Source organism: Aythya marila (assembly GCF_965140915.1).
Source record: "Aythya marila genome assembly, chromosome: 2".
Taxonomy (NCBI): Eukaryota; Metazoa; Chordata; class Aves; order Anseriformes; family Anatidae; genus Aythya; species Aythya marila.
The window spans coordinates 66,457,893-66,602,071 of NC_139043.1; the positions used below are offsets into that span (position 1 = coordinate 66,457,893).

Consider the following 144,179-nt stretch of genomic DNA (forward strand, 5'->3'; position numbering starts at 1 on the left):
CCTGACATGTGGTCTAATTTGCTGGTCCAGAGGAGGATAAAACACATTCAAAACAGGAACAATATCAATTTACCAGCTGAGGTTGTACCAGTGGCAGGTGCATGGTACCACTACAGCGAACACAGTGCTTGCTGCTGGGAGTTCAATCCAGGTGCAGATCTTTGGTAAAATGTAATAACATCTACCCCAGGCGTGGCACAGTGTTTTCAGGAGCCAGGAGATGCCCTCAGGAAAGCAAGTGCTGGGGGTTATCAGCACAAGCCCCAAGTGCTGTGGGTGTCAGCACAACCTCCTTCAAGCTCAGGCTCAGAGGGCTTGTGCTGAGGGCTGTTGCGAAGCACGGACGAAAGCACGACAGACACCAGCAGAGTCAGATCATGCTTCACCATTTTATTGCCCAAATCGCCCAACTTTTATAGTGAATTTTACAGGGGTGGACAGTGTTTCACACAAGATTATTGGTCAAAAGCACTCAGACAAACCGTTAAGAAAATAACAACACCTGCAAGAAAAGAGCCCCCCTTTTGATTAGAAGTTAGGAAAACAACCCCCTTTGTGCTTAACGGCCACGTAGACCTAGTCCTTGAGGCCAGCTGCTGATAACAATATTATCTGAGTTCCTTAATTGGGTGATGTGGGAGTCATTGCAGTGGGAGCTTCTCACAGTTACTCTGGCAGCTTGGTTTGCTCAGCTACAGCAGGCCCTGAGATTTCTAAGGCCTACCCCTGGTTGCTTAAAGCAAGCTTAGATCGAACAATTATGCCAATTCCCAACAGAGGGCCATCCTTTCCATGCATTGCATGCATCTCTGTCGTGAGATCTGCCGTGTCAAGAGTGATTTGTGGAGTGATCCGTTACTCACTGTCCCAAAAGAAATGACAAAAGAAATGTTTTCCCTTGGAAATGTCCAAACACTGATGCTTTTCTACAACTGCAATAGAAGGGGTGTAGAAGCTGGGTAGAAAAAGCTTTACACATCATTACACACTGCCTTGCAGTACTTCACGAGCACCTCCACCCAGACCACCCTGTTCTGTGCTGAAGCACCTGTATCATGCTATATGCCTAATAGCATCCATGCCCAAGTGCCTGCACACTCAGATATACAAAATTGCCTCCCAAAATAGGACCACACTCTCTAGTTTCTATTCCTTCCATGCTTATGCAGAATCAGGAAATGCCATGATTTTCTGACTCAGATGCTTGTTGGCAATGTGTGTACATGGCAGGGATGCAGCTTTGGGAAGTTACTTTGCTCTTCACAGAAGGAAAACACCCCAGTGAACACGGGAGAAAGCTTACAAGCTGCCAAGTTTCGTTTCTACAGCTGAGTTTAAAAACCCAAGTTTCGATTTCTGTCTTGTGACGATGTTGACAAAACACGCCCATGGCGGGCAAATAGACGTCACCACGGCTGTTTGTTGTGAGAGTGTTTCAACCAGAGACCCTCCTGAGCTGAAAAGCAGGGTTTCTGTCTTTTTGCAGCAGAACTAGGGGGAGGGGGGGCTAGCCCTCTATGCTTTCTGAAGCAAAATGTCCCCATGATAACAACCAGAGGGAGGTTGGGGGTTAAGGGAAATGCTGGCTGCTTTGGTGACCATCAATCAGTTGTCTCTCCCAACATTTGTATTCCTCTGACTCGTGCAAACGCCATTGCCTGGGCAAAAGCTGCAAAACCCTACCAGTGGGCTTGGTGTTAGGTCGGTCAATAAGCAATGCTGGGGAACATGCAGTTTTCCCACCCCATACCCATGCAGCTCTAAAACAGCAACTGTGGCTGTAGTGTTATTTAAGGAGTTGTGACACTTGGTTACACAGGAAAGTGAATTATTGACTGATCTCTGGTGAGGCTGCACCTTGAGTACTGTGCTCAGTGTGGCCGTTGCCGGCCACCCCCCACAGGTGAGAAATACAAGAGGTGAGAATACAAGAGGTGAGAATACAAGAGGTGTGAGGAGCGGCTGGGGGACCTGGGGCTGTTCGGTCTGGAGGGGAGACAGGCTGAGGGCAGAGCTCCCTGCTCTCCACAGCTGCCTGACAGGAAGCTGCAGCCAGGAGCAGCGTGTCGCTCTCCGTGCTCAGATGACAAGCGACTGGACACAAGGTGACAGCCCCGGGCTGCACCAGGGGGGCTGGGCTGGGTGTCAGGAAGGATTTCCTCACAGAGAGAGCGGCCACCCTTGGAAGCGGCAGCACGAGGGGGAGGCCTGGACTCCGCTCGGCCTGCGCTGGGTGACGCTACAGGGCGGGGTCGCGGGCGGAGCCATTGCGTTTAGAAGCAGGCGGTGGAGCGCTGTTACGCCGCGGGGGTATTGCGGGCACGGTGCCGTACGGCGGTGCCCGAGCAGTGGAAGGGAGCTGGGATGAGCTGCTCCCCTCGCCCTGCAAAGCAGGGTTGCCGCCAGGTTTCTGTGTTGGAAAAGGGGGCTGGGCGTGCTGCCGAAGGAAGAAGAGCTTTCTCAGCTGCTGCGTTTATCGCCTGATTCGCGGGAGATGAGCTTCAGGTTGGTAGAATGGGTTTAGCTCGCCTGGGAAGGGGCTTTGCGTTTTCAGGGAAAACGTGCAAAAAGCAGTGTTTCTTACCGCTCTTCATACCTGCACGCAACAAAACTTGGCAAGCGGTGGCTGCAGTCTGTGCATGAGCTTGGAAACATTGGTGTTAGGAGATTTTTTTTTTTAATTCTCTATTCCAGATGTCACGTCATCCTGAGCTAATCTATACAAAGCAAATACTGAGACTGCTTGTTCCCTTTGCTTTCTTATAAGGTCACTGCTGTTTGATGACAGGAGCCTTGCCAGGATGAGTAAACAGTTGCAGCAGTGTAAATATGTATCCTGGGGTGCATCAAGCACGGCATCGCTAGTAGGTCAAGGGAGGTGATTGTCCCGCTCTACTCTGCGCTGGTGCGGCCTCACCTCGAGTACTGTGTGCAGTTCTGGGCACCACAGTATAAAAAGGACATGAAACTGTTGGAAAGTGTCCAGAGGAGGGCTACGAAGATGGTGAAAGGCCTTGAGGGGAAGACGTACGAGGAACGGCTGAGGTCACTGGGCCTGTTCAGCCTGGAAAAGAGGAGGCTGAGGGGGGACCTCATCACAGTCTACAACTTCCTCGTAAGGGGGTGTCGAGAGGCAGGAGACCTTTTCTCCATTAACACTAGTGACAGGACCCGCAGGAACGGGGTTAAGCTGAGGCAGGGGAAATTTAGGCTGGACGTCAGGAGGGGGTTCTTCACAGAGAGGGTGGTTGCACACTGGAACAGGCTCCCCAGGGAAGTGGTCACTGCACCGAGCCTGTCTGAATTTAAGAAGAGATTGGACTGTGCACTTAGGCACATGGTCTGAACTTTTGGGTAGACCTGTGCGGTGTCAAGAGTTGGACTTGATGATCCTTAAGGGTCCCTTCCAACTCAGGATATTCTATGATTCTATGAAATACATCTTGCTGGGATAGGGGTTAGGGTTTGGACTGCTCAACTAGATGAGGGATTTCAAGACCGTTGTTGGTTCAGGTGATAGGAAGTAGGATTAACAGTTTCTGCTGTTTTGTGAGGGGTTTGTGGTGGTGACTTTTATTTTTTATAAACTAGTAATGGCACTTTCTAGATAGAATCTTGAATGTGTTTTCTTCGCATCACTTTTTCTCCCCACAAAATGGGAGATGCCAGTCCTTCTTACGTTTAAAGAAGCGGTGCTGTTTTGTAAGTACACTTATGTTTACACAATGTTTTTCTTGAAAATATAACTCCATACTTGCTTTAACCATTGTTTCCCTGAGGTGTACCTTCTTACTGATATGTTCCAAAGAGGGGAAGGTAATTTGAAACTGAAAGAAACAGCTTGTTTATTTTCCCTTAGCAAAACAGGATATGCTGGGGAGCAAGGCCAAACCTGTTGCCAGTGCAAGAAGTGGAGCAGCCTTCAAGGAAAGCAAATCCCCATGTGCTGGGTGTGACTTCAGCCTGCAAGGGAAAGAGGAAGGATGTTAAGAGATAGTACGTTAAATCCAGGATGGTGTATCATGGCCTTTTCTCAGGACCTGTGACACTGAATGGATTAGTGATGCATTGAGGTCTTGCCTATAAACAGGGAGCTGTGATTCTCCATCTTTCGGTAGTGTTATTTTTTCTTGTAGCTTTTCCAGAGAAAACAATAAAAAAAAAAAACTGTAACAATCCAGTCTTTCAGGTTTCTATTGCACAGCTCATGGGTGTAAAGCTATGGTTTCACAGCGAGCGCTCAGGGTCTAAAGCAGGTACCATGCTGCTGTTCTGGCATGTGCGCACTGCTCTCCTTCCCTGGGATGGGATCTGGGAAGTTTGTCTTGTTCTTGTGACGTGCTTATGATTTCCATTGCCTTGCCATGTTGCTTCCTGGCCTTAGCACCTCTTCTGCAGGCAAAGTGACCACAGATCCATCCTCTGGAGGATTTATTGGTAATGTTTTAGTGGCATCCTTGTCTTGAGGTTTTTCTTGGATTGCTGCAAGCTGACAGGGCTGACCCAGCGCTACTGACTGGACTTGGGTCCCACTTCTGTTATCTTGTTACTGGTCATCCTCTGAAGAGGAACTGGGCTGCTAGGCGGGGTCAGCTACATGTGTGCTTGGTGTGTGAGGGGTTGGGGATATCAGGCAGCTGGGCGTAGTTATGAGTAATAATTGCTTTATAATAGCTTGCTTAAATAGAAACCAGTGCATGGTGGTTATCTAGAGAAGGAGGACCTGAGGAGGTCATTTAGGCCAACCCTGCCCAGAGAAGGGCCCTTGGTCACAGCAGGAGTTTCCCCGTGCTTGTATTACACTTGCTCCACTTGTTTCACCCAGACAGTACATCTCCTTATCTGCCTTGTACATACCAGGATATGATTAGCTCAGGAGCCTCAATGCTCTGTTAATATCTTGAATGGTATGTGGGGAGTGTGTGCTGAATGTCAATTAGGATGTCTTGTTTCTGACCACGCCTGTGCCCTGCAGCCAGCGCTTTACTACTGTGCTGGTTTCCAGGAGAAAGCTCAGCTTGAGCACAGTCAGATGTTTCATCTTTTCAGCTGCCTTGTGTGTTTCTAGTAAGCAAAACCACAGAGGTGAGAAGTCTTACAGCTGACTTTTCAACCACAGGTGCAGCACTTGGGTGTGGGATTTGATGTGAAATTGGGTCCCTGAGCAAGATGTGTTTTGTCCCATGGTATGCCCTGGCTTGGTGTAGGGCTCAGTACTGTGTTGTGCTCGTGGCTGCTGGAAGGATGGAAAGGTAGTAGGGTTCCTCCAGAACTGATGGTGATCAGTTCTGGAGGAACCCTACTGGGTAGGGTTTCCTTGGGTAAAGGTAATGAGTCACAAGTTTTTGTTGTTCTTTTGCAGGACAGAATGAGGAAGCGCTTTGCTTTCTTATTGATAGGCTTTTGGTTTGTGGATGACCAGCTTCTCCAAGGTGAGCTGATGTATGCTGCAAGAGTTTAAAACAGTCTTTGTGAGACATATTAACGTATTTGGATATTCACAAACATCAGTATGACTTCTCCAGACCAAACAGATACTTGAGGATGGCAATGCTAAAAATCTCAACTTCTTTCCCTCCCTCTGCATGAGGTCTCTTAACATGTCAAGTTATGGCTGGTCAGCACTAACCCATTCATACTGATTGCAGAAATTGTATTTCTTTTATCTGCCATTCTTTCAAGGCCTCTTCTCAAAGCACAGGCAGTTTCAAGATGGTTTTTTGTGCATTACTTCTGCATCTGATGAAAAATGGAAGATCCTGTAAGAAGTATATTCTTTTTTTCTGCTTTTCACTGTTGGATTTATGCCTGTATATGTTCACGGGAGACTTCTGTAAATATGGATTTGGTAGCTGCTGTTGTCAGAAAGGTTAATAAAACTGGCAAGCAGGCAGAGCATAGACTTCTCAAGGTACGGCCTTCTCACCCTTTGTTTTTCTTCTTTTTTGGGGGGGGCCTGCCGTGACATTTGCATGCATCTATACCAGGACATAGTGTATGTGTCATCCTTTATCTGGGTAATGGACACTTGGACATAGAGTGTCAGTAGTGGGCATGTGGCAGTAAAGCGTGACATGGCGATGCCTTCATGGTGGCACTGTGCTCTCACAGCCAGCCTGCTCTTGTCAGGTAATAGCTAATGTGAGCCCCAAGGCCTGTTGAGAAAACATGAATAAACTGAATGCTTATCACATATATCTAGCTTGTTTGCTTTACTGCTGGGCTTTTTTCCCCTCTGTTTTCCTCCCTGCCTGTTGGTAGTGTCTGCCTGTTAGGTTAGGGTGGAAAGAGTAAGAATCATTTATTCCTCTGCATTACTAAAAGAGGAATGCACAGTCTTTAGAAGTTGGGTTTCCTAGAAAAGGAAGGATGCTCTTTTTAACCACTACTTTAATTCAGATGCAGAACTCCCCAGATAGTATTATTTCACTTTTTGCTTCCATTAAGGAAAGCTACTGTTCCTCAAGAATAAAACTGTTATTCTACCATTGGGTAATGCCACAGGATTGAAGCCAGACTTTTGTTGTTGATACTGAAAGCTAAGCTGTAAGGCTATGTAACAACCCTAGCTCTTTCTCTGGGAACAAGCAGTTGTCCTGGGTCTAGTTGGGATTTGTAGCAACTGCATGGTGCTGTTTTAGATTTGTGACCAAAACAATTCTGATAATAAACTGTTGTTTTAGCTTTTGCTGAGCGGTGTTTGCAGAGCCTCAAGGCCGTCTCTGTTTCTCGCTCTGCCCCTTCCCAGCCAATAGACCGGAGGTGTGCAAGAATTCGGGAGGGGACACAAGCAGGCAGGTGATCTGAAAAAGATACCATGCCATACCACATCAGGCTCAGCAGTAAAAAGGGAGAGGAGGGGGCTTACAGAGGCTTTATGTAGTTTCTCTATTAAAGTACATTAACTGGACACAGATGAAACAAACAGTCTGCACAGGTTTGCTCTCAGTTTTATGAAGTTTTCAGTATTGTCAACTTCAGATGTTCAGAAAGCACGAGCTTGCCTCTTGGGATCGATGATTGGTGTACAGAGCAGTGTTTTTCAAAAATGACGTGTTAGAGGACGCACGGCCGAAAGCATGACAGACACCAGCAGAGTCAGATCATGCTCCATTTTATTGCCCGAATAGCCTAACTTTTATAGTGAACTTAACAGGGGCGGACAGTGTTTCACACAAGATTATTGGTCAAAAGCACTCAGACAAACAACTACAAGAAAACAACCCCACGTGCAAGAAAACAACCCCCTTGTGATTAGCAGTCACATAGACCTTGTCCTTGAAGCCAGCTGCTGGTAATATTTTTCTGAAACAATATTTTTCTGAATTCCTCAATTGGGCGATGTGGGAATCATTGTTGTGGGAACTTCTCATAGTTACTCTGGTAGCTTGGTTTGCTCAGCTACAGCAGGCCATGAGATTTTCTAAGGCCTACTCCTGGTTGCTTAAGGCAAGCTCAGATCAAACAATTGTTCCACAGACTCATGTCCATGCCCAGTATGCCAATTCCCAACAGACATGGGATTGTGGGCAGTCTCTATTTGGGTTTTCAAGCTTATCAGCTGAATTTTGCCCACTGGCAACATTTTGTGGTTTAACCCAGCAGGCAGCAAAACATGACAGGCATTTACTATCCCCTCCCCCCCCCAACACACACACTCCAGGAATGAGGGGAAGGAAAAAAAAAATAAACAAAGCAAATGATGCTCAGTCAGCAGGTAGTAAAAAAACTACACTGATGCCCAGTCATTCCCTGAGCAGTGGCAGCCACCCCCTAGTTTTACTGCTGAGCACAGCAATGTAGTATGGTGTGGGACATACCTGTGGGCAGTGTGTGCCAGCTGTCCTGGTTGCATCCCTGCCTGGTGTACCCCTAGCCTCCTCACTGGCAGGACAACACCAGAAACTGAAACTCCTTGCTCTGTGCACTGTTCTGCAGCAACTGCGAGACTGTTGTGTTATCAGTGTTCTCATCCTAAATCCAGAAAACATCACCAGACCAGTTACTGGGAAGACAATTAATTTTATCCCAGCCAAAACCAGGACATAGCAATATGAACTAGAATAGAGTGTTTCTGACTTAACTGCATAATCTTGTGTTGTAATTCTTCAGGTATAAATGGATGTGCTTCATTTTGCTGCCAGAGTTGTGCTGGTGGCTTCAGAAGCTGTAAAAATAAGTCAACAAAGTAGATAATCTTGTCTGATTTTTTTCAAAATATGTTATTCATGTGTGTTCACATACACACACAAAATATATGTATCTGTTATATTCAGATGGACTTGTGGTCTGGGCAGTTGACCTTGTACCAACTGAAGGCAGAGTAATAGGTCGTGTTTTTTAATGCTGGCCACATTCAACAGATTTTAATGTAATAGGTCTTACTTAGTATACTGGTTTGGGATTAAAAATGTTTATGCTGCAGGAAGATGTTAGGCAACAGAAAGTCATGCTGTGCTAATCAGTACAGTGATTCTTTTGGATAATTAATTTAGATGTCAGACTTGCACACCTGTATATCTCTTGGGTCTGCAAAATTAGATGTAGTTGCTAAAGCCTACAGCAGATATCCTGGTTATTTAAATGACCTTTGGCTTCAGGTTTTTGCTGGCAAACTAATGTTGGAAAAGCACAGGAATTTGTGATCTGCTGGAAATCCTGCTGCTCTACATGGGAGGGGCTGGGGGGAATTTGACCTCCTGAATCAAAACATGGAGCTCAGACCCAAAATATCTCATCGCATGAAGCCTTTAAAAGGCCTTTTAAAATGTGTGTTTGCAACTGGGGGTCTTTTTGCTGTATTGTGGGGGAAAGAATCCTTTAAACTTCCTTTGGATACCTTTTTATTTTTAATTGTTCTTTAAGTGGACGATAAAGAAAAGCAAGATAAATATAATTCTAGGTTTAAAAAAAAAAAACAAACAACAAACCTTACCCTAAGGAGGAGCATAACTTTTCTTGAAAGAACAGGGTTGAAATTCAACTATCATTTAAAAAAAAAAAAAAAAAAGGGGGGGGGGGCGAGGTCCCAGATGACTGGAGACTTGCTAATGTGATGCCCATCTATAAGAAGGGTTGTAAAGAGTACCCAGGGAACTACAGACCTGTCAGCCTAACCTTGGTTTCAGGAAAGGTGGTGGAGCAGGTTGCCTTTAATACAATCATGCAGTGTGTATGGGACAACTGGGGGATCAGGCTCAGTCAGCATGGGTTCATGGAAGGCAAGTCCTGACTGACCAACCTCATCTCCTATGACTGGGTGACCTGCCTGGTAGATGAGGGAAAGCCTGTTGACATAGTCTACCTAGACTTCAGCAAGGCCTTTGGCACAGTCTCCCACAGTATTCTCCTGGAGAAACTGGCAGCCGATGGGTTGGACAGGTACATGCTTTGCTGGATCGACGGGCCAAGAAAGTGGTGGTAAACAGTGACATCCAGCTGATGACCAGTCACCAGTGGTGTTCCCCAGGCCTTGGTGTTGGGGCCCATTCTCTTTAATGTATTAATTGATGACTAGGATGAGGGAATTGAGTGCACCCTCAGTAAGTTTGCAGATGACACCAAATTGGGGGGAAATGTTGATATACAGGAGGGTAGGAAGGCCCTGCAGACGGACCTGGACAGGATGGGTTGATGAGCAGAGGCCAATGGGATGAGGTTCAACATGGTTAAGTGCCAGGTCCTGCACTTTGGCCGCAACAATCCCATGCAGTGCTACAGGCTTGAGGCAGAGTGGTTCAAAAGCTGTGTAGAGGAAAAGGATCTGGGAGTGTTGGTTGATGCTCACCTGAATGTGAACTGGCAGTGTGCCCAGGTGGCCAAGAAGGCCAACAGCATCCTGGCTTGTATCAGGAATAGTGTAGCCAGCTGGAGCAGGGAGGTGATCGTCCCCCTGTACTGTGGTGAGGCAACACTTCAGGTACTGTATTCAGTTTGGGCCCCTCAGTACAACAAGTACATCGAGGCTCTGGAGTATGTCCAGAGAGGGGCTATGAAGTTGGTGAAGGGCCTGGAACACAAGTCCTGTGAGGAGCGGCTGAAGTAACTTGGGTTGTTTCATCTGGAGAAAAGGAGGCCCAAAGGGGACCTTATTACTCCCTACAGCTACCTGAAAGGAAGGTGTGGGGAGCTGGGGGTTGGCCTCTTCTTGCAGGTAACTAGTGATAGGACTAGAGGGAGTGGCCTCAAGGTGTGCTAGGGGAGGTTTAGGTTAGAAATTGGGAGACGTTTCTTCTCCAAAAGAACTAGTCAAGCATTGGAATGGGTTGTCCGGGGGAGTGGGGGCATACCTGCGGGCATTCAAGGAAAGGTTGGACCTGGTGCTTAGGGACATGGTTTAGAGGGTGATAGTGGTAGTATGGTGATGGTTGGACCAGATGATTTTCAAACCTCTTCTGACCGTTATGCTGCTATGCCTACATGATGAGACCCTTGGGTAATTTAATTTTTTTGGTACTATTCTTGGTGAAAATCATTTATTTAGCCTTCTGATCATAAAAAGTTGAAAGCTGAAAAAAATTAGCAGAATAGAAGATAGAACCATCTTTTAGCATTTGCTTTTTATTCTTTGCACTGTTACTCTTTATTTTCCTGTTCTCCTCAATGACGTTCATACCATGCAATGTAAAAAAGACACTTATGCTATGAGTACACTCAACTTGCTGTCTCAATAAGTAGTATTTTTAAACTAGGTATTGCATGTGCATTGCTCAATGAGGTGATTATTTGATTTGTGTATTTAATTTTCCTCAGTTCTTCCTGCTTCCTTGGAAATTTAGTAAGGTGATGTTTGCATTGCGGACATCATCACAGAGTATTTATTTCTTTAAATAGCAAGATCTAACTTCTGACCTTTTTCCTGAAGCAATCTTGATTTGAGCTTTGGCACAGCACCTGGTTCTTCTGCTGTTGCCTCTTCAGAGGTGTGTGCTGCTTTTCCCCTATGTGTAGTGCATTTCATCCAGCTGAGCAGATGTGCAGATGAGGCAGTGTCATCCACAGAATGCCTCTTAATACCTCTGTTAACAATACAGTAGTGATTTGCAATGCTTCAGGTTCTTCTTGAGGTATGGGTGACCCATTCGGTGATAAAAACTGAAGCTGATTGATACAGCGGTGTACTAAGGGTTAAGAAGGTTACTCAAGGGCATAGAGTGGTAACCAGCAGAATTAGAGGGAGTGGGAACCAATAAGAAGTTGCTGGGCTCGGACAGTCCCTGCAACTGTGGCAGGGAAAGGGGAGGTGGAGTGTGGGGCAGGGCCATGCGATGACACAAGTGCCCTGGTCCTCAGCTGTGGGTGGGCTGCCTTCATGGGACCCGCCTCAAGTAATGATGACACCTGGACCACAACAACAGCAGAGCACCACTCCAGTGGCCTCGCCGAATATATCACAGTGGACTACCTCACCGCCAAAACCCAAGGAAGCGCTAGTTTGGATGTCTCCACAGTAGAGGACTGCATCCTTTGGGACACTCAGGTGTGCAAAGTAATGCTGAATATTACGGGACCAATAGGTAAAGGATATAGCATGCTCCTGTGGGGACTGTCAAGTACCACCTTAATAGGACTTTTTGTACTGCCTGGAGTTATTGATGTTGATTATGAAGGGGTCATACAAGCCATGGCATGGACTCCCTTGCCACCGGTGCTTGTGCCAAAGGGTACCAAAATCGACCAGTTAATATTTAAAGCAACTGTTCCCTAAGCAGAACAGTGCAAGCAATGTGATGGGGGCTTTGGGTCAACAGGGGTCTCAACCATTGCCACTAAAAGACCTATATTGACAGTAATGCTACATTACCTGACTGCCAACCCCCCCCCCAAATGCCCCAGTCATGGTGTTAATGGATACAGGGGCAGATGTAACAGTAATAGCCCTAAAGGACTGGCCCACTGGATGGTCATTGGATTCAACCCCAAAAGGCCTTAATGGGGGTGGGTGGTGTTTCCAAAACTTACCAGAGTAAATATATGCTTACCATTAAGGCTCACCAAGGCTTGGCATACCATGTTCAGCCATATGCTGTCCCAATACCTGTCAGCCTCCTGGGAAGAGATGTGATGGGGCAGGGCAATTTTACCCTGAGCTTTCCAGAAAATTTTCAGTAGCAGCCGTTGACGAGTGACCACTCATGAAACTCACCTGGAAAACTGAGAAGCCAGTGTGGGTGGATCAATGGCCGCTTTCAGCAGAAGAGGTCACTGCACTCCAAGAACTTATTAGAGAGCAATTGGAATTCGGACATATCACCCACACAACTAGTCCTTGGAACTCACCACTATTTGTGATCAAAGAGAGAAGTGGGAAATGGAGACTGCTCTGTGACCTGTGCCAGATAAACAACGTCATGGAAGACGTTGGAGCTCTCCAGCCCGGATTGCCTTCAACTACTATGCTCCCTCGAAATTGGAATATACTAATTATTGACTTGAAGGATTGTTTTTTTACTATACCAATTCACTCTGAAGATGCTGCCTGATTTGCCTTTTCAGTCCTGAAAATGAACATGAGTGAACCCATGGACAGATATCATTGGACTGTACTACCCCAAGGGATGAAAAATTCCCCAACTATATGCCAGACATACATTGCAGAAGCTTTGAGCCCTGTGCGAAGGCAATTCCCTCACGTGTACATTTATCACTGTATGGATGATACATTGCTCTCTGGCCCATCCGAGAGCTTAGTGTGAGAAGTGCTGCCTGTTCTACAGCAGAAGTTGCAACAAAGAAGTTTACAAATCGTGCCAGAAAAAATCCAGATGGAGGTGCCTTGGAAATATTTAGGCTGGAAGATATTACAACAGAGTATTAAACCCCAAAATGTAGCCATCACAGTGAAAATCCACATGCTGAATGATGTCCAGAAGCTTATAGGAAATACAGATCCATTATATAATCAAACCTTAGCACCATTGTTTGAACTTTTGAAGGGGGACATGGACACTAATGTGCCCTGAAAGATGACTAATGCGGCCAGAGTAGCTTTAAGCAACGTTGAGGAAAATTTTCAGCCCAACAATGCCAACCACGTGCGGAAAATTTACCCATTCAGTTCTACATATACAACCAGAATCCACAACCTTTAGCTATCATTGTGCAATGGGATCCTGCTGCAGTGAATCCACTATTGTTACTAGAATGGGTGTTCTTACCTCATCAACCTACTAAGACATTCACAACTTATATTGAAATGTTTGCAGCCTTAATTAAGAAGGGCAGAGAATGTACTGTAGAGATAGCTGGAGAGGAACCAAAAAGCATTGTTATTCTGATAGTTAAGGACTACCTCAACTGCTGCCTCCAGAATAGCATTGAGCTGCAAGCAGCCCTTTCGGGTTTTGATGGTCAATTAGATATGCACCTCCCATCTCATAAAATGTTCACCTTTTATAACAATGTACAACTCGAGGTTAAACCCCTATATAGATGGCACCCTGTCCAAGGACAAACTGTATTCACTGATGGGTTGGGGCGAATGGAAAAGCTGTAGGTACATGGGAACAAGGGAACCAGTGGAATCACATAATAGAAAACATTCAAGGCTCCCCACAAATAGTAGAATTACATGCACTAATATTGGCATTTAAAAAATGGCATCGGCTCCCAGTGAATATTGTGTCAGATTCACAACATGTGGTGGGAGTGTTAAAATGAATTAATCTCAAATTAGGAACATTCAGAATGAAGTATTATTTGCAGCATTCAAGGAAATGCTATTCCTTGTTGAGCAATGTACCCATCCATACTGCATAATTCATATTAGGAATCACACCATTTTACCGGGCGTAAGGGGAATGCCTGAGCCGACCAGCTAGCTAATGTAGCATTGCAAGTCCTAGTACCAAATACACTATCTCAGGCTTATTTGTCACATCAATTCTTTCACCAGACAGCGAAAGTATTGTGCAGACAATTTGCCATCCCTATAGGAAAGGCAAAACTCATAGTCCAAACCTGCCCAGATTGTCAACAGCAGACAGGCCCACTGACTACCGTGAATCCTAGGGGCCTCTCTTCCCTATAGATTTGGCAAACTGACATTAATCACATTCCTGAATTCAGAAGGTTAAAATATGTTCACGTATCCATAGACACCTCTTCACATACAATCTGGCAACGGCAGGCGAGACTGGCTGTCATGTCCAGGCACATTTTTGTGCAGCCTTTGCTGCCCTTGGCATCCCAAAAGAAATAAAAACAGATAATGGACCTGCATATGTCAGCTACTCTACAACGGTGTTTTTCCACACTTGGGGTATCATGCACAAGACAGGCATCCCATACTCACCCACAGGACAAGCCATAGTAGAACGAGTCCACAGCACAATAAAGGACCTGCTAGCAAAACAAAAATGGGGAGACTCAAGAGACACCACAGAATAAGTTAGCTAAAGTAATCTATGTTTCAACATGAAGATGTACCACCCCTTATCAAGCATTTTAAAACAATGGAATCAGAACTAACATCAGTTAAAACATGAAAGGTGATGGTTATGATGCGAAACTTGGATAGCGGGGGGGGGAAGAACCATACCACCTAATAACTTGGGGTTAAGGGTATGCTTGCATCTCTACAGGACAGGGATCGTGATGGGTGCCGGCCCGTGGCGTGTGGCCTTGGTTGAGATCACTGCCCTCCTTCACCTCTGCAGTTTTGGTGCCGCTTGGGTCTCAATCCAGCTCAGATGAAACATTTGGGTCACCCTTGCCAACATGATGGGACAGGACCACACATGTCTCTCGATGGCCAGCGCAGACAATCTGTTCATGACCTGCTTGGTTGGGATTCTGTTGAGGGATTTTTGAAACAGCAAAAATCTCATGGCCTGCTGTAGCTGAGCAAACCAAGCTACCAGGGCAACTATGAGAAGTTCCCATGACAGTGTTCCCACATCGCCCAATTGAGGAATTCAGAAAAATATTGTTACCAGTAGCTGGCTTCAAGGACAAGGTCTATGTGACTGCTAATCACAAGGGGGTTGTTTTCTTGCAGGTGGGTTTGTTTTCTTCTAGTTGTTTGTCTGAGTGCTTTTGACCAATAATCTTGTGTGAAACACTGTCCGCCCCTGTTAAGTTCACTATAAAAGTTAGGCTATTCGGGCAATAAAATGGAGCATGATCTGACTCTGCTGGTGTCTGTCGTGCTTTCGGCCATGCTTCCTGCAACATATGGTGCCCGAACAGGCTGAGGTCGGGACATCGGAGCGGCGCCGGGAGACCTGAGGAATGCGGCAAGCCTACCACCGCCTGGAGAGAGCACTGACTGACGCTGCAGGGCTACGGCCAACTACGAGAGACAAGGACAGACCTGACGGATGCCGGAACACCTGAGAGACGTTGAAACACTCTATGCACCGACCTGAACAAAGGAATCGCGGAGGGACGCGGAAAAAGGACTTGCAGAGAGACGCGGGAAAAGGAATCGCGGAGAGACGCGGGAAATGGAGCCGCGGAAAACGTGGGAAATTGAAGTAATCGTGTGAAATTGAAGTAATCGCGGTGTGATGCGGGACATCCGAGATCGAGTTGCTACGGGAGACCAGAGGCATCAGTGGACAACGGCAGCCGACCCTCGCTATGTGGCGAGTTGGCACAGAGCAGAGGGACGGACATCAGGACCCTGCAGCCTGTCTGACGTAACCATGGAAGCAGCGGCGGCTGTGCTGCTTCTCTCTGGCATTCTTTTTATAAGAGGTTTATCTTGCAATGCAAAAAAGACTATTCGTCCCCAGATCGGTGTTATAACTATGTTTCTGAATAACATTCCGTGGGGTTGCCACATTCTACGGATTACTAATGACGATTTAGCTCTATTGCGGGGCAGGAGTGCAGAGACGCAGATTACACTGCCAAATGACCACTGGCAGGCTCTTTCACAAACCGCTTCTAAGGTTGCAGCCGGCACTGCCTGCAGCCGTATAGCAGATGTTACACTCTCTTTCCTAACTAGTAATCATGTGTCTCATCCATTTGTGGTGAATGGTCAGTGGCAAAAAGAAAAGGGGGAGAGTAAGGGGCAACAAAGACAGAAACGGTACCAGGAGGATGCCACTGACACTAACAGTACGGGTAATAGGAGTAGTATAAGTGACACAGGTGCGGGGCAGCAGCGGGCGCTGCCGCGCTGCGGGGCACTCTGCCTGCTGCTTGCCCTCACCTGCCTGTGCACTGCTGCCGACGGTGCTAGAGCAAAATGTGAAGACTGCTCAGATGGCAGTGATGAGAGTGCTTGTGTGAAGAAGACGTGTGCTGAATCTGACTTTGTGTGCAACAGTGGTCAGTGTGTGCCAAACAGATGGCAGTGTGATGGGGATCCGGACTGTGAAGGTGGGTCTGACGAAAGTGCTGAGCTGTGTCATATGAGACCATGCTGGGTAAATGAAATCAGGTGTGGTCCTCAGTCAACCCAGTGTATCCCAGTGTCCTGGAAATGTGATGGTGAAAAAGACTGTGACAGAGATCCTGACTGCAAGGATGGAAGTGATGAAATTAACTGCCCTTCTCAGACCTGCAGGCCAGACCAGTTCAGATGTGAAGATGGGAACTGTGTCCATGGGAGTAGGCAGCGCAGTGGTATGAGAGACTGTCTGGATGGCACTGATGAAGCAAACTGTAACAGTGTTATTCAGTGCTCTGGACCTGGCAAATTCAAGTGCAAAAGTGGAGAATGCATAGGTATCAATAAAGTGTGTAACCAGCAGAGAGACTGCAAGGACTGGGGTGATGAGCCCCTGAAGGAATGCATCATAAATGAATGTGACTGTCCAGCTGGGTTTGAGTTTGTAGACAAGAGAAACTGTGGAGATATTAATGAATGTCAAAACCCTGGTATCTGTAGTCAAATCTGTATCAACCTGAAAGGTGGCTACAAATGTGAATGTAGCAGTGGCTATCAGATGAATCCTGCTACAGGAACCTGGAAAGGGCCATATGGGTATAGAAATACAAATAACACCTGTGATTACAATGACGCTGCTAAGCATGGTTTAGGGGTTTATGGCACGGCTTTTGGCTGTGCTTCCTGCAACAGGATTCTGTTACCAGATAAATTACAAACAAACAAAGCTTGTAGCTTTGGTCAACAGTAAAAAAATGAATGAGTTGTCTCATAAGCTAACAACAAGCTCACTGGGACTAGAGTTCTGGATAAAGGGATTAGGAATAACCGGGTGGCTAGCGGAGTTTGTAAAAGGTGTGATTATTTTGCTTATCATGTTTGTTGCAGTTATACTAGTTATACCATGCCTGTTGCACTGTTTGAAAAAAAATGATTAATCACTCGTTGTGCACAATTTGGCTTGTAGAAACAAAAAAAGGGGAAATTATGGGTGACCTGTTCGGTGATAAACTGGAGCTGATTGATATGGCGGTGCACTAAGGGTTAAGAAGAAGGTTACTCAAGGGCATAGAGTGGTAACCAGGCAGAATGAGAGGGAGTGGGAACCAATAAGAAGAAGTTGCTAGGCTCGGATGGGTGTATAGAGGGCTACACGTGATCAAAAGGAATGCACCAATCAGAAGTCTGTAACGATGCGTGCTAGACACATGCAGCACGTGTAGCTGGGTCGGAAGCTATATAATATCTGGATTGGAACAATAAAAGGTCTCCAGGTCTCGACTATCCTGGATTCTGTGTCCTCATTCGCTTCATTGAGAAGTGCTGTAGAGAAAATGTCAGTATTATTTTTTGGTTTGTCTACAGGCTCGTATATTAAGACACGTGTAGTTTGGTGTACATGAAGAGATTTTACAGGTTCTGTTAGTGGGTTACAGATTGATACTGGTTTTGTTCTGCACCTGTTAGTACTTGGATAATAAATAAACCTGTGCATTCCTTCTTGGGGATTTAATCTTACTTGCTAATACTGAGATTTGTGAGATTAATAGAGCCATTCAAAGGTAATGGAAGTGGCGTTTAAACATAAAATCCAGTTGTGACGAATGATTCTATTCAAGGCCTTAGCATTCTATTTTATCACCTGTTTTCTTGACGTTTTCTCCACATACATGTAGCTACTTTTCCATTTGTATTTGTTTACCCAGCTACTGGAAAATGTGATTACTTTTATGAGGAACCTGGCATTACAATTTTAATTATGAAATGTTTTTCTCAGTCAGTTGCAGTTGATGCCTGTTCTGACCTTTAATTTCTCCAGGTTCTATTAATAACTTTTTAAAATTCGATTGAAGGTCTTCATGCACTATTAATACACTTACATTGTAGTAATCAAGTTTCAAAGCAGTCTTGTATGGACTGGATTATTAAATGTCTAGGCAGAGAGGCCAGACAAAGGAAAACTCATAAAGATAAATAAAAAGTAAATAACTTATATAGCTTCATATGTTTCTGAAATATATTAACTCTATCTCAGATTCTTCCTCCAGCATTTAATGTATATTTACACACGTAAATAATTTTGAATCTTAATTTTAAAAAGAGTGCAAGACTTAAACAAAAAAAAAAAAGTAAAATGTGTTCCAGTGATATATTTGGTTGCCCGACGTTGATTAAAAAATAGCTGGGAAGTTGGTATCAACAGCAAAGATGAGGTTAGCACATGAGTTGCATTTTATTATTCCAACTGCAACAAAAAGTTGTTTTTTTGTCCTCCTTTTCAAATATGCAATTCCTAAGGCAAGAGTTTAAATAGATTTTGGGAACAGAAGTGTCTCAAATCAATGCTGTTTGATTTTATTTTTTTTCTCTTTCACAATTAGCATGGATGCCATGCAATATGCACAGCTTATGAAAAAAGCTGGGAACGAGGATTTTAAAAATGGAAGTTACTCTTTGGCCATCAGAAAGTATGATCAAGCTCTGCGTACGCTTATTCAGATAAGGCAATGGATCCTGTAAGTACTCTTTGATTACCAGATGTGAACCATTGGGTACAGTACTACAATTAACTGAAAACCGTTTCTTTCCCTGACACTTGACGTTCTTGTATTTTTTGTCACACTCTTTGGTATTGCAGTTTTATAATTAAAGAGGAATTGTTTTTGATGTGTATGTGGGAGATAAGTTAGCAATATCTGAATGCTTTTATATAAATGTTAATTATAAATGAATATAATTAAAACTCAAATTAATTTTCCATGTCCTTGGTGGTTTGTGTTAAATTACTTCTGTTTGAAGCTGATATTGTGGATTGATGTTGCTGTGGTTCTACCAGGTACTGGTCATGTCCATGGGTCATGAATTATTTTTAAAACAATTAATGCAGGTTACTTTTTTATTTGGACTTTCTTAGTATTCTAAGATCTGTTCAAACTTTTTAGCCAAAGAGTTGTTTGGATGTTTCTTTCCAAATGGTAAGTGCTTGTTGTCATCAGTAAACATCGGTTGCTAACATTATTAGTGGTTAAATAACTGCGTATTGTTAACTATTAAATATTCATTGCTGCCATGTATTAGCACTGATGTTTATCCTATTTAACACCAGCCAGTTTGACTCTTTGCCCTTAGACTCAGGGTGGTAAAACACAGCCTAGAGCGTATGGGGGGAGTGGGACCAAGCAAGGACAGAGCTTAGGAAGCCATCTCCACTTTCCAAGAAGCAATAACTTGTCTTCTCACACGGTTTGCTTCTGGGCTTCTCTTTGCCATAGGTTGCTTTGGCTGGATTTACTCATGTGCGGGAGTGTGCTCTGAACATGTCTGGTGAAGTTGAAACAACTTTTTTGAGTGCATGTTAGTAGATAAGAATAATGTGGAGGATTCAGCACCATGCTACATACTGTTTAAGTTCAGGCAAGATAGGCTTCTCAGGCTTCCCAGTACCCTGTGGTCTGTAGTTCCGTAAGTTTTGGGCAGCTGTTTCCAGAAACTCTCTCGCATTCAAATGCATGTACTTTAGTATATTCTGTTCTCCAAAATACATTTATTTTGTTAACTGGCATAAATGTAAATAGTTCTGTTAACTTCATCAGCTTCTGATACAGTAAAATAGCTTTTGTATTTTGGTGGATCTAACTGTATTTAGCATTTGTTCTACCTTTCGTATGTCTGCTTTCTCCTATTCTTGGCCACAAACCTAACAGAGTATCTAGGTATATCTAGATGGTCTAAGCTGTCTCTAAATCCTTCTAGAAACATAGAATATACCGTGTTGGAAGGTATGCACGTGGATCATTGAGTTCAGCTCATACTGTGGTATTTCAGTGCGTTGGTCTTCTGCTTCAAAAGGGACCAGGATATCGCTTAAATATCATTTAGAATGTCACTAAGATTTTATAGCTGATGTTCAAATGATCTTTACTTGCTACAGCTGTTTTTTCTCTCCAATTTTGTTAGGTGGGTGATGGTTTTATTTCTTGTTGCTATCTGTAAAGTGTCTTGCATCCTTTTTTAATTGAATAAGCAGTTATGCTGGTAACGTATTTTCAGGTGTTCTGAGGACATAGCTGTGTTATACTGCAACAAATCAACTGCCTTGTACAATCTCGGTAAATGGAGAGAAGCAATGTTTTCAGCTTTTGAGAGCTTACGCTGGAATCCAGAGTATGTTAAGGTATTCAGATGTTTAAGCTGTCTGTTTTTGCCTGCCTTACATTTTAAAACAAGTGTCAGTATCTGCTTCTTGCTTTGTTTTTAAGATGTGCTAAGCAAATACAGCGTAAAATCATAGAATCAGTGTGTGGCTCTGCCACGTGAACATCAGAATTATTAATGTAGTAGTACTTCTAATAAAATGAAGCAGCTCTCTTTTGCTTGCTGTTTCTTTCTGGATCCCAACAAAGAAGTCCATAATTGCTAATAGTATATCTTCTCATCTTTTAGTTATTTTCTGATTTTTCTATTACTCTAGTTATCTAGGTATAGTAAATAATATTTATCTAGATATAATAGATAATATTTATCATTTTTTGTAGTATTTGCAATGACATCAATAGCAGAGTGTGAATTACAAGGGATTTGATTGCATTTTTTGGATATATTTGAGAAGCTGTGAAAATAGTAGTGCATGCCATTTTATAGCGTAATTATTGAATTATTATTCAATATTGAATAATTGAATTTAGAAGAAAATGATAATTATCATTTTCTTCCAAATGTTCTTGATCTAATGTAATCAAGATCTGAGTATTTTCCTAACAGTGGTGTGGTTTTCTTTTTCTTTCTTTTTCTTTTTTTTTTTTTTCTTTTTTTTTTCCCCTCAGGCTTATTACAGAGCTGGCCACTCATTGATCATGTTGTCAAACTCTTTTGAGGCAATTTCTATGTTTCATAAGGGTTTGATACTTCTGAATGCTTCTGTAGATCAATCTCAGGTTGCTGATTTTATAGCAGGAATATTCACAAGTGTCAACGGTAAGCTCTGGTTAAAACCTTAATTTTAGAGCCTAAAACTTTAATCTAAGAGCCTTTCAGTAGTGATGGGGACAACACAAGTCCTTTGTAGAGCATCCTTGTTGATCATTTAATTGGCCCTCAGCACCACAGGTCTGCTTGGAAATTATGAATATGTTGAGTAGCTTAATTAAAAGGATGGAATAAACTTGTTACATTTGCATACAGCAAATATCAGTGATTCCAAATCACTGTGCAGGGAAATGTGTTAACTTGCATGAAGACATCAGTTGTAGAGCAGTTAGAAAAGGTTAAAATTCAGAGCCAGGGAGCCAAAGCTGGGTATATGGAGCTCCAGATCTCTAAGGCTTTAGTGAATTTTTTGTTCATTTAGTTTTTCTGCAAACCACTCTGCTTTTCCTTTTAGCTAAGTAGATGTGAAAATAATTAGAAGATACTCAGCTTAAATTTAAGCTCATAGTGTAGTGTATTCCTGTGGGGGACTGTCCCTCAGCTAATAAAGGACACCAATGGGAAGACAGAATTTGACCTTTCTCTGCCATTATGTGCTTTTTTTCAAGTAATGTTTGCTGTATGTCTCCCTTCTCTCCTCAGTTTCTTCTTGTTTGCTTTTTTTGTTTGGTTTGCAAGCTTTGTTTGATGGGACCTGGAGGTGTGCCAAAAGGTTTTGTGTTGTGCCTGTGCTGCCCCATCTGAACTCAGCCCCATATTAAGGATGTTGATTAGCTTAGCAGCATCTACTAGTGGCAATATCACCATGAAGTTTACAATGTTGTGGAACTTAGGGGTGTTTCTTGAGGGCAGGCTTTATTTTTTTTCTGTGTTTAATGAAGACCAGCTGCTGGTAACAAGGCACCATTTCAGTTGAGTGGCCAAGGCATGTAGTGTTAAATAAGTCAGATTTGTGTTCCCTATTGACATTCTTCTGGGCATTAATCAGTACTAAAACTGCCCATGTGCAGTGAACTAATTTAGTTGTAGACAGCAACTTTAAAAGCTCTGTGTATATTAAAAACTTCCCATAAATGCTTCTTCTTGCAGATGAACGAGTCTTTCCACCAACTTTTCACCCTGCATATGATTATATTTTCAGTGCAAGGTTTAATGCACTGATTTGGCAAGCAGTGATGGAAAAGTTGGCCCAGAAAGGAAAGTGGCGGGTAAGTCTGTCCCTGTGAAAACAGGTGTTATGTATTGCTGTGTAATAGGCACTCGTTTGGTACCTGTTCAGGGTAAGGTTGTGTTACTTTTAAATTCAAAAGAAAAAAAAAGTATTTCCTCATTCAAATACTTGATTTTTAGACTTCAGAAATACTCCTAGTGCTAAATAACTCCTGAAAATAATTTCTCAAAAGGATAAATTAACCAAGGGTCCTGCTCGTCTCTTGCTGTTGTCTATGTAATTGTGCTATCTAGGGGTGTTTATTCTTGAAAGACATTAAGGGGAGAAATATGTGTTTATTAGTGGTGTCCTTTTGTTCTGTGTGGCTAGATGGATTTTTGAAGCTGTCTGTGAAAGACCTACAAATAGAGGAGCATCTCAGTGGAAGTATACGGTTGTTAAAGCCAGAGAAAATCAGAAGGATAATTTATTTTATTCCTATTATCTTGTATTGACTGTCTCAAGAGGATGTAGCCAGTCTCTTTTTAGTTGTGCCTAGTGAGGGGATGAGAGGCAAGGGGCACAAATTGAAGCACGGGAGATTCTGGCTCAATATGAGAGGGTATTTCTTCAATGTGGGGGTGACAGAGCACTGGCACAAGTTGCCCAGAGAGGTTGCGGAGTCTCCTTCTCTAGAGGTATTCAAAACCTGCCTGGATGCTATCCTGTGCAATGTGTTCTAGATGATCCTTCAGAGGTCCCTTCCAACTTTGACCATTATGTATGTCTGTATGAAAAATGGATCATCATCACAATTATGAGGTGTTGGTGAGGTGCTGTCAGGGGGCTGCTGGGCTCCTGTGATGAGACAAGGCTGGGGCAGTTCTGTGCCAGACACAGTCAGTTCTAGCCGACTCTGTCTGACTGCAGACAGGACACAGCAGGGGCCAGCAGCCACGGCTGGGCATGTTGGGGAAACTTAACTAAGAAATGGCAAAATGTTGCATGGCCATTTCTTGCTTTCTGTTCAGGAGGTTGGTATAGACGGGGAGTCTCATCCCCATGAACGTTAAAGGTCATTTGCCAAACCAAATCACAGCATAGAATTATAGAATCATAGAATATTCCAAATTGTCAGGACCCACAAGGATCATCAAGTTCAGCTCCTGACTCTTTGCACGACCACCCCAAAATCAAACCTTATATCCGAGAGCATTGTCCAAATGTTTCTCGAACTCCCAACAGGCTCAGAGCTGTGACTGCTTCCCTGGGGAGCCTGTTCCAATGCCCAACCACCTCTTGGTGCAGAACCTTTTCCTAACACCTCTCCTGTCCCAGCTCCATGCTGTCCCCTTGGGTCCTGTTGCTGTCCCCAGAGAGCAGAGCTCAGCGCTGTCCCCTCTGCTCCCATCATGAGGGAGCTGCAGGCTGCCATGAGGCCTCCCGTCAGTCTGGTCTTCTCCAAGCTGAACAATCCAATTGACTTAAGCTGCTCCTCATACATCTTGCCCTCTAGACCCTTCACTATCTTTGTAGCCCTTCTTTGGACACTCTCTATAGTTTTATGCTTTTCTTACATTGTGGTGCCCAAAACTGCACACAGTACTTGAGCTGAGGCCGCACCAGCACGGATCAGAGTGGGACAGTCACTTCCTTCAACCAGCTAGTGGTGCTGTACTTCGTGTACCCCAAGAGATTATGCACTGGCAATCAAAAGTGTCAACACTGACTCATATTCAACTTGCTGTTGACCAAAACCCTCCGATCCTTTTCCATGGGGCTGCTCTCAAGCTTCTTGTCCCCCAAATAGAAAGGGTTCCCCCATCACAGGTGCAGAGTTCAGCACTTGTTAAACTTCCAATTGTTGGTAATTGCCCAGTCCTCTAACTTGTGAAGATCTCTCTGCAAGGCCTCTCTGCCTTCAAGGAAGTCAGCAGCTCCTTTTACTTTAGTATCATCTACAAGCTTACTTAGCATGCATTTAGTACTGCATGCCGATCACTGATTAAAACATTGAAGAGAATTGGCCCTAAAATGGAGCCTTAGGGAACCCCACTAATGACTGGCTACTGACCTGATGTAACCCATTTACTATAACCCTTTGAGCCAAACCTGTCAGCCAGTTGTTCATCATATTATTTTATTATCTAGCTGTATGCTGGACGTTTTGTCCAGAGACAGTATCGAAAGCTTTGCTGAAATCCAAAAAGATTACATCAACTTCCCGTGGTCAACTAGATGGGTAAGCTTGTCATAAAAGGAAATTAATCTAGTTAAATGGAACTTTTCTGTCATGAGCCCATGTTGTCTATGACCAGTGACCTCGTTGTCCTTCAGATGTTTTCCAGTAACTCCCAGATTAATCTTTTCCTTAATTTGACCAGGCACTGAAGTGAGTCTGACATGCCTGTAATTACCAAGATCAACTTTCTCACCCTTCTTGAAAAGGGTCTTTACTGGAAGTGTACTGGAGAGACTTCTAGGATCTAACCTTTCTATGTAGTTTCTATTTCTGATTAAATTTTCATTGATCATAGCTTCCCACAGACTACTATATTGTTTTAATATGTATATTACATTAAGTAATGTGTATTACATTCATTCATTTGATAATGTATTGCTCAATGTCCCTTTCCATTTATCTTAAAAAACAAATAATCTGAAATGGTGTTAGTCCTTGTTTTGCTCTCCTATGACATCCAGTGAGGCAGTGGAAAATAGAGTTTCTAAATGTGCTTATAAGATCACATTTTTTTTCTAGTCTTTTTTATTATTGTTGTCCAAGAAGAAAGAATTACCCACCAATCTCAGAGTCAACCAGTTATCACTGAAAAATCTCTTAGAGGTAACGTATCATCCTTTTTTTCTTGTTTCTTCTTTCTTTAGAGTAAAAGATTTTCCATCTTGTGGGCAAGGCTTGTAAAACAGAAGAAAGGAAAATAAAATGGAAACTAATATATGGACTTCATTATATTAAATCATCTCTTTTGTCTGTTTTCATTTGATCATTAAAAAAAATCCTTAATTTGTATAGCTTCTCTAGGTAATTTAAAATTTCATTTAATTAATCACAAGACATCTTCCTCTCAAATACAGCAAGCTATTCATGTCAGACCTGGAACCTGACACTACATTTAAAGTAGAAAAAGTGTTTAACATCTGTTAAGTTGGTTTGTTTTCCAACCAGGATAGCTCCCAGTATTCCTGGGATAGAGTATTACCATGCTTTGCCAGCCTGCCTCTGGCCCACTTTGTGATGCTGAGTATAATTATGGGAGATTGAGCTTGGTACTGTTGGAATTTTCTCTTCTTTTGGTGCCGCAGATTTTTGGTACACTGCTTAGATGCAGGCAGCAACTGCTGAACTGTCTTGCTGAAGGCTTTGACACTTCCCAGATGATTTAGGGAACCTGGGCAAGACAGAAACAAGTCCTCATAGACCAAGTAGACTTGTAATGCATTTTGCTGAGGTGACGACATCTGCAGTGGAATTCCATCTTTCTTGCTTTTCTTTATGTTGTGATTCCTCTTGTTCTGTGATGTTTGGGAACCTCCAAAGCTTTCTGTTTTTATGGAGGGAGGAAGGGGTAGTGTTGAAAGAAAACCTTCCAGCTGTTAGAAACTGCCATGCTTATGTGTCTTTTAACTGTTGCTGCTGGCTGGCTGTGCTTGCCTTGTGTGTGTGCAGGAGCAGATGGCATCTGTAGCAGTAAAATGCACAAATGGAGAAATTGTCTGAATGCTGTTTTTTGAGCACCCCCTCGTGTCTAGATCCTTCTGGTATATTGTCTCAATTCCCCTCTGAGCTTCCTCTGCCTACCTCCAGAGCTCCTGTATCGCAGCCCCCCTTGCTTGTAGACTATGCTTCATGTTCATTAAGTCCTTGCTGAAACACTCTTTTTTTTTTTGGTTCAGCTGCCTTCATCTCAGTCTGTGCTCTTGATCTTGGTGTATAAATTCTCCTGTAAAATCTATAGTTCTATCAGATCACCTTCTAGGGATGTATTTGGCCTAAAATCTGTCTCTAAAGGCTTAACACCTTTTCTTTATGTGAGCAAACATATTATCATTGCTGTCTTAATGATCTTAATGTCTAGGTGCTTCCTGAGCTGTATGAGAGAGCAGTGCCTTGTCCCGTTTGCCATCCATGGTGCTCCTGACCTGTACATGGAGATGTTACCTGAATTCCCTATACCTCCTTCTCTCAGACAATTGCTCCCTTTTTCCAGTTTCACGTATTTCTTCAGTCTTTTCTTGCTTTAGGGTAACTGTCTTCATAAGCTGCGTCATCTGAGCTAAGAAAGTGCAATTCCTAGTTACAACAACAGGTACAGTGAGATGCAGTAATATTCAATAGCTGTATAAGGCAGAAAGTTACTCTCAACTGCACTGAAGAAATACAGAAATAGGTATTATAAAATAGACTTCAGTTTCAGTGCTTTTCAGAGCATGACGAGATTCTTTTAAAACTCATGAACATGTCATAGGAGAAACATACTTATTTTGAGCTTCTACTGGAACTGTACATATGTAATAAATGTTTGATTTTTTACAACGGATATGGTATGGTTGTTACTCTTCCGCCTATTCCTGTCTTTAAAAAAACATGGAAATATGATTTAAAAAAACACTGTCTTCTGGATATGTAAAACAATGTGTTGTTATTCTCTTAATCAGACTTTTGAGTCATATGGATGTGATGGGAAGATGCAAGACGTAGCAGAATTAGTCAAATGGCTAATTTCCATTGGAGCAAAAGTTGAAACCATTGGAGTTTATCCTCTTCATGCTGTTATCAGACTATGTATCAAAGCAAGTAAGTTGCATCCACTGTTAAAGTCAAGTGTTGTCTTCAGAGAAGTGACAGGTTTTTGTTGTTGTTGTTGTTGTTTTTTAAATAAATCTAATGAGATCAGATCATATTGGTATGACCTTGCATGTATCAATGAAACACATTCTTAAAACGTTTTAAACTCCTCTTGATCATCTGTGCTTAATAGTGATACAAATTTAATATGGATGTTCTCTTTTGTGTTTTGGATCGTAAGAGTGCTTGATATGGGTCTTCCAGAACCTAAATGTGTCAGCTTTGATGGAAATACAGTATTTCTTCTTGCCACCTCAGTGTGGAGCAACAGTTTCTCTATGTGCTAAGGTCATGAGTCTTCCTGAGTGGCACATGCTGCGAGTCAGTGAGAGTGGAGCATCATGTCTCCCGTAGTGCAGCTGGCTGTTACCATGATTTCTTTTATGTATTCTTGTCTCTTACAATGCTTGAGAAAAGGTTTCATACAGGTGCATCTTCCCACTTTACAGTGGGGGGGAGGTGTAAAAAACAAACAAAAAAATCTAATTCTATCTGTCTACTATTTATAAAAAAAAAAAAAATCTTGATTATTTTAGGAAGGAACCATATTTTTAGGTGGTTATTGACTCAGAAGCCAGACTTGAGGGATACAATAAACCAGCAAGACAGAGACGGATGCACCCTCCTGCATATTGTGGCATCTTCCAGTGAATACTCCCGGAAACACAGTAAATACGTTCTTTTTATTCCTATTAGTGATATATATTGATATATATATATATATATATATTTTTTTTTTTTTTTTTGTATTGGTGTGTTTGTTTTCATATGGAAAAGTGAAGAACAGAAGAAAACTTCAGACCGTAGTGTTTACTATTTCGTGCTAGGGAAGAAAACGAGACAGCCCTGTTGTCTAGATACAGACTTTTATAGTAGTAACCGATGATTAACCATTTCAGCAATTCCCTTCTAAAGCTGTATACCTGATTTGGTGACCACTTGCTTTGCTCCTTGATTTGACTCGTTTTGATTTTTCCCATAAGTATGCCTTAGTTTTTAGTTACCTTTTAAATCTTGATGTGCCTGTAAAATCATATGAGGCCTTTTGGAAACCTGTCCTGAGTGTTGGTTCTTGGTGTTTGTTTTTTTTTTTGTTGTTGTTGTTTGTTTTTTTTTGTTTGTTTTGTTTTGTTTTTAGCTAGGTGAAACTTTAATGTCTAATTAGCAGTGCACATTATCAGAGGTGCAAAATGAAATGCTTTTTTGTTCACATTTTCTGTGATACTACTTCTAACTTAGCCTGGCTTTTTTCCTTGTATTTCTTACTCTGTTGTCCTGGTTTCAGTTAGAGCAGAATTTTCTTCCTAGTAGCTGGTGGAATGCTGTGTTTTGGCTTGGGATGAGAAGAGTGCTGATAACACCCCGATGTTTTAATTGTTACAGAGCAGTGCTTATACCAAGCCAAGGACATCTCAGCCTTTTGCTCTGTCCTGCCAACAGGCAGGCTGGGGGTGCAGTAAGAGCTGGGAGGGGACAGACCCAGGACATCTGTACACTAGGTTGGCAAGAGGAAACAAGCATCAGAACCAAGATAACTCCATGCTTCGCAGTCACTGAATGCAATGAAATTCTGGTGGTTCTCTTTATAGCATGAATGAGGTGCACACAGCCTATATCTAATTAATTACCTTTTCTAGAAAGGAGCCACACTTCTATCACAGCAGTTCCATCTGTTGCTATAAGACTCCTGTGTTTCCAGAAGAAACCATATATATATATTTATAGATACATAAAAAACAAACAAACAACAACAATTAAAAAAACCCACTTGCATCCCTCCACTTACAAAAAATAACCCCTAAAGTAGCTTGAATGGTCTGGCTTAGACACACAAAGCACAACAGTTGTGTTAGCTTGCATTACTCTTATCCAGGTCTTGCCTTCAGCACATATAACAGACTATGTGTTGTGGTGCTGTGCCTGGGGGAAATGTAGTGGTCTAACACTTCTTTGTGCAGCATTGCTCAGCATTCTCCTGCATGACTTGGTATTTTGGTGTTCCTGTGCTCCTTCAGCTGTTCTGCTGGCATGGCTTATAGCAAATGAGCAGCTCTTTGAGATGAGTACAGGCAACTGCTTGCAGAGCTGTGAAGCGCCCCTGGTAGTGCAGTGTGACACAGTAAGAGAACATGTCATCTTCCAGAATATTAAATACTGTGTCAAGACCTTAAATCACTGTTATATGTACTGTATATATGTTTTATCTGTAATCAGTTTCAAAACAAGTATAGTAATTTCCATTGAAAACAATGGTACCTGCCTGGTCAAAGTGGAAAGCTTTGTTTCAAGGCTTTATTACCACAAAAATGTGTTTCATGCTGCATAGGAAAGAGAATCAGTACCTAGCTATATATATTCAAACATGAATATGTAAGAGACTTTGTTTTGTTAAGTTATCTTATAACCAATAGAAAATCCTCCTTATTTATTTATTTATTTATATACCAAGCAGTTTGCCTAGAGACTGGAGAACAGGACTGGGGCATAAAGGGAGGAGATGTATTCCACCTGCTGCCTCTGGCCAGTGATATGCTCTTGAGGGATCAAGTTGCTTTGTTTTTGTTCCCTTTTCCCAACTTACACTAATGAAGATAGGGTTTCGATTTTTTTTTTAACAGCTCTTTGGTTTCTTCTTGGGACAATACCTAGCAATACTTTTGGGGTTAATACCTACATAACATTCTTATGACACTGGAAAAAATAAGATAACTATTTTTTAAATAAAATTATGCTGGAACTATGTCATGGTCTTTAAAACAAACAAAGAACCCGAACAATGGGAGTTACTCTTCTAATGCTTTTCCTTTTAATATTTTAGGTCAAACAGAAGATGTGCTCATGCTCCTGAGCTTTGGGGTTGATCCTACCATTCCAGATGCACGGTCAAGATACGTCATAGATATCTTGAAAAAGAATAAAAACTTTAATGCTGTCAAAGCAGTCAGAGATCACACTGAGAAACACACTTCTTCCTCTGTGGAATTGGAAGGTACTGCATGGACTCTGTACTTTTCCTGTTTTTAAATTATGTGTTTTAGGTACAAAATTGTTTCATTTGTAATTGGTAATATCAGGTGGGTTTTATGTAACCCTCTGTATGAGTCATCACACTAAGTCAATGGTGAACACTTTGTCCTTGTCTGAAGGTGTCTGCTGTCCAGCTATGTTCTTTACTTACCATCCACTCATGTAATAAGTAACTAACTACCAGTTGTATCAAGTATCTATAAGCTGCTGGTGTTTTTTTTTCCCTTAGCACAAGGCTCCACCTCCCTCTCCCCCCATGGCTAAGTGCCAGGTCCTGCGCTTTGATCACAGCAACCTCATGCAATGCTGCAGGCTTGGGGCGGTGCAGAGGAAAAGTATCTGGGGGTGCTGAACATGAGCTGGCAGTGCCAGGAGGCCAAGAAGACCAGTTGCATCCTGGCTTGTTTCTGGAATAGTGGAGCCAGCAGGACCAGAGAGGTGATCGTCCCCCTTTCTCACTATAAGAAGAGCATCGAGGCCCCGGAATGTATCCAGAGAAGAGCTATGAAGCTAGTGAAGGGCCTGGAACACAAGTCCTGAGAGGAACCTCTGAGGGAATGGGGGTTGTTTAGTCTGGAGACGAGGAGGCTCAGGGGGGAGACCTTATTGCTCTCTACAACTACCTGAAAGGAAGATGTGGGGAGCTGGGGTTGGCTTCTTCTCGCAGGTAACTAATAATAGGACTAGAGGGAATGGCTTCAAGTTGCACCAGGGGAGGAAATTGTCCTGGTTCTGTCCCCTCCCAGCTGCTGCACCCACAGCCTGCCTGCTGGCAGGACAGTGGGAGAAGCTGAAAGTCCTTGACTTGGTGTAAGCACTGGTCTGCAACAACTAAAACATCAGTGTGGTGTCAACGTTATTCTTGTCCTAAATCCCAGACATAGCACCATACCAGCTACTAAGAGGAAAATTAACTCTATCCTAGCTGAAACCAGGACAGAAATGACGTTGGAAATTCTGAGACACATCTTCTCAGAAAGAGTAGTCATTGGAACAGGCTGCCCAGGGAGATGGTGGCATCACCATACCTGGAGGTGTTCAAGGAATGGTTGGACATGGTGCTTAGGGACATGGCTTAGTGGGTGATATTGGTGGTAGGGGAATGGGGGATGGTAAGGTGGTTGGACCTCCCAGATGATCTTGGAGGTCTTCTGCAACTTTGATGATTCTGTGATTCTGATAGAAACTTCATCTTTTTGATGCTTTTTCCGTTTTGACCTTTTGACCTTCACCTTAGTTTTTGGCAAATGAAACACTTGGTAAAAGTATTCATAATATATTTTAAAATGCTGACCAAAAAGAGAAGCCCTGAAATGATGAACATGTGTGAAAAAATGCTGACCTGTTTTGAGAACAAAATAGCGTTTTAGTGAAAGCTCGTTGTTCACAAAGTTTTAGCCCTCTTTGATCAGTGTGGGTGATACACAGCTAAAACTCCTCTATTACTTAAAAAATTTCAATCTCTTTGAATGGTAAGGGAAAAACTAAAGCTAAGAGAACCTCCAATAATAAAACAGAGGAGCTGTAATTTAGTTACACTATTGAAGTTTGGACAAACTTCAAAGTATTTTTAAAATATATTGATATTTCTAGGCAGTTTTTGAAAGACTTGTTGTCATACAGAAAGATACGAATCTTAATTTTCCCAGTGGTAACATGAAATTTCATCAGCTGGGGTACTAAACTGGTTTCTAGTCTGCTCTGTTATAAAAGCCTGTCAGTTCTGAAAAGGACTCACTTGTCTATGTAACTTTCCATTTTGGAAACTAATGTATGATTGCCTAAACTAATGAATGATTGCCAAAAATCGCAGGTATTTTCTTTTCCATGCCAATCAATTAGAATGAGAAGGCATTCAAATTGTAAGACCCCTGTGTCAAGGTATCAAGACTGACTAACCCTTATATGATTTATTCTATGCCTTAACAAATAGAGTACGTCTGACTTGCCTGAACTGCAGTATGGTCAGAGAGATTGCTAGTTGAGATGGGAGATGAGGAACTCCTTACCCAAAGGATGAAGGGTCCCTGCAGAAAGGAGGTGCTTTCTTAGCAGTATGGCAATATAGCTTGGTTGCTACTTACAACTCTAAAAGAGACTGTATTTGTGCAACAGACATTTCCAGCAGAGGTCCGGTTCTAGGAGGCTGTTTGGAGAAGCACTTGTGAGCATCCATGTGAGAACTGACTTGCCAGTTAGACAAGATGTTCCTGCAGGAGTTTCAGGTTCAGAAACAGGAGGCAGGTCCTGCAGCTGACCTTGATAAGTCCTGGTTTAGACTTCAGTTTAAAACAAGGTCTGTAAGTCCCAAGCAAGATGTTTGTTCATCTTGAAACCATTTCTTCAGTATAACCTTTCAGGGATGGCTTGGTGCCTGATCTTTTTTTCCCTGGCAGTAGCCAACCAGAGCTTTAAAGTAATATCTGTATTAGCAGGACTACTGTGTTAGCCCAAAGCGTAACCTTTTCAAACTAGAACTTCCTCCTATCGTACAGATGTCAAGTGGAGCAAAAGACTGCACAGGCAGGTCAAACTTGTATAAAAGCAAAGCTTTTAGACCATCTCTCTGGTTTCCAGTAGGCTTATGTGCAAAACACACTTGAAAGCACTGGATTTCATTGCACTTGAACCTTCAGGAGCCTGGCAAGCAGATCCCCACAGTTCTTGTTTCTTTACTGTAGACGTCTCTTGTCCTTTTCCTGGAGAAGGTCCTAGCGTAGTGGTTCTCAGGAAGTTTGTATTGCTGCTGCTGCTGTGGTGGTAACTGCTTTAGTTGGTGTTCTGGGTAGCTCTGCATGTCTTTTGTGGTCAATTTACTTTCTGCAGTGCACAACTCCCAGGAGCTTTGTAGGTCTTAAAGCAAAGCAAGAGGCTGGAGAATGAAGTGCTGCTTTACACCAGGGGTTAATCCTGGTTGCTAAAAAGATGACCAGCCCTGTTTATTTTTTTGCTCTAAGGCGTAAAGCTACTGTTTTGTTTGATCTTTGATGTACTTACATTCCTCAGAGATTTTAGGAAAGTCAAACCAAGTCTTAGTTTTCATTTAAGAGGACTATTATTATTAAGATGTGTGTTAAAATCTGCCATTGTCCATTACCTAAGTATCTCAGTATCTCTTAAACTTATAGCTGTCATTCTGCTGTGTGTTCGTGTGTTGTTGTTGTTTTGTTGTTTGTTTTTCGAGTATTAAGTGGGCAAATTATTTTTTGGCCTTTTCTTAAATGCCAGCAAGGATTCAGACAAATTCAGGACATCTGATCAAAATTGTATGCTGGAAAGCCACTGTTTTTAGTCACTTTAAAAAGTCTTGCCACTGTGAGGCAGCAATGTCTTGCCTGCATGCAGGTCAACTTAGGAACTATTGCAATTTTCAGCCTGAGGTACTAATGTAAAGAGTTTTTGAGTGTATCAAATATGCTTTGGGATATCACAGAATCACAGAATTTCTAGGTTGGAAGAGACCTCAAGGTCATCGAGTCCAACCTTCAACCTAACGCTAACAGCCCTCCACTAAACCATATCCCTAAGCTCTACATCTAAACGTCTTTTGAAGACTTCCAGGGATGGTGACTCCACCACTTCCCTGGGCAGCCTGTTCCAGTGCCTCACAACCCTTTCAGTGAAGAAGTTCTTCCTAACATCTAGCCTAAAACTCCCCTGGCTCAACTTAAGCCCATTCCCCCTCGTCCTGTCACCAGGCACGTGGGAGAACAGGCCAACCCCCACCTCGCTACAGCCTCCCTTGAGGTACCTAAAAAGAGCGATAAGGTCGCCCCTGAGCCTCCTCTTCTCCAGGCTGAACAAGCCCAGCTCCCTCAGCCGCTCCTCGTAGGACTTGTTCTCCAGGCCCCTCACCAGCTTCGTCGCCCTTCTCTGGACCCGCTCAAGCACCTCGATGTCCTTCTTGTAGCGAGGGGCCCAAAACTGAACACAGTACTCGAGGTGCGGCCTCACCAGAGCTGAGTACAGGGGGACGATCACCTCCCTAGCCCTGCTGGTCACGCTGTTCCTGATACAAGCCAGGATGCCGTTGGCCTTCTTGGCCACCTGAGCACACTGCTGGCTCATATTCAGCCGACTGTCCACCATCACTCCCAGGTCCTTCTCTGCCTGGCAGCTTTCCAACCATTCCTCTCCCAGTCTGTAGCTCTGCTTGGGGTTATTGCGCCCCAGGTGCAGGACCCGGCACTTGGCCTTGTTGAACTTCATGCAGTTGACCTCAGCCCATCGGTGCAGCCTATCCAGATCCTCCTGCAGAGCTTTCCTACCCTCAAGCAGATCGACACACGCACCTAACTTGGTGTCATCTGCAAACTTACTGAGGGTGCACTCGATGCCCTCGTCCAGATCATCGATGAAGATATTAAAGAGGACCGGCCCCAGCACCGAGCCCTGGGGGACGCCACTAGTGACTGGCCTCCAACTGGACTTGGCTCCATTCACCACGACTCTTTGGGCCCGGCTATCCAGCCAGTTTCTAACCCAACGAAGCGTGCGCCAGTCCAAGCCAAGAGCAGCCAGTTTCTTGAGGAGAATGCTGTGGGAGACGGTGTCAAAAGCCTTGCTGAAGTCAAGGTAGACCACATCCACAGCCTTTCCCTCATCCACCCAGCGCGTCACTCTGTCATAGAAGGAGATCAGGTTCGTCAGGCATGACCTGCCTTTCATAAAGCCATGCTGACTGGGCCTGATCGCCTGCTTCCCCTTCAAGTGCTGCATGATGACTCTCAGGAGGATCTGCTCCATGAGCTTCCCTGGCACTGAGGTCAAACTAACAGAGGACTGTAATACATTATTATATGAAGTATAATAATGTATTACAGTCCTCTGCTAAACACATGACATCAAGGAACCATGTTTTCAATTTCTGTAATGTTTTTCAGAAGAAGATAAAAGCAGAGCTGTAGTTGACTCCTTCCTGGATGCTCTTGAACAGTTCGTCAAGTTCTGCAGTTGTGAAAATGGGATACATAACACAAATGTATTGAAGAAAGATGAGGTTCAGGGATTTCTGAAACTGCTTTCTTCTGTGAAAGGTACAGTGAGTTCCCATTTCTCCCCTTCTTTCATTGTTGTGAAAAATGTATTTGATGCTAATGTGCAGGTTCTGTTGTTATTCTTCCTTCACTTCCCTGTTTATGCAACTGATGTTACTGGAACAATATGCATTTCCTTATTTTTACTGTTGTGTTTCACATTTAAAACCCACCAGAATATGCACAAAAAAAATGAGTATCATGAATCAAAGTGTTCAAACTTACTTGTCTGTTAGCAACAAGACAAAAGGATGCGAGTGTAGAATTTTGCTATTGTGTGCTTTGAATTTAATGAGCTCATCATCTGAAATTTGTTTACATGGATATGTATTTTGTCAGGTTTTGACCAAGTTATGTTGCCTTGACTGTCTTGCAGAAATCCCTGAAGGAGCGGTTTGCAACATCTCCCAAGCCTGTGCTAACAACTTTATAAAACAGTTGTTGAAGAAGCAAATGTGGCATGAAGTTTTGCTGTTGCTAACAGGGAAAGCCAGTGGGGAAGAGACCTTAGATGGAGGACTCTTCAAAAACTGCAGTCTTCCAGATGTTGACATTGGCAGCGTTATCCAGCAGTGTGATGGATTGGATGAGCAAATACACCTCATAAGATGCTTGATCGAAAATGGAGGTGAAAAGCTGCAATACTAATGTCTTAAAAGATATTTTGTTATGCATGTTTGAAGCAACATAGTTTCAGAACTACAAAGGCATAGTTTTGTGGCTCTGTATAATTGTTAAGCTGTTTTCCAAGTGAAATTTGGCTGCCAGAGTTGGATTTGGAAGTAAAAAGGCCAAGGATTATTGTTGGTCATTTTTCTTGTAGTTCTCTTGGGTTTTAATTTCCCTGTTTTAAGCCACAATATTATCCTGGTAGAAACTGTGAGCCACAGTCTTTGGGTTCAGTCCATTGTCATGTCACAAGTAATTGGCTACTTCAGTGATTTAGGGGACATGACCAGATAACTTTTTTTGTAGTCAGTGTGGCCATCGTTTTTCTTGTTTTGCATGAGGCTTATTTCTAGGATTACTCTGCCCTCTTTCACTTCAACTTCATGCTAGCCATAAATTGCAGGCATACATTCCTGCTTACAGCCTTGTGAGTGGCTGAAGTTGCAAAGAAGCTCTTTGTTTGACTCAGTCACTGACTTTCTTGAAAATACGTTCTGGCCTGTCTGTCTTCCTATTGCAATGGAAGGACTGGTTGCTCAGATTATTGGAAGATCAAAGGTTTGAAGACTTTCGTAGACAAAAGCTCTTTAACAGACACACATAAAAGGTTGATGTTAAAAAAAAAAAAAAAAAAAAAAAAAAAGCCTGCTCTGCAATCAGTATGTATCTTCTGATTAGCATGTTCTGTAGTTTGAAGATCTGTTGTATCAGATTTAACCCCTGATATTTTCATGTCCTTCATACCAGCTCTGCCAGATGGGATTGGAGCCAACTCTGAAATACCATTGCAAATATGCCTGGAAAAGAATTATTTTGAACTGGTGTATTTGCTGTTGATTAAGGGTGCAGATCCTAAGAACATCTCCATTGCACAAGGAGATACTCCCTTGCATGCTGCAGTTTACATTTATATTGATAAAAAAGGTAAGGCTTTTGTGTGCCTGGGTCTAGGGCACACAAATGTCTCGAGCAGATTTGCATCATTCTTTTTTTCACAGCAACTGTTGAAGACATCCTATTTCTTCCCTCTCTAGTCCACTGCCACTTTCACTGCTTTTTTTTTTTTGATGTGATAGTAGAGGCAGCAGACCAGGCTGTTTGGCCATGTCTCAGCCCTCAAACTTTGCAGACCAGAGGATATGCAGCAGTCTTTATTAATCTGATGTTCTACATTTTGTTTGCTGGGGCTGGGGCTATGAGGAAAGTTAATGGCAGCTCAGGTGACTAGTGGGATTCAGACAGCTGTAATGTCTCCATCACTTACTGTTTTTTTTTGTGACTGTATTCTTGTTTACTTGAGCTGATTTTGAAAAGACAATTCTTTGAAACCCTGTAAAATTTGTTGTAGGTGAGAATGATGTAAATATGAAGGATCTAGGATATAAAGGCAGGTTGATGGCAGCAGACCTTGAAGGAAATCTGACAGTGATATCTGAAATTCTTTCCCCTGTTTTTTCAGTTGTAATTCAAGCAAAGTTTTGTTCAGAAGAGTGAGTGGCAGAACTGTAGGGCTTACATGTAAATGTAAGAAATTCAGAGCGACTGTCAAATCAGTCAGGTTTGATTTTTCCCAAAGTCAGGTTTGATTTTTCTTTAAGTTAAGAAAAAAGGCATTTTAAAATTTAAAACACTATTTATTCACTTTTAAACACATTTCATTTAAATAGCTTCAGAGAGATTGAAAACGTAGGTACTGCCAACTATAAATTTTAAATCAGAAGAGTTAGAAGTCTAAACGTGGTATCTTTTAATTTTTTTTTACTGTGCAGAGTTGAGGTGAAATTCCTCTAGTGATTTTGAGTCACTAATTTTATTAGGAAAGAAATGTTTCACACGTATTATCAGGATGAAATAACTTATATTATCTGGATGATAATCAGAAAGCTGTAGAATTCTTTATTTTTTTTATTCAGGGAGTTATTGGACTAATTCTATCCTGTAGGAAATTGCTCTGGGACCCTCAGATATCAGGAAATAGTTGGGATTTGCCACAGGTTAGTTTAGTAACTCTAAGCTATCTGCTTCAGATTCCTTCAGGGTAGCATATTAAAGTGAACCAGATGACCCCAGAGCAGTACACAGAGCTTCCGCTTGTCTACATGACCACAGCCACCAGCTTTTGGTAACTGATGCTGGAAGATGAATGAATGTCTGCACCTGTATGTTAGAATAAGGAATTAAATTGACTGATGCTACAGGAGCAGTTGCAACACTAGAGATTTTTAGAGCTTTGCTGCCACTGTATTGTTTTTCCTGAATATTGAAAAAGCTGTTTTGAGATATTTCAACCAAGTACGTTTTACAAACATATAATGTAGAATTTGTATTTTGAAAGCAAATTGATTTTTGTTTAGTAACTGTAGTAAATAAAAAAGGTATTAAAATTTGTTGGACTACAAAGCAGCATTGTAAAGCAACTGTTTTTTTTTTGTCGTTTCCAGATGGCATTGGTTTAAACATTCTGAACTATCTGCTTGATCTCTTTGCTTCAAGACCTTCTGACTTTCCATATCTTAATCCAAACATACAAGATAAGAATGGGGATACAGTGATGCATGTTATTTTTCAGAGAGGATTTTTAAAGCAGACAAAGAAAATAATGGATTCATTGGCAAAATTTTATATTAACTTCAATATAAAAAACAAACTAGGAAGAGATGTGAGGCACAGAATTAAAAAAAATGACCCACTGCTACTTGCTTGGAAAACTGCTGTATCAGAGAAGAAGTACCGGCAGAATATAGCAGGACAGTCAGTTAAAACAGCTAAGTCTGCTCCAGTCTCTGACATATCACAGACGAAGAGCTCAGGATGTTCTTCATCTGGGTCATTATTAAAAGCACCATCTGGAAACACAACACATAACGATGTGAAAACCTCATGTTCTGTAAAGACAAAAAATGATCAGTTGGTGAAGCAGGAAATGGAAAAAATAAAGAACCCCTTAACTCTGCAGGAAAGTCTAGTGCAGGAAATCAGAGCTTTAATTCAGCAATTAAAATTAGGTGACACACTGAGAAACAATAATTCTCTGTTACAAAAGCCATTTTCAGCCCAGACTACTATGGAAGAGGGAAAAAAGGAATCATTGCAACCTTGTGGAAATGTGATTAATCCTGAAGGAAAAGGGGATGACTGGAAGGAAAAGAAGGAAACACAAGAATTTAGTATGGACCTCTCTAATGGAGAGAAGGAAGAACCAGAGGACGAGGAAGGAGATATTCTGGATATAGAGGCACATGTGCAAGAGTTTGATAACATGACCTGGGAAATAGAGTGCACTCCTGAAACGTTGAAGACGTTGAGCAGCAAAGCTATACCTCCTTATCTGAAAACTAAAACTATAATGACAATTAAGCATCTTGGCAATGGGGAATGGACTAAGGTTCTTCAGAAGCCACTGAAACATTTGAAAGCTGATATCCAGCTCTATGAAGCCAAATTGGGCAAAGGTGCAAGAATGCTATGGGAACTTGCGATTGACTTTTCTCCTCGTTGCAGTGAGAGTGCAGAAAAGATTATGGAGACAGAACAGACAAAAGGTCTTCCAGAAAAATCAGGAAGAGTTTACACAGAAATTATCAGAATTTGGGCCATTGTTCTTGACCACTGCAAGCTGAAACGTGTCTTAGATAACATATGTATATCCTACAATCGGGGTTTATCCTGCATCTTAAGGAAGAAGCTCAAGGGCATCAATAAAGTACATCAGAGCTACAACATCACAGTAAAAAAGCGTGTTCCGCGTTGTTACATTGAAGATCTGGAAGCAGAAAAATCAAAAGAACATACTTTCCCTGAGTATTTCCCTCCAGCCAGTGCTGCAGAAATGGAATACAATATAATGAAATTCCACAGCTTCAGTGCTAACATGGCACTTAACATTATAAACGATGTACATTTTGCTGTTGAATACCCATTCCGAGTGGGGGAATTGGAGCATGCAGTGATTAACCTCAATCCAAAGCCCATAGAACCAATCATTTTAATTGGGCGAAGTGGGACAGGGAAGACAACTTGCTGCTTGTATAGGCTTTGGAAGAAATTCTATTTGTACTGGGAAAGATCCACCATGGCAAATAGTCCTCTGCTGGCAAGGCAAACTTGGCGGCAGAAGCAGTGCAGTGAAGCTGAAAAAGTGAGGTTAGGGAAGGAAGAGCATGGAGAAAAACAAGACAGTGATGATTCCAGTGAGGAGCAGATGAGTGATGTGCAAGGCAGTGAGGATGAAAAGGTTCCTGTGGACACAACTGGTGGAGAAACAAATCTATGTGATGACCATGAAGACCATGTGTGTAGTGCAGAAACACTGAACAGCCTGGAGCACCTGCACCAGATCTTTGTGACAAAAAATCCTGTCTTGTGCCAGGAAGTTCAGAAGAATTTCATTGAACTTAGCAAGTCATCTAAGATAACCAGTCATTTCAGGCCTCTGGAACCAAGTGTTCATAGGCTACAAGATATTAAAGATGAAAATTTCCCACTGTTTGTCACCTCCAAGCAGTTGTTGCTGTTACTGGATGCATCCATGCCTGACCCGTTTTTTCCAAGGAATGAAGATGGAAGCCTTAAAAGAACCATTGTTGGTTGGAGTCCCCAGGAAGAGTTGGTGGTGCCAAATTGGCAAGATGAGAATGAAGAAGGTAATGCTGAAGTGGAACATGGTGATGAGGAAGGAGCTGCAGATGCACACTCTAGGGAAAGTGACCCTCGTACTTTTGTGACTTATGATGTATTTGCAAATGAAATATGGCCAAAAATGGTGAAAGGTAAAAGCTTGTACAATCCTGCACTGGTTTGGAAAGAAATAAAATCATTTCTGAAAGGTTCTTTTGAGGCGCTGAATTGCACTGGGGGTAAGCTCACTGAGGAGGGGTACAAAAAGCTAGGTCTGAAGAGATCGCCAAACTTCACAGAAGACAGGAGTGAAATCTATCACCTCTTCCATCTTTACCAGCAAATAAGGTCTCAGAGAAGCTACTTTGATGAAGAAGACTTGCTATATAATTTATCTCAAAGACTGTCAAAGCTCAGTGAGCTGCCATGGTCCATCCATGAGTTTTATGGTGATGAGATTCAGGATTTCACCCAAGCTGAGCTAGTGCTGTTAATGAAATGCATCAATGATCCTAATGCCATGTTTCTAACAGGTGACACTGCCCAGAGCATAATGAAAGGAGTTGCTTTTCGTTTTAGTGATCTGAGGTCACTGTTCCATTATGCAAGCAAGAACTCCATAGACAAGAAGCAGCGTGTTAGAAAACCAAAAAGGATATATCAGTTGTACCAGAACTACAGGTCCCATTCAGGTAGAGTAACAAATTTATTATCTCAACCTGTGCTTTTCAGATGTCACAAATTATTGAAGTTTTCTACTGGCTAATTCAAAGCATCTTTAAGCGGGCTTTTTTTTTAGATGATCAGCTTTTTGTGACATCTCAACAGGAAAACCAAAAATGAACACTTGAAAAATAGTAACTTCTCAAACACTCATGCTTACTGCATGTTTTGTCTATATTTGACTTAAATGAAAACGTAACAGAAAGTAATCATGCATGCTTTTTTGGCTCCATCCTCAAGTTGCTAGATTTTGCAGGATTGAGCTACTTCTGTTTTTCATATTAGTTTTGTTTATGACCTTCGTTTTATGAGGACACTGCTAAGTATTTGTAGCATGTTTTAGATCTTTGCAGGCCTAAGTAGAAACAAGGTGGACCTTACAGCTTCCTTTTTCTCTGACTAGTAGTTTTTGTCATATTTCTTGATTTTCAAAAATCTAACAGTCTTTTTAGTGTGTTTGCAAGTGAGTATGAGGCAGCCTGACTGAAGTTTAAAATCTATATTCTGCTTGTTGTAGGTATTCTCCGTCTAGCATCTGGAGTGGTTGATTTGCTTCAGTGCTATTTCCCAGAATCTTTTGATCGGCTTCCAAAGGACTGTGGTCTCTTTGATGGACCCAAACCTACAGTGTTGGAGTCCTGCAGTTTTAGTGACCTAGCAATTCTGCTGAGGGGCAATAAAAGGAAAACACAACCTATTGAATTTGGAGCACATCAGGTTTGGTTTTCTTAGGTATACAGCTTTTCGCAGATTCTTCTAGCTCTGTTGCTAATTAAATAATCACTTTAAAAGACATTATGGACAGTCCATATAAGCCCTTTTATATTACTGATAAATTATGCTTTTTAAACTTTGAAACCTTCATTGTGTTGGTTTCTATTTCTTTCTTTCTTAATGCATGCTCTTCCTGCTCTTAATTGCATCAGATGATTTTTTTTGGTCCAATTCTTATCTAACTCCAAATTTTCATACACCAGATCTGCATCTGTCCCATTGTACCATGCATTTGTCAGTCTTCTAGGGGCAGCTTTGTGTAGTGTGCTGAAGTGTGTGTTAAATCCTGTCTGGTTTTGAGAAACCTCTTGCTTTATCTTGACATATTTATGTTTTCTGCCTGTGGCTGTTACTTTTTTGCTTTCTAACACATCCTTTTATTAATATATTTTATGATAGGTAATATTAGTTGCAAACGAAACAGCAAAGGAGAAAATACCAAAGGAACTCAGTTTAGCACTTGCACTGACAGTTTATGAAGCCAAGGGCTTGGAATTCGATGACGTACTCCTTTACAACTTTTTCACAGACTCAGAGGTATTTAATTCTTATCCATATTCTACATTTTTTTCCTTAATGTGTTGATTTTACATGTAATCTAATTGTCTTTCCCGCTGGAAAAGGATTCAGTTTCCTCTTAAGGCAGGTGGCTTCATCACAGTAAAAAATATAGTTCATAGGTTTATGAAGTGAGAATCTGTCTTCCCTTAGTGCTACATTTTCCTTCAGATTGTCTCTTGCCAATTCAGGGAGAGCCTTGGGGTTCACAGAACAGCAGGTGTGCATGCATACTTCTGCCACATATCTAGACTATTCTGTTAGCTTGCAACATGTCCCTCCTGGTCTCTGTTCAGGTCGGAGAAATAAGTGTGACAGTCCACCATTCTTGCATACTTTTTACCTTATACTGGGGTGCTGGGTCCCGAAAAAATCAGTTTAGACCCCCCGCTTTGCATGACCACTGTGTTCACAGTGCAGTTTTTTTAGTGTGTTAACAGACTTGAAATCATTTGCCAGCCCCAGATAAGTTGAAACGTTTTTTTTTTTTTTAATTAAAAGCTTAGTAAAACAACTATGTTTAGAAGCAAGTAGTGTGTGCATGTGTGTGATGACGGAAGCATGCTCTATAGCCATACACAGCTTAATTCCAGAAAACTCACTCTGGTCTATCTCAGGAGTTGTTAGGAAACTTGGAAGAGTCTCAGAGTCTATGACAGAGACCATCTTCCCTAGTATGACCTTGAATGAAGAAGGCTTTCCTTCCTGGAGGTGTTGTCACTTTTATCTATTCCCTTTTCCCCCTTTGTAGTTCTCCAGGTAGCTCAGACCCTGCCCCTCCGGAGGTTGAGGTAGCTCTGGAACTGGTGGGGATCGTAGAATCATAGAATATCCTGAGTTGGAAGGGACCAACAAGGACTGAGTTCAACTCCTGCTTCCCCGCAGGAGCACCCAAAAATCAAAACGTATGTCTGAGAGAGCGGTCAGTCAGGGGGAATACAGTCCTCAAGGCTTCTCACAAAGAGCTGTCAGGCACAGCAGCTCCAGTGTTGCTGGATCATCACTGACCCATCCTGGCCAGGTAATAGGCAGTATCCTTACTGAGCATGCCTACAGAGACTTGTACACTCCCACAACTGCCTTGTTGGGTAACTTCACATTTAGTGTGAACATCTCTTGCAGGTGCCCTCTGCCTCTAGCCCTCAAAACAGTGTCTCAGATGTGGTTTTCAGCAACTGAAAACCACAGTTGTATAAAAGAAAACTAGAGCAAATTGCTGGTGGCTTTTCATAGAGGCTAGTAGACACAATGAGGTGAGGGGACAAGGAAGGTGCTTGCAGTAAGTGACACTGAATGTGGCTTACTGTGATTCAGGCACAGTGCAATACTGGTTGTCATGATAGATTTCTCAAAGTTGACGTGTTTTTGGTGATGCGAGCTGTGCTCAGAAAAACAATGAACTAATAGCAGAATACAGCGTTGAGTGTGCTGAGTATTTTAACTTAGCTAGGCTAATATATGCCAAGCCTGGAGAAATACTTTCATATAAATCTTCCATCCTCGTGTGAGTCATGAGTTAACGAGTTGATTTGAGGAGTCAAACAAGCAGGCAAGGAAGACGCTCACACTGAAGTTTTCTGGTTTGAGGAGGAGAATCTCTGAACTGTTGTAAAGACAGCATACGTAGCTTTTTGTAATTCACTTGATTTGGTCTTTATTGGGTTTGAAATGAGGTTTAGCATGAGTCTTGTTTTAAGAGGCAAATTTCAACGAAGAAACTAAAAAGAAAAAATGCCAAATCCTTAAAATCCAGCAAACCATTGATCAAATTGATCATTTTGTAATCCATAACAGGCTTAGGAACGTTTTGATGATTTATTGCAATCAGAACTGCAAAATATACTTTGCAAGTTTTCTGTATTTTTTCTCACAAAGAAGACTAACTTATATCGGCTTGCTTGAGTCTCTGAACTACAGGGGTAAACAAAAGCTTATTTAGCCACAATAAGAGTATTTTTCAGTTTCTGGCACAAACTTGGCACTTTGTAATCATTTTTCCATAAAATGTCTGAAAGGGAATAAAATTAGCATAACAATTTAAAATGTACTTAGAATTTTCTGTGTTGTTAGTTTTGTGGGGGGTCAGAAACCTTCAGAAAGGTGTGATTAGGAGCTGATGCTCGTTGCATGGCTTGAGAGTGTGCAACACAGATCTGCTACCACACTGAAACATTTAAGCATGTTTGTGCACATTTAGAGATATTACTCACAGATACATATGCTGGAGTCCAATTCAGTATGACCAGTCTCTTTTATCCCACACAAATATTTTTTTGGTCATTTCTGGGCCTTCTTATAAGTAGCAGTGTGTGTTGGTCAGTTATACTCTACCCCCTGGCTCAGACCAGCACTAGTGACCACTGCTGTTGCACAGTGAGCTTAATAAATTCATCGTGTAACTGATGAGCTCTCTTGCCGGTTTACAGTCGTGGTGAGAAATAGGCCTGTGTGTCATACTGATAGATCCACCTCCACAGCTTCAACCCCTTTGTTTTGTTTATGGGCTCCACCCTATCATCATTTACATGAACACTAGTGATGATTTGTTTGCCAAAGATAAAGTCCCAGATGTACCTCTTCTTAATTTGTTCTGTGTTTTCAGCCTGATGGCCACCTGGTACAGACTTGTATCTCAAAAGTTATGAAGTTAGCCTTCTTGATGGCAGTTGATGGTCTTTCTTTAGGTTCTTCCCTGAGATCATTAATTTGTCTTGCTTGTCTCCTTTAAGCCATTTTTAAGCTGGGGCTGTGTTTGTCGGTCACAACCTATGTATGACCTTGTCTTTTGCATATATGGGCAGTAGTGATTACTGTATACAAGTAACCTAATTCTTTTAACATTTTAGGCTGGCAAAGAATGGAAGATCATTTCTTCTTATGTTCCGGATTCAGAAATGCAAGTAGGAAGCAAATTGCTAATTGAAGTGCCTTTAGAGGATGCTACTGGTTTGCAAAAGAGACCTTCTCCTTTTAATGTAAAAATGTACAAGGTGAGTTTTTCATAACATGGTGAATAGGAATCTACTCCTAGAAATAGAGAAATTTCTTCAAGAAATACTTTCATCCTGTATTTACATGTTTATTGAGGTTGTTTTATCTTTTCAGCAGTTTAAAGATTTTTTTGAAAGATCTTTTTTGTGAATGTAATTTGTTAAGAAACGAAGTCAACTCATTAGACTTTTAGGTATTTTTACCATAGTTAAACACTGGCAAGCTGGTTTGCTATTTATTATTATTTTAGTCTGGTTTCAGATCACTGTCATCCCCTTAAAATTAAGGAAACTTTTTAGGATCAATTAAGTCAGATATTTTCAGAATTGTAATGTAAAAAAAAAAAAAGTGATTGCATGTGCAAGTGATTCAAAACAAGACGGACAGTCAGACCTACTGCTGCCAGGTTTGCTGTAGCAGTAGTTTGCAAATTATCTGGACAATTGCTTATGTAGTTTAAAAATCACATATTTAATATTTAGACTTGCTTAAAGATACATTTTTTGTTATTCACTGTATATATTCGCTGTTTCCTTAAAACTGCAAAGTGTGTCACTTTCTAATAATTTAACTCATCTGGTATTTATTCTACTTTATTTTGATTTTTTTGTTCTTGTTCTGCTTCAGATGCTGAATGGAGAACTGAAGCAATTGTATACTGCCATTACAAGAGCCAGGGTCAATCTTTGGATATTTGACGAAAATAGTGAAAAACGGGCTCCAGCTTTTAAGTACTTCATCAAAAGGGGACTTGTTCAGGTTGTCAAAACAGATGAAAATAAAGGTAAAGGCATCATAAAACTTCCTTAAAAGACTCTGAAACAGGACAACCTACTGAATGCTGTCTTGATTTCAGGCTGTGTAATAAAGAATGTTAAGCTCTTTGGTCCTTCTAACAGTATGCATTGATAACACGCTTACAAATTTCCACTTGTTTCAGTGGGTTTTATTTGTTTGGGCTCTGAAGATTAATTGTATATATTAATAAATAAATTCATTGCTAATTCATTGATTTTTTTTTCTGCACAGTAATAAAGATGGTTCTTGGCATACCATGCCAGCTGAAGGGGGTTTAATCAAATAAGAGGACTTGGTTTCTAGAAAGACAGTGGATTTACTCAAAAGTTTTGTCCAAAAAATAAACACTGTTTTTAGAGGCCTTTCAAAACTAGACCTAACTTGCTTATTTCCAGTGCTGGTTGGGAGGTATAAGATGTACTCACAGTTACCATTACTGGTGTGAGCACAAACCATACAGAATTTGGAATATTAGGAGATATCAATGCTTAACTTCTGTCCATAGCAGGTGGTTACTGTTTTCTATCTATTCTAACATAAAATGATTTCCTCCACTGTCCTAGACTTCGATGACAGCATGTTTGCTAAAACTTCATCCCCAGAAGAATGGATTGCACAGGGAGACTACTATGCTAAACATCAGTTCTGGGAGGTAGGAGCATGTGATAGCATATGCTGAAATAAGGATTCTTGCCTATTTTGAAACCTTCTTATTTTCTTTACTTCTATAACATTGTCTGTAAATCTTTACTGGCTCTGTAGCAAGCTTTTCTATTATTTTTGTATTTTGTGGCTTATAGTTCTGTAGGTGTCTACAGACAACCTGGAAACAACTTGGAAAAAGTGGGGAGAGCAAGGCTATTGTCTGTAATCCTAAATTCACAACCCAGAAATTTGCAGTCCTGTGAGGGAGAAAAAGTTTTAATATGTACAGATCAAAGATGACTGGGAAAAACAGTTATTAGCAACAATATGAATTGACTGGAACTTGTGAATTTAAACCACATTCTTGACAGTACCATTACACATTACCATAGGCATTTATTTGAAATATATTGACTTGGGTGACGATCTCAGAGCCTTCTGTGGTTTTTTGGTCGGTAATTAGGGATGGATACAAAACACTTACTAAGGAACAGCATGTAAGACCAAGGGAGTTTGCTACATTAAGAATTATGGACAATGTGTAGCAAAATTATGTTTAATTCCCTTATTACTTAAAGAACATTGATATTTTACACACTTTTATTTGCTGACTTCGTAGCTTATGCAGTCCAAATTTGGCATGATAGCTAATGGAGTGGAAGCAAATAAAATTTTTGGATACTATTTTTGATAGCAAAAGGAAAGATTCCTTTTTTGATGTAAGCAGCACATTTTTTTTCTATGGAAAATATTTATAAGAAGGCAAAGATTAATGAGTTGCCACTATACAGACAGTCTTTTTCTCTCCTTGGGGGGGATGGGAGGGAAAGCAGTTTTCTATGTGGACAGAAAGTGGTTTAGATAATAAGCACACAATTGAAAAAAAAACCCTGAAATGTAGTAGCTATATTATCTGCTGTTCTGTTTTCTTCATAATCTGATCTTTGCGTATCATTGCTATATAAAAAGAAATAATCTGGGGAATTTTGCTGCTGTAAGAGTGGCTTGCAATATGGGTTTTCCAAACAGAAGTATGAAATTAATTGATACAATAAAGAAATACAGTGTGGCAAAATGAGGAAGATGATAATTAAGCAGTGGTTGCTTGAAACCTGGCTAACTTTCAGTGATTCTCTTTAATGTATTACAGAAGGGGCATGGTAAGCTAAAAACATGAATAAATTTTCCACGTTCTCTGATTTAACCTTGCATGCATTGGTTTTCCTAGCTTTTATTAATACTGTTACATGGCAGGTGTGCCTAGTGACTTACCAGTTAGCACACATGCAACGTGCATTTTGGATAATGGTCCAAACCACTATTTGTGCCATCAGCCTACCAGGTATTTTGTTTTTATCACTTCATAAAACATTTTAATTAAAACTCTAATTATGATATAGCCACATGTGGACTGACTTCATAGCTTTTCCTTTTGTCCTAAAAACATTCCGCAACCTTTTTCCTTTTCCTTCTTCTAGGCACTCTGCCAGTCTTTGTTTTCTGTTACAGTGACTGTAAAATTAAGTGTTGCGTATATGTGATAAGCCATGAGTTGGATGCACGTGTGTGAATGCTGTGTATGATCTCACCCAGGTGGCAGCCAAATGTTACCAAAAGGGAGGAGCATTGGAGAAGTCAAAGCTGGCCCTGGCACATGATGCTGTTCTCAAAGTGCACTTGAAGAAAAGCAGCCCCAGGTAAGTATAAATGCATGTGAGTGGGTGTCATTCTAAGTTGCCACCTCATGGGTGCGTGGGGGGAAGATACCCAGGGAAAAGATGTCCTGTGGTTATGTCAGCTCTCTGGTTATGTCAGAGAGATGCAACATGATTTGCTTTAACTCAGGAGGCTTTTTTTCTTGGATATAGATAGGATAGCATATGCCATCAGTAGTGCTCAACTCCCGTTAATCCCACTGCTTATTTGCTTTACCTCCTCAGTTTAAGTGTGAAGAACATATGATGTTAGATTGGTTATATGGTTAGATTCAGTGACAGGTCCTGTAATTTTTAAATATCATTTAAAATGACTGTAACTAACTTATTTTTTTACTTTCTACAGGGAAAAGCAGATGGAATATATGACATTGGCAAAAACTTATTTGGAGTGTGGAGAACCAAAGCTATCACTAAAATGCCTGCTTCAGTCGAAGGAGTTCCGACTTTGTGCAGAACTGTGTAAAAAGTTAGGAAAGGTATTAAATCCTTACCCTATCCTCTCCTTATCCCTTTTCATTTTGCTACAGATCTTTTCCCTCCGATTTGGCGCTTGTACATGTTTATAGAATTTGTAAAGGTGATCTCTTTCAGAACTCATAAGATAATAGCATCTTTCTGTGGCATGGTAGTAGAACTAAAACAGCTCTTTAAGCTGGGCCATTCAAGAGAAACATGTTCAAGACGGAAGCATTTCATAGAACAGCTGTAATAGCAATGAATCGGAGGATGATGCAATTATATAGTCTAAGTTTATTTCTTTGGCTTTCCTCAAATGTCACCAGTCATTTCTGCTTTGCAGTTGAAAGCCGATTATGGATTGATTCACGAAACTTTACCTGCTACTTCATTCATATAATACTCTGATATTGTAGCTACACTGATTACAGCCACCTAAATGAAACCCTGAAACTTGCAAGGGTTAAGCAATGTACTCACAAAAATTTTCTAAGCTTGTGAGGGTATTTAAATCTTTCTGTCTGTAGTGCATTTCCACCAAAAGACGAGGTGTAATATAAAGTAATTTTTCCAAAATATTTGAGATGCAAGATGAAGGTTCCCTTTCTGCAGATAGAACTGTTTTAATTTAATACTGTTTAATTTTGAGCAATTTGCAAGTCAACAGAAGCATGTGTGGTGTTTTTTTTAATAGCAGGCAGAGGATAGCAAGTACTTTGGAAATCCTGTAATACATTTAATTTTATGTTCTAGTTTTTCCAACACAATTATTTTGAAGGCTTTTTTTCAAATCTGTTCAGTTTTAATAATGGTTACTTTAAGTATTTGATTACGTTAAAAACTTAGAGTACATTTTATTAGAGTGTGCTTTTGTATAAAACACCTACATGATGGAATTACTAAATTTATTCTATTTGTGTAGTTTTGGATGTTTCGAGTACTTCAGTTTCCTTATTGACTTCTGCATTGCAGATGAAAGAAGCTGCAGTATACTATCAGAAAATCCAGTGCTACAAAGAAGCATCTGAATGTTATGAACAAATTGAGGAGTTTGGTCTGGCAATTAAGATGTATTGTCAGGAGGAGCTCTATGAAGAAGCAGCAAAGGCAGTTGAAAGGTACCTTTCAAGACTGCATTGAAAATAATTCTCTATCTTCTGTCTTCAACTTCGGCATAATGCAGCTGGCTTTCCTTAAAATTTTAATAAGAGTTTTGGCTGGTGATTTGGTTTCATATGAAGTTAAATTAACTTTGTCTGAATTCTCACTGGGGTCCTGATAACATGGGCAAAGCATTCCACTATAGTCACTGCTTGAGCAGTGACTAGCTTCATTTTCCTAGCCTAGTAGGAAAACTACACTATTTTTCCAATTCTGTATTACTAGTCATGCACATTTTTTTGGCCAGTCCTTTTTTTAAGTATATCAAAATGTTTAACAGAAATTAAATACTACTTTTCTAATACTTCAGGGACTTAGTCACTTTGTCGCTGACTTCTGCAGGTGTATAACCATTAGATATGTGGTATGTAATACAGTAGTCATTGTGGCAATTGAACTATTTGCTTCTCAAAATCTTTTAACTTAGAGCAAAGAATAGTAAATGACCAACTCATACTGCCTCTCTAAGATGAATCTCGGTTGCAGTCTCTGGGATGAGCTTTACCGTACCAACTCTGCCATGGTCACTCAGGACAATTAAGAACCATTTCACACTGTTCGTGATAAACTGATTTTATTAGTATCTTTTTGACAGAACTTTGCATCTGGCAGCATCCTTGTGACCTCATTGGAACACTCTTATGCAAACAGTTCATTAATTGGCCACACCTTTCATTACAAATAATTTGATGACATTTTACTAATATATACACTAGTTAGACTTTCAGCAAGGCCTACAATAAGTACACACATTCACTGAGATCCTTTGTGATGTATATTTAATAATTCCTATGCTATGGCAACTTTTTTTAGAGGACTAAAGCTAGTTTAATATGTAGAGATAGTTTGGTCCAAAACTTCAAGCATTAAACTCACCTTACCAACTAATGATTTTTTAAAATCATCCTCCCCAAATCATTTATGCAAATTTATCAGTAAAGGTACTAAAATCTGCACTCCCATCACTATCATCAGAAAATAGTAATGATAGGCTTATAACAATTTACTCACCCATGAGGAAAAAATTAATCATTCTCAGCAAGCAGGAGAGAACCCGTTTGAAAGACTGTCTTAGGGTGTATCTTAATAATTTGGCTTCAGACAGAAATAATTAATTGCTGAGTGCTTTAAAGTGTATGTTTTGAAAGATGCAGCTAGGTACTCTGTACAGGCACTGGGTAGGTAGCAAAGTGTATGTAGAGACATACAACAGAATTGAAACAGTTCTCTAAACTGACTGGTTTATGTAAGTTTTACAGGGTATTATCTATATTGGCCTGTGGAGAATTTATTGATATTCTGTTTTATTTAATTCTGGCTTCTATTCATACAAAGAACAACTCAACATTGAAGCTTACTTTAACAAATGGAAGATTATCACTGGCAAAATGTGGTTAAAATAATTGGAAGTAGTGTTATGACATCATGGATAAAGATTTACTAATGCTGTAAACCTTGCAATCTTGGTCATACCAGAAATTTTAATGATCTTGTTTCAGGCATCTTTATGTTGTAACTAAATTCTTTTTGTAGGTCTTTTAGGATGATGTGATTGTTTTTTGCTTGACAGGCATGGTGCTTGAAATAGTTGGCCTTTTAAAAAACAAGGGCTTCTTGGGACAGCTATTTGTTTCATGTTTGGGGGACTTAACAAAAAAAAAAAATAGTTATTTCGTGTCTAACCTAGGTTAATCATTCTAGGTTCATCATCCATGGTAGTAAATTGATGTATGTTTTATTTCAGATATGAAGAGATCTTAAATACAAGAGGACAAATGGTTTCCAAACTTCCATGTACAGCAAACCAGCTGTATTTGGAAGCAGCTGCAAAGTACCTAAGTATGAACAAAACTGAGGAAATGATGCGGGTCCTCTCAAAACTTGATATAGAGGATCAGCTTGAGTTTCTGAAATCTCGTGGATGCTTGCGCCAAACAGCAGACTTACTGAAAAGAGAAGGTCTGCAGGAAGAAGCTGCAAAGCTAATGAAACAACACGGGTTTGCTCGGGAAGCAGCCAACCTCACAACTATAAAAGAGTTCCGTGCATCTTGCTTGCTTGCTGCAGCCCGTGCTGATATGACTCACTGTTCGGAATTGGACATGGCAGACAGAGAGGGCATGCTAAGAGAAGCCCTTGAGCTTTGTGAAGAAACTAAGCAGAAGTCTGGCGTTGCTGAAGCTGTATTTTTGCAGGGAGCTCTGAAGGGAGACTTTGCAAAGCTGAGCAGCGCATACTGTCAGTTTCTATCTCTGAATCATTCTGCTGGTGCAGTTGAAGTTCTCTTTGTGTTATCTCGCTGCAATGCTCCAAGCCAGGACATCCTCTTTAAGGCAACACGTGGCTTAATAGCTCTTCTAGGTCTGGTTAAAAGTTTGAAGAAAGCAGCCACCAATGCAGAGAAAGATATGGTGAAATCATGCTTCGCCTATTTTGGGATTGTTCCAACAGGTGACAGTTGTTGCCAGGTGTCTCAAAATGAAGGCGAACCCATCCTAAAGTTTTTGTCAGACAAGTCAAGTCTAAAAGAGAGGAAGACAAAAGGTAATTTCTCAGTAAGCACAGAGGATGTAAAATCAGCTTTGAAGCAGCACTTGCTAAGCAGGTTGTGTTCTATCATCCGTGAGTTACGGAAGAAGCATTACCCTGGTATTTGTAGCAAGTTCATTGTTGGCTTGAACTGTGAAGATGAAACCTGTGAGGATTTACATAAGCCCTTGTTGCGCCATGAAGCAAGGACAGTATTTCAATGTAAAATGCATCTGGCAGCAATAAATGGACTGCTTTTGGAAGCCACACGCACTTTCCCTGAAGAGCTACTGAGTCAGTGCAAAAGCTTTGACTTTTTGACTCCTGACAAATATGCATCATGTAAAGCCCTCCTAGAAATGTTTTTTCCTAATCATTTTCATTTGAGAATACTGTCAGAGAACCCAAAGGCATGCAAAGAAATACTGGTGTTCAGTAACATTGTTTCCAAACCCTGTAGAGCAGTGTTGAATGAGTACATTACATTTAAATTTCAAAATGAAGATGCTAGGGCAAGAAGAGAGTCAAGTGACTTGTGGTTAAGTGCCATGAAGGTTTTTCTCTTATCTTCAGGATATCCTGAAGAATTTGAGAAACTTCTTTTTGAGGAAGAGGATGATTATAACAGAGAGCTAAACCTTGCTTTGTCAAAGGCAAAGGACTCCCCAAAGTGCAAACATCACAGAGGAGAGATCAAAGGAATAGATGGCAGACATGGAATGTTGCTACCTGACAAAAATACAGAAAATACAGGAACACACTTGTGTTTCATTAGACTTCTTGAAAATTCATTTGAGCAATTTTATGTTCATAAGAACCCAGAAAACTGTAAAAGACTGTTTTTCCGTTTTATGAATGTCCTGGTCAAGAAATGCACAAGATTCCTGATTCCAAGCATAGGAAATACGGTGATGATGTTGGAGTTCCAGTACATTCTCTGTTGTGCTGTCCTGATGCGTCTCAACAAGAATGTTACTCTGTGCTTTCCAAAGAGTTACATTGCTCTTATTCATTACTGGGATTTTTTGTTCAGAAGCAAGGACTATAACAAAGAATTTACAGAGACATTTTCCATTATACAAGAGTATAGACCAAAGGACATATATACAGCTGAACAGGATTTCAGATTTCATCTCTGTTATCTAGCAAAAATTTTATGTGGAGTTCATGGGAGGTTCCGTGTCATTCTGGATGCTTTTGAGGATCCTGAGTGCATAACTTCAGGGGAAGCTGAGCGAACTATAGTGCTGTGCTTAGTGATGATACTGAATGCTGACCAGGTGCAGAATTCTACGTGTAAATATCTCTTATACCAACACTTCCCTGAAATAAAGGCAATGCTGAAATCAATGAGAAAAGACTTTCCCTCTAAAGTGCCTAAAAGATTGCTAAAAGTAGTGGAACAAGTGGCTGATGCTACACATGTAAGAGAAATTGCTGTAGGCCTGCAAGAGCTTCTGACAGAGCGAGATGCAGAGTACTTAGTTGATTGCCGATGGAAGTGGGACTCTGTGTACGCTCAGGGGCATCCACCCACACGAGGTATTCTGTATGAAACTGTAAACCTTGACAGGTTTATAACCTCTTTGGATAAGACAGAATATGCTGATGAGATAGAAAAGGAACTTGAAAGCAATCAGTGCTTAGATGACCAAAAGGATCCCCTGGAAGTGATTGCACTCAGCAAGCAACAGAAGCAAGAGCAGAAAGCATCTGCTCAGCGCCAGCTGCACCGTGTTTTCCATTTTGTGTCTATGTACATGAAGTGGAAAAGGAAGGCCTGCTCCAAAGCTGAGCCTGTTGCCATGGGAAGAGAGAATTTTCTATCAGCAGTCTTCAGAAAAGCAGATATTGACCAAACCCAGTGTGACCTCTGTGGAGTCAGATTTATCCAGAGTGCTGAGAACTACTTCAGCCAAACAGAAAACATGGAAGCAGATGCTCCTGAAGGTGTGACACCAACAGACATCAGTGGGGAAGAAAAGTTGCAGGTGGAGAGAAATGCAGTTACCGTGGCCAGTGAAGCTTATATAGAGCACAGAAACACGGATGAACACAAAAATAATAACACTGCCTACAGAAACTATGCTGACTTTTTCAGAAGAGAAATAGATCCAAAAATACAAGATGGACTTGAAATAGTAGAGGCCATTACAGAAAAGGCTTGCACCCAAGAACATCTAGCATATAAAGAAGGCCCCAAATTACACCAGAGAAAAATAAAAGAGAATATTAAGATGATTTCAGATGCGGTAGAGGAAATCTATGAGAGAAAAGCCTGGGCTGAAGGTAGGATTTATCAGTTTTCTTTTAAACAATTTAATATGCCATCTGTGGCCAGCCTTCTAGACAAAGCTCCATTCAAAAATCTTCATGTGGTAGAAAGAAATAAGAAAGTGCTATGTCAGGTAGCTGAGGGGGAAAGGTACTGAGACAGTAAGAAAATATTTAAAAGGAAAAACTCGTGTTACGAAGTCCAGTAAGTTATGGTACTTAGCAAATACATATATTGTATTTATTTATCATTATTTTGATATATGATTTCTTTCTCACATGCTGAAAGCATTATTGTATGATAATTTTTTCAAGTGAAATTGAATCACTGAATGAGTAGCCTAGGAGCAGAATTGTTTAGGGTGCTTGCTGTGGGAAAGTGACATCTTAAATCAAAATATTGTTACTGGCTTTAGTTGTAGAAATCCACCAACCCTGTCAAGTTGTCACGTTGCCTGTGATGGCTGACAGTAATGAAAAACTGGAGTATTTAATATTCTTCAGCTCTGATCAGTGCAATACATTACGGTTGTAATTGACCATTAAGTTGTGGTCTTCACATTAACGTTCAAGCTTTCTCTTTGCTCCTAATGGACAGGGTTTTTTATATGAATAAAGTTTTCTTATTACTTAGTTAGGTTTCTGCTCAGTGAACCATGGCAGTTCACTGGTATAATGGATGATATAATGGATGTAGTAGATTGAATTGAGTAATAGTTGATTTCTTTATGACAATTCTTTGAATGTTGCCTTGTTTTTCCACTCAGTAGAAGTATATTTACAGAAATGATTTGCCATTGAGACTAGTTTTCCCTCATTTTATAAAGAGTGCTTTTCATGTCCTTAATGGTGCTGTTGAAAAAGGATTGCAACATCTTGGGTCCTTGTGTTTCTTTGACATGTGGAATTTCAGAAGGATAATGAAAGCCAGGAATTTTAATTCCCCAAAAAGGGACAGTATGACAGGAGAAGCTCATCTCTCCATCCTTATAGTGCTATTAATGTTGATTATTTTGGGGAGTGCCATGCATCTTTATGCATGGTAGTGAATTTTTTCTGTACATGAAATCACTGGAAACCGGGACTTCTAGCTTTGCATCAGCATCATGCATGTCTCTGTGTCACCATGTTTGGCTGTCAATCTCTCAGCTAGTGTTCCTACAGAATGCTAACTTTGCTTCATTTCAGCTGAAGAAATAATAACCAAACGTGCCAACAAATTGTTTGCTGTAATTGATGAGGCTCATAAATGGCTGAAGAAAATGGATTTGCATAGGATTAAGGAAGGTAAGTTTTCAAATTACACAGACTTCTGTGCCCCCTAGAGGTCACTGTTTGGTAATGGTCTCTTAGCATCACTTTAATCTCTGGGTCAGCGGTGTTGTGGATGTTCACTACCCTCTAGGCAACAAGAAACTTCACAGGTGAACTCTGCAAAGACACGAGTTATCTGGACTTCCCTCAGCAGCTCTTTATAAAAGAGTAGGAGACTTACATCTGGCTCCAGGGTGGCCCAAATGGAGCAAGCCCCCTCTCCTGGCACACAGTGGATCTGAGTGTGCACGAAGTATGTGCGTGTGTGTGTGCATACAGAGGTACATGTACCTATGGTTCAGGTGCAGTCTTCAGGATAGAAACTTGGCCAGGGAACAGAAGAGAAGCTATCTTCATCTTTCCTAGTAAGTTAGTGCTGTTCCCCAACTATGCTGCAAGAGCGCATTTATTGGCAGTTAACACTGTGGTCCCAAGTTCTTGAAAATCAGCTTCCTAATAAAACTAACTTGCTTTATAAGATTTATCTGGAGGAGAAATAATAATAATAATAATAAAAAAACTACATGCTGTTGGATTTCTTTTTTTTTTTTTTTTTTTTTAGTCATTTCACTTTTGGTGTAAAACAAAGCAACATACTTGGGTGGCAATCTATTACATTCTTTGAGGACAAGTTTAAAACTTCATTTTGCCCTCCAGTATATTTAAGGTTTAGCACATATTTAAGTGGTATAGAATTGCAAAAATTGCATAAAAAGTGTTAACACCTTTCTATTCCAAGAAAGATGTAGTTAAGACTGCATGGGAGTGCTCTCACAGTCTTACAAGTAACTGTATGCTCTTTCCCTCTTCTGAAGTCAATTAGCAAATGTATTGTGTGCTGAAATTGAACCTTGAGAGAGGAAGACATTCTTAAAAAAAAAAAAAAAAATCAAAAACCATGACAATAGAAACAGATGTTCAATGTAACAAGGGCAATGTAATGTAGCAAGGGGCTTAGGAGTCACTCCTTCCTAGCAGTGTTCCTAATAATGTTAATTAATGATACACATAATGTTTCTTAAACATGATTATACACATATGAAGATATTACACTGAAATATAAAATTGTAGTGATGTAGCTTGTTCTGCTGTTAAGAGAACAAGATGTCACGTTTTCCAATTTGGCATTAATTTCTTGTTTTTTTATACAGACTTTGTACATGATAGAGACTTGGAAGATGAAGTAGAAGATGAAAGAATGGCTTTTGAAGAACTTGCCTGGAAAAAAATATCAAGAAAAAAAGGAAGATATGGGAAATTGTAATTAGAAATAATATGCAGGTAGCTCTTCTATCCTCTAGCTGTCTAATTTTAGAATAAAATTCTACAATTATTAAGAAGAATAAGGGGATAGGGTCAAATAGGAAAAGGGTGAAGAAAAAGAGGAACTTACGCTATTGTTTTTCATCACTTGTATTGTGTCAGAATAATTACCAGTCTTGTGATGGTGTAATTGATAAAACCTATGACAGGACAAACTTCCTTTCAAACTACGTGGTATCTTGAAAGTAATCAAAAGCCAAAGAAACAAGCAAGTAGGAAGAGTAATTCTGTTTATGCCTTATCTCAGGGATATTTTTCTCTCCGGTCTTCATTTTCTTTTTCCCTGTTAATTTACATTGTCATTCTTCTGAGCTGGAATACTCAGAAAAATAAGAACACAGTTTCTCTGATTTTAAGAGGTTTTAATTGGTGTTTTTAAATTACCATTGTAAACCTACTCTCTCCTGAGTCAGCAACTTTTTGAGTCATCGGGGAGGTACTTGGAGTATCTCTTTATATTTCTGTAGACAAGAAAAGTCATTTCTAAACACACAAGTGTTTTTTTGACAATGTACATACTTATAATTAGATAGGTATGAAAATTATGGGCTTTCTTCTATTTGATAAAGTTTTGATATAAGCTGTTACCTGTACAGATTGAAATATAGATAATCTTTCTTTAAAGAGTATTATACATTGTGTTTTATAGATTTTAATTGATGAAAGCCTTTTTGTAATGTATAATAACACTTTATAAAATTTGTAAGATGTTTAAACTAATGTGACTTTTTGTCTTATTTTGAATGTTTTTATGAAAGCCACAGGTGACTGACTACATGAGTAGGGTTACAAGTTGGGCCAGAGTACCAGTTCATACTGGCACTATTTTACTTCTGGGACTTCAGTATCTCCAGCATACTCTAGTCTTGTTTAGCAACGTAGTTAGTGTACTATTTACTTGTTGAAATAGTTTGCCTTGAAAAGGGAACTGCTTTGTATACATAACAAACTGTTATAATAATTACCTTTTGCCAAAAGCTTAGTAACATGTTAGTATGCTCAATGGTTTGGAAGTGGGACACTTTCTATGGATAAAAATGAAATTCTGCTGCATAACACAGCAACGTGGGCAGCAGTAATGGTTATATATTGCATTGTAATTGCTGTTGTCTGCCAGAAGACTCTTTACTCAGTGCTGCTTATTAAAGAAGTCTTGTTGCTTAAGCAAGCACCTATAAAACAATTTAAAAATATACATTGATAAAATGCAGTGCTAGTCACTTGCATTGCATAAAAATCAAGGATTAGGAAAGTTAGAGCATTGATGTACCTTAACTGGTTATATTTTCTATAATGATATGTATTTTGCATTTGAAATTACTCCTGGAAACGTTTCTGAGAAATTCCTTGACTTGAGTATTTGAGTATTCCCGGAGCGGGGAATCGAGGTGGGCAGAGCTTTTTTGCAGCATCGAAGCCACTCAAAGCAGCCGCAGGAACCACCAAACCTGGCAGCCCTCTCGTGGGAGGCTGACGAGTAGGCGGAGCCAGCAGCGCCCCCTCCCAGGCTGTTCAAAAGCTGCCCCTGGGGAGCGCGGTGACCAGGATGGGCAAACAGGGCGAGGCATGGCGGTTTGTGCAGACAGGGTGCCCGTAGGCAGGGCAGAGTGTTCCGCCCTACTCACAAGAACAACCAGCCGCCTACCTATAGGTAAACCACCATGGTCATCACTAAGCAGACGGCTCTTTTTAGAAAGTCTGTGGCCACCCAGACTGAGTGCCAGCTCAAAAATGCGGCACTTCAGGTCTCTGGATGCACAGAGTGCCTGAACTTGTTGCTCCCCTCTGAGGGCAGCAGAGACACTGTGTGTGAGAGTTGTGAGCAGGTGGATGACCTGGTCAGCCTGGTGGCAGAGCTCAAGGTGGAGGTGAAGAGGTTGAGGGCTATCAGGGAGTGTGAACAAGAGATAGACCTGTGGAGCAACTCCCTGCAAGGCCTGAAGGAAAGGCACCAGGGTGAGACACCCCACACAGTGGCGGAGCCCCTGTCCCTGTCAAGCAGAGGGAAGGGACCTAGGAAATGAGGAGGAATGGAAGCAGGTCCCTACTCAACATAACAGGCAATGCCCCTTCCTACCGGTCCTGCCTCCCCAGATGCCCTTACACAACAGGTTGGAGGTCCTGGAGCTTGAGAGACCAGTAGCTGAGGAGGAGGGAGAAAGTCTACCCAGGAGGATGCCTAGGGCAAGGAAGTCGACTCCACGCCTCAGGACTGCCTCCACGAAGACAGAAGGAAGGGTGATTGTTGTAGGCAACTCCCTTCTCAGGGGAACAGAGGGCCCTATTTGTTGACCTGACCCTACCCATAGGGCAGTCTGCTGCCTCCCTTGGGCCAGGACCAGGGACATTGCCAGAAAACTTCCTAACCTGGTTCACCCCTCTGACTACTATCCTATTTTTAACAGTCCAGGCTGGCAGAGATGATAGTGAAGACAGAAGCCTGAAGACCATCAAACGGGACTTTAGGGGACTGGGATTATTAGTAGATGGAGCAGGAGTACAGGTCATGTTTTCCTCCATCCCTACAGTGGCAGGGAGGGGTGCACAGAGGATCTGGAAAGGCCACCTAATAAACAGGTGGCTCAGAGGCTGGTGCCAACACAGGAATTATTTTATTATTTTTTTTTGACCACAGGATGCTTTACTCAGTACCCAGCCTGCTAACTGCAGATGGGTCCCACCTGTCTCAAAGGGGAAAACAGACACCAGCCCAGGAGCTGGCAGGGCTCTCATTGACAGGGCTCTCATTGACAGGGCTTTAAACTAGGTAGGAAGGGGGGTGGGGAGGGAATAAGGCTTGTTAGAGGTGTGCCAGGGAGACCAATGTCAGGGCCGGGGGAGAAAGCAATTGCCCAGCTGAAGTGCATCTACACCAATGCATGCAGCATGGGCAACAAACAGGAGGAGCTGGAAGCCATTGTGCAGCAGGCTAGCTATGACCGGGTTGCCATCACTGAAATGTGATAAATGTGATGGGACTGCTCCCATGACTGGAGTGCTGCAATGGCTGGCTATAGGCTCTTCAGAAGGGACAGGCAGCACAGAAGGGGTGGTGTGTGGCTCTCTATACTACAGAGTGTTTTGATGTTGTGGAACTTGAGGCTGAGACTGGGGATGATAAGGCTGATTCCCTATGGGTTAGGATCAGCGGGAAGGCCAACAAGGCAAGCGTCCTGGTGGGGGGCTGTTACAGACTACCAAACCAGGATGAGGAATTCTACAGGCAGCCGGCAAAAGTTGCAAAATCGTCGGTTCTTGTCCGTGTGGGGGACTTCAACTTCCCGGACATATCCTGGACATGCAATACAGCTCAGAGGAAGCAGTCTAGGAGGTTTCTGGAGAGCGTGGAAGATAGTTTCCTGATGCAGCTGGTTAGTGAGCCTCCTAGGGGAGGTGCCCTGCTGGACCTTCTGTTCACAAACAGAGAAGGACTGGTGGGAGATGTGGTGGTTGGGAGCTGTCTTGGGCAGAGTGACTACAAAATGGTAGAGTTCTCTATTTTTGGCAAAGTCAGTGGGGGGATCAGTAAAACCGCTGTCTTAGACTTCCGGAGGGCAGACATTGAGCTGTTCAGGACACTGGTTGGCAGAGTCCCTTGGGAGGCACTTCTGAAGGGCAAAGGAGTCTGGGAAGGCTGGGCCCTCCTCAAGAAGGAAATGTTAATGGCTCAGGAGCGGTCTGTCCCCACGTGCCCAAAGACAAGCTGGCGTGGAAGAAGACTGGCCTGGCTGAATAGAGAGCTGTGGCTAGAGCTTAGGGAAAAAAAGAAAAAAGAGGGTTTATGATCTTTGGAAAAGAGGGTGGGCCACTCAGAAAGATTATAAGGATGTTGTAGGGACGTGTAGGGACAAAATTAGAAAGGCCAAAGCTCATCTGGAGCTCAATCTGACTACTGCTGTTAAAGACAACAGAAAATGTTTTTATAAATACATTAAGACAAAAAGGACGAGAAAGGAGAATCTCCATCCTTTACTGGATGCGGGACGGAACTTAGTGACGAGAGATGAGGTAAAGGCTGAGGTGCTTAATGCCTTCTTTGCCTCAGTCGTTAGCAGCAAGACCAGTTGTTCTCTAGATACCCAGTACCCTGAGCTGGTGGAAGGGTATGGGGAGCAGGATGTGGCCCTCCCAATCAATGAGGAAATGTTTGGTGACCTGTTGCAGTACTTGGATGTACGCAAGTCAATGGAGCCGGATCGGATCTACCCAAGGGTGCTGAGAGAACTGGCAGAAGAACTGGCCAAGCCACTTCCCATCATTTATCGACAGTCCTGGCTATCAGGGAAGGTCCCAGTCGACTGGCGACTAGCAAACGTGACACCCATCTACAAGAAGGGCCGGAGGGTAGACCCGGGAAACTATAGGCCTGTTAAGTTTGACCTCAGTGCCAGGGAAGCTCATGGAACAGATTATCTTGAGTGCTATCACGCGGCACTTGCAGAGCAACCAGGTGATCAGGCCATGTCAGCATGGGTTTATGAAAGGCAGGTCCTGCTTGACGAACCTGATCTCCTTCCATGACAAGGTGGCGTGCTTAGTGGATGAGGGAAAGGCTGTGGATGTGGTCTACCTTGACTTCAGTAAGGCTTTTGACACCATTTCCCACAGCATTCTCCTCGAGAAACTGACTGCTCGTGGGTTGGGCTGGCATCGTATGCTTCATTGGGTTAGAAACTGTCTGGGTAGCCGGGCCCAAAGAGTCGTGGTGAATAGAGTTAAATCCAGTTGGAGGCCGGTGGAGTCCCCCAGGGCTCAGTACTAGGGCCAGTTCTCTTTAATATCTTCATTGATGATCTGGATGAGGGGATCGAGTGCACCCTCAGTATGTTTGTAGATGACACCAAGTTAGGTGTGTGTCGATCTGCTTGAGGGAAGGAAGGCTCTGTAGGAGGATCTGGATAGGCTGGACCGATGGGCTGAGGCCAACTGAATGAAGTTCAACAAGGCCAAGTGCTGGGTCCTGCACCAGAGGCACAACAATCCCAAGCAGCGCTACAGGAAAGCTGTCTGGCAGAGAAGGACTTGGGAGTATTGGTTGATAGTCAGCTGAATATAAGTCAGCAGTGTGCTCAGGTGGCTATGAAGGCCAACAGCATCCTGGCTTACATAAGAAACAGTGTGGCCAGCAGGGCTAGGGAAGAGTACTTGGCTCTTGTGAGGCTGCACCCTGAGTATTGTGTTCAGTTTTGGGCCCCATGCTACAAGAAGGACATCAAGGTGCTTGAGTGAGTCCAGAGAAGGGCAATAAAGCTGGTGAGGGGTCTGGAGAACAAGCCTTATGAGGTGTGGCTGAGGGAGCTGGGATTGTTCAGCCTGGAGAGGAGGAGTCTCAGGGGTGACCTTATGGCACTCTATGGATACCTTAAAGGAGGCTGTAGCGAGGTGGGGGTTGGTCTATTCTCCACATGCAGGGTGACAGGACAAGGGGGATCGGGCTAAAGTTGCGCCAGGGGTGTTTTAGGTAGGATATTAGGAAGAACTTCTTTACTGAAAGGGTTGTTAGGCATTGGAATAGGCTGCCCAGGGAAGTGGTTGAGTCACCATCCCTGGAGGTCTTTAAAAGACGTTTAGATGTAGAGCTTAGTGATATGGTTTAGTGGAGGACTTGTTAGTGTTGTTAGGTCAGAGGTTGGACTAGGTGATCTTGGAGGTCTCTTCCAACCTGGATGGTTCTATGATTCTGCTTGCCTTCTCCATTCATAGAATATTTGATTAATTCACTTTTCCTTGGTGCACAGACCTGTGATCCTAGGCGTGGTTTGACAGAAACCACTGCTGGCCAAGGTTAATGGCAATTTAAATTTCTGGCTAACAGTTTTAGAGCTATATTAAGCACGGTTTGAGCGATGTTCAAGCAGAGATGAGAAATTCATTTACATTTCCAGTCTATTATCAGTGCTGTTAGCTGCCTCTCTGGTGATATTATGCCTAAATAAACACAGACTTTCATTTTCCATGGCAGTCTCTTCAGGTAGTAACAATCTGTGTGCTTTAATTCTTTTTGAGCATTTAATTAGCATAAAGGACATTGCCCAGATACACCATTGGTTTTTCATTTATTTAAAAATCCTTCTCACCCCTAGTAGAAACTACAGTGTTCTGGCACCAGCTAATGCCTTTGACTCAAAGGGACTTGAGAGCTATGACATGTGCCGTGGTACATGCAAGATGCATGTTGCACTGAAACCCTTGGAACTGAGTGGTGGATGCAGGCTGTCAAGGTGATCCACCCACCTCTGCCTGTCTAAACCTTTGTTGAGCTGAAAAGAACTTAGAGAAGGCTTCAGAAGCATGAAAACTGACTTAAAATCTCTCCCTGGTGATTCAAAAGTGACATCTAAACAAGAAAGAAGGAAAAACCATTTACAGTAGTGGGAAGATGGTGGCAGGGTCTAAAATATGATAATTCTCCAAATTCCAAGCTCCTCATGAAGAAATAAAATCTCTTGTTTGAACCTTATATTAATACAGCAGGATGTGTGGTAAGTGATGGCCACTTTACCCCTTCTTCCTGTATTCCTCTTAAAAGCATTGTTGTGTAATATTGCACAGTTTTATTCCAAAACACTTCCCTAATAATTAGTTGTTGTGAACTCCAACTCAGCAAGATATTTAAGCAATTGCTATGTTTTAAGTATTTGTTTTCATTCCCAAGGGGAAATCTTTTCCCTTCATGCTCTCTGAGAACATGGGAAGGAGAATATTGTCTTATCACAGCGTAAATAAAATTAAAGGTTTTCCTGCTAGCAGTCCGTGTGAAGTTATTTGCTTAAAACTGATTATGAATGCCCTCCTCCTTACAGAGAAGGGGACCACAGCCATTGCTGCTGAGCTTCTGCCTTGGTTCTTGGAGCATTCAGTTTTCATGGGAAACCTTCACACCCACACTGAATTGTATCCAGGTCTCGCTGTGTATTACATTATGGCAACTCTGTCATTCAGGCTTTCATTTAACATGTAAAGAAGAAATAATATTGGCAAAGCACAAGGCAACACCCATGCCCTTCACTTGTTTATCTTGGTGTAGCTGATGTCATCAGTCTTCCCTAACACCAATGAAGAAAAAATACAGATAGTTGGAAATTTACTAATTCAGCAGGTATCACTGAGTACTGGTGGTCTGCATGTAAAAAAGGAGGAGAAAAAAAAGTGTATCTTTTATAAAAGGGAGGTTAGCATGGAGTGGGAATTCCTCCTCGCTTGCCCAGGTAGTGGGAGAGTTTGCATGTTTCATTTTGTGGTTTTTGTAACTACATTTTTAGACTGAGATTTGCGAGCTTACGAATATTCAAACTCCACGTGAAACACTTCAAGACAGATGCTTTAAGTTAAACACCAGTCAAAGAGTTGAATTTTCAGATTAATAGGCATCACAAACAAGTACTCTGTGAAAATGAGACCATTTATTTCAGTTTCTGGCCTGCGAACTTCTGATACTGGTTTTAGCCTGTCCTCTGAGTGTGCTATGTGTATGTGCATAGGGGGTGTCCATACATGTCATCTTTGCTATATTGATCCTGTCTTGTTGCAAGAGGATCATTGGTAGTATCTTTGAAGTCTGTTAGGATTGTTCTGTGCTTCTGAATCTGTGGAAACTATCTTGGAATGAGGTTGGTAGAAGACCAAGTCTAAATGACCTATGGACCATCTTAGTATTAGTCTGCACAGAGCTTCGTGGTTTAAATAAAGGTACAATTGTTAGTGATTTAAATAACGTAAATATTTCAGACACTTCTCATTAGATCTTGTAGAAGTAAATCCTTGTAATTCCCTTTTGTGAAGGGGTGAATTCAGCTTCTCTGTGAAGCTATGTCATTCTAGTTCAGTACTGTGTTCCTCTCTGTGAATTAGTCATTGTAGAATTTGCTTGTCCTGTGCTAGAAATGCTTTATGAAATCACATGATGAAGGTTTTTGTTTGTTTGTTTGTTTTTTAAAAAAAGTTTAATAAAAATTGGCTGCTTCCCTAGAAATAGACAGGTTAGAGCATAACATTTTAAGGAGACCTGCTACTGACTTGCCTTGTCAGCTTAAATAATGCTGAGCTTTGAAATATTCCAATATTATTAGTGATGTTCCACTCAGTGAGTATCTGCATAGTTTGGAGCACTTTACATGCACTATACAGCCTTTTTCTCAGGAATTTTACATTTCCAGTAGTCTTGGGCAGGATTCCCAAAAAGAAAGGAGCCCTTGAATGTGGAGTTGCCTAAAAGAATATTGGCCAATTGCTAGTCTCACCCATTTTCTTCTAAAGTCCTGTCCCTTCCCCCAGTCAATCTGCTCCTTCACAGGATTGAGCCTGAAGTGACATTACCTTCAAGGCAAGGAGTGCTGTTTCACAGGTCATAGCCATGGTGACTCCCATTCCAGGGTTCAGTATGTATGGATATTAATATTGTGTATGCAACTCCATCAGTTTTTAGAACAGTGAGGTTTTAGGGTAACTGGTGCTATGCAATTTTTTTTTTTTTTTTTTTAAGTAATGCTGTAAGTTAGCTGTGCTGTTATGTTTATTAGAACCATGTTTATCAGGCAGGTATAAAACATTTAAGTCTTTGTTTTAATGAATCGTGGAACTGTTTTCCATGGTTTATATATAAAATCATGTTCAAGGTTCCTTAAAAATTCACTTTGAGCAGTTAACAAGTAGCTCTTGGCTGGATACCTGCATAAAGAGCAGAAGAATCAATCAAACTGAAGTGAATAAGTAATGAGAAAGAACAAACAAACAAACAGAAAAAAACGCCACCAACAAAAAACACCTGTAAGCTTCCCGCTGCTCTGCTTGTCTCTGTAAATAATATGCCTGGACAACTCTCACTGTTTCTTGACCCGTCACTGTGAATGTGTTTGTTCAATTTGATGCTGTTCAGACAAGATTAAACACCAGCTAATAGGAAGGAATTCCCCAATATGTCACAGTTTCTCACCAGTCTTTATTTTGGCTGGAGGAGTGAGTCACTCATGTTTTAAAAAAAGGAATAAACTTTTAGTACAATGAACTGTACCTGTGAGGCGGGGCATTCATAGCTCTGCAGCAGTCTCATTACAGTGGGGAAGAAAAGACATTGTTTTGTGAAGTATTTTTGTATGGGGGATTCAAACTAGCTCACTTCTTTCTTACTGTGCTGTGCATCTGAGTGAAGAGCGAGAAGCTTGCTTCTTTCCCCCCCCCTGCTCTAAGGCCATATGTCTTTGCTCTTCACCTCATCTTGCCCATCTGTATTTCCGGTTCCGAAATTATCTTTATCCATTTTTGCTAGATATCTTCTTGAAAACCCTGTGGTTTGTGAGTAATCAAGATACTGATGATGAATCTTCAGTAAGTAGTGTTTTGGGGGACATGGATTGGCCAAGCCCCTACAGCCAGGAACTATAACTCTTGAGCAGCTGTCAGGATTGACTTAAGTTTGTCCAAGGCTGGGGCCGCCAGTTGGCTGGCCACAATTCCCCAACTGGCAAGTATTTCCTTCTGGGTGAAAGGAGACTTAAATATGAACTGTAATCACCTGGTAATAGTGTCTCTGTCTTTTATTGGCATTGGTGGTACATCTGCTTTTCTGGTTGAAGCCTTTTTATAGGAATTGCTAAAGCACAATCTGAAGAAATTGTATCCTTGGGAAAGAAAGGACAGAATCTTTCCTAGGCCAAAGCTATAGGCTTCTATCTCCATATTTCTGCTAACCAAAACTGGGCCGAGATAAAAAATGCCACCTCTTGTCTGACACTTATCTTCCAGCAGTATCCATTTTATAGTCGTTCTGCTAAAATTGCTAAAGAGTAAGCAATAAGTATGGAATAAAATTTATTTAGATCAATAGACAGACCACTATACATGTATGGGAAGGATGATTCCTGTGGACAATCAAACTCAGAAAAGTCCCAAATTGTATCTGAGGTCTACTTTCTTTCAAAGAAGCAGGAAATCTCAAGCACTTCCCTCCAGGAGCCAAATATTAAAGAAAAATACCGTTTTGTCATGAGATGGAGGATTAAACCTCACTATTTGGAAGTAGTGAGGCATATGACTGAATTGGACTGTTTGTGACAGGGAAAAGAAAAAGCAAAATAGTCTTTATTGTCAGATAGGCTCTGTTCCTTTCCATTCCCGAGAGGTAAGGTGGAGATGATTGGCAGTAAATGCCATGTGGGATGTTAAAGCAGCTTTTAAGTCAGCACCTAATTGAATGTCTTTAGAAGTCTCTTCTTACACAGGGTGTTCACTAAGAAGTGATGTCATACTCCAAAACGAAGCACCTGGGCAGTGGGTGTGCGTGGAGGAGAGAGTAGGATCATGCTGCAAGAAGCACTCATATTTTTAGCCAGACAGCACTTCTGCAGCAAATAAAATCTCTCTCTCCAACAGATGGAGGAGAGGTGAGTGGGAGGGAAGTTTGGAAGTGCACTGTGTGATTTCAGTTTGCTTGCTGCTTTGGCTGCAAGGGAGGATGCAGGAAATACCGGTCAATAAAAGGATGGATTTAAAAGTGCAGCAGCATCAAGGAGGTAGATGCAACTCTCTCTAATTATGGAGCCGCTTTCACTTGGGATTGTCAAAATGTTTTGTGAACATTAGGCAGCGGAGCTTTATGATATCCCACTGGGCATGTGTTTATCATTATTATTTAGAAATGGAGAGATCCGGGAATAGTGAGTATGTGATGAGCTTTAGGTGCACAAGAATATTGATTTGTAGGGGTGGACCTCATGTCACCAGATCCTTCTGCTACCAGTACAGCTGTACTTCTGCTACCAGTACTCACTCCCTGTACGTGTTGTTCAGAGTCAGACAAGCTGCCTGGCATTAACATGGGCGATTCTATATGTGCCTGACCCAGCCTTCGCCTGGAATACGCTGTCACTCACTTTCCTTGTGAGGCTTAATTTACCTGTCACTTTCATTAGAACTGATGACTTTAAAGTGTTCTTAAAAAAATGAATTATCTTCTCTGAGAATGGCAGGGAAAGAATTGCTAAGTGAGAGCATCTGTGCCATTACCACTTGCAAAATCTTAATTTTTCACTCTTGAAATTTGGGAGTTTGGGGGGGAACATCTCAGGTAATTTGTTGCAATATAAACTAATTTAGCTTTCCAAAAGGTTGGGCACTGAGAAGGTAGTTGGTCAGTGGAACAGGCTCCCCAGGAAAGTAGTCATGCACTGAGCCTATCTGAGATCAGTAAGTGTTTGGACAATGCTTTCAGACATAGGATTTGATTTTGGGGTGGTCCTATGTAGAGCCAGGAGCTGGATTCAGTGATCCTTGTGGGTCCCTTCCAACTCAGGATGGGCTATGATTCTATTATCTCCTCTAAAAAAGGGCTGCTGTTTCAAAGATGTAAGGTCAAAATCATGGTTATATGAAGTATTTGGGTGAAATGTTTAAACATGATCTTGGAAAGTTCTGCAAGTTCTGCTGTCCATGCACTGGAAGTAACCATGTGTGTATACTTGTACCTAGGATGAACTCTTCCAGATACTTTAATCTTATTTATACTTTAATCTTATTTATACTTGTGGAAAAGTGCAATATGGCTGGCAAAATTCAGATGAATTTCACCAGTATAAATAGAAAACAAGCAAAACCAGAGTCAGATTCTCCATGTGTTAATGCAGAGCAGTCAGGCCCCAGCATACAAACTGAGGCGGGCTTTCTGAACTACTCTGATCCACTTGTTCTGTCAGAAATTAAAAAAAAAAATCTTGACATTTTGTCTGAATGTTGATAGTGTTGAACTGCTGGTGAAGACCATGGGGCAAGGTACCTTCGCTTTCTTTCTGAGCTTCTAGAAGGGTTATGTTACTGCGGCTAGGAGGGTGGGTCCCTGCACACGAGGGTTTCTTAAGCTGAGCTCCTGAAATATGAGATTTTTCTGGCTGCTTGTGAGGTAATTACTTCTGTCTCACAAGGGCTCAATGTTCTGGTTGCTTGATTAAGTATCCAAACAGGCTCCAGGGTTTGTGCTTTCTGTGTGATCTCAGGCAAATCAGTCCTGTTTGTTCCTGCCTTGCTAAACTGGGGTACCAAAATACATCCTGCAAATGTCTGGCGTTCATCATCTTACTATTTTTATAATGGCAAACTATTTGCGTCTTAAATGCTGATTCGTAAAGCAAGGTATTTAATTGAAGATGAAAGGGAAATGACCCTGCATCTTTTCCAACTTATTTGTCATTTTGTCCCTCTTTGGGGATCTCCGTCCTACTTTCTATCATGCATATTTGTCTTAGCTGACTGATATGAAGAGATAAAGAGCCTTGAGCAAAAACACTTTTATTAACAAAGATAGAAAACTTTTTTTTCCCCTCAGTTTATAAGAAAAAAAAATCTTTAGCAGAATGAAAAAACATTAACTGAATCATTTCCAGACTGACTCCAGGAATAGATTAACAAATGAACTAAAATGCAAGTTTGATGGTTTAGTTTTCTACTCCAGTGAGAGAAGGCAGACTGAAAAAATTGTGGCTTCAGAAAGACATACAACTCGCCCCCTTGCCATGAATATTTTCTACTAGAATGCATTTACAACTTATGACCTGAATATTGACATGAAAATGTATATTGCAGATTAGATTTATTTACAAAATTCTTGTAAATTACACCTAAAAAAAGGTCTGCATTTGTTGTCAGTCATAAAAGCCCAGTTGATGAAATAGGTGAAATCGCCTTTAGTAATTTTCTGCATAGAATTGGCTTCAGTAATAGATTATAATTGCACTAGAACAGGCTGCCCAGAGAAGCTGGATGCCCCGTCAAATGTTCAAGGAAGTGTTCAAGGCCAGGCTGGATAGGGCTTTGACCAACCTGGTCTGGTGGGGGGTGCCCCTTCCCATGGCAGGGGGTTGGAACTGGGTAATCTTTAAGGTCCCTTCCAACCCAAGCCATTCTATGATTCTATGATATATCAGCACTCTTACTTTTTGCTGCATCTAAACTAAACAGTACAGTGACCACTAGAACTTGACAAATCGATTGGAAGTTGAAACCTGGATGAAGAAAATTAAAAATCTAATAACAAAACCTAGAAAATGATGAGTTAACCTCTTCTGCTTCTAGATATATTGAAGAGCACATGGCCAGAAACAATTCCTTATTCAAATAGTTTTAACTTCAAAATAGAATTTGATAAATGTTTGGTATTCATAGTATTGCATGTAATTATATTTGATTAAAGCATATCAAGTTTTTGTCTTTTACATAATTGTCTTTTACATAATTGAAATCTCCATTCAAATTAGCTTAACTCAAATAATGAATAAGAAAGTATCCCCTTAGAAATTAAAAGCATTATCTGCCTTTTTCTAACAGAACAGTCTAAAAATTAAGATACCTAATTATACATTCTTCTAGTTACCAACGAAAAAGTACCAGGTTTAGTAAAAATGCCTCATTTACTTTCAAAATAGCATGTCTTGATTACTAAAAGTGAGAATCAATCTTCAGAAAAATAACTAAGTGTAACAAATATGAGATAAGAATAAAGCCACATTTTGAATCAGGATCTGTTCTTTGCTGAAAAATGTTAAAAATAGCATTTGCAATCTTACCCATATGTTACCTTTCTATCTGAGCTCCTGTATGCTTTGTGTGCATTTGATGATAACTACGTTGTTGAATTTATTTTTGTTTTCTCTCTGATATCAATTGACTAATGTAGGATTAATAGGTGACCTCAAATGTTGTGGTGACCTCAAACATGCTTCTTTCTCTCTTTTCTATTTAATGAAAGCACACTAAAGCTAATGTGTCCGGTGAATATGAAATAGTAAGTGCATGGTTCCACAGTGAAATACAAAATCCTCTGTTCAGAAGTAATGCAATTCAAATAGAGAGTAAGACACTTAAGGATGTGATCCAGTGCAGCCACTACACTGACTTATGAGACTAGCTAAAACACATACAGCTGCCTCAAGCAAGGTACATGGAAATACTGGAGAGAAGGATGAGCACCTGGCAGTGTTGCCTAGTCTACGTGGTAGATCCATCTCTCTAAAGCTTTGTCCTGAGGACAACACCAAAATGGTGGGAGCATCTGGACACAAAAGGGTGAGCAGTCAGCCTCTTCCTCACCCCAAATATTCACACATCTCCCACCTTGACACCATGACAGAAAGCTGAGCTAGAGACAAGTTTCCCTCCTGAACCTGGCTCTTCAATGCAGAGTCTTCAAGAGATTTACTGGGTGAGAAAGGGAGGGGATACAGGAAACAGGACCTTGCAGCCTAGCACTGGGGTCACTTTGTGATGAAGCCTGCACATTTCTCTTGATGATTCTGCACTTAGCAGCCATCAGAAAATAAGCAGGTGCTGAGAGCATTTAAAGGGGGCTAAGGAGAGGGGGATATGCTCAAGAACATGATTTTGGTTCAGTGAACTTAAGCCTCATTTCTCTGCCTTTCATTTCTTGCTGATACCTAGCTCTTGGTTGCTCCTCTGAGAGACTGGGAGCAAACGAACAAGCACAGCTTTTTTTCTCAGTAGATGAATACTAATTGTTTCCCTTTGGACTTATGCCTTGTTAATTAAATATATATATATATATTTGTAGTGAATAAACACAACGTTAAGTCATGTGCAATCATCCCTAGCCTACTGGAGTTTTTAACAGCACCTACTCATTGATTTTATAACAGCTTCAGCTTTTCTTTAAATTCTCATCTCAGAAAGTGGCCACAGGGAAACCTACGCTCCAACAGATTTTATTTTGAAAGATTTCTTATGGAAAACCATCAGCATTTACCCTGGTGTGATTCTAAATTGTTCTTCAGTGGAGCACTCACTGAATACTCAAAACTGCTCAGGTGGTAATGCCGTCTGCAGATATTTTCTATGCCCTTGCAATGCATGTGCATTTATTACTGCAACACTGAAATTTTATTAAAACTTTTTAAATGTCTAAAATAAATGAGTTCTCATTCCTGCCTTTAAAACACTGCTTAAAACATAAAGCAAGAATTTGTTCACATGGTGATGTTCTTTGCCTTATCAGTGTGCTGGAGAGGCAGTTTTTTGTTAGCGTCTTGATTTTCAAGTGCAATTTGCCCTCACTACGGGACTTGAAGCACTGAGTAGAGTGCAATAATGGTTGTAGCCTCCATAAATTTTCCCAGGGAAAGGGCAGAGGAAGAGCTAGCCTGAACTCTTTTTGGAACATAATGTTAAAGTCAGTTCTGTACAGACTGGATTAATTTCCTCAGCTCTGTTTCTTGGGAATTTGTCACACACTGTATGCTATTGGCATATGGCCACGGCATGTGTTCTCACATGTATGACCTATGCATTTTATACTGTCAGTATTTAAAAATATATGAAACTCCAGACAGCCTCCATCAATTACTTTAAGTGGGTAGAATTTATACAGGGAAATGTTTTCTCTTTAGAGAGCATTATCTCTAGATTTATCCCTAATATGAGCAAAGTTATCCGTAAAGGCATCTCATCTGGTTTCAAGAAACCAAGGAGTTTTTACATCTTTAATTAAGGGCTGACTCACTCCTTTGTTCCTCTTTGATGGTGAAACTCAACAAACAGACAATTATAATTACATCCTGATACAAAGATGGTGTTTTGAATCAAATCTTTAGTTTCACACAAAGGTCTAAGGTACACCATGCTTCAGTACCAGCTTCACATAAGGGAAATGCATTCTTTGATAGACTTATGGTTAGCTTTAGTGCAGGTACAGGAGGATAAAGCACCAGCTAAGAACTCTGCTCCTGTTTTCATTCTAAACTTCACTCCTTTCTGGACAAAAACCATCCAACAGATGACATATTTGTATGTTAAGTAAATTAAAAATGGATAGTTGGTGAGATGGGGGACTTTTCATTCAGATTAGTTCACAGATACCATGAATAGGGCTTTACTGGTGATGTGAATAAATTGCCTGGGTAGGAAAATGCAGTCCCCAGGCTCCCAAGCTGCAGGCAAATGCTCCACCATGAGCCCATTCCTAACAAGTGTAGAGGGATTAGAAACAAGTTGCTTACTTTGAACTGTTTGTCTTCTGCTTCCTAATGTGAGTGAGATTTGTGGATCATTTAGGCTAATTAAAAGTATCATTTATTGCAGGGGAAATTTTTGAAGTGAATTTAAATTTTGGGGAGTGGCTTAGCATGTTTTCCAGGCCACTCCCCAAAATTTAAATTCACTTCAAAAATGTAGTTCCAAGAAGTCACTTCCATAAACTCCTCCTGTCTGCGCTTGCACAGTGTCTCCTGGAGGTGGTTGCCAGGGGTCGTGGGGATGAAGGCTGATAACTCTTCTTCATCACAACTAATTGACCTCCTGTCTTAGTGCAGACTCAGCTGCTCCTTGGCTCTTGTACAAACCACAGGGTCAGTCTCAGCCGGTTCTTGAGACAGGTTCCCTGTTTTTATCAGGTACCATCCTTTATGATGGGCCCCAAGACTTCTTGTTTCAGTTAATTTGCACAGTAGTAAGCAAATTAGGCAACGTCTATTTTGAATACAATAATCTAGGTATTCATTAGTCAGCATCCTGTCCACTAAGATTCTCTTAAATCCCTTTCTCAGAATATCTTAGGCCAGATTTCAACAAGACATCTCTGAGATAGCGGCAGCTCAGGTCTGACTGAGCTGGGAAAGGGGACATGCAACTCTGCCAGTACCATTGGATGTCTAGCATACGTGGGTAGGAACAGGGAAAGGAGATTGTTTCCCTTTCCCATTCATAGAGCTTATTACTGTGTCTGAAGGACACAAAGCACAGGAAAGGCTGTACAATGTGCGGTCCTCTTGGCTGAATAGCCATTGTTTAGGAGACCCCTCAACTTTTTTTTTCTCCACTTTCTTTTACTGCACTACAAGGAGAAGGACAACAAAACAGAGAGAAAAAAAAAAAAAAAAAAGTAATGCTGCCATGTGGCTGTGTGCTAAAACACAGCCTCCATCAAAATTCTGATAAAGCACTTATCAGGCTGCTCTGGCCTTTCAGATCTTTCTCCTTCACATGGATATGGGTGACTTGGTAACTGTATAGAAGTACTTGCAGTACTTCAGCTCTGTCCTCTGGGATTGAGCAAAGTTCAGTAAAGCCAGTGGAAAACCACATACTTTCTCATGACTTTTCACCTTATCTTGTGTACATTTCTTGCAATCTTGTTTTGAAAGGCTAAGTCAGGAAAGCAATGAAATTAATGCAGAAAGAGCTCAAAAGCTTGTAAATAATGTACTACTGCATATTGGCACAGGAAGCAAAGCATTTTACTAGTTGTTCTAAAACTGGCAGAGGGTCTGTGTTGTGGGGTGGCCCCTATCTTAAAACCAGTGAAATTTAAGCAAGTTGTTCTGTGAGCAGTAAGACTAAGCAGCATAGTTTCCCTAGGAATTGTCTTTTGCCTCCAGTCTTTCGTCTCCCCACTTAAGCTTTCCTCCAATTCAACTAACACTGGGCTCCACTGTGTGCTGTTGGTGCTAGCCCTGAAAAACAGGAACAGAGGTAATGTGAAGCTACCCAAGGGTGACTACCCATGTTCAACCAGCTATTGGTTGTCAGCAGTTGCATTAAGTGAAGAGCAGCTACATCCCAGCTGTTTTTCCCTCATAAGCGAAAATAATTTGGCATGTGGTGTACTATCCAGATTTAAGTTTTCACAAAATATATATTTCAGTTATATTTTAAATATCTACTCTCTCGTCATTTTTAATAGAAATTAGCCAGTGGCTTCAAAATTATTGGATTAGGAGAGGGAAAATGCAAAATAAGATGGGTAGAGAAACTGTCCTGGTTTCAGTTAGAACAGAATGAATTTTCTTCCTAGTAGCTGGTGGAATGCTGTGTTTTGGCTTAGGATGAGAAGAGTGCTGATAACACCCCGATGTTTTAATTGTTGCAGAGCAGTGCTTATACCAAGCCAAGGACACCTCAGCCTTTTGCTCTGTCCTGCCAACAGGCAGGCTGGGGGTGCAGTAAGAGCTGGGAGGGGACAGACCCAGGACAGGTGACCCGAACTAGCCAAAGGGGTATTCCATACCATCTGACGTCATGCTAAACAATATATAGGGGTGGCTAGCCGGGGGAGGGGGGGCCAGACTGCTCGGGGTTAAGCTGGGCATCGGTCAGCGGGTGGTGAGCAATTGCATTGTGCATCACTTGTTTGTACATATTATTAGTAGTAGTACTATTATCATCATTGTATTATTATTATTATTATTATTATTATTATTATTATTATTATTATTATTATTATTATTATTATTATTATTATTATTATTATTATTTTCCTGTCTTATTAAACTGTCTGTATCTCAACTCACGGGCTTCACTTTCCATTTCTCTCCCCCGTCCCAGAGAGGGAGGGGGGAGGGTGAGCGAACGGCTGCGGTGTTTAGCTGCCAGCCGGGTTAAACCACGACAGAAACTCATATTCGCAGAAGTCTTTCCTCCTTGGGAAGTCAGGCTTGGCACAGTTAATGTTGGTAACCATGTATTTGTCTGCTCATTCTTAAATCTCTAAGGCTGGTATTTTTCAGGTACTCTTTCTCACTCAAGAAGGCTGAACATTTTCTTGATGGTAATACGAATTGTCATATAACTGTATCTGAGGCTTCAAAAAGTTATTGTTATATTGTGAGATTCATTTAAAAAAAAAAAAAAAAAAAAAAAGTGCTGCCAGAACAGGTTCTCCTATTCTGGAAAACTCTTGCTTGTTGTCTTGTCCATCAGAATCCAGTATGAACAGCAAATTCTAACCAGAGCTTCGAGAAGATATGGAGTGGTACCAGTCATCCTGTGTATGTAGAAAAGCAACAGCTGGTGACCAGTTTTAGACATCTTCCCCTAAATATTCAAGGATATTTTGTAATGTAATATTATGATTTATCCTTCAGTAATTCCAAAAGGTTCTAGCTGAAAGTGGAGCCTGAAGGTAATATTTCTAGTATCTATGTGCAGTGGCAGATAACCCTGTCCCCAGTTCCCCTTTCCCAAAAAATATCCTAATTGCTAATTAGGCAGAGTGGAAGAAGAAAGGCAGGTGCCACAAATTGGGACAGCTTGCATTTGGCTCCAGAGCAGATCAGTGTCTGAACTAAGAATAGAACTCAGTCTCCTGCCTCTCCATGATCTCTTTCCTGGACTCACCTGCTACTCTGTAAGGTCCTTGGAAAATGTTGCATTTTTAATATGGTTTTATAAAACTCAAAAGTTTAAGGAAACATTATAAATACTCAATAAACTTAGCAGACTGCATGAAACACTTGAAATACACTGTGTATTGGAGGTGGCTGAGCAGCATTCATTCACTTTTGTGCAATATTGTTAAAATTTTTGAAAAAGAATGTAACTTGATTTCAAGGGTTCAGCTCCATCACATCATTGCCAGATATGTCATGCTGTTGCGACCTCTCATGAGAATAATATTCCTGTTAAGTATATTTGTGTTTACACTACCTTTAGCATAAATGTATGAACACTGCGCATTTACCACACACAGCCTTGCCTTGTGGATACAATTATTTTCCCAACTCATTATTTTCTTAATATGCTTTCCTCTCCTCTCTTGTAGGACTTTCCTTTCTTTGTTACTGCATTATGATGATAAAGAATTGAATAATTAGGATTGCAAGGGAGTCTTTTGGGGGTTAGGGTAGTACAAGTAAAATAAAGTGACATGCTCTGAACTCTCTTTTGCTGAGTACAATACCACAGGTTGCTGCAGGAGTTTTGTAGTTCTGTATGGAGTTCTGCTCTACACATTTTCTATACATTTATAGCTCTCATGAGAAAAGAGCAGGCTGGTCCCATAAACTATCATCCCAGATGGGTTGCCCAGTCTCACGTGTCCATGAGACCATCAGCTGTGCAGACTTATCCCATGAATTCTCCTTGGCAAGCGGTGGCAAAGTGATGAATCTCTGTGTGCCTGAGCTCCCTCTGTGCTGCCTGTGCTTCTTATGGAAAGGCTGAGAAGGCTGGCAAGAACTCCCCAATGGTCAGCACTGCAAAAACATGGGTAAGTGACAAATCCTGTCCTGGGGAAGAGAGAGAAAAGGCATGTTGCAAACAAGCAGAAAGTAATGGTGATGGTGCCTTGTTTGCTGTCTGAATCTTAAGTGCAGTGACTGTATTCAAGAATGAGGAGGAAAATACAGATTGCTTATCCATCTTTCCTAAGAATCATAAGCATTATTAATTAGCCTGGATCTTTCCCAAAAGACCATTTTCAAGCGTTCTTCATGAAAGCACAGAAAATTAGATGTTACTTATGCAAAAGACCATATTTAATCCCCAATTTAATATTTTTGGGAGGTCCCATTGAAACATGGGATCAGAAATTAGAGAGTAATTGATTAAGAATGAATATGTAGGCAACACTCAATGCTTAATATGTGCTGCATTTGCGATGTGCCTGTGCTGCGCTTAAGCCTCCAGATAACAGGAGCCCGTGGGACCATGAGAACCAGATTGAACCAACCTTATGGTTTGGACTGTGATCAAGGGCTCAGAGATAAGGAGGACTGTTCACAAAAGGACAAGATAAAAAATGTCAAACATGCAAGGCCTCGAGATAACAGGAGCCCCTCAGACCCAGAGAACCGGACCAAACCAATCTTATGGCCCAGATTGTGACCAAGGCCTCAGAGAGCATGTGCAAGGAGGCAAAGTGAAAAGTTCGACCCTGATGAAGACATCTTACTTCATCCTCACGACCCTCAGCGCCCACCACCAGAAGGCACCGTGCAAGCACAGACAGGAGGATTTTATGGAAATGACTTATTTGAGCTAATTTTAATACCAACCAGGACAGGTTATGAATATGTATAGGCATACTGGGAAACCTCATGCATATGTAAATCTTTACTGCATATAACCAAAGCAAGTTGCCGTGTTAGGGGTGCACGACTTTGGTGGGACTACCCCCCATGCCTCCCAGTGCTGAATAAACATACCTGCTTTACAATCTTACTGATTGTGGAGTCAGCTTTCCATGAATCACCATCAGATCAAATTTGCAGCTTTCAAATTCTTCCTTTTCACACCAACTGTGAGCAAGGGCACTGTGATGTGACAAGTCCTTTTTTAAAAAGATAAGCTTTAATTTGAGCAAGAATTATCTTAGTGAAGACCTACAGCTATGTTACACAAGACAGTATCTTGGTGGATCTTTTCCTTTTGCATCTATGAAGATGTCAGGTGGCCACGTTTCCCAAAGATACACCAGATGCTCGCCAATCTGAGTCCAGTCCACCTAGTCCAGTAAACAGAAATACTTTTCATGTTTCAGCCTTTTCATCCAAAAAGGAAGTGAGGAGTTGAATTTCTCATCATGCCCAGCTGCTGAATGTAGGGAGAGTAACATTCTGCTATCAAGGTGCCTAAAGAGGTGCCCAGAAAATCAGTGATGCCTCTCTTGCCTTCCAAGTAGCAGCTGCTTTGCTCTGGCAGTGCTCAGAAGTTTGGCATCTTCATCAGCACTGATTTGCGTTAGATTAAATAACCTTGAGGTGAAAGACTGTGTCATGCTGGCACTGTAACTTCTAGTTTACTGATCGGTTTCCCCCATCCACCTCCTATTTTCCCGGTCCATTTTCCTATTTCCATTTCCACAGTAAGAATATAAAGATGATTACTAACTACAAACTAGATGCTTCCAAACGCTATAAATTGTGTAATTTAGAAATGTATCAGTACAGTGTCTTCTGCTATTTGCAGCTAAATCCTCTTGCCTGAGCCATTAGTGGCAATGAAAATCAATGTCTCTCATAAGCTAAGGTCCCTATTCAATTTAAATGAGGCCATGAGATAAACAGATACGTAGCAAGTAGAGGTATTCATAACGGGGAGAGTGTTCACAACTTCTGAGGAAGGAAGGGAGCATATTTTTAAAGATATGTTGTCAACAAGGGAATTTGGCTTCTTAAGAATTTGCAAGGAGATATGTGTGCACATAGGTGTCTAAGTACCTTTGAAAATCTAGGGTAATTTCAAGAAATGCACCCAGCATCAAATATCTGTAACAATAATGGTAGATATTGAGGCACAGAAAGTCAGGCAGTTTGAGTTCTGTTTCCATGTCTGCCTGTGACTTGCTAAGTGACCCTCAGGACCCTCCTGGCACACCCAGTGCTGTTTGCTTACCTCTATTCATTTAATAAATTGTAAACTTTGATTATAGTCCTATTTTGAAGACTGAGCCATGTATAACAATTGAGGGCTCATCCGGGATGTCTTTGGTTCCTGAATTCTGATTTGATCTAGGAGAGGTGCCCGACCATTTGGTGGCTCCTGTTCGAGTTGGGTCGGGACTAATGCCATCTTGAACCTGAATAAAGGTAAGCAAAGATTTTGATTTTTTTTATTAGCTCCCTTGCTGGCTGCAGCACTGTATTTTGCCCGTAATTCTGCACACGAAGATCCAAACGAAGACGACGGAGTCAAAAATATTTAAGGCGTATACCATTCGGTTGGGTGGGATTCGGTTGCCTGTATGTGTAAGAGTGTGACTGAGACAGAACTTAGTTCCGAAGCGAGTGTGGAGGTCTTCTAACCACGATTCCAATCTCCTGCGAGGGACTTGGCTGGTGAAGGACCAAAGTGATTCCTATAGGATTCGTGGGTGGGTGATAGGTCCTAAACCCCCTGCAAGACACTCTTACTAAGGTAACCAAGGGCTGTGGGAATTGCCATAGTAAAATTCATAGATGGATCAGACAGAATTGAAGACCAAGGACCAGAAGAAAGGGAGCAAATTACCAGAAAGTCCATTAGGAATAATGATTAGAAACTGGAACAATAGGGGGCCCAAAAAATGAAAGAGTAAAGTAAAAATGTCCAAATATGGATAGAATGGCCAAAAGAACCCTTAAGACCCCATGTATTTTGGCCGATATTTGGGTCCACGGAGGACTGGGTCTGTCAGGCTTTGAACATTAACGTTAACAGTAGAATACCCGTGGATCCAGAAGAGAGCAAGTATGCTGCAGCTGAAACATGGAATTAGAAATTAGAGAGCGATTGATTAAGAATGTATATGTGCTACATTTGCGATGTACTGTGCCTGTCCTGCGCTTAGACCTCCAGATAACAGGAGCCCCTCGGACCCCAAGAACCAGATCAAAATAACCTCATGGTTTGGACTTTAACCAAGGGCTCAGAGATAAGGAGGACTGTTCACAAAGGGACAGGTTATGCATATGTATAGATGTATTGGGAAACTTCATGCATATGTAAATCTTTACTGGATATAACCAAAGCAAGTTGCCACGTTAGGCGTGCACGGCTTTGGTGGGACTAACCTCGGCACCTGGCGAGCAATCTCTGAGGCCTTAAAGAGCCACGTGGGACCATAGTCAGAAACATGTGGTTTGCCAGACAGTGAGGGAGCTGCGGGCTCCTTTACTGATCCGACTGCTATGCCATCGGACCCCCTACCCCTACTGCCATCGAAGGCTTTTGCTGTTACACCCCCTGGTGACCTGAATGTGCCTTTTGACCCAGGCCCTATTGGCCTTGAAAAGGAGATGGATATGCTTTTCTTTGATCTGGGAAGAACGGGACACATAAGGCCCGAAAACTGAGTTGCTCGAGAACTTAAAGGGAGAGATATTGTTCAAAAGGAATGGAAAATGGAGACCGTTGTTTGTAATCAGGAAAATGGAGACTGTTAAGTCATGGAACTTAGAGGATTGTTTGTTACCTTTTCTGATTGTATAACTTAAAGGATTGTTTATTACCTTTCCTGATTGTACGTATGTATAGGCATACTCGGGTTTAGTATGTAAAGCAAAGTTCTATATATTTAGAATGTTTGATGTTCGTGTTTGTGTGTTGGTGGAGCGTAGACTCCCCGCACACCCAGCGCTGTTTACTTGCCTTTTATACCTTTTATAAGTATAAATATTACTAAATTCAGATTGAGTTGAGACTTCATTTATAACAGCATGCACAAACACATTGGGGTACAAAGGCGTTAAGTGATCATTTTTCTAGAACAATTTGGTTGCATTGGGTTTTTTGAAATAGCAAAGCAAATTAGACAATGTTGCTTAACTTATGAGAAGATAAATAAGAAAGTGTTTCGACAAGCAGCCATGGGAGGGAGAAAAAACAGCTTATAGGCCTTTTGAGAAAGTACAAGTTGATTTCACTGAATTGCCCATAGTAGGGAGGATAAAATATCTATTGGTAATAGTAGATCATTTAACACAATGGGTAGAAGCTTATCCTGTAGCACGAGCTACGGCACAAATGGTGGTAAAAATTCTATTAGAACAGCTGATAACCTAATATGGGATAATCCAGTACATTGATTCTGATCAGGGCACACACTTTACTTCTAAAATAATAAAATTATTATGTCAATCATTAGGTATTCAGTGGGAATACCATACTCCGTGGCACCCACAAAGCTCAGGGAAAGTAGAAAGACTGAATCAAACAATAAAACAACAATTGGCTAAATTACTGATCGAGACACAAACGTCCTGGACGAAATGCTTACTGGCACTTTTTACTTGGCACTTTTAAACATAAAAACTAAACCACACAGTGAGACTGGATTATTGCCATATGAAATGTTATATGGTATGCCTTATTCTCAAGGGATGACTCTAGGGAACAATGTAGTTGAGGATTGTAGCATCCAGGAATATATAATTACTATTGGAAGGAGATTACAAGAGCTAAGAGAAATTGGAATGATGGCTCAAACACCACCTTTAGGATTTGCTATTCAAAACATACAACCAGGAGACAAGGTCTTAATAAAAACCTGGAGGAAAGAATCATTGAACCCCCGATGGGAGGGACCGTACATTGTTTTACTTACTACTGAAACAGCTGTGAGAACAGCAGAAAGGGGTTGGACCCATGCATCCAGAATAAAAGGACCAGTAACTACCGAAACTTGGAGGGTTGAGTCCACTCCTGGGGAACTGAAACTAAAGCTAAAGAAGAACTAATATTCTGGCAACGAGGTTCTGCATGAATTAAGGATGCCAAATAAAGGGGACAAGCCTGAAGGGAGGAAAGGGAGAAGGCAAGACCGGTGCAGGACCCTCCACTGCGGTTTGTATGGTCTACCGAGGGAGGCAACCCCTATGGGTATTGACTGCCGAGTGAGAGGGCCTCGACCAGATTTCTCCCACATTAAGGTCAGGTTGTCCTGAGAAAATAACATAAGAACCTTTTTTTTTTTTTTTTTTTTTTTTTTTTTTTTTTTTTTTTTTAAACCTATATAAAATTATGATTTGTTTTCCAGGAGCTGGATCACCCTGACAGGCTGAACAGTAACACAAGCCCGAATCGACCCTGAAAGCGGGCCCAACCCCTTGATTGAAGGCGTTTGCCTATTATGATCCAGCTATGTGGGCAGAAGACAGATCCTGGGGCTATAGGACCCTGAGATATATATGCTTAATAGAATAATTAGGTTACAAGCTGTAATAGAAATAGTTGTAAATAAAACCGGAGATGCACTTGGATTAATTGCAAAGCAAAATACCAAGATGAGGACTGCTTTGTATCAAAATTGCTTAGCTTTGGATTATTTACTAGCACAAGAAGAAGTCTGTGGAAATTTTAACTTTAGTAATTGCTGTTTAGAGATTGATAATGAGGGTTTTTCTTCCTAGTAGCTGGTAGAATGCTATGTTTTGGCTTAGGATAAAAAGAGTGCTGATAACATGCTGATGTTTTAATAGTTGCAGAGCAGTGCCAACACCAAACCATGGGCATTTCAGCTTCTCACTCTGTCCTGCCAGCGGGCAGGCTGGGGGGTGCAAGAGCTGGGAGGAGGGCCGGACTGCTCAGGGTTAGGCTGGGCATTGGTCAGCGGGTGGTGAGCAATTGCATTGTGCACATTATTATTAGTAGTACTATTATCATCATTACTGTCATTATTATTATTGGTATTATTATTTTATTGTCTTTATCTCTACTCACAGGCTTCACTTTCCTGTTTCTGTCTCCCATCCCAGAGGGGGAGGGAGGGAGGGGGGCGAGCAGCTGTGTGATGTTTAGCTGCCAGCTGGGTTAAACGACAACAGAAAGAAAAGCTGTAAATGAACTTGTAAAAAGAAATGAAGAAAATTGCACATGTCCCAGTTCAAATTTGGAATGGAATCGATCTAAGAGGATTATGGGAAGGGGCTTTATGGGTGGTGATTGGTTTGCTAAAATAATGGTGGTTGTACTGGGGATATGTAAAGGATTGTTAATAATTCCATATTTAATACCTTGTATTACCAGACTAATACACTCAGTTATACAAGGAATGCAAATATCTGCGGTACCTGTTGACCCAGAACCAGGGAAAGTGAAAACCCATTCCCTGATGATAATAAAAACAAAGATCCAAAATTGGTATCAATTGGTATCAATTCGGCAAGTATTGACTTGATTAGAAAGGAAAACACGAATCAACAGCATGAAAAAGGAGATGGGTGATTGTGAAATATGTTCATGTGATTCGTGTCAGTATGGAACAATGCTAGGGCTGCATGGTATGATGAATGTGACCTTCTGTCTTACATACCCTTGTATAAGCACAAGTCTAAGAAAAACAGAGTGGTTAATGTATATAGTTCTTGTATCTTGCAAAGGAATGTTTTAGCAATTCGTGTCAATAGAGAGCTTGAAGGGAAATGTATTTGTAGATTTTTCCTTGAAGTCTCTGATATCTGGGGGGGGGGGGGGAGGGTCAGAATAACTGCTATTACGACTATTGCATGGGACACTAAGCAAGTCTCCGATATCTGGCCAGATTAAGAAGGGGAAAGCTGAGGGACAACTAAAAGACAAAGCTTGCAGGGGATGCTGCACAAGTCTCTGACATATAGCCAAGTAGGACAAAGGAGAAGGACAAGAGGGAGGAAGACTATGAGCCTTCAGCACGGGACCCCCAGAGGGACCACCGAAGACTGACAGGCATGATCCAGTAGGAGGGTTTGGATTCCGGAAACTAATTATAATAACCCTGTTTTTTTTCGAAGTAGTAATGAATATGTATTAGCCTAGGAGCATAAAAATCAGCTGCTTGATGTAACTGGTGTGTGTCTTGGTGGAGCAGAGACTCCCGGTGCACCCGGTGCTGTTTGCTTACCTCTATTCATTTAATAAATTGTAAACATTGATTGTAACCCTATTTGGGACTTAGCCATTTATTACAGGCTATAACAAAAGCACACAGAACCCAGCACCCTTACACTAACACCCGTGAAGCCAGGCAGCACACGCTGGCATCCCCAACGGTCTTATCTCCCATGGCAGGCAGGTGTTTCAAAACGGGGAAGGGAGGCCACACGAGATGACATCGTGGTACGACTGCACCGTCTGCAGCTGACAGGAGGGCAACGGGGGGACAGGCTGGAAGCTCCGGGAGGACGAGGAGAGGCGTGAGGAGGGCGGCTCCGGGGGCTGCAGGTACCTACGACGGAGGGAACAGAAACAGAGGGACAGCAGCACGTGGGCGCCGTGAGAAGATGGCGGCGGTGAGGCGCTTCCTCGGGGGGCTGCCTGTGGAGGGCGGGCCGCTGCCGGAGAGGTGTGACCGCTGGGCGTGCCCGTAACGCGGCACCACCTCCCCTCTGCCGTCATCCTGGCCCTTCCACTGATCCTGGCAGCCGGGAGAGGGACCCCGGCCCCGAGGGAGCTGAGTTCGGACCCGGCGCCATGCCAGCCGCCGCGCCGCCCCCGCTGCACCCCGCGGCGGGCTCGTGCTGCCCCTACGGCCGCTGCGCGGGTGAGTGGGCTCTCCGTCGCCCCCGGACGGTGGTGTGTTAGGACGGGAGTGTCTTGGGGGTCCTGGTGGTCGTCCGTGGCGTGCAGGTGAAGGGGGAGGCTGAAGGAAGGCTGAGGTGCTCGGGTGGGCGTTGTTACAGGCGGCAGCCAAGCCACGTCGGGGTACAACGCCGGCTGTGTCCCTGGCTACGGCACTTGGTCAAGTAGGTTTAACAGCAGAACAGGTATTTATAGGAAAAGTGCTTCGTAACTTTGTGCTCTGCAGTATTATTTCCTTCCTTCCTTCGGGGACATTCAGTAGGTGATGGCAGTAAAGCTGGGTGGACTGCTGATTGGAGCTAAAGGAACAATTTACAGGTTGCAAGACACCGAGCTGGGAAACAACCCCATAAACTAAAACTTTTGCTGCACTGTGTACTGAAAAGTTTAGTTAGAAGGAAAAAATAAGACCTCACACCAGTGTAACAAAACTCTGTCTCCTTCCTCTGAGCATTTTTACTGTAACGTTTTTGTGTGAGAGGATAATCGGAGTTTATTACCAAATCTGATAGTTCATCTTGCATGCTTTTGCTATGAGCTTTATACAGACATCAAAAATATGCACATGTCTGCATGTGAGTTTTTCTTCCCACCTCCTCCTCGACTTTTTCTTTAGCCTCCCCTTTCTTCTCTTGGCATGTTTTTTATCCAGTCTAGGTGTGGTTTTGACTTTTAAATGTTGAGAACCAGCAAAGAGTCACAAGACAGTCAGCAAACCTAACAGTGCTTATAAAACATATTACAGCTACGCTGTAGAATTTTGTTTCTACATAGAATTGTGTTATTATGACAACTCTGTCATGGTCTTCTCAAGAGGTGGCTGTGTTTTCTAGCTAAGGAAGCTGTCCTGTGGCTCTTTGGATAGAACTGATTCTGCAGAGTTTCTTTCTTGAGGTGTAACAGGTGTGAATCTCCTGAAATGGTATGACTCTATGAAAGCTTGTTGTAGGATGCTAGGACATCTCATCTGAGAGTTAGCTTCTGGTAAATCTCCATCTCCAATCTCCATTAACCTGAATTGGTTACTTGATCTTAAACTGTCAGCAAAGATAACTTAGTTTTAATTCAAGTTATTGGCAGCTGTTCAAGACTGAATTTGAGCTGTGCAGAAGTTATCTCTTCTCTGTTGTATTGTTGTTTTTTTTTCTGTAAACTCAAGTTAATTACCTTGGGCATGTTAAGCTGTGTTTTAAATGTATTTAGTAGCATCACTATATACTTTGTATATGTCTGCACTGCTGCTTTTTCTAGTAGTATTCTGCAGAGCCTCACGTTTTTGGCATCTGTGGGGCTCTCAGCTTGTGGTGTCTATGGGAAGTTGTGTGGGATTTATTTCCCATTTCTAAGATCACTTAGCTTAGTTTCTGTCTCTACAGAAACATGTATAGTTCTGTAGAAATCCGAGAGGCTGATTGTCCTTCCTTCTTTTCCAACAGTTCTAGGGCTGATTGAGTCTGTGTTTGTTGCTGATTTTGCCCTTTTGCTTTGACTTGATTCCTAAATGCTTAACAGCTTTTGAAGTCAGTGTTGTATAGATTTTCTTGTACGTGCAATTAGCGTCAGAACATTACGGTGACTCCAGCAGTCTCTCTTAGCTCTGATACCGCTCTCACTGAAGGTAATGTGAATCTTTTAATTAGCTTCAGTGTAACTTGGATTAGAGCTGAAAATGTAGTAGTTGAAAGAGGTGAATATGATGTTTCTGTTAACTTTGCTTCTTAAAGGTATACTGTTTTCCAGGTTTTTCTTGTTTTTAGGGTATGTGGTCTGTCCTTTTGGAAAGTATCCATTCAATAACTGGAAATACTGAAAAATGGACAGTAGAGCTACTGTCTTGATTGATTCTCGAGTAGATTTGAGGTTTTAGTAATGTTTGCAATTTGTTCATCTTGCATCACAGTAATTTGCATTCACTGCAAGTGAAAGTCAGACTAATTCACCAACTTTCTTCTGTTACTAGTGTAGTTTACTCAGTCTAGTTGTTGTAAGAATGCAAAACAATTGCCTATGTCATGCATTCTTAGAGGAAGCTCCTAGTCATCGTTCTGAAAACACTACCTTCTGCTCAATCAGTATTGCCAGCCTGTATGTATACTTTTTTTTTCAGTTTTCTTGTCGCCTCAAATAAGGTACTTAATAGAAATATTGGATATTGTCTGGTGGTGTGAAAATCCTCATTTTTGTGCTTGTCATCATACTTTTAAGTATAATTAACACTGGCTTAGAGTTTTGTCTGAGAAACCCATTTTCTTTTAGAAGCGTTGTGAAACAATTTGTTTTGCAGCGTCAACTTCAGTGTATGGCTCTCTTCTGAAAATGTGTTTCTGTAGTAATGGGGTAGGAATTCGACATTTATATGGGAATTAACCTCTCTTAAATGTGCTAGATTTCCAAGCAAAATTTTGTGGTAATGGTCCCTTTTGCAAACCAGATAGAGAATCAGGCTCTGGCTGGGTCTTTCCTTTAGTTATGCAATGAGATTATTGGTAATACAGAATCTGGAAGCCTAATTAAACCCTCAGTGACACCTCTGCAAGCTCTCTTATTTTCACTGGATTTGCTCAGTTGCAACTGAGTAGTCATCAAGTTGAGATTTAGGAAGCAATGGAAGTAAAATCCCACACCTAAGAAACAGATTGCTGTTCCTTTGGCTGAGACAATGCTGGCTAACAGGATTAAGAAGAAATGAAAGCTTGCTTTTGATGAAACATGAATAATTAATTTAAAATACATGGCAGTTTAGGGGGTCAAGAGCATCAACATGAAAGCAAAACTGCCTGTACTTTGAGAAACACACAGAGGGCTTTGCCAGATGGATCCTGGCAAATCTTGCAGTTGTGTAAGGTGTTTTTGTTTCTCTCTGTCAGTTCTGTCCTCCCCTGGAATATTCCTAATGGAAGGCCCTGGACTGCAGAGCTCACGTCCCTGGTTACTGGGACTTGTCAAACTTAAGAAAGCAGGCATGGCTGTTCCTAATAAAATACACAGCCTGTCGTCTTTGAAAGAAATGAGCAGTTTCATAAAGTTATTTTTTTGGTTTTGTGCAGGGTTTTAAGTTAAACTGAGCCTCAACCTCTAAATGCACTGATTTATTTCACATGTAGTGAGCTAAGTCTTTACAGATTATGCATCTGTATTCTTCTTTAAAGGGCTTTCTTTATGATCACTTCTTAATTTTCTACCCTTAAAATGTCAGAAAGAAAAAGTAATGAAAGTGGGGGTTTTGCTCTTAAAAAAAAAAAAAAAAAAAAAAAAACACACATAAAAATGACGGCACTTGTGATTCATTACCAGGCTACATGCAATCTTTACCTTCATCTGTTGCTCTGGGGGTGACTCAGCTCAGTTTAACACTAACACATGGCAATAGCCATCTGTGTTTGCTGTAAATATTTTATTTTTTTAGTTAACAAATGGCTTGATTTAGATCTTAAACTGTATGTTGGAGTTGGTGTGGGCCTGCAGGGGGAGCAGGTGAGTGTCTAGGAAGGTACTTTTTGCCCATCCACCGTGACCGATGAGGAAAGGGAATGTAAAACCATCGGAGCAAACCAGGCTGCCCTGCAGGAGTCTCGGTCTCTGGGTTGGGAGGAGCAGGATGGGAGGGGACCAGGGTAGACTGCAAAGAGGCTCAGAGCATTTAGGGAAAGAGCAGGGAAGATGAGAGAAAGAGGAAAGCAAAACTGAGTTCATCTTCTTTGAGGTGTAAGAAGGAAGGCTGGCTGTTAAATGTCATTTATCCCTCACGATTCTCAAATACAGTAAATATGGTCACATGTTCCTGCATGCTGAGCCTCCTACATGTGTTTCACTGCAGGTTGGCACCCACACTGGGCTGTTGGTGACACAGAGGCAGCATCTTTCCTCAGAGTGGAAAAATCCAGAGATCATAGTGAGGGATCCAGTGTGAGCATCCCACAGGCTTCCTCCCTTGGCTAGAGCCCAGCCAGCTGCAGGGTTTTTCATCCAGGCACTCCCTCCAGACAGACCTTCCCATCTGAGGAGCTCTCTTACTATGTCTGCCTGCTTTTTAGCTTCTCTGGTACTCTTTGCCCTCTGTGATCTACCATAAAGTCTGTGTCCCAAAACTGGCAGTGAAGTGACAATGAGAGAACTGGGCAGGGAGAAGGGACTAGAGTAAATGCGTGAAAGAATGGGAATGGGCACTTATGGGACTGAAAGGTTTGGAGGTCTCTAGATTCTGGTTTGTATGACAGAGTATTTTATTCTTAAAATCAAAAGCTTATTTTTCTTATGTGCTGTCTGTGTATATGTAGAAGATTGGCTGCATGTGAGGTGCAAATGTTTTATTGCCTGCTTGGTGCTTAGGTGTGTGTCTCAAACTTTTGTACTCCAGGATTAGTACTGGGGATGTTTTCTTTCCTCACGGCTGACACTTCAGCTGTCACTTAATGGGACCAGACATAATTTGCCCAGGAGAAGCTTTAGTTCTGTTGGTGATGTGTGGGAAAGGAGTCCAATTTGACATGCAGCTGAGTTTGCAGGGCAGACAGTTACAGGAAAAATAATACTGCATGTGAACTTAAGTAAGCTTGATGTGAAATTATGAAATACGATGAACTTGAAGTCCCATCATATTAATTTTGTAGGACCTTTTAGGGCTAAATATGTATATTTGAAACAGATATTATTGTGCTTTGTCCTTTTTGTAGAAAAGCCCAAATTAGTTTTACTTCAGTGAAATTAGAATACTGCCTGAGCTGCCAGGGACTTTAGTTTTCTGCAAATTAGGTTAGACTGGGTCAGCAATTGATCTGTTACATTAGTGCAAACTGAACGTGAATGAGTATGACTGGAGATGACCATTAGGGCAGCAGAAGTAATGTTACAGAAATTAAACTAATTCCCTTTTTTTGATTGAGACAGTATTAAAACTGTTCTTGAAAGAGTCCAGCTGATAAGTGGTGTTTGTAAGATTGAATGTATTTTTGTTTAACTTCTGTACTAATACAGACAGAAGTTCATGGAAATACCATGATTTGTTGATTTCTGATGTCATCTGATTTAAAAAAAAAACCAACAGACACGTTAGTTATCTGAATGCACTTAGATTATGCTTACTTTATTTAGTTTTGTAAACCATGTTTATGATACAGTATGATTTACAGTAATACTTCATTGCACAGCGTGTTTTACAACAGTTTTACCATCAAATATATTTTGAACATATATCATTGCCCAATGCACTTTTACCAGGCTGATACTTACAATCCAACATTATTCTGGTTACAAAGTCAATCTTTTATGACTGTTGATGAGCAGTGTTACCCACCCTCCACCCCCCGTTCCTGTGCATCATGATATAAACAATAATAAAATTATCAGATGCTCCTTTTTTCCTCCAGGGTCTCTGGCTCCATCAGTGCATGGGACGGACAAAGCTTGCCTAATGAGCATCTACATGCTGTCTATCCTGGCTGTTCTTGCCTTTCACTGTGTGCTTTTTGGACCCTGCTTGTTAGTACTTGTGAGCTCTTCTGTCATGATGATTATTGCAGTAGCAAACATGGACTAGTGTTTTTGTGAAACCTCTAAACAGAGGGCATTAACTGTGTTTTGTTCAGCTGGAGTCAAGACACAAAATACTCAATTCTTTAATGTGGGCAAGAATGCTGTTTGAGGTGTACAGGACCAAGACGTTTAGATGGCTTAGTGTTATGCATGTGTTGTGTTATGTATTGCTTTGTTTTTGAAGTACAGCTTCCAGCAAACTTTCGTGCAAGTGAGAGCACTGAGGACTTTTGCAGACTGGGTCTCAGTGTATTGTTTTGGGCACCAGAATGTAATCCTCTCTGAAAAATTCAGATTAATTTGATTGCTCTGAAACTTTTATTTTATGGAACTGCTTGAGATACAATCCAGTTCTCCAGAGCTGTATTTCTGTAGGCAAAGAAACTATTCTTCCTGTATTCTTTCACTATACTCTCTTTACAGATGTAAAGTTTCTGTAGACAACACTTTATGACCATACAGTCCTGATTCTGGTTCATCTGTAAAAGAGTAAAGCATAAAGTGACAACAGAAGGAGGTAGATATCCTTTATGAAAAATCACAGAGGAGGGATGTGAGGACAGTTCTCCTACAGCTCCCAGTCTTGTCCCTTTGCCAAAGTTCAGTATCCAACCTGACTTCCCAGCCTGCTCAGATTCTCACCCTCAGGTTTTACTGCTTCCCAATTACATTCTCCATCTGCTTCCTCTGGGTCATCAAAGTTTATAGAAATTGCAGTCAGTGGGTATGTAACTGTGGCCCTATTTGCCATGTTCCCTGCAGCCTTTCCCCATCCCTGCTTGTGACTTGGTCCTCTTTTATCTTCCCAGTCCAGATCTACACCAGGTTTCCTTTTCTAGCTTCAGACTCTGGCCCTACTACACCCAGGCTGGCTTCTGGATGGTGATACCAGAGGAGCAGTGTCCCCTCCAGTTCCCTCTCCTGTTCCCAGCTTTCTTGTTCTCTTCCTGCAAGCTTCAGCTCTTACTGCATTTTGTCTTTTGTCTGCATTTCCTCAATCAGATACCACTTTTAATCCCTTTGTCAGGGCTCCTCATCCCATGTTTTATAATTCCTAATCTCGTCTCTTTGCTGGGAGTAATTCATCTTCCACAGCACGTGGGAGGCCTGTGTGACTCCCCTTCTCCTTTAGTCCTGTGTATCTGTCTCTGTACATGTCTGTCTATAGACCTAGTCTCCTTTGGTAGCTAAATCCCTGTACTCTGTGCCTTCTTCCAGGCTCCTACATTACAAGCCATTTCCAGTCTTCTCTGCTTCCCTTACTGACTGTCTCCGTTTGAGATGTTTCAGCCACATTTACTCAGTCCCAGGCTTTTGACCAACTGTTCATCTCCCACTTTTTTCTTATTAACAAAACAGTCTCAACCTGATAGCTGGTGGGATATTTGAAAGCAGCAAGACACTGAACTTCCACTGAACTGGCTTGCAGAGTATCTGAAAACGTGGTGTTTGGAGGTATTTCTTTCCTCCTTCCTCTGCTGCTGTCCACTGTTGTTTGAGTTATAGAATCACAGAATCATCTAGGTTGGAAGAGACCTCAAGATCACCTAGTCCAACCTCTGACCTAACACTAACAAGTCCTCCACTAAACCATATCACTAAGCTCTACATCTAAACGTCTTTTAAAGACCTCCAGGGATGGTGACTCAACGACTTCCCTGGGCAGCCTATTCCAATGCCTAACAACTCTTTCAGTAAAGAAGTTCTTCCTAATATCCAACCTAAAACACCCCTGGCGCAACTTTAGCCCATTCCCCCTTGTCCTGTCACCCTGCATGTGGAGAATAGACCAACCCCCACCTCGCTACAGCCTCCTTTAAGGTACCCACAGAGTGCAATAAGGTCGCCCCTGAGACTCCTCCTCTCCAGGCTGAACAATCCCACCTCCTTCAGCCACACCTCATAAGGCTTGTTCTCCAGACCCCTCACCAGCTTTATTGCTCTTCTCTGGACTCGCTTGAGGACCTCAGTGTCCTTCTTGTAGCGAGGGGCCCAAAATTGAACACAGTACTTGAGGTGCAGCCTCACCAGAGCCGAGTACAGGGGGACAATCACTTCCCTAGCCCTGCTGGCCACGCTGTTTCTTATGCAAGCCAGGATGCTGTTGGCCTTCATAGCCACCTGAGCACACTGCAATGGCGGGCGCCCCACAAACAGGAGCACGCCTACTAGTTCCAAAACACAGTTTACATACCTTTTGATGACAGGACCCTCCCCTGTTTCTCCACTGAGTGGATAATCCAGGTTCACAATGTATCTGATGTTTCACATACATTGCCTTCAGTTGCTAGCCTGTTAAATTTCAAATTTCTTTTGACGTTTTCACTGTTTGAAGTGATAATGTTTCTTCTTATCTGACTTGACCTGACAGTATGATCTTCACCTAATTGTCCTAAGGAGTCTGTTTGTCTTCATTTTACAAGGTCGCCTGCTAAGATTTCTTACAAGCATATCTAAATACCACATTCTTTACCTTTAAACAGTGTAACTGCAAAAACAACATTTTTATTCCCACAATATTCAGCTGACTATCAACCAATATTCCCAAGTCCTTCTCTGCCAGACAGCTTTCTAACCACTCATCTCCCAGCCTGTAGTGCTACTTGGGGTTGTTGTACCCCAGGTGCAGGACCCAGCACTTGGCCTTGTTGAACTTCATTCAGTTGGCCTCAGCCCATCGGTCCAGCCTATCCAGATCCTCCTACAGAGCCTTCCTTCCCTCAAGCAGATCGACACACACCTAACTTGGTGTCATCTACAAACATACTGAGGGTGCACTCGATCCCCTCATCCAGATCATCAATGAAGATATTAAAGAGAACTGGCCCTAGTACTGAGCCCTGGGGGACTCCACCGGCCTCCAACTGGATTTAACTCTATTCACCACGACTCTTTGGGCCCGGCTACCCAGACAGTTTCTAACCCAATGAAGCATACGATGCCAGCCCAACCCACGAGCAGTCAGTTTCTCGAGGAGAATGCTGTGGGAAATGGTGTCAAAAGCCTTACTGAAGTCAAGGTAGACCACATCCACAGCCTTTCCCTCATCCACTAAGCACGCCACCTTGTCATGGAAGGAGATCAGGTTCGTCAAGCAGGACCTGCCTTTCATAAACCCATGCTGACATGGCCTGATCACCTGGTTGCTCTGCAAGTGCCGCGTGATAGCACTCAAGATAATCTGTTCCATGAGCTTCCCTGGCACTGAGGTCAAACTTAACAGGCCTATAGTTTCCCGGGTCTACCCTCCGGCCCTTCTTGTAGATGGGTGTCATGTTTGCTAGTCGCCAGTCGACTGGGACCTTCCCTGATAGCCAGGACTGTCGATAAATGATGGAAAGTGGCTTGGCCAGTTCTTCTGCCAGTTCTCTCAGCACCCTTGGGTAGATCCGATCCGGCTCCATTGACTTGCGTACATCCAAGTACTGCAACAGGTCACCAAACATTTCCTCATTGATTGGGAGGGCCACATCCTGCTCCCCATACCCTTCCACCAGCTCAGGGTACTGGGTATCTAGAGAACAACTGGTCTTGCTGCTAACGACTGAGGCAAAGAAGGCATTAAGCACCTCAGCCTTTACCTCATCTCTCGTCACTAAGTTCTGTCCCGCATCCAGTAAAGGATGGAGATTCTCCTTTCTCGTCCTTTTTGTCTTAATGTATTTATAAAAACATTTTCTAACACTTTAAAAACACTATAAAAACATTTTTTAACAGCAGTAGTCAGATTGAGCTCCAGATGAGCTTTGGCCTTTCTAATTTTGTCCCTACACGTCCCTACAACATCCTTATAATCTTTCTGAGTGGCCCACCCTCTTTTCCAAAGATCATAAACCCTCTTTTTTCTTTTTTTCCCTAAGCTCTAGCCACAGCTCTCCATTCAGCCAGGCCAGTCTTCTTCCACGCCAGCTTGTCTTTGGGCACGTGGGGACAGACCGCTCCTGAGCCATTAACATTTCCTTCTTGAGGAGGGCCCAGCCTTCCCAGACTCCTTTGCCCTTCAGAAGTGCCTCCCAAGGGACTCTGCCAACCAGTGTCCTGAACAGCTCAATGTCTGCCCTCCGGAAGTCTAAGACAGCGGTTTTACTGATCCCCCCACTGACTTTGCCAAAAATAGAGAACTCTACCATTTTGTAGTCACTCTGCCCAAGACAGCTCCCAACCACCACATCTCCCACCAGTCCTTCTCTGTTTGTGAACAGAAGGTCCAGCAGGGCACCTCCCCTAGGAGGCTCACTAACCAGCTGCATCAGGAAACTATCTTCCACGCTCTCCAGAAACCTCCTAGACTGCTTCCTCTGAGCTGTATTGCATGTCCAGGATATGTCCGGGAAGTTGAAGTCCCCCACACGGACAAGAACCGATGATTTTGCAACTTTTGCCGGCTGCCTGTAGAATTCCTCATCCTGGTTTGGTAGTCTGTAACAGCCCCCCACCAGGACGCTTGCCTTGTTGGCCTTCCCGCTGATCCTAACCCATAGGGAATCAGCCTTATCATCCCCAGTCTCAGCCTCAAGTTCCACAACATCAAAACACTCTGTAGTATAGAGAGCCACACACCACCCCTTCTGTGCTGCCTGTCCCTTCTGAAGAGCCTATAGCCAGCCATTGCAGCACTCCAGTCATGGGAGCAGTCCCATCACATTTATCACATTTCAGTGATGGCAACCCGGTCATAGCTAGCCTGCTGCACAATGGCTTCCAGCTCCTCCTGTTTGTTGCCCATGCTGCATGCATTGGTGTAGATGCACTTCAGCTGGGCAATTGCTTTCTCCCCCGGCCCTGACATTGGTCTCCCTGGCACACCTCTAACAAGCCTTATTCCCTCCCCACCCCCCTTCCTACCTAGTTTAAAGCCCTGTCAATGAGAGCCCTGTCAATGAGAGCCCTGCCAGCTCCTGGGCTGGTGTCTGTTTTCCCCTTTGAGACAGGTGGGACCCATCTGCAGTTAGCAGGCTGGGTACTGAGTAAAGCATCCTGTGGTCAAAAAAAAATAATAAAATAATTCCTGTGTTGGCACCAGCCTCTGAGCCACCTGTTTATTAGGTGGCCTTTCCAGATCCTCTGTGCACCCCTCCCTGCCACTGTAGGGATGGAGGAAAACATGACCTGTACTCCTGCTCCATCTACTAATAATCCCAGTCCCCTAAAGTCCCGTTTGATGGTCTTCAGGCTTCTGTCTTCACTATCATCTCTGCCAGCCTGGACTGTTAAAAATAGGATAGTAGTCAGAGGGGTGAACCAGGTTAGGAAGTTTTCTGGCAATGTCCCTGGTCCTGGCCCAAGGGAGGCAGCAGACTGCCCTATGGGTAGGGTCAGGTCAACAAATAGGGCCCTCTGTTCCCCTGAGAAGGGAGTCGCCTACAACAATCACCCTTCCTTCTGTCTTCGTGGAGGCAGTCCTGAGGCGTGGAGTCGACTTCCTTGCCCTAGGCATCCTCCTGGGTAGACTTTCTCCCTCCTCCTCAGCTACTGGTCTCTCAAGCTCCAGGACCTCCAACCTGTTGTGTAAGGGCATCTGGGGAGGCAGGACCAGTAGGAAGGGGCATTGCCTGTTATGTTGAGTAGGGACCTGCTTCCATTCCTCCTCATTTCCTAGGTCCCTTCCCTCTGCTTGACAGGGACAGGGGCTCCGCCACTGTGTGGGGTGTCTCACCCTGGTGCCTTTCCTTCAGGCCTTGCAGGGAGTTGCTCCACAGGTCTATCTCTTGTTCACACTCCCTGATAGCCCTCAACCTCTTCACCTCCACCTTGAGCTCTGCCACCAGGCTGACCAGGTCATCCACCTGCTCACAACTCTCACACACAGTGTCTCTGCTGCCCTCAGAGGGGAGCAACAAGTTCAGGCACTCTGTGCATCCAGAGACCTGAAGTGCCGCATTTTTGAGCTGGCACTCAGTCTGGGTGGCCACAGACTTTCTAAAAAGAGCCGTCTGCTTAGTGATGACCATGGTGGTTTACCTATAGGTAGGCGGCTGGTTGTTCTTGTGAGTAGGGCGGAACACTCTGCCCTGCCTACGGGCACCCTGTCTGCACAAACCGCCATGCCTCGCCCTGTTTGCCCATCCTGGTCACCGCGCTCCCCAGGGGCAGCTTTTGAACAGCCTGGGAGGGGGCGCTGCTGGCTCCGCCTACTCGTCAGCCTCCCACGAGAGGGCTGCCAGGTTTGGTGGTTCCTGCGGCTGCTTTGAGTGGCTTCGATGCTGCAAAAAAGCTCTGCCCGCCTCAATTCCCTGCTCCACAGCAGAATGTGTCTCAATGCTAAGGAACAAGATGGGATTGTCAGAACATTGGAAAGACAAAGTAATTTACCTCAGTTCTACTATCTGACTACCGTCCTCTAGTAGTTACTGAAGTAGCTGTTACAGGGGAAAAAGACACTTTTGAAACTCAGGCTGAGGAACGCTCGAGTCCTAAAGGCCCACTGTAGCTCTCAGCTGTGTGAGCGTTTTGAGCTTGCTCATACAGGAACTAGCTGGGATCGTCTTGCTGTATGACGCTGTCTTTATCCAGACCTTGTTAAATTTGACTTCCCTTCCTATATAAGTTGTTGTTTGGGCAAAACTGACACAGGGTGACTGCCTTTTGTCATTGCTGAAATAAATGCCAGTCCTGACTCAAAATCTCTGCTTTAAAATGCTGTAAAGCAAGCAGAGAGACAAGGATGAGCAGGAGGGAAGAAAAGTCAGTATACTACAGCTATGGCTATGTAGAGGAAAAATCACCAATAATGTTTCCAGTAGCAGGGCTGTAAATAATGCCTATGTAAAATTTACTTGAGGTAAAAAGATGCCTGTGATCATATTTTGTTTCCATGTAACTAATTTAGTACCTTAAGACTGGTTGTACTAATTCTTCAGCCTCAGACACTAACAGCATGCACTAGCTCTGAAAGTTGCGACATTTAATAATTTACAGCAAGAAACGGAGCTTAAGATAGCAGGCTTCCAGAGACTTGCATTGCATCCTGCAGGTGGCTGCTAATGCTCGCTGGTATGTGACCTATGTACTTGGCTGCTCTGAGTTAAAGGCCAGAGAGATTCTTTATTGCCAATTACTTTGAGATGCTTTTTGATACTTTGACATAAATGAAAAGTTGGGTTCTGATTAAGATTATGTTTTTTTTTTTTTTCTTCTGGTCTTTGTTCTGCATATCCTCAATAGGAATTGCTGGAGTTTAAGGAGAATCATTTTTAGTGCTGTTCTTTCTCTTCCCATATGAAAGAACATCTTGTTTATGCTGTTTTTGGACTAATACATCAAAATCACTCCCGATACACAATTTCTGTTATGTGCAACTTCACTTGTGTGAGTAATCCTACTAATGTTTTCAGGAGCTTTCACAATTACTTTTGTGACCAAAGGCTCTTGTATTGATCCAAGGCTCTAATATAAATTGCAGGGCTTAAGTGGCAACATCTTAGTGATGCCCATAACTAGATCCTACTTCAGTGTTTCCTTCTGTTTTTAATTGTGTCGTAATGGTCCTTGTAAAAATTTAATTGCATTGCAACCTGTGACTTGATAGCAGAATTAGCTGCTGGGTAAAAGCATTCAGTTAATTACTGAAACTGTGATCTCCAACTGGAGAGCTTAAAAGGAAAGTAAGATGAGTGGAAATGTTTTAATTAATGAACAAAAACTTAGACTGGTCAAGGGAAGGGATAACTTTTGAAGGACAAATAGCAGCAATAAATTTTTAATTGTGATGGTTGATGACCTCTGGCAAACCCCATTACGCTGCTGTTGGGGGAGAGGAGGCGTAGCCAGGCAATTCATTAAGATATTGTGGTTGAAACTCTGTATATGCATGTTATGCAGAGCTTAGGTGGTCTGAATTTTATTTTACACCACTTCCAGAGTATGAACCAAGCGTCTGCCGGGAAATGTCTGGTAGAAGCTTTGTGCTTTTCTCACCCTGTACTCTACACCTGGAGGATTGACTGTAGCTTTCACAAATGCTTTGTGAACTGGCTTTTAAAAATGAAGCTCAGAAGCTGTGCTCCATGCAGCAACCTCTTTTTCAAGCTGACCTGTGCTGTGATCAGCAGATGGCTAAACTTCTTATGCCTGCAACCAACTTGAGCTCCCATTTGTGCTGATATTTGGTGATACACAAGTGTATATTGAGGGGAAAAAAAGACTTGTTTGCATGAATTCATACATATTAAAATTTGCAAGAAATATACGTATTTTATAACCATTAGCACTTACTATGACACTAAAAGGAAAACCACGTTTTATTCTCAGATGCATCAGTTGCCAGCACTCAGACTCCAATTGAAGTGTTTTTGATCCCTCTTCCTTCCTCTCCCACTTCTGTATAAATATGGAAACAAGATTTTTAAGCAGTATGAATTGTAGTTATAGGAGTCATGCGTGACCTTTGAAGGCTTTCTAGAAAAGTTCGTTACTGCCTTGTGTGTGCACTTTCCTGAAAGATTGGAGCTTGCTTCATATCTATCAATTAAAGTAAATTTAGCATAACTGGAAAATAAGTAAAATGCGTAGCTGTAACAGGCAGTTGAAATTAATTTTAGATTTTGTAATACATAGATTAGTCATTGCAACCACTTTGACAAAATTTGGCACTTCCTCCTTTTCTCAGAAAACAGTAGGAGGTACCTTTGTGTTCATTTAGACGCTCAAGTAACTTCTTTTTTCCTGTTAGAAAAAGATGTGATATTATTCTTAATCCTAAAATGGTTGTTTTTATAACTTGTGACTTGTGTCAAGATGTTTTGGTTAGGAACTAAGGCACTTTAGAAAGCACAAAAACACATTCCTGGATTGTGTGTTGTTTTTTTTTTTAATTGAGTGAGACTTTTAATTCATTAGTTATAGAATAAAAAGTAAATCAGATTTCCCTTTAAAGTGTAGCTGACTTAATGAAGAAAGGGAATGTTATCGATATTTGGGTAATTGAAACAATGCAGCCAGACACTTAAAATAAATGGTTTGCAGAAAGGTGTGATAATAGCAGCATGGCTGGGAGAAACATATATCTGTGGCAAAAGTCATTATTAGTGCAGCATTGTTTTTATGTTGTACAGCGATTATAAGCCATAAAAATGTCACACACTGTTCCTATAAGCAAAGTAGCACTTTGAGAATGGGTACACAGGAATCTGGAAATGTTGATTAAATTCAGAGCTTCGGCAGTTCCTGGTAACCAATATGTGCTAGTGTAATTAGAGCTGAAACACCCCCAATTCACAGTCGGCTTTATTCTGGGTAGAATGTAAATATCTGATTGCTGGAAACCTGCTAGCACATATGTTGTCATCTTTTGGTAACAAGAGATCATCCTTAAAAAGTAGAATGAAGACAGAAATAACCTGTGCAACCACCAAGCATTAGTCACATAGCTCTTATATAATGCTTACGTCTTCACTCAGCATGCTGACAGCTGGGCTTCTTTGTAATATTTATCTGGTTCTCCAGTATCTGTCTCATTTGGAAGAGAAAGGAAATGGATCCAAGTGCTAAGGAGCATGCTGAGGTACATGCAGCACTTAGTTTTGAGAGTATTGCAACAAAGGAGCATCCTCCATCGCAGCACTGGACAAGGCAGTAGCAGAATGGAGGTCTGTAGCAGCTTCTCCCCATGTGCTCCCCAGTGAAGGTGGCAGTGCTTGGCATAGTTTTCCTCATCCTAGGTAAGGAGGTGTATTTCCTCTGCACTTAGTTTTTTTGCCTTGATGGGACAAATTAAAATATATAGCTTGAAATACTGAAAATGGCATTTCAACAGTTGAAAGCCAACATGTGGTAGACTTCAGCTTGCCAGAGCTCTTGAACGTGCATCTCAGCCCTAGCCCCAAGAGGAGTGCTCATATACATAGATTTTCCTTTGCAGATTTTCACATTGCTACTTGGCTATGGCTATGTAGTCATAATAATGCATAAAAAAGAGTGGGATTCTCTGGGAGATAAGCCATTTTTATATGGGAATTACCTTGTAATGGTTCAGTAATCATTGTGGCTACTCTTAGGTTGATCTGGGATCAAATGTTTTTTAGTTCAAATGTATTGGATGTCTGTTCTTTCTTGAACTGTAAAACTACTAACAGGAGTTGGAAGTACTCTGTGATGTCATTATGAAAGGTTACTTGTTGAGGCTGAAAAGAATTGTGTGGTAACCAAGTTTTAATAAGTACAAGAGATCTGTGTACTTTAAGGTGACATTATTCTTAGCTTATTCTTGTCTTTACAGACTGAATTTCATGATAGCTTGGCCGTAACCATGTATTACGTTTTAAAAAAAAAAAAAATCTTATTTACTTAAGTTGTTATAGAAACCTAGAAACTTAATGAATGGCCTAGGGAACACGAAGGGGAGGTAATTATTTATAAGAATATAAGGTTGCACACACCCATCTGGTAGCAATTCAAAACCAGGATTAATTAATTTATCTTGATTCATGCAATATAATTGTGGAACTTGATGCTGCAGAGTTTAGTGACGCCAAAATTATAATTGGGATCAGAAAGGTATCAAGTGAGTTCATGGAAGGTAGGTTTGTGCCAGGATGTCAAACAATCTGGATGCAGTCCTAGTCCAAGTAACCCCATTTTTTCTGAGATGACTAACAGATGAAGGCAGTTAGGAGAAAAATCTGTTTCCAGTGTATTTTTTTGAATAACTTCTCTTTTTCACTAACTACTTACTTATTTTCTTTCAAACCTAAGTATGTATTTTCTCACCATGTTTGTAGTTGCATGAATATGGAGATACTCTTTAAGGACAGTTAAAGTTCTTTGAAAGTACCCTTACTCCCTGTGTTCATGTACTGATACACAGAAAACTATTACTCCGAAAGATCTGATGATGGACAACGAATAATGTGCCTGATCTTTCTTTGCTTTAGGACACCGAAGCATGTTTGACCACTCATCTCACAGTGCAAGCTCAAAAGTAACAGAGAGGAAACTACATGGGACTTGTCCTCCGGTTGGTCGTGGAAACTGTGGAAAACAATGTGTGAATGCAAGCAGCTATAGGTCTTCATTTTTTAATCCCTGGAATGGTTTTCATACAATACATTCAGAGCACAGTTCTCTGAAGCCAACGATTATTACAGTGGTGAAACCCAGCAGGCATACACTCAAAAAGATAACCTTGCTTCTGAACAGGAGATCTGTCCAGACCCTTGAGCAGCTGATGGCTGACATTTCAGAAGCTCTGGGATTTCCACGCTGGAAGAATGACCATGTGAGAAAGCTTTACAGTCTGAGGGGCAGAGAAATCCAAAGTGTTTCTGATTTCTTCAGGGAAGGCAATGCATTCATAGCTATGGGGAGGGAGCCCCTTACGTTGAAGAACTTGGAAGTGGCAATACAAGAACTTTGTCCTGAAAATCCTTATGCTGTCAGTGCAATTCAGCAAGATGAGGAGCAGTCCCAAAAACTGAAGAGCAGGCTGTATGATGAAGCATCAAAAGTGGACAGTGGATTTGATGAGGTAGAGATTGCCAAGAATTGCGGTGATGTTATGTCTCCCAGACTGGTAGCTAGAAAAAGTCAAGCCAAGACAAAGCAAGAAGAGAAAATGAGAACAAAAAAAAAGTGGACTAGAGAGAGTTGGGATGGTGAGCAAGGAGTGAGGCCTCCTAGAAAAACCCGAGAAAGTGAGAGGTACCTTAAGCAAGAGAGGAGCCCTGAGAAGGGATTAGAAGAGATTACAGTGGAAGTAGTGAGGTGTGAGAAGTGTGAACAGGAAAGGCAGGCGAGGCAAAAATTACAAAGGGAAAGGCATGCTGAGACTTCATTTGAGAACACAGACCTGGACGCAGGTGCATGTCAGAAGTATCAGGTAGAAAGAAATGCAAAAATCAGGAATAGCCGAAAATCTGAAATTCCTCTAGAAGGTGAAGAAGTTGGCTGGACAGAGAATGGCTGCAGAAAGACCTGGAAACCTCTACAAAGGAAAGTTAATGAAGGGCTGGAAAAGCAAAAAAAGAGCATTGAGATAGAAAGAAATCCAGACAAACATGAAAACCACGAGAAAGAAGTGGTGAAAATCAAGAATGCTGTGGAAGGGCTGCAAATAACTCATGAAGTGAAGGAAGAAAATGGAAGTAGCTGTGTAACTAATCAAAATGGTTGGCTAACAAAAGACACTCCAAGAGATGCTGAGAAACCATCTAAAGTACATAGGGACAGCAGAGAGGGTCAAAGGGCTAAAGAGGAGGGTGCCAGGAGAGAGAGAAATATACACAGAGAGAATGACATGACTCGACGAGAGAAAACAGGAGAGCGCAGAATGAATAAAGAAGAAAACAAGGCTCTGGGACTGGAAAACACAAGCCGGAGGCATGCCATTAAAAACAGAACTGATGTGGAAAACCACTATGAGATTGGCAGGACTATTGGGGATGGGAATTTTGCAGTGGTGAAGGAATGTCGCCACTGCAACTCTAATCAGATCTATGCCATGAAGATTGTGGATAAATCCAAGCTGAAGGGGAAAGAGGACATGATGGAAAGCGAAATTCTGATCATTAGGAGTCTTTCTCATCCTAATATAGTAAGCTTAATTGAAGTATATGAGACGGAGGCTGAGATCTACCTAATCCTGGAGTATGTCCCAGGGGGGGACTTATTTGATGCAATCATAGAAAGTGTGAAGTTCACAGAGCATGATGCTGCTGTCATGATCACTGACCTGTTTGAAGCCCTGGTGTATATTCACAGCAAGAACATCGTCCACAGAGACCTCAAACCAGAGAACCTTTTGGTAAGTATGGGCAAACACACTCTATATTTGCAGGAGTGGGATTTATTTTCATTTTTGTTATGGTTCTTTGAATAGTTTTAAGCAAATAATATGTGAAGAGAATGTACTGTGGCAGTACTGTTTGGAAAAATGAATATGATCTTGAAATTAGCATGACAGTCTACTCTGTGTAGATCTGCTCTAGGCTGTAGATCACAGTGCTTGCAAACAGAAATTCAAATGGAAATGACCTGGCTTTCAGGGGCAGTGAGCATTTGTATTCTGGGAATCAGGCATACTATTTATCATCTGACTTCTTGGTACACAGGTTTGAATGTTTTGCACTGAATCATCAGGTGTTTTCCTTGCAGACCAAAATTTATTAAAATTGCTAATTCCGCTTATTTGATGGACTTCGTGTCCACTGCCGACCACTGTGGCAATCCTCTACTATAGTGATTACAGTTCTGTGACAATTTTACTTTCTTAGGAGCAGAAGTACAATGCATTTATCTGAAATAAGCTGATGGCGATATACAGACGTTTTGGTGAAATATAACACCAAACACTAAAGTTAACTCATATTCACATTGTGCTAAGGAGTTCTCTTTTCCAACACATTTCTGAGGCTACATTCCTTGCATCCAGCACTGAAGTCAGTGAAGTTACTCACGTGTAAGATAGGGTAGAAGTGTTTCCAATATTGACTCTTGGTTAACACACCGATTATAACAGGGTGAAAGTAAGCAATTGTCCCTTGCCAATCATTTGTTATGCTCTTCTCCTAGTGCTCCAAATTTCTGAGCAGAGTTACCAAATATCTGCCTGACTCTAACAGACCTAATTTCTTCTGTTGGTGGAAGATCATAACCAAAAAATTGTTAACAGATTATTAGACCTATATGTCATTCAGTTCTTTAAGGCAATTAACTTTGGGAAAAAAAAAATAAATCTGTATTTCTGGAGAAAGGACATACAGAGGTTGAGCACAGCTGGGTCTGAAGAATTTGCATCCAAACCTTTTGACTAACCAATGGCATCTATACTAGGTCCTGCTATGCATTCTGCCTAGTCTGATGAAAATCCTTGGTATGTGGTGTGTTTGTATAAATAAAAGATGGGGAATGCAAGTGGTTCTGGGTCCTGGCATGCCTTGTTTTGCTGTTTGAGCAAAACTTCACTCAGAACTGAAGGGATTTCTACCAGAAGCTAATTTTTCACTGTAAGCCAGGCTTTGCTCCTTCCTCTTGACAGAAAATAAATTGCTGTATATGAAACACCTGAGACAGATGCTTTGTTTCTCTGCATAATATGTAATCTTTTCAGTGCTGCAGTTAAGTGAAAAGAGACATATGATCCAGGTCTCACCTGATGGTTTTCACATGTAGTTCGCAGCACTGCAGAACATACTGGTGAGCAAAGTTTTGTAACACTGAAGAAATTGTGTTGCCTGCTCTGGCTGAATTACAGAAACATAGAACAGCATTACCAGAACTAACAAGAAAAAGATACCTCTTCTGGTTTCACCTTGCTTGTTAAATGACTGAATTCCATGTTTACGCACTGTTTATGTGATGCTTCTTTTTGAAAAGTTACTGTGTTCAACAAGCTATGTGAGCTTGTAAGTTGTTGATACTATTGAATAGCTCATCTGCTATCTAATAATCATCCCTAAAAATACAGGTGAGCAAGTTTATGGCTTTCTGAAATTTTAATATGCTTTCTCTGACTCCTGAGAGTGACTGGAGCAGTAATAACAGAACAACGTGGACAGCTGCCACTAATTTAGTGTTGGCCAGATCTACACAGTACCAAATGTTACTGAAGCAAGTTTATGGGCTCATCCACTGTTGGTGGGCCGGGGGCTTGGAGCAGCCTTCTGGAAGTGTTTGCATCCTGTGGTGTCTCCACTTTGTCCTTTGTTGTGGGATAGCTACCTCCTGCTTCACTTCACATTCCTACACCACAGATGTTTGTCTGAATTAGTCTCCCTAGGCTGTCTTTGATCAGAGAACAGAAACAGGCTCATACTTTTTCATAGAACCATAGATCTATTTAGGTTGGAAAAAACCTTCCAGATCATCCTAACCAAGTCCACCACTAAACCATGTCCCAAAGTGCCACATCCACATATTTCTTAAATACTTACAGGGATGGTGACTCCACAGTTTCCCAGGTCAGCCTGTTCCAATGCCTACCCACCTGATCTGGGAAGAAACTCTTCGTAATATCCAATCTAATCGGTTTTTGGCTGTTGACTCATTTGGACTACTTTGGGGTCTTTTGGTCCGGTGAATCCTGTCCTTTCTCTTTCTTATCAACCATTTTTTTTCCATATTTCTTAAACCTTCCCAGCAAATGGAGACCGGCAGAGAAAGGATCCTTAGCCTGTTTTCCTAAGGGAATATGTTTTGTCTACTGTAAGTCTAGACAAAGACTTTCCTATTTTCTGTGGGAATCTAGGCTTGCTCCTAATGACTTGAACTTACTGGAAAATAAGCAGCTGGGGAAAGAAGGGAAACCATGTTTCTGTCTCTACAGAGGATAAGGTGGAAAGATACTTTGATGTCTAGTGAGTTATAAGGTTATTCACGCAGAGCTGAAAATCTGTTTTTGTTAGTTTGCTGTCCTCTAGTTACAGACTTGTGTAGCAGCCTACCGTTAAATCCTTTTTGCCTTTCATCTGCCTCTCCCAATTTCATTACTGTGCCTGGCCACAACTTTCAGACTCCTTGCAGTGTAGCTATGAAGCAGAAGACTTGCACTACCAAAACAAAATCCGTTTGACAGGTGGCGTGAAGACAGCTGCTCTGAAGTCCTCCCTTTCCACTAATGGAATCAACTGGCATAGGATGAGGTGTTTAGCGAGGTATCTTTGCTACCAAGACTGAGTGATGTGGTATATTTGCCTCACAGAAGAAGCTGGTCACTACTTTAATGCTAGCTGGAAGAGCATAGGAGGAGTAGAATTTGCCACCAAGGTTTTTAGTTAAGGGACTGTTTAATTCCACAGGTGGTGGCATTTCTGTGAGTCAGAAATTAATTTCAAACTGTAGAGGCTGTTCTTCCGGGTTATAGCAGTAAAAGATGCAGAGTCACATCTTTTTTTTTCATGGTGTAGATTTTTGTATTTGTGATTGTGAACTCATTTTCTTGTACTCTTCCCCAAAATGCTAATATGGTAACTGGGCTTTATAAGTGTTGCAGCTTTTTATGCATTTGAGTTTTTTCCTTACCTTTTTCCTTTCTCGTTTCTTTCAAGTTTTCAAATGTGTATGAGAACTTCAAGTGTAGCTCTTTTATCAATAAACTTTGGTTTTGTGACCCTATTTACAAATAGATAAAGTGCTGTTGAAGGTCTCCAAGTGCATTTGAGTTAAAATTCTATTTAACCAGTTACCTATCAGGAGCTCTCAGTATGTTAAACCTATGCAGGTTATTTTCTATAAGATTTCTTTTATAGAGAGATTATTCTAGCTACTATCCATCAAGGGATGTCTGAAACTCAAATGTAGAAGCAGTGCTTTCTTTCTATCTCTCCTTTTAATATGCAAAAAGTTGCATGGGCTAGCTTGATATCATTATGTCTGTATGTAGAATCTGTACTTCCATACATACATGCATAAAGAGGAATATTAATGCTATAAAACATCTTAAACACATTGGATTTCACAATGTAGATATGAAAACAAGCACCTGGGAGTCATCAACAGACAGAAAAAAAAGACCAGTTTATCCCTTTTTGAAGATGAACTTGTCTTTGTATTAGTATATTATAATCTTTCAGGTGTATGGCTGCTATAGCTAGAAATCCATAAACAGTATTTGGGTATCCTGCTATCAATTCTGACTATCCTGCAAACAATTCTGACTGTCCTGGTTCAGGACTACCAGATGCTGGCTTCCCTTACAGATGATGCATGCAATTAGCTGTATGGCTTAAACTGGGTGTCTACAGACAAAATATGCTGGATGGATGCTGCTCTTCTTCGTGGTAGTTAGCTCTGTAGGCAGGTAAGGGGAGCTCTTTTGGAATGAACTTTTAGAACCAATCTTTGTAGTCTTAAATGCAGATGCTATAACAGGTGTCATGATAAAGCTGGGATGATCCTCTAGCGTTACTATTTTTTGCTTTGTTTGTCCCATTTCAAAGTATGTGGGATATGTCAAAGGCTAGATTTCTCTTGGGAAGATTGTAGATTTCTGTGATACTGCTGTGAGTAAAAGCTCTGGCCTCAAGAGGGAATACAAGCAACCTGAGCGGCTTTTCTTTCTGTAATGCATATTTGCCTGCTGTTTTTGCTGCCAGGTGATGGAAAGATGGACTGGAAATTGCAAAGTTTGGGATGAAGGGAATGGAATGCTTGTTTGATCTGAGCTGACTTTGAGTTGTTAGTGAAGAGGCTGAGGAGATCTGGGCTGAGGTTTTCAGGCATGCCGACAGGTTACACACTGGCTTTGAAACGGTTGTCACAGAGCTGTAAAAATACACCCATGTTGCATACTGTTCCTACCTGTTAAAATGTCAAGTAAACTGAAAGCTAAGTGGTTTTATCCTCAAGAACACGTGGTACAGTATTGCTACCTTGTGCTCTGATGAGAGGTTAGGACTTTGGCTTCTATGTGAAAAGTACACCAGTGTGTTTCATCAAGCAAAATGACCAGACATTTCCTAATGGCTTTCGTGGGTTGGGATTAAGACCAGGATTTCTCCCTTCACTAGTTTCTTTAACGTAAATAAATTATTTTTTTAAAAAAGCATGTTTCAATTATGAGGTTTTGTAGCATTCTACCACTGTTAACCATATAGTTAGAATAGAAATCTTGTGGATAGATGCAGTTCTAGAAAATAACTGTTACTTTTGTCATTTTTCATTTTGTCAGCTGTTGAGTACATAGTGAATGATGACAACAAATCCTCATGAAGTTGACTAATGCAATAGAAGAGAAGATAGCTATTGCATTTTAGTTTTGTCCTACAGAATTTTTGTCCGTGTGGTCATAGGAAACTTTTATTTTCAATTTCATGGTGGCAAACACATTTTTCTCAAAACAGGGGAAAAAAAATCACAAAACTCTCGCTTAATCAAATCTGGATGAGTGCTTGTAGTTTCCATAAAGAAGATAAACGGGAAGTAGTTGGCTGTAATGTAGGTGCGCAAATCTTGTCCCATCCGTGTTCTTAGTTGTCTTGTAATAGAGACCATCTTGAATTTTTGGCTGTCTCAAGCACTGCCTGATGGCAAAGAATGATATGTTAAAGAGTGAAGTATGCCTGTCGCCTCGTATTCTGGCTTGTCTGCTCAAAAACCAAGTGCAGATTTTCTTGGTTTCCCTATATTCATGTTAGATGCTGGTCTGTTCCCCTTAGTTAGAGACAGATAATTTCTCATTAGAAGCAAGTTTATGACATTTTTTACTTAAAGAATATTTGAGTATCAGTCACCAGTTTTAAGAATAGTGATGTGTTTAACTACCCTGTTATCTTATTAATGATTTGATCTTTCAATATTTTTTCTTAAAATAATGTTTCATTAGCTGCATTACAAATTAATGCTAAAGACACGTGTATACAACATTAGAATGGGAACAAGTGTTTTGATTACCTTACACACAAATGCAGGAGATAGGAACTGATGGAAAGGCACACTTACAAGGATGATTCGTTGGATTCATTTCTGCAAAGAAAATAAAGCCCTTTTCTTTTTTCTTTCCTTTTTTTTTTTTTTTTTTTTTTTTTGACCTTTGTGATGGAGTTACATGTTGTCGATGGAAGGAAGACAGGGACACTCAATATGAGTGATCAGCAAGCTTCATTTTATTGCCCGAATAGCCTAACTTTCACACAAGATTATTGGTCAAAAGCACTCAGACAAACAACTAGAAGAAAACAAACCTACCTGCAAGAAAACAACCCCCTTGTGATTAGCAGTCACATAGACCTTGTCCTTGAGGCCAGCTACTGGTAACAATATTTTCCTGAATTCCTCAATTGGGCGATGTGGGAACACTGTCATGGGAACTTCTCATAGTTGCCCTGGTAGCTTGGTTTGCTCAGCTACAGCAAGCCATGGGATTTTTGCTGTTTCAAAAAATCCCTCAACAGTTACACTCTTCAAGTGACACTGTAAAGTCAGTGGCATACGTGGCAATATCAATTACCATAAAATCATAGGATCATCTAGGTTGGAAAAGACTTTCAAGACAACAAAGTCCAGACATGAACTTGACCTAACAATTCCTATCATTAAACCATGTCCCTTAGTGCTGTGTCCACACATACTTCAAGGGGTATTTAGGGGTAGTACTCTACCACTCCCCTGGGCAGTCCCTTCCAATGTCTGACCACCCTCCCCACAAAGAATTTCTTCCTGATGTCCAGTCTAAACCTCCTTATGCACAAGTTGAGGCCCGTAACATTCTCCTTTGCTTTCCTAAGGTGAAAAATAAATGTTTAATTCACTCTCCCTTATTTTTGGTCTTCCTCCTTTTTGTTTCTTTGAAATTAGTGTGCCAGAGTTTGAAGAGCAAAATTTTCTTTTTTCAGTATTACTTTTCTCTCTTATATACATGTGCTGTCTTGGTACATGGAGAAGAGTAAACTTTCTGAATACTGTTTATCAAAATATGTTTTCCATTTCGTTTTGTTTTGGTTGATGGTACCATTATTAGAACCTCTTCCTCTGTATTACTAACTATTTCATTTATCTTTTGCAATCTAAAAATGCATGTGGACTAAATATATATTTCATCGAATGTAGGTTCAGCATAATGCAGATAAATCTACTACACTGAAACTAGCAGATTTTGGCCTTGCAAAGCTGGTTACAAAACCTATATTTACCGTTTGTGGAACACCAACGTATGTTGCCCCTGAGATACTTGCTGAGAAGGGTGAGTGTATACATCTATAATTTCTAGTAAATCATCCAATTGCTCTTAACTTTCTAATCATGGACATATTCCATAATGTTTCATCCTACTGATATGTCTTTACAGGGTAGGAGGTTGGCTAGCAGCAAAATCAGTGAAAGGAAAGAAAACCTTTTAGCTTTTGACAAACACAAGCATGATATCAGTCATATTTACATTATTGTCTATGTGATATAATTGTGATTTCCAAGCAAGCAACTTACTAAATTACCATAGAAAATAATTGCTGAAGTGGTGAAATAAGCAAAAGTTTGTCTTGCAACCTCAGGATAGTCACTCCCATTTTGTGACTGTAAACCAAACAACTTTCCAAGGCCCTCTGATGCAAGAGGATGGTGAACGTGTATGCTAAATACATGTAACAAGCCAAAGCATCATTCACATCAGAGAGAATTTTGTTGATTTCGTATCCAAAAAGACTCAGACCTGGAAAGGAGTAAGATTTTGATGACTCAAGAAAAGCTATTTCTGTGTCTTGTTCTGTAGAGCTGGGTTGAACATCTCCAGTTATAGTCAACTTCAATGGAAACTTGGCACTCTTAGTGCTTTTTTTTTTTTAAAAAAAGAGAAACTTTTAGAAATATGCCCCATGTTTTCTCAATTAGTCTCCTGTTGACATTGGCCTTGTAAGACAGACAGTGATTGTGAAACGTGTTGAAGAAGAGAGGCGCTGTGTGAGAGCTGTGAGTATTAACAGAGCAGATCCACTTGCAGAAGTGGTGTACCAGCCACTTACTCTTCTGCTGACCTTGTCTTTCTAAGAAGCTAAACAAAGCTTCTCTGTTTTGTAGAGAAGAAAATGAAAAAAGAAACAGCTCCTACCAGTCATGAGTTGTGTTTTTTGTTGTTGATGCTGCTGTTTGTTTTTGTTTATTTTCTAAAACAAGACTTAGTAAAAGATGTTTAGCCATGGTTTGTATTTTCTTCCTTAGGCTATGGGCTCGAAGTAGATATGTGGGCAGCTGGTGTGATCCTTTACATTTTGCTCTGCGGTTTTCCCCCATTTCGCAGTCAGGAACGTGATCAAGAAGAGCTGTTTCAAATCATACAGCTGGGTCACTATGAGTTCCTTTCCCCATACTGGGACAATATTTCTGCAGGTAAGTGTGGTGGTTTTACTCGGGTGGGCAGCCGAGCTCCACCACAACTGCTCTCTCATTCCCTCCCCTCCTCAAAGAGGAAGGGGGAGAAAATACAACACAAAGAGCTCGAAGTTTGAGATGAGAATGATTTAATTAAAGGGAAAGGGAATGGGGAGAAAAAGAAACAAAAGAAACTATAAGGCCGCATGGAAGCACAGAGAGAAAGAAAAAGTTATTCTCTACTTCCCATCAACAAGTGATGTTTGGCCTTGTTCTGGGAAGCAGGACCTCAAAAAACGTAGCGGTTGTTCAGGAGGACAACCCTCTCCCCCACGAAAGCCCCCCTTTTTATTCTTGAGTGTTACATCAGGTGTTATAGAATATCCCTTTGGTTGGTTTAGGTCAGCTGCCCTGGCAATGTCCCCTCCCCATCACTTGCCCACCGCCAGCCTGCTGGCTCTTGGGGACTTGGAGGGAGTCCTGATGCTGTGCCAGCACTATGCAGCAATAGACACAACACTGGAGTGATATCAGTGCTTTTTCCTGCTATGAGTGCAGAGCACAGCACTGTGTGGGCTGCTGCAGGGAAAGGTGACTCCATCCCAGACAGACCCAACACAGTAAGATTCAACATGTATACCAGCTCTGAGAAGCTCTTCCCTGGAGTGGCTTGGACACAGAGAAGCTGCCTTTTGTTCATGACAGAGATGTCCGTTAACTTTGGGATGTCTTACAGGTCTGTTTTATATGATGATTTCGTATTTGCTTTAGATCTCAATTTAGTCCTCTGGTGGTATCAGTCATGGTGAATCTGAATATCAGGACTGATTGATGTAACTGTTCCTTTTCTAAGGCAAGAAAAAAATTTTGCTCAGCTGACTTGTAAGAATTATCTCTGTAGGAAAAAAGGCACCAAAATTACCTCCAGTGTTATGTTACCTTTCTGTAAAGATGTGTTTAAAAAAATCTCAAGAGATGAAAATTAATTCTTTTCTCTGCAGAATGCAGTGTGAATTTTCTATTGAGATCAGTGGGGTCATTTCTTCCCTCTTGTAGGCTAGTAGTATCTTTTCTGCAGTCTTCAAAATCAGACAGTAAAACCCTTGTCTCCTTATAAGATCTTTTAAAGAGCATACTCAACAGAGTTCTATGACTGTTGTGCTCTGAGGTATAAGATTCCCATTGCTAGTTCCTGTGAATCAGAACACCTAGCTGCATGCCTTCAGCATTCCTTCAAGATTGAATTCTCTTCCCTTTTCTCTTTCTTTGGGGGAAAATGGTGTGGAGATTTAACATCTGTCACTAGTTCTAAATCTAGTTGCTAAAATATTTCCTGGGGATAGCCACAAAAAAAATGTTACTGTAAAACTAGTAAGAAAGATTAGAAAGATGCTTTGTGTAGGAATAACCACCAATTTTATTTTTTCTTCTTTTCTTTCTTTCATAATAGCAGCAAAAGACCTCATAGCCAGGCTGTTGATAGTGGATCCCCAAAAGCGCTACACAGCACGGCAAGTACTTCAGCACCCTTGGATCAGAACAGCTGGAAAAACTAATGGCAGAAACTTGCAGAGGGAAGTAACAATAAATATTGAGCGTCATTTCCGGACCCAGCGCCGAAAGGAAGTTGTAGATGAGGACACATGAAGTCTCTTCAAGCTCATCTATTTGTCCCTTTTTATAGATTAACATATTATTTGTTTTCTTTTGTAAATGAATTGAGCCCTTAGTGTATAGATTTTGCTGGCCATCATTATAACTCTCCTTGATTCTGAGATTCTGAATAAGGATAGAGATCTAATTTGCATCCCCACCCATGTGATGTCACTTGGGAGCGTCTCTGACAGCAGTGGGTACTAGATATTTCCTGGAGGGTATACATTATTTTTCTTTAAATGCTGATTAGAACTTTTACATTATATAATGTATATCTTTTTAGATGGCAAATGTTTGCTTCTGTGGCCAACATTAGTGGTGACTGAAATGTGTTTTCTTGTCTTGTTTTGTGTGATACCTTCAGGAGTTTTGCATTTTGTTTTTTATTTTATAATGTTTTGTGTTTATAACATTGTCAAAATGGCTGTCTGCATACACATCCTGCACTAATTCTTAAACCAGCTTTTCACAAGTTCCTGCAAGCAGTGGAGAAGGTGAGGGAATTATTTTTGTGTGTATATGTGTGTATATATACACACACATAAAATATATATATTATTTAGCTGTAGTATATGTTAAATAAAATGTAAGATACTGTTTATTAAGTTGTAAGTAAAGAAAAATCGTTGTAGGTGAAATGAGATATTTTATGGGAGATATTATATCTCCCTTGGCAATATATTTTCTTTGGATGTTCTCAGGGACGGGGCAGTAGAATGTACAATGTTTCTGTTAAACTATCATGGTTCTGTATAGTATGGTAGTTTCATTTCTTTATAAGAAGAGGTGGGAAGATACCATGACTGATACGGTTTCAAGGCTAGAATAATAACTTTTAAAACATTTTTGTTCCTACTCTGGGAAGTAGGAAGTTAGCAGTTTTAAGGAAACTATTCCCAAAGGTATACTTACAGAATGATAAACCAAGCTTTTTTTTCATACTGAATTTTTTATTAAGAACCATCCACATCCATCTGTGACTCCCTCATGCTGATGGAGAAGAGAGAGCTGGAAAGCTCCTTCTGTGACTTAAGTTAGCCCTTACTCTTGTCGTTCCCCTCTCATCAACATCCTTCAGAGCTGAATTGCTTTTGTACACTTGTCAGTGTAGTTTTTTTTTTTGTTTGTTTGTTTGTTTTTTATGTTGCCTTCCCTTGGGTCTCTTTTTCCTCAATTCTGTAAGAATAGGCAATGTAATGAAATTACATTAAAGTTCAACTCAGGAAGAGCAACTTCTTGTTAGTCTGTGGGAAGGTCTCCCAGGGGACATGTCATATGCTTCGTTGCTTATGTTATTTTTAATTGGTTTGGATGGAATTTTAAAGAAATCCTTAGGGGGGAAAATGCAGCCCTGAGAAGGGACATGACCTTAAAGAGCTTTTGAATCTCAAAAATTTTCTTTAACTAATCAAATCCAAAAAGCACTCTACTTGTCTGTTTTATAATGCTTTGTCCATGAATTACATGTGCTAGCAAATAATATTCACAACAAAATTATCAGTAGTATTAAGATAAAGTTCATAGCTTGTAGAATTGAATGAAGGTGTCTTGTAATGAGATATCAGAAGCATTTCAGAATCAGTAGAACATGTTCATAACTATAAGAAACAGGATATTATTTTTGCTGAGTGCTAAAATTGTGTGTGAATTTTCTGAATTACCAAAAAGTGTGTGGTACTGTCATCATGTTTCTGTTTCAAGCTGTGACAATTTTTTCCTCAAAAATGATGTATGAAAGTAGAAACAACTTGGATCTTACAAGAGAATTGTGTTTTTAGTTAGTTGGCTTGTTTTAATACGTATTGAATTAAGACTTGCTGTGGAATCCAACAATTTGTAAAACAAATGAGTCAAACCTTTACTGTATGCCCAAGTGGTATTTATGATATGTCATACCTCTGCTTTAGAGACTCTGAGTTAGGAAGACTTTTCCTGTTGAAGAATGGATTTAAGTGCTTTCCTATGTGTATCCTCATATTCTAAATCTGTTACGTGGTCTTTGAATACTAATAATAACTTCTCTGCTAATTTAAGTCTGTCTTGGATGTGGAAAAATAGCTTCTGACTTGCAATATTATATTTTGTAATTATTTTTTAATATAGTAGTTCAGGAATAAAGTTTGAAATGACAAAAAAGTATCAGCAATGAATCCGATGGTATGGAGTTTACTATGGGTTGCCTTGTTGCCTTTAAGAACACGTCTACAGCCTTAACCCTGGTACAGAAGATAAAGAATTTATTTGCAATAAATATAAAAGTAATTATTTTATCAAAGATCTTATTTTTCTCTCAAGTTCTCTAGGTTTTAGACTTCTTGAACACAGACTGTGCTGCGTGCTGCTATCACATAGTGTCTGTAAGCGCCAATGCTCATGTGGCAGCACTGTAGGACTGGATTGGTGATGCTAACAGACCAGTGGCATTAGGCCCTCCTTCAGGTTGGAGTCTCAAAAAGCTGCCAGGTGCTTCTCAGGGCTTTTGCCACCTCCTGTATCTATCGTATTTAGATAATCCTTCCTTTCTTCCATTGCTTTCAATCTTCTTGCTCTGCCTCTGTGCTGCTGTAAACTAGTTTCCTAGTCATTCCAGATTACATTACCTGAAGTCTTGGGAATGTGTGTGATTTTGATGAGCTCAGCCTCAAGCATTGCTTGCTGATGTTGACAGTTGGTAAGATTAGAGAGGACTCAGACAAATGAAAAAAAAACTTGGTCTCAAAAATCTCTAGTGTCCCCCATATCTCCTGTTGTCTCTTCTCTTCCTACAGCATGACATTCCAATATAGACCTCATCTTTACTGTCTGTAAGACACACTTTCTTCTGCATGAACCTAATTCATGTTACAGAGGTGAGTTTTTATTTGCAGTTTTTCCTTTCCACAGAAAATGAGGTAAGAGCTGTAAGATAGCAGGAACAGGTCAAACTGCAAGACTTTACAGACTTCTAAGGTGTCAAGATCCAAACATACATTTAAAGAAGCAGATCACCCATATTTCATTTCCTGGTGACACACATCTGTGAGTTTTCTTTTTACTGAGCCAACACTTAAAATCAGTCAAAGCTTTCAACTATAATAGTCACAGTGCAGAATAGCTGGGCTCTATGTGAGGGTGTATTTGCTACCAGAGATTATCAAAAGGATTGAAACATTTTGAACATTCTTGAAAGCCAGTGTAAATACAATTGTGTCATAATCTTTTCATGACTCTATTAGGAGTTTCTGAACATTAAGTCCAGGCTTTCAGTGCCCAGATTTGGGGTATTAGTCAATCTGCTTGAGAATGTAGTAAATTTGCTGCGCTTATAAACTGATCTTCCCAAAGAAGAGTATAAGTCTCTCTCTCTCTCTCTTTTTTTTTTTTTTTTTTTCCTCCTGTCTCCTAGATTTATCTTAATTTCAGAAATGTATGGACAATGTTTTTCATTTTCTGGCTGTGCATTCCTCTATTCTGTGCAAGTCTACCAGTACAATGAATTACTATTGATGTTCTTGCTCCTGAAAGTAACACGGGCACTTTAGCTGGACTGGCAGGATATGTTAATACTTATTGGTATTACAGTATATCTTGTATGCAACTATGCCAAAAATGTTGTTTTTCTAAATTAAAATATAACTTTTCCATTGAAGTCTGTAAGATATTTTTTCCCCTGAGAAAAACAAGCTATACAGTGGATGTTATGTTTCAATATTTCCAATAAATTAGGAAACAATTGCCTGGGCAAGTATTTTGAACCTTTTTTTATTTTTATTATGCCCCCACCCTACGCCCCCTTAATTTATAATTTATTTATTTGGGTAATGTTTCTTGTAAAAGTTGGCATGTTCAGTAAGTATTGTGTGTGCTTTCATTTACACATAGAAGAACCCCTTATAATGCAGTCTTCTGAGCAGTTACAAATGTAAACAAACAATCCCATTAAAATCAACACAAGTCTTTGCAATACTGGAGCTGAGAGAGGTTCCAACACTATTTTTGTCCCTGTATGTCACGAATGGTTTCCAGTAGGATATTAGAGCAATTGTGATAAGCATAGCTAGTTTCATTGAAGCATAATGCACACAGTACTAAATTTTGTAATAAATCCTCATTCTGTAAAATACAAAATTATTTAAAAACATGTTTTGTTTGTAGAAATGGGCATTGTAGTTGAAATTGAGTTGATTGCAGAAGTGGCTTTTTCAAAGAGTTTTAGTAGCTTGTGTATAACTCATTTCTGTTGCTAAAAAATGTTTTTCTGCAGGCCTGCAGTCTTGGTGGAAACAGTAGAAATAAAAATGCATCCAATATATTGATGGTGTTTTAGAACAAACTACCTTCTCTCTGAATGTGAGCATGTGAGATGAAGTGGCTGCTACTGTGAGAATCAGTACACACTCTCATTTATTGTGTATTGGTACTTAGAGACCACAGCCACCTCTCTACTCTGAGAATTTAAAATACACTGCAATTTAAGGGGTGTACATAGGGGTCTGATTAAAAGTTATTTAATTCTTCCTTGTTAGGAGTGTGTTTCCCATGCTACTCGTAGTTGAAGTCCACCAATGTTTATTTGTTTTTTTTTTTAAATTATTTTTTTGAATAGGCCATTAATGTTGTCACTGCTACATGCAATTTGTTCAGAAAAGATGACCCCTTGTATCATCCAGTCTGGTGATTCACTCTGTTCTTTAGCAGTATAAACAGCTGTTGTATTCCTGCAGAATTTTATCTTTTGAAATTACAGCTGTTTTTGATAACGTAGAAATTAGAAAAACAGGAAAAAAGTGAAGCTAACAATCCTAAATCGTCACTGGAAATATTTTTGTTTTTTGAATGCGAAAACTGAAATGAAGAGCTGAAACTACCTAAAAATGTGAATAAATTTAAAAAGTGTTTTTGTAGTAAGTGTTTCTGCAATCCGAGCAATGTGAATACTTTGCCTGGTGGAAACACTGAGCCATGCAGTACCTTAATAAGGATAAGTATTTAGGTGCAACAACAGTCAACTTCCAGAAATGCTTTAAGAATGCTGTATTGAATGAGGGGTGTAGGACTGAATAAGTTCTTCTAATCAGTGGAAAAAATGGTGTACACTGTAAGCAAAAGTTTCCTTCTGTGTTGTTATTGCTGTGTTAGTTGGTAATGGTTTCTAGATTTCAGTGACTGACATTATATTGTAAGATGGCATTTCTAATGGAAAAAAAAGCGTACAACATTATCTAAAGTGTTTAATGACAAGGATTTCAGAGGTGATGTTTTTTCTGGAAAAAACAGAAGTGTATGATGGTTAACTGATATAGTAAGTTGTTAAGCAAACCCTATTGCTGCCTCTTCAAAAAATGCAATTCTGTCATCCTGACATTGTAATGCTTCAACATGTAGGTTTATTATTTAACAGGCTCAGAAGAAACCTCTGTGCATAGTGTAAGGATGGATTTAGATGTCTCAGTTACATTTTTACACATTTCAGCTTGTCGGAAGCATACTGGCAAATGTAATGTTTGTGTGGTGACTGAGGGGTGACTGAAATATATATTATGGACCTGTCTCTCAAATGGAAGTACAATGTTGCACCCTTACAAATACAAGAAAGTCAGGCTGTTTGGAAAAAGGCCAGCATATGTCCCACTGGATTATTATTTCTAGGTACTTAAAAAAAAAAAAAAAAAAAAAAAAAAGTTTATTTTGTTTTAGCTTTTCCTCTTAACTTTTTCCAGTCCTCTGTTTTCTTTAAGTAAATAAATGCCGTAGAGAAGTTGTAAACAAGCTTTTATCAGTGAAATAATAATAAAAAAAAATCTTTACCCTTGCTGGTGTGTAATGTTCCTATAAAAGTTCCCCACTGGTGTGTAATGTTCCTATAAAAGTTCCCCAGTCATTTTGGTGTGCCTGGGGATAACATGCTATAGCAACTGCTAATGTTCTCCCACCTGGAACATAATTCCATAACAATGGAACAGGAAGAGTCCCTTAAAAGAAAGAAAAACAAACTGCTCCACCATGTAAATATGTGATAAATTATTCAACCACGCAATAGTTTTATGGAAGTTTATACTTAAATGTTCTCATAACTCGCACAGTTAGTGTGCAAGGGACAAATAGTCAGAGCTTGGTGCTAGAATGTAATACTAATAAACTTATGACAGATGAATCCTCACATAAATTTGTCAAATGTCTGGGAAGGTTGTAGAACAAAAATATTTCAAAACCTTGTTTTTCAGTTCACATGGAGAAGGGATGCAGGAAATACGAGGAAAACGAACAAAAATACTCAGGTAAAGCTCTTAATGGCCAGGAAAATGAATCATTTTTCTGATTGCTGAATGGACTGCTGAATGTGGCAGTCACTGCAAGTGATCCTGCATTTCTTTTGTATTGAAATACTCATTTTAAGCTCTGAGGGTGGGATCTTAAAACTTACTAGCAAGAGGTTCTGATGATCACTTTCTGTGATATTAATGTTAAGATGTCGGCAAATGATAAGGTTTCTGCTTCTGCAGTAATTAGTTTTGATATTCCCACCCTTCATTTAAAGTATCTCCTGCTGCTTGATAATGTAGTTTTTCAGGAAAACAGAGACAGATTTCTATGTCATTAAACTTTGTTCCTTTGTACTTCCCATCACCAGATACCATCACAAGCATCTTACAAATATATACTTTGAAATTTTAAGATATTTTAGTGTTTCTGAGGACAGTTCTGGGAGTTTCAATGGGTTGGAGTTGGTGTACACCAAGGGAGACTTTTGCCCCTTGGTTGTGTATAACTATTCTTTGTAGGGTGATACATATTCCTATGAGGCATCTTGGGTCAGCAGCTTCTGTGGCGAGTGCGTGTTTGTGGTAATTATATAGATGTAGTATTCTGTGATTGCCCCTTTTTGTGGTGTTCGTACTGCTGCTGGAGTCATGTTATTTGCCAGTGTTACTACTACCTTTCCATACAGAGGAAAACAGAACAAAACCAACAACAACAACAAAACACAACAACAGAACACCCCAAACACTATTCAAAATGAGCTAATAAAAAGTGTCATTAGGTCATTGTTTTAATGAATTTGTGATGGGACTGGTATAATTTGTACTTACAACTAATCAGCCTATATCAGGAGGATACTTCGGATGAACTCTTGGACGGATCCTGTACAGATCCTGTGTGAAAGATTCTGGGAAGATAACAGACAAAGAATTCAGGCACTTCATTCTTTCAAGATAAATCATCAGGGGCCTGGGTTTGCTGCCTTTCAGTTTGTTTTCAATGTCAAATGAGCTGGTAGAGGATGTGCGAGGATGAGAACTGTTTGCTAGTGGAAGGCTTCTTATTGGCAGGCCAGAGTAGTTTTGATTCAAGGGAATTTATTTAATGCGAGTCCAAACTAGACCTAGTGAGTCCAATACTAAAAGCTTTTCAGTTCACATATTCAAATATGCAAATGGATATGCATAGGATAGGTATGTATGGGCTGAAAAAAACACTCTTTACTTTCATTGTTTTATTTGTTTTGCTTAGTAACATTACTAGTTTTCGGGTATGTTCTTTTTTAGTGAGGAACACAACATGCAAAACTGGATTTATATTTAACCCCAAGGTGACTCATATCTGCTGCTTTGTGTGGAAAGATCCTTTGTATTGCTGAGGTGTGTGGATGCATTTTGTTAACACGAAGCTTTCCTACCTCTGTTCTAGCTAGTAACAGTAATGGTAATACTTCTGGGGATCCTAGGAAGCCTTAATGAACTTTAGCTCCTGTTTATTAATTAGGTATTAGTGTCTTGATGCCTCAATAAATGGCTTTGCAATGGGCTGGCTGTTAAAACAGAGCAACCTTAATTCTTTCCTGGAGCAGTGCCAGCCTTGGCAGGAGGACAGTCTTGTCTGTCAGGAGCAGTGCTGTCAGCAAGGGTAGTGGTAACAAAGCACAAAACCATGAACCTCCTGGCTCCTCAGTAGTCAGAAATTAGAAGGAAAATACCTATGAGGCAGGTGGGAGTGTGATTTGCTTGAGGTGAATCTCTTGCTTTCTCTGGAGCAAGGGGTGCAGGACAGCTGGGATTCAAGATTCAAACCTCTGGTTTCTCTCTCATTCATTGATGGCACCTCATGTGTTTGCAGCACGTACAGCTTTGTGCCTTCTGATCCGGCTTAGTAGCTCCAAGGACTGGGTAGTCTCTTGTCCTGGTTTCAGTTAGAACAGAGTTAATTTTCTTCCTAGTAGCTGGTAGAATGCTATGTTTTGGCTTAGGATGAGAAGAGTGCTGATAACACCCCGATGTTTTAATTGTTGCAGAGCAGTGCTTATACCAAGCCAAGGACATCTCAGCCTTTTGCTCTGTCCTGCCAACAGGCAGGCTGGGGGTGCAGCAGGAGCTGGGAGGGGACAGACCCAGGACAGGTGACCCAAACTAGCCAAAGGGGTATTCCATACCAACTCCCAGGCTTCACTTTCCATTTCTCTCCCCTGTCCCAGAGAGGGAGGGGGGAGGGTGAGCGAACGGCTGCATGGGGTTTAGCTGCCGACTGGGTTAAACCACGACATCTCTCTGTGAGCTGACATCAAGGTGCTTGGCATTGCCAGCTGTAAAACCTGGGGGAGGCTGCAGCTGGGGGCTCTTGCATGGAGCCCTGCAAGGAGGCCTGGTGGTCTCCAGGTGGGACAGATTCCTGCTCTGTCAGCCAAGCTGGCACCATGCTGACTCGGGGCAGAGAAAAGGGCTGGGGTAGAGGTCTGAAGGTCAGAGGCTGCTTTCATCCTGCAGAGAAAGGACAGAGACTTTTAGTTAGAGAAAAGTCTGACACCAATCTGTTCTCTCACTTCTGCAGCTGCAGTCCACAGCAGCCCTGGGACAGGGTCACCTTCAGTCCTTGAAATCCTCCCACCTTGTGGTTGCCATGTCCAACTTTGAAGCCTCTGCTACTAGAAAAAGTAAGAATAACACTTAGTGCTTGTACAGGACAGCGTACATTTGAATATCTTCACAAACTAAGTCTCACCAAGTCCTTATGAGGTAGGCATTTATTCCAGCTGAGTGCATTCATAATTAAAATATGCTAGACATAATCCTGCTGTCAATCAGCATAATTGACCTAAATATCTAATTGGTACATTCCCCCAAGCAAGTTCAATTTCTTAAGGCAAGTCTTCAAGTGGGGCTCAGCACAATAAGTTTACGGAGCTGAGGCTTTAGCAGCTTTAAAGAAGAGGTGTCTGAGGCTCTATGTAGGCAAATTTGTGGAAACTTGTATGCCTTCACAAAGCAGTTACTGCCTGAAGACTCTGTGTATCAGTTATGTAGTCCTCACTGAGATTGTACTGCTTTGTGGAGTTTCCTTCATTTCGTTTGGGAGCAGGGAGGGAGAGCAGCAAAGGGTGGAGGGAGGCTGCTATGTGCACAAGCAAAGGTACAGACTTCCTCATCTGGACTCTTGTTCCGTTAGAGAATGACAGTTTCCCTCTATGTCTTTCAGGAAGCCATCATGTAAGCTGCTTGAGGCTGACAAGCGCCAACACAAACATTTCTTCCTGTAGTGTTGAATGGCAGTTAATATGTGAAGTGTCAGTAGTTGGTACTCAAAAGATGAAACATCTGTCTGGGATGCGTGAGTTTAAGGGCAGTTGGCAACTGACTGGCAGCAGCAATTTTGAGTTATAACCACATAAATATATCAATGGGCATTATAAGCATTGTGTATAAGATGGATACATTGAACAAATACAATTATTAGTCATTCTTTCTAACCAACCAAAGGTATTGTTCTGAGTTCTGGTCAGAAAATTACTGAACAGATTCACCAGATTTTGTGCAGTTTGTGTAGGACTCATGCTTGGCTCCCTCTTTGCACTTCCCACTGTCTGGGACACCCCCCACATGCTCAGGTATGTGAGCTTGGGTGCCGCAGGTCCAGGTGATCTACCACTGGGATGTGGAGAAGGGAAAAATATGTCACCTGAGCTGGCAAGGGTTGCCAAGAGAAAACCCAGGGCTTGAAGAGGTACCTAAGAACTAGTTTGTCTTCCACAACCTTCCCTAGACCTTTTCTGTGACTCTCCAGGGGACTTGAAGGTACTTCAGGAGGAAACTGCTCCATCCTGTTCCAAGGTAAGATGCCTGTGGCTCTCCTGACAGACAGAGGCTAGCCTGTTCTTAAAAAGCTTGGAGAAAAAGACCCCATGTGCTTTTCAGGCAATCAACAATAAACTTTGCTGCTCTTACTCTTTGAAAAACTTTTCTAATTTTCTAACTTTCTGTGCCTGATAGTTGTTCCCTCCACATTCATCTCCTGCGATATATGACATGGCTGCCTCATGCCTTTAGCCAGAACATACTTGGGAGATGGGTAAAAGATTTGACACCTTCAAGTCCTGTTCTCCTGTAAGTTTACTGTCATTTTCTTAGGTATTAACAATGGCCAGAGATGATCAAAACTCCAGTAGCATTGGTATCTATGCTCAAGAGTATGTTTACTCTTCTTTTGGTGCCTATACCTCATTTGACTACTGTCTGTAAGCTGCAAGAAATCTCCATGTTCAGTCTTGCTCCCAATTTTGCCCCAGCTTCATTCCTTTATGTGTGGCTGCAGCACTGTGGACACGTAGAAACTTTTATAGCTTGGATCATCATGGCAGGTGAAATACTTTGGAGAGGATTTAGTGGCACTTAATATGAAGCTTTAAAGTACTTCACTTAGATAAGTACTATGAGCTTTCAGAAAAGGAGGTCTACAGAGACCTCACTATCATTAACATTTAAAACACCTTCTGTGGGGCAACATCCAGAGACCCTCTATGGTGAACTCTTGTGCTAGGAAATGTACAAACAAGGTGTAAACTGCAGCTTACAAACCAACAAAAATCCAGGGCGCATTTACTCAAAATTTAACTGCTGAAAGTCCTAAAAATTTAACTGCTGAAAGCAATCTTTGTGGAAATTCACAGTAACAGTGAGCAGGAAGTCATATTTTTGCAGTTTTTTTTTTTTTTTTTTTTGGTCTGCATCCTTTGCTAAAATCTGCAGATGTGGCTGTAGATTCTGGCTGACATAATGCATTTCAGAGGGGAAAAAGTGACAATATGAAAAAGTATGTTTAAGAAACAGTAGCTTAAAATACTATATTAACCTGTTGAAAATGTTTCTTTACATACTGTGAAATCAAGAACATTTATGTCAAAATAAAATACAATGTTACTGTGTTTTAGAAGCAAATGTTGCTTTAGTGATCACTCATTTCCTACACTTGAATGGTGTTCTGGAACAAAAATATCTAAATAAATTCCCAGAGCTCAAAGCAGGAGACAGATAATTTGGTGTTCCTTCTTCCCTCCTTTTTTGATATACTTTGATGACCTTTCTGACATGAGGTTCATCAAACATCTGCTACCACCTGGGAAATAGACTGAGTTTTCCGTTAGCATGTGCTCATCTTTTCAGTAGCTCTCTTGACTCATGGAAAGCTGACTCTACAATCAGTAAGATTGTAAAGCAGGTATGTTTATTCAGCACTGGGAGGCATGGGGGGTAGTCCCACCAAAGTCGTGCACCCCTAACACGGCAACTTGCTTTGGTTATATGCAGTAAAGATTTACATATGCATGAGGTTTCCCAGTATGCCTATACATATTTATAACCTGTCCTGGTTGGTATTAAAATTAGCTCAAATAAGTCATTTCCATAAAATCCTCCTGTCTGTGCTTGCACGGTGCCTTCTGGTGGTGGGCGCTGAGGGTCGTGAGGATGAAGTAAGATGTCTTCATCAGGGTCGAACTTTTCACCTTGCCTCCTTGCACATGCTCTCTGAGGCCTTGGTCACAACCTGGGCCATAAGATTGGTTTGGTCCGGTTCTCTGGGTCTGAGGGGCTCCTGTTATCTCGAGGCCTTGCATGTTTGACATTTTTTATCTTGTCCTTTTGTGAACAGTCCTCCTTATCTCTGAGCCCTTGATCACAGTCCAAACCATAAGGTTGGTTCAATCTGGTTCTCATGGTCCCAGGGGCTCCTGTTATCTGGAGGCCTAAGCACAGCACAGGCACATCGCAAATGCAGCACATGTTAAGCATTGAGTGTTGCCTACATATTCATTCTTAATCAATTACTCTCTAATTTCTAATCCCATGTTTCACTCTATAAAATTGAGACCTTGCAATTTTAGGAAATTAAAACTTGACAATACATTTTGTCACTTAGCACATGCATACATGTCCATGTTGACTTTAATGCTTGTATGTATTTGTATGTTTTGTTTGTTTGTTTGTTGTTTTGTTTTCTTCCTTCCTTCCCCCAGGGATGCTGACTTATTCCAGAAACTATGCTGCTCACCATATAAAACACTCCAGAAGATTTTTCCATTAACTAAAATGATACAAGCTCACAATGCTGCAGTCTCTTGAAGTGTCTCTTGAAGTTAAGAGCCTTCTAGGTAATTCTAGCTTTCCTACAGCACTTTGGATACGTTAGCAGAAACCACCTCTTATGATGTGGCTGCATTTAGGTGAAGTGACATCCATGAGACAAACAGGGCAGGCAGAAGCTGGATGTATTTATTGCACATCTGTCATAGCTATCCCAGGAAGGACCATGCAAACAGCCAGCTGGTTGGCTCACAGACGGTATAGCCCTCTGCTTCTAAACTCACACTCACCAAAAAGTGGAAAGTACAGGAAAGAGAAACAAAACAGGTGAAAAAAAGGCAAAGTATTGCATAAGCAACACTTTTGATGTTTTTCCTGTGACCTATAGGCTAAAGGCAAAGGGGAAACCCAAGCTTGCACATCATCTGGTGCTGTTCAGCTCTTACAAAATCCCCAGCACAGCATGCTAGAAACACTGGAGCTTTACAGGTAGGGCTCCTAACACAGCTACTGGGAGTTACTTCTTAGATGGGCGTGCTCCTTTTTCGTCTTGATAGAGATATATTTTTTTTTCTCCTTCCCAAACATTTCCATTAGCAGTCAGTAACACTTGCATGAATTATTTCCCTCCAGGCCACAGCTGAGTTATTTAACGTGTTCCCGATGAGGCAGCTTGAGAATACACACAGAAACCCCACCACACTCAGGACTGTATTCTTTGTGTAGGAGGCCCTTGAGTGCAAAAGCCCTAGCCAAAGCATGGGAGCTGTACACAAATAACTACTTATGGATATGTGCTAAACTCAATATTAAGCCTCAAGGTCTCCAAAAGTTCAGAGAAACTTGCCGAAAACCCACAGCACACCCTGTGTAGAAGTGAGCTCACTGTGCTGTACTTTGGGATTTTATTCATTGATCTTTGGCTGGCCGGGTTTCATACAACACAGGGCTTTTACCCAGCTCTCTGCACAACTCTAAATTGATTTTCCTTCCCCTTCAGGTATTTTGTTATGGTCTTGCGGGAAAACAGCCGTGGCCGGGACAGGCCACCGGGTGGTGCTCTTAGCACAAGAATACGAGAGCTTGAGAGCTACTTGAGTGTTGCTCCTGCCCGGGAACTGGCTTTATAGGAAGGGTTTGCTTTGGCTGCAGCATTAATTTACAAATGAACTTCTACATTAGCAGCTGGGTTTTGTTTGTTTGTTTATATTATTTTTATTTTATTTTATTTTTTATTTTTACAGGATGTGCAGAAGTCCCCTGACTTTAAAATGAGTCCAGAAAAAGCGGTTTAAAAATAGACATATTCCAAAGTCCCCAGAGAGAGAAAAATGATCAGTTTAAAAATGGGAGTTTTCTTGACACCCCTTTGTCAGGGAGCACCAGAGCACCAGGAGTCCAGAGGATGGCCCTGATGATGTCCTCTGATGATGTCTCTACTTCTGTGTGACAGAGGGCTGGGCTGCTGTGTGCGTTGACACCACTTTTGGGACAAGTGCCCCAGTCCTGTCAGGGTGTCCCAGCCCTCTGAGTATCATATGCCAGCCCTGAGCCAAATCAGTTTGTCACCTCTGTGGAAGCAGGGCCAACACCACAAAATGTGGTCTCAAAGGCAGCCCCTCCTCTCTTCCTCCCAGTGATGTCCCTTAGGGTGTTATTGTTGGGGGAACCAGACCTGCTCCCCAGTTTTTCCCAACATGGTCTTACTGGAATAAACTGTTCTTGTAGCAATGCCCCTTCTCACAGCAAAAAACTTGGTTGATTTTTGTTTGATTGCTGTTTTGTTGTTCTTTTCAATTCCCAGGTTTGACCAGTTTTGCCCTTACCTCCTATTCAGCTTGTCTGCTTGGGAGATGAGCACCAGGACCTGTTTTCCTTGCCAAGACGAGCAGAAGAGTTGTCAGTGAGATGCCATTGGGCACCTTCAGATACCAGGGAGAGTCCAGACAGAGATGAGCAAGGGGATGGTCTTATCAGTCATGCCTTGGAGTGATAAATAGATCGAGGGTGGATGGAGATGGTGGAGATTAAATGCGTTATTTTGTTCTGCATCTTACTAAGCTCTGTGGGCTGTTTTCTTTCCTCTGAGTCAGAGCTGAGGAGAATCATTTCTGTGCCATGCTAAGCCTGACCCTGTGCTGTTGGAGCTTGGATACTGTGGTTCTGTTTTTTCTGAGCTGGGGCACAGCTGAAAGAGGGGGTTATCTCCAGACAGGGTCTCAGCAACCCCAGCTAGACAGGGTTTCTGTCCCTCTGTCCCCAGATCACTTTTCTTTCCAATCTCCCCTTCTGCTAGGAGAAAACACTTGATTTTATTGTACTTTGACTCTTCAAGTTCATGTTTCCCTGAGAAGCCCCCAGAATCAGCATGAGAAGATGAGTTACCTAAGGGAGAAAAGGCCTTTGAGATGCTGGTGAACACTCCTCTGCTCACGGCAGGAGATGGCAGCCCATGATGTGGCTACTAGCTTTTATTTCAGGCACAGTACAAATTACTGCCTATATATGTCCCGATATAGAAAGCATTGACCACCAGTGCCGCTTCCATAGTATATCGCATTAAAAATGAACAGAGATCAGAAGGAAACACTGGAGTGTCTGTGTGCAGTCATCCTGTAATGGCTCACCACTGCGCTTAACCAGTGAACAGCCAGTGTCTGACAGTGAGTTTAGTTCTTCCTCTGTTTTCAGGCTGTACTTGGGAGCCTTAGCTCTTTATATTTCACATTGTAATGTCTAGTAAAATGACTGCAGACACCTGCATTCTGGAAACAGCAACTCTTTGGGACATGCGGCGTATTCTGCTGGGTGATTTTTAACCCAAGTTCTGAGACTGGATGTCTCAAGTCACAGACTTAAAGCCATCCAGGCTGCAGTGAGGCAGTGCCAAGGTGCCTGCTGCATGTTGCTGCCCTACATGGGCAGAAGCTGGCATTTGAACCTACAGAAGAAAGGACCACCAGTGAGCTCAGTGGAGTGCATTTGCTTTGCAAGGCTCAGCAACTTAACCTTGCACTGTATATATAAAAAGCTTTCTGACATGACAATGAAGCTGTTCTTAGACTTGGGTTAGGATATACAAGCTATTGGAGCATTGATATGCAGACAACTCACCTGATGCTGTTGTAACATCCTATTTAGCAGAGGCGTATGTCTATACTTCCCTCATGGGAGCTAGATTTACAGAGACACCTGCTCACTGTTCCAACCACTTTTTCTGTCACTGTGTAACACAGCCAGCTCCACAAGCAGCCAACTGAAGCCAAAGCTCCATAATGTTTTTTCATTTTAGAGAAATTAATTTCACATGTTTTTATTTATTTATTTATTTATTTATTTTTATTTTAGCTTTTTCAGTGTCTATTGTTTGTCCCAATATTTTGTTTTCCCTTGTCTTCTGACATGCTGATATTTTTATGTTCTTCTTTCTTTTAGAGTCAAAATAAATAAATAAAAATTAGCTGGTTGTAAAGCATTTTGAAAATATATACGAATCTGATTTCAAGTCTTTTGAAATAAATAGAAATTTTTATGATGGGTGAATATTTATTCTCCTTCCTATGTTAGAGTGACCCTCCTATCGGGCTGTCCTTCTGACCAGGCAGGGCAAGACAGGGACAAACAGGTCCTCTGAGGATGTATCCTTATTTGAGCACAAAATCAACTTACAGTAGAAGCTGTTGTTGTATATATACTTGCCGTGCATCCCTCTTTCACAAGAGGTCTCTCTGTCTTCTTCCAAAGCTCTGGTAATCTGCTTTTGGTAATAAAAGCTATGAGGAAACCCCTCTACGTTTATTGTTTGTTTGTTTGTTTGTTTTGTTTGTTTGTTTGTTTTTCTTCTTTTAATCATGTGGATAATTAAAATGGTGCCAGAGTATGACAGGATATATGTTTTATACATCCCTCTGATCTTTCTTCATGGAGAATCACCTTGTAGCAACATACATCTTTAGAATTTTTAGACTTTAAACTCAAATGGAATTAAAGTGATCCAGCATAGGCAGCAAACAGGTTATATAATCTAGTAGATCCTCTCTATCTTCTAGTAGATCAAGACTTTCCAGTTCTTGAGACTGAATCTACTGCTCACTTGCAACTGAAAAACTTAAATTTGTCTCTTTGTCTTCTTCCTGGCAACTCAAACTACCAAAATGAGTTCTGTGGGCTCCTCAGCAGTTGAAACTAGCTCAGGCTGTAAACAGCTTTGCTTTTTCTATGTGTATCTGTTTTGTGCTCTGCTGAAGGGGTGGTGTGTGCCCGAAAGCAGGACCCAGGACCTCTAGTCTGCTATGTTTCTCATGGAGAGAGGCACTGTGCAGGGCTGCTGCTGAAGGGATGGAAGCAGGGGCAGACTTGGGATCTGAAGCTGGCCATGAGCTTGATGAACTCTCCACAACTAGCTCCTGCTGTGAAAATGCTTGTTTGGAATTAAGATGTACAAAAGGGGAGACAGTGTTCTGTGAAAGTGATGAGTTGTTGTTGTTGTTGTTGTTTTGTTTGTTTTTGTTTTCTTTAAAGATTTGTTTTTTCAGTTGCAGGTGGAAGTTGGAGCCCTTCTTGTGTGGAAATGCCTGGATGTCTGAAGGGCCAAGGGCCGAGTCCTGCAGACAGGACATGAGGGAGGACTCCTGTCTGAGACCTTTGGGCAGCCTGCTCTCTGTGCTGGAGATGGGCACCGAGCTGGTAGGCGCTTGAACCCCTTTCTCTTCCCTGCTGAGCCCTGCAGTATCTCATCTGGCTTCTTGGCACTGTTTGTTGGTTCTTGGCAAAAGGCACGAGTTTTAGGCTTTGGGGTTTCTACGTGGGTGAATTGGCTGAGAAATCCTGTGGTGGGCATTAAAATCTGCCTCTGAAGGCAGGACTCCATGTGCATAGGTGGGAATACATCAGTGTGGTACTGGGATAAGTGAAAAGACATTTATTTGGGTATTGAAAAGACTCATAATTGCACTGATTTGGTGGCCTGGAAATTAAAGTGCTGACCCGAGTTGCTGCTTTAAAAGGAATTTCCTGTCTAGAGTATACTTTCAATGAGAAATGTTGTTACTGCTGATGCTTTCAAAAGAGGTTCAGGGGCTCTTCACGTGCACAGCTTAGGAAAAAAAAAAAAGCCACACACAAAATGTAATTTGCTTTGCAAGCCTAGAGGCAAAAGTGACCTGAATATTATGAAACTACAGAGAAAGTATCAGTGTTTGTGCTATAGGCATTTCCTACCTGGTGTAAGTGAATCCCCTTTCAGGGAATTTTCTGGGAGTGAAGCATTTTGGAGAGACCTTTTTTTAACCAGGTGAAACCAAGACTTTATAACCAGGTGAAACCAAGAATCCTGAGAATAAACACATTTTGCTGCAGTCCTTTACATCATCGGAAAACCCAGAGGAGCTTCAGAAGAGAAAACAAAGTCTCCTCTCCTTCCTTAATATCTCTCCCTGTCCCTGTGTTATAGGCACTGGCTTTGAGCTGTTTTTTTTTCCTGCAGTTCATTTACCACCAATGCCTTACTGACTCCTATCATCTCAAATCTGGATTGATGTTCAGTTGAAACACTGCCCTATGTCTAAAAATTTATCCCTGGTGTTTTTTTTTTTTTTTTTTTTTTTTTTTAATATTAGCTTTATAATCCCCTGGAAAACAAAACAAAACAGTGGCTATAAGACACTTACTGAAAAAAACAACAACACTCAATGCATAATTATGGGGGGTTGAGATCAGCCATACTCATACAACTTCACAAGAATAAAAACTTCAGTACTGGGTCCTTCAATCTGAATAGTGGGAAAAGAAAGCTGCCAAGTAGTCTCTATTAGAAAATCAGCTGATTGTACAAGCTCAGAAAATGCCTGGCTTACAGCAGACTTTATTAGCTAAGCATATTTGGGTTTGGTACTGCATTTGTCTTGCCTTGAATGGAGCATAAATGGAAATATGGTTCTGCTTGAAGCCACAGAAACCCCTAAGATTTATGTAGGCTTTAAATGTTGAGCTCTGAGTTTATCTGTTCCCATTTGAAAAAGCACCTGAGTTTAAATATCTAATCCGACTTCTTTCAGCTCTTAGAAAAAAATAATAAAATGAAAGGGATTTGAAAGATCTTCAAATATAACATTTAAAAAAATCCTCTGGATTGTTTTTGTTTTTTCTGTCTGACTTGCATGATAAGCACTTAAGCTCTGCTGGGTTGATTCAAAAGATAAAATTGTAATGTGTTATCCTGTATATATCTCTGATTATCCCTTACTAGATGGAATGTCACACCTGCCAAAGTGTTAAACATAAAATATTTTTATACGGCATCTTTTATCTCACTGCGTTCTGCAAAGCACTGAAGTGGCACTCTGAACTTCCAGATGATGGTTACTGTTACTGCTGGGTGAGTCATGATTTCAGAGATGAGTGAAGGACTTGGGATTTGGATTCATAAGCCTCTTATGTTCTCCCCTGCAGTCAGGAATATTTCTGGAGTGTTACAGGGAAAATCTGCTCAACTAAATGGTTTAAATCAAATTGGAATCAAAGCATTTCTTTGTTTCTGTATGGGTATTTCATAAACTGTCTATCTGTGAACTATATGTTCACTGTCAGTATTAACAATACAACAGATAAACCATGATACTAAATACTTACAAGATGTTAATTAATGTCTATAAATGTCTAAACTACTCTTATATCTAAGCCCTCCTAATGCTCACTCCTTTCCTCAAGCCTCTTAGGGATTTCCAACCCCCCCCCCAGCTTCTGTTAGATCCAGCTGATCACTGTCTTAAGCAAATTTTGCTATCATTCATTTCCTTGGGGAAAGATGAATTTTGGGACAGGCACCCTCTCAGCCCAGGTGTTTCGGGTCTGTATTCCCAAGTGCTATTGACACTTGCATCCCTCTCACATCATCCCTTCTTACCCAGGAACCCTTTCCAAGGGGGGCCACTCAGGTACCTCCATATTAGGGTAATTTCTGTTTCTCCCTAGAGTTGGAAGTCTTGGCCCTTCACCCAACAGTGTCAGTTCCTGGGTTAATAGTAGAGGCTCAGCAGTCCTTGCATTGATTCTGGTGCAGGTGAGGCTGCTCTGGTTCTATAGCTTCCTTAGAGCTGTATGCTCAGGCACACGGGTGTTAACAGACCCCATGGAACTAACAGGGTGAAGTCCTGCCAGAAAATGCAGTGAGCTTTTCAACTTCATGGGAGTATGGAGGCAAACAAAAGGAGGAGCATGAAAAACCAATTTCCTTTTCAATTCCAATGGCAGGGAATGTGTGATCTTTGTCAACTTGCTACATAATTGTTTTCTGAGTTTACCTGTGGGTCCTTGCATGGAAATCTGGGATTCCTGGTCTAGAGAGCTCATATTTTATGAGCCAGTAAATAGTCAGCATTAATAAAGTTCTTAAGACATCAGTTTAATAAACATCCGGCTGTTTTTAGGGTAGCATATATTCCTTGAATAAATATGCATCAAACTTTAATTCCTGTGGTGCAGATCAGTCCTTCAAAGTTATCTATTTTCCATGCAGCTGCTTAGAATTTTGTGTGTACTCAAGTGAATCTTGCATTGAATTCAGTGCTGGAGATGATGATAAGCTTCATTATCTTTGCAAAGAAACCTAACTGCAATAGTCTGTCCACTGTGGTCTAGAGAGCTTTACTCCAAAGATGTATTTATCCTGCAGTGAATGGCTCTGGCAGTACTCAGGGGTGATGTGGGTGCAATAAGGCACTTGCTAATGATGGTTTCTCATAATGTCTATTTGTCACTCAGAGGGAAGCTGCAGGGAATGAGAAACATCCACTGTTTCATTATCTCATTGTCCTGCCTTGGACCTCTCCCATGTTGGGAGCTCCTGTTTCTTCATCCTTCACCAGTCTTTTCCATTGCAAAGGGAAAAGTGCAGCTCCAGTTCTTAGGCAAAATGACAGCTGAGATACTTGTGAATAGCAACAGCACTGCAGCTGTGCAGAACATTACTCCCAATTGTCCTCCATCTCCTCCTTTTACTCCTATGTCTTTCTCTCCTCCCATGTTGGTGTTCATGTTGTACAGCCTTCTGGGATGCATTTTAACTGCTGCAGGCAGGGGTGCTATGCTTTTTGGGAATTATGCTTTTTGGAAAACATAAGCAACTTGCTGATTCTCTTTTCTGCCAAAATCCCATAAAAAGTGTAAATAAGCTTTTTGTGTATTTATTGGATGTGGTGAAGGAGTACTGGCTTGTTTGAGATAGAGAAAACAGATTGTTTGCCTTCTTATTTACTTGTTTTCTCTTGATTGAGTAGGTGAGAACCTGCATGTCTACCTCAGACCTGAACTAAGCCTGAATACAATGCTTGAAAGAGTGACTGAGTAGTTCAGGTATTCACCAGGAGAAAAGGGAGCCCTTTCACTTTCCAGGACCTAGACAAAATTGCCTTGAGACTCTGCCCCTTTAATGCATACCCGTGTATTTTGATGAGTGGTGATAACATGTTTTCCTTGCAGCTGAGGTCAGGATGTGCTGTAGACACTGGATCAGTTTATATCCTTCTGAGGCTCTTATGACAGATGGTTTAATGCCAACCTGCATAGGAAGGAAACACCCTCATTATATCCGCACTATCTTGAATCTGTCCCATCTCTGCCCCTAGGAAGTCCATCCATCATTAACAGATTGTGAGCACTTGTCTGCATGGAGGCCAGTGTGCTGTTCATCGACAGAGCAATTTAACCATTAGGAAAATCTGTGTTTGACTGGAAGTCTATTTGATCTGTTGAAATGAGTACTTGCAGCACGTACAATGTCTTGAATTTTGACCTTGCTATGAATTACAATTTATTACATGGTGAGGTGTGCTATGGAATATATCTGAGCTACCCACAGTCAGCTGGGAGTGTTTCTTCACAATCTCTTCTTCTTGGACATAAGGATTTTCAACATATACTTTTCATTGTAGTCAATACCCTATTAAGGTGATGACAAACCTTATTGACTGTAATTTAGCACTGGCTCTGAAGTGAGGTAACCAATTTGCTTACCTAATGATATAATCAATAGGCACAGAAATGTGCAAGGGCAAACCCGCTTTTTTCTGCTTGCTGCTGGCAAGAAACACAGTGATGTAGCTGGGTGAATTACATGAACTGCCTGTTGTGTGACTTGAGAGTCATTAAAGTTAAAAAGAAAAAAAAATCACATATATTTTGGGGAAGAATGCCGAAGTGTTTTGGAGGACAGAGCAATGTTGCTAATCAATTGTCATTGGCAAAATACCATGTTGCGTTTCTTATGATAGACTTGCATTGTGCACACACATTTTTTTCCTACCACTTCTGCGGTTAGTGAGAGGCCTGTGGGCAGCTTAGATGGGTTTCCCAGTGCTGAGACTTTTCTCAGTAGTAGCCAGACCAGCACTCAGGGCTTTTATTGCATTTCAAGGATGTTCCTGTTCACTTGAAAGCATTAGCAACATTGTTCAGGAAATACAGAAAATATATAAAAAGCCTTTTTATCCCTTTCTTTGCTAAATCAGTAGGAGGAAATGATGCTTCCTCACTGTCCAAACCAGTCCAACACTCATTGTCCTCTGGGAGGGCCTTGCTCACTTCAGTTGCAGGTGTTAGTGATGGTCTTTAGTCCCATCATTTTGTTGGTCATTTCATCAAACCAGTCTTGCCAATTAATTAGTGCCACATCTATGCCCAGGGAAGCTGGCGAGTTCTGTGTACCTGCAGTTCCCACAGCACGCTGTGGTGGCTATGGTCACTCTGACCACTACCAAGTCAGAGCCAGCCTTACCCAAATTAAGCCAACACTTCTTGTTACATTTTTGTGCCTTTCCAGCCAGCTCTGATGTCCTCAAAAGGCAGAGATGTTCTGCAAAGCTTGTAATGTCTTTGGGCACCTAGTCTGAAGAGCATCAACATCTATTCTGAAATCAGTGACACTTAAGCATGTTCTAACTCTAATTGCTTATTTATGACACTTTATTTAATAAGCACACATTCCTGAACAGTACCATTTTCTGGTATCTTATATTAATAGACTATGATAATTTCAGGGGTATGGCATAGCAAAAAGGAAGCATTTTTCACCTGAAAAATCCTTACTCTCATCAAAAGGAGTAACTAGTGCATTTTAAAATTTATTTGGACAGATTCGTGATTGTCCGGCACAGGTAGCTTATAGCAATTATATTGTTTTGCATTGCTATTCTTTCAGTTAGATGTAGATTGCTGAAACTTGGGACAGTTCTTTTGATACTGATCAGATTGAGTTCTAAAAAGTTAAGGTCTCCTGGGAGGGTGGGCATGGGGGAGAGGAAGCAGTGAGTTTTTCTCACTCAGTAAGTGAGAAAAAAATGAGTCGGTGAGTCTACTGGGCTACTGGGTTAAACTCTAGTTGACTCACTTCAAGCTGGGGATAAACTAGGCTGAGAACTATTGTGCATTGCTATGTATCTATATTGCAAAAAGTCAGTGTTTTCATTCACTGACTTTCATAGTAAAGATAGTATCACTGAAGATCATGCCATTAACTGTGCAGGACGGGGCAGGAGAGTCCTGTATCTTGTAAGGTTTGGGTAGGGAATGCAACCTCTGTGCACTGTGCAATGTGGGAAAAGTTCAAGTGTGGGCTGAACTTTCACTTCTATGAAGACATTGTTATTTTGTGTTCAGTACTTATTTCTATTTATTCATCTCATCTGCAATGAGTTTAGAGGTTTTTCATTAACCATTTAATCTGTTTTTTTTTTTTTTTCTTAAACTGAATTTTGTGAAACTTAATACATCTTAGTGTGTTGTTGGTTGTTCCCACCCATTTTTATTTATTTTTTAATTTTTTTTTTATTTTTTTCCTAAGAAGTCTGTCTCTAGCTTCCATGGTACAGCTTTTACCTTTACTGGAGATGAACTATGAAACATGTGAGTAAACCCTGGGGCAGACTTCCACTGAGATGTATGATATACTCTTTAAACATGTTGTGGTACAAGTTGGAGACTGCTACATCTCAGGACATTTTAATGTGAAGATAACAAGTTCATTAAGAGTGGAGAGGGGACAGATGCTTAAATGAATTTCTCTGTGTCTGTTGGACATTCACAGTTCTCTTCCACCTTCTCTGTTGGAACACAGAGAATCCTGATATGTTGGTACAAAGCAGAAGCATGCTGTTGAAATAATGCTCTCGCCTATCTTCTCCAGGGTTGTCACAAGACCCCGGTAAACTTTTTGGAAACACTGGTTATAATTACCTCCATCTGACTGGAGTGGAGAGTTAGGTGTAGCATCAACTTTGCTGACACTGCTGTCTTCCTAATGTTAACAGCTATGCCACCAGACAATCTTCCTGAGATAATGGCTACTCAAGCTCTCTCTGGCTGAAAACTAACAGCCAGGAGAGAATAAAGTCAAAGACACATGAGTGTTGGCTAGAAGAAACAGCATTGCTTTAGTATCTGACCTTCCCAAAGATGCGCTTGAATGTACTTGGAAAAATTTCCTGCTTCGTCCCTTCCAGACTAACCTGGGGGACTTCATGATGCATAGAGCAAAACACCTGTCTGGGGGTAAGCAGTCACCTGCAGTCTCCTTTACACCTCCTTCTAATCTCCTTTGTGGCTCCTGATTATCTAGCTATTGTGCTGATCTTCTCTTCTGTTCGGCTAGACTGAATTGAACCTGCAGCTATTTTTAGAATACTCCCTTGAGGTACCCACTTGGAAGCTGCCTGTTAGCCTTGTATTAATGGAAGTCAGGCCCAATTATACGCATCTGGGGGAGAAGTTGTTTCCTCTTACTCATAATGAATCCTGAGTTTTCCCAGGGTCTGGTTTGTCTGTTTATTCAATAACACACTACCCATCACACTGAGAGAAATGGAAAAAATCTCTAAACCTGCTCAATGGCTGTTATCTGTCTTTTGTTTAAGCAGCTAAGGTTAACAAAGGTTAACAAAGCACATGTAGTAAGCAAGCAGATATGACTATCCAAGTATACAGGTTTGACCCTTTGACAGGAGGAGCACTTCAGCTGCAGCAGTCGATGTGAACACGCAAAAGAGAACTCCCATGCTCCACCTGGAGAAGCAGTGCAGTTGTGGGTGGGGATGGCCATTTGCTTTTATGAATGGGGCTGTGGTGCCAGCAGGGGAACTGGATTTCTGCACAATGGTTTGCAGGAGAAGTGTTGTGGGAAGTTAAAACTTCAGCTCTTGGGTAGGATGTGAGTGTATAAGCCACACAGGCTCTTTTGAAAATTTCACTATCTAGCCTTTGGCCATGGTAGCTTTGAGCCCGATTTTTCTCTAATTGTTTTAATCCCTGTGTGTGTGTGTGAAGATGAGGCAGCTGCCAGCTGCTAAATTACTGGAACAAAGGAAAGTTTTCTAAAGCGTGTTATGTAATACTTGTTCCCTTTCATTTGATGAATGATTCATTAATGTCTCTGTTTGAGACAATCATTGCAAGGTCTCTAACCTTTTTCATTATTTGAATGAACACAAAGCATTACAGAGTATTCTAGAAGGACCTAATTCCTGCCCAGCAAAAAAGAGGTGACGTTCTCATGCACTAAACAGCAAAAAACATATTTGCCTCCTGAGCTGTAGAGCAACATAGTCTTCATAGAGGTAGATTGAAGAAGCTGATGCGTTTTTGTTGTTGTTTAGAAAAGGTCTCCAGTCACTGCTTCCTTGTTAGTGCTTGTCTGGATTTTTGTTGGCTGCTCCTGACCCTGCTAGGCTTAAGTCTGAACTGACCTGCACAGTAAAAGCACAGATGCTAATCTAATGGCCTGTTAGTTTGACCTCAGTGTTAAGGAAGTTCATGGAGCAGATTATCTTGAGTGTCACTATCAAGAGCGTAACTTGCAGAGCAACCAGGTGATCAGGCCATGTCAGCATGGGTTTATGAAAGGCAGGTCCTGCTTGATGAACCTGATCTCCTTCCATGATAAGGTGATGTGCTTAGTGGATGAGGGAAAGGCTGTGGATGTGGTCTACCTTGACTTCAGTAAGGCTTTTGACACCATTTCCTACAGCATTCTCCTCGAGAAACTGACTGCTCGTGGGTTGGGCTGGCATCGTATGCTTCATTGGGTTAGAAACTGTCTGGGTAGCCGGGCCCAAAGAGTTGTGGTGAATAGAGTTAAATCCAGTTGGAGGCTGGTCACTAGTGGAGTCCCCCAGGGCTCAGTACTAGGCCCATTTCTCTTTAATATCTTTATCGATGATCTGGATGAGGGGATCGAGTGCACCCTCAGTAAGTTTGCAGATGACACCAAGTTAGGTGTGTGTCGATCTGCTCAAGGGTAGGAAGGCTCTGCAGGAGGATCTGGATAGGCTGGACCGATGGGCTGAGGTCAACTGAATGAAGTTCAACAAGGCCAAGTGCTAGGTCCTGCACCAGGGGCACAACAACCCCAAGCAGAGCTACAGGCTGGGAGAGGAGTGGTTAGAAAGCTGCCTGGCAGAGAAGGACCTGGGAGTATTGGTTGATAGTCAGCTAAATATGAGGCAGCGGTGTCTCAGGTGGCTAAGAAGGCCAACAACATCTTGGCTTGCATAAGAACCAGTGTAGCCAGCAGGTCTAGGGAAGTGATTGTCCCCCTGTATTTGGCTCTGGTGAGGCTGCACCTCAAGTACTGTGTTCAGTTTTGGGCCCCTCGCTACAAGAAGGACACTGAGGTCCTCAAGCGAGTCCAGAGAAGGGCGACAAAGCTGGTGAGGGGTCTGGAGAACAAGCCTTACAAGGAGCGGCTGAGGGAGCTGTGATTGTTCAGCCTGGAGAAGAGGAAGCTTGGGGCGACCTTATTAGACTCTACGGATACCTTAAAGGAGGCTGTAGCAAGGTGGGGGTTGGTCTATTCTCCCACATGCCTGGTGACAGGATGAAGGGGAATGGGCTAAAATTGCACCATAGGAGGTTAGGTTGGATATTAGGAAGAACTTTACTGAAAGGGTTTTGGTTGTTAGGCATTGGAATAGGCTGCCCAGGGAAGTCGTTGAGTCACCATCCCTGGAGGTCTTTAAAAGATGTTTAGATGTAGAGCTTAGTGATATGGTTTAGTGGAGGACTTGTTAGTGTTAGGTCAGAGGTTGGACTAGGTGATCTTGGAGGTCTCTTCCAACCTAGGTGATTCTAATATGTGACCATCAGAACCTATTCCTATACTTTCTCCCTAACTTGCTTTCCAGTCCCGGGAGCAAAAGTTTGCCCTTTGGAAGGCAGTGATGGTGTCTGTTTTACCCCAAGAACTGTGAGCATGAAAGGGCTGACAGCCCTGTGGTCTGTGTGGGAGAGTGAAAAGGGAATGACCAAGCACAGAGGAAGAGAGAAGGGGGGAAAAATGAGTTGAGCAAGAAGAGGAAAGTGGTGGTGTTGAGTATGTTGATGTCACCGGAGACGTCATCACAGGAACACCTGAAACAGGAATTTTTCTTCATGGTGTTGATTGGGTCCTTATTCCTCTTATGAGATTAATACGAATAGGCCACCCCATAAGAATGATTCTCTCCACAGGAGCTGTGGTTTACCCTTATTTTTCTTTTCCATGCTTGCAACTGCATATCCTCTTTCACTGCCCTCTGTGCCAGCTGTTACCGTGATGGGCAACATAGTGCTTCCAAACATCTTGAGGTGCCAGGCTGGTCCAGCAATGCTACCCATGGCCATCCAGAGGAGGATAGCTTGCTCTGCTTGGAATATCTGAGCACAGCAAGAAAATCATCTCTGCTCTGCTCTGTTAAACCTGAGCTGGGACTCTTTGTCAGTCTTTGTTTTGTCTGATGGCTTCTGTGCTTCCATAGGAATCACAGGGGGAGCACAGACATATGCTTCAAGCACAATGTCCCTTCTAGTGTCCTGGATATTTCTTGACAGTTCAGGTTTAATTTAACTGTGTGTATGAACAGTTAGAAATGTTTTGAAACATTAATGTCCTAGCCAGTTGGAAAAATGTGAGACGATGGCATCACTGTTCAAAATCTTAACTGAGAATAGTGTTTTCTAATCTGCTGCACAATTTCTTTCACCTGAAATTTTTCCTCCAATGAGTTTCTTATTTAATATCAGTTCTGAGTCACTGACTAGAAGGCCAGAGGATAAAAACACAATTACAGTGAAATATTCCTTGATAGTATTCTTTTTGAGTACTGACGCCTCAGATGGCAACATCATTTTCCTGAAAACAGAAAACCTTTATCAACGCTTCTAAACTTTTATTGCTGATTTTGCACGACTGAACTTTCCAGATTTTTTCTAGTTAAAGCAAGTGTCCAATGGGTTGCTGTCATCACTTTGTAGAGAGCCTAGATATAGATTGTTGGTAAGTGATAACTTAATAAGAGTTTGTCAGTTTTGATAGGTTTTTTGTAAACTTGCTTTATAACTGTGTAGTATAACAGATAGATATGTTACTGACATAACATCTTTTTAGAAGATCTGCTAGTGGTTTTAACAATTCAAAAATGTAAATTTAATGTTAAATGTAATCTTACTACATTCAGTGTCATGCAAGCTATAGAGAACAATATTGCCTCATTTTAATGGATACTTTCTGCTCCAGGATTGAGCAGCACTGCCACAGGTGACTGCGAGTGGGGTGTGAGGACTCTGGGGAGAGTTTAATGCCAGGTTTACCACTGATCTGTCATGTAAACACTGAACAGTGATTGCGTTCATATGTCAGTGATGATTAAGGTTCACAGCATGCAGCTCTTCCTTAAATTGCATGAGTGGTACTGCTGAAAAAAAACAACATGTACATTGAGGAAATGGGCTCTGTGGAGGGCAGAGCATGGCAGCCTTGCTGATACAGCCACAGTGAGAGGGCTCTGGCACCAACCAGCAAACTTCCTGGGTAAAACCTTCTGGGAGGGATTGGTGTACCTGGGGATCAGCTGTGGGAGCACCAGGAGCATCAGTGGGATCACAGAGCTGTGGGATAAAAATGATTTCTGTGGAGGGAGACTCTGAGCTTCATCATGTGGAAATGAAAGGAGACTGAAAGAGGTTAAGAGTCAGGGTATGGCTCATAGAGGAGCACTGTGCACACCTCGTGGCTATCACCATGCATTGTATGCTGGGTGGACTGAGGAGAAAAATACTTCCAGGAGCTTGATTTCACTTAAACCTACCGTTCTTCGTTTCTGCTGGACTGGGTAATGCTGAAGGGTCCAGGCACAGCAAATATCTTCCTCTCTTGCCTTCTTAAGCATGATATTTATGTCCAACAGTAGTGGAGTTGCAGTTTCCTGATGCAAAGGGATGCGGTGGGGAGGAGGCTGAACCCATATTCATTCAATGTGCCTGTTCCTGTCCTGGTCTCCGTTCTGCTAGCCTGTTCCTTTTCATTCCTTCTTTCTACTTCTTTATTGATGACATAACGTCATTATATTGTGTTGAGGACAGTCTTCCCTTTTATACCCTTCTCCCCACAGCAGTCCTTTTCAAAAACAACTTTTCATTGGTCAAACAACTTTGCATATAACAGCAACAGCAAACACCCAGAAACTTCCATGCCTTAAATGCTGGAGAACAAGAAACTGGAGACTGCATGGAGTCTCCTGAATCACCCTTCTTTGTTCCTTCTAAGCTCTTTTACATTCCTGATGGCCTCATCGTTAAGAGTCTGATGTTCTCATCAACCATGGGGGCATGGCCACACTCCCAAATCTCCCCTTCTTTATTAATATCAACCATCTTCTTGACACAAATTACCACTCCATATATAACACTATTGGAAAAATAATTGCTTTTATGTAACCAACAGGGTAGAAGCAGGTTTGTGCCATCAAGAATGGCCCTTTCTTGTAAAACCTGTGCCTTGAGTGGACCTGCCATTTCACCTGCCTTTCAAACCATAACTGTGCAGATTCAGGCCTCTTGTTCATGAACTTCCAATGTAAGAAAAGACCAAGAAATCTGAGGCAATGTTTTCTTTGACTGAAGGAAAACTACACATTGACTTCTGGTCCTGAGAAGTCAGACAATCAGAAATGGACATGTACAAATGGAGACCTAGCTTGAGGAGGTGACAGCTCATCCTGTCTTTGCTCAAGACATGAATATGAAAAAAAGGACACATGATTTGCTGGGTCCTCAGGCCAGGAACAATGCCAACAGCTGAACAAAAGCTACCCAGCACTTGCAGTTTTACAGACAGGCAACAGTTGATAGAGAGACCAGCCCACCCCCCAGAGGCAGAGGTGTCCTTGGCCTAGGCAGAAGAAACCTCTGCAAATCAGGGCACTGTCTGCATGCTGATTTAGCTTGCTTCCTCCAGTAGCAATGACCTAGTTCACAGACCCTCGATGATGCTTCCACTGACGATTTAGTGAGCTGCTTGCAGGGAGTATCAACGTGTGTACTGTACACTTGTCAGAACAGGACCAACAGAGTCATTATGAGAAACTGTGACTGTCATCCTTTTGAGAGGCACAGAGCTGCTTTCAGTGTTTGCTGTGAGCAAGATAAAGAAGTAGGGCTTTTATTCATTTTCCTCTTGTTCCTCAGGAACATTCTATTTAGCAGAGTCTATGAAAACTGACAAGTGCTAATGTTAGGAAGCAGGTGTGCTTGTGGCTGACAGTGTGCTGAGATGCTCTGTATTAGTCCTGTCATTAGTGTGTCACTTCCATTTTTTCCAGCTAATTGAATAATGAGCCAGAAAACTTTTCAACTCTTCTAGCAAACTTTCTTCACCTTTTCTCAGGCCCACCAAACACACATTAATCCACACCACACATCACTGTCCCTCACTGACCACTCTTTACTCCAAAAGGCATGGGCTGGTTGCAAGAGCAATTTAGCCAAGATGAAAATTCAATACAGGCTTAAACTGTTATTAAAAATACCATACATGTCATTGGCATTTCAGAGCAAACCAAGGTGGCTGAAAAGAAAAAAAAAAAAAAAAAAAGAAAAAAAAAAGATTTGTCTGAATTCTAATAGTGTCTCTTTTCTACATTTCCTACAATACTTTGTGCTTAGAGACTTCAAACTGCTTTTCAGATGTTAATAAATTGACTTTGTTGATCCTAAATATATCTTTCCCCATCTTGCAGATGCTTGAAAATGTCAAATGAGATTGCCTGATTTCCATTTCTGAAAGAGTGAAGAACAAACTTGGGCTGTTCCAATTCTCAATCCCATCCTTGTGGCATATGCAAATATTTCAGAACCAGAGTACAACATTGGATTAACCATTCACATCATATTAAAACAAATGTTTCACTGGATATATGGACTAGGATGAAATATTCTTTTTCTCCTTCCTATCTAACACAAAAAGACCAAGAATGGACAGAAACTGC

The 144,179-nt window shown here is 41.4% G+C and overlaps 2 protein-coding genes across 8 annotated transcripts; both read left to right on the forward strand.

The window, feature by feature from the left end:
- The first annotated feature begins 2,323 nt into the window (after positions 1-2,323).
- Positions 2,324-58,558, forward strand: TRANK1 (tetratricopeptide repeat and ankyrin repeat containing 1). Of its 7 annotated transcripts, XR_014316869.1 has the most exons (25): positions 2,324-2,505; positions 18,724-18,858; positions 20,393-20,516; positions 21,166-21,316; positions 22,358-22,476; positions 25,180-25,263; positions 27,096-27,234; positions 27,822-27,953; positions 30,104-30,274; positions 35,196-35,348; positions 35,725-35,976; positions 36,765-36,941; positions 38,459-41,326; positions 41,875-42,074; positions 42,531-42,668; positions 45,536-45,679; positions 46,308-46,464; positions 47,042-47,130; positions 48,717-48,820; positions 49,185-49,317; positions 50,270-50,415; positions 52,203-55,276; positions 56,450-56,548; positions 56,667-56,940; positions 57,727-58,558. XR_014316869.1 is itself a non-coding variant. In XM_082752916.1 (24 exons), exons 1-24 carry the CDS (start codon positions 2,495-2,497, stop codon positions 57,837-57,839), a joined length of 8,913 nt encoding a protein of 2,970 aa, XP_082609042.1. In that variant the 5' UTR covers positions 2,324-2,494; the 3' UTR covers positions 57,840-58,558. The 7 variants fall into 7 exon arrangements, 6 of the variants coding, with proteins under 6 accessions (XP_082609042.1, XP_082609043.1, XP_082609045.1 ...); XM_082752916.1 differs by lacking the exon at positions 56,667-56,940; XM_082752917.1 differs by lacking the exon at positions 56,667-56,940 and having other exon boundaries at positions 35,199-35,348.
- Positions 58,559-85,487: 26,929 nt separating this feature from the next.
- On the forward strand, positions 85,488-117,746 carry DCLK3 (doublecortin like kinase 3). The gene is made up of 5 exons (XM_082752119.1): positions 85,488-85,604; positions 102,046-103,913; positions 110,654-110,786; positions 111,758-111,925; positions 113,358-117,746. Exons 1-5 carry the CDS (start codon positions 85,535-85,537, stop codon positions 113,552-113,554), a joined length of 2,436 nt encoding a protein of 811 aa, XP_082608245.1. The 5' UTR covers positions 85,488-85,534; the 3' UTR covers positions 113,555-117,746.
- The last annotated feature ends 26,433 nt before the right edge of the window (positions 117,747-144,179 follow it).

Bases quoted from the DNA above. Each gene is read 5' to 3' on its own strand.
- TRANK1 (XM_082752916.1), top strand. The intron at 36,942-38,458 runs GTAAGGCTTTTG...TGTCGTTTCCAG, and splicing joins CATTTATATTGATAAAAAAG to ATGGCATTGGTTTAAACATT. The intron at 50,416-52,202 runs GTACCTTTCAAG...GTTTTATTTCAG, and splicing joins GCAGCAAAGGCAGTTGAAAG to ATATGAAGAGATCTTAAATA.
- DCLK3 (XM_082752119.1), top strand. From the start codon at position 85,535: ATGCCAGCCGCCGCGCCGCCCCCGCTGCACCCCGCGGCGGGCTCGTGC. The intron at 85,605-102,045 runs GTGAGTGGGCTC...TCTTTGCTTTAG, and splicing joins CCCCTACGGCCGCTGCGCGG to GACACCGAAGCATGTTTGAC. The intron at 110,787-111,757 runs GTGAGTGTATAC...TTTCTTCCTTAG, and splicing joins TGAGATACTTGCTGAGAAGG to GCTATGGGCTCGAAGTAGAT.